This window comes from Canis lupus, chromosome 11 (genome assembly GCF_048164855.1).
Source record: "Canis lupus baileyi chromosome 11, mCanLup2.hap1, whole genome shotgun sequence".
In the NCBI taxonomy this organism is placed as follows: domain Eukaryota; kingdom Metazoa; phylum Chordata; class Mammalia; order Carnivora; family Canidae; genus Canis; species Canis lupus.
In genome coordinates, this window is record NC_132848.1 from 72,060,253 (window position 1) to 72,197,958 (window position 137,706).

A 137,706-nucleotide genomic window follows, 5' to 3' on the forward strand; every position below is an offset into this window, starting at 1 on the left:
CTTTGAAGGGGGACCTGGGAACTAAATCTCCATGTCTACCATGTAGGGATGGTTGATCCTGATAATCAAGGGAAGAGGATTCACTGACACACAAATGGGATGTGGTAGGTATCCTCCAAGATGGTCCCCAATGATCTCTGCCTCCTGGTATTCATGTCCTTGTGATCTTGAGAGAAGGAGCCTCCTCCACCAGTTGTGTCTTCGGATGAGACCACAACTGTAGCCAACAGCCTGAATGCAACCTCATGAGAGACACTGAGTCAGAGGAGCCCAGCTAAGCCTCACCTGGATTCCTGGCCCACAGACATTGAGGTAATTAAGGTCTGTTGTTAAAGCCACTGAGTTTGCAGGTAATTTGTTAGGCAGCAATAGATGAGTAGTGCAGAAATTATGAGTAGAACTGAAGCAATAGCTACTCTGGGATATCTTCTAGTTCAACCTGTAAAGTTTGGAATTCTTAATGAACAGGATGACCAAATCTTTTTTTAATTTTATGATTTTTTATTTTATTTTTAAGTAATCTGCACACCCAACGTGAAGGCTCAAACTCACACACCCAAGATCGAGAGTTGCATGCTCTACCAAGTGAGCCAGCAAAGTGCCCCGTCTGTTTGTTTTTTTTTAATTTAATATAATTTTTCCTTCATTTTCCTCTCACTTAGCATTGGATGCAACCCAGATGGGGTCATGACAGAACAAAGAGGATGACCCATCACTCAGTGTTGCTGGCCGCGGGGCTGGCTGCAGTACCTCGGCAGCCCGTGGGCTGTCTACTCTTAGAAAGACGCATCTGGAAAGCATGGAGCTACCCGAGGTCGGGGGATAGCAGCTTGGGGAAGCGTCAGGATGAGGAAAAGGGTGTATGTGGGTGTCGGGCTGTGGAGATACTTGGCTCCCTGTCCAGGATATCAGTTCCTTTCTTAATAACGAGAAATCTCAGTATCAGTGAGATTGGACCACGGCTCTGAGTCCAAAGACCAAAAGAGTTGGACATTTCTTTTTCCCAGTCCCCTGGCAGCTGAACCTCGGGCACATTACCCAGGCTCGGGCAATCAGATACCCCCATCTGCACGACTCAGACATCAATGCGCTGCCTCAGAGATATCTGAGAGTCTCCAAGGGACACCTTGGGAGTCCTCTCTGATGTCTTCCTTTCCTTGGTCCTGCCCCATTTCCCAAGCCTTCACATGGAGGCTGAGAACAAGTGGTTACCTTCCCAATAAATTTCTTTTGTGCTTAAATTATGCAGACATGGGCTTGTTGTTTCCATCAAGAACCCTAACTGATATACCCACGGGGTATCTCCTTTCCTATTGATCCAGTTTTCCCACGGGGTGTTAAATGGAACACTAGCCCAAGTATGCTCAGAATGGGCTCAAAAGTTAAATAAGTTTGGTAAACAGTCCATCCTGTATGCCTTTCTTGAAGATTGATGGCAACTGTGATTATATTAAAGGTCCTGAGAAGTCCTGTGTTGAGCAAATCTGTTTCACATTGTTTATAACAGGTTTCCATTACTATTTTTTCTTTCATGCTTAATGGATGACACTTCTCACTCTGAGAATCAGTGTCCTGATGCCAAAAAAAAGAGGAATATTCAGAGAGAGAGACTGCAGTTCCCTCAGATTTCTAAGTTCCAGTTTGTTTGCTGTGGGAGGTCTTGCCACTTCCCCAGTTGAATCACACGAGGAATCATCACCCTCTTCCAAGGAGGCCACGCTACCCACAGAACATCAGCCCCTTCTGTTGAGCAATAGGTACCTTCCCCATTAATTTCACTTACTTTCTTTGACGTGGTTTTCTTCTCAGTCTGTTAAAGGCCTCTCTTCTGTTCTGTTGACCTCAGAATTATTTTAATCTTACCAAATTAATAATTGCTTTACCAAACATCTTAAAATATGGCAGATCCTCCCTCTTAACCATTTGTTAAATTAAAATTTTCTTAGCCATTCTTGTTCTTTCGAGTTACCTTTTGGCAAGTTACAACAAAATCCTACTGCAACTTTACGTAAAGGTTAATTTTAGTGAATTTAGTAAGTTTTAGTAAAGCGATGAAATAATTTAGGAAGATCTGACATCCTTAGAAGAGTCTTTACATCTAGATCCACATGATGTCTATTTCTGTTTCATCTGTCAGTCCACATTTTTTAGTGTCCTTCATGCAGGTCCCAACCTTTTTCTTGTCAAAGGAAGAAGACGAGGTTATTGTTATTTGCAGATGGTATGATTTTTTTTTACCTATGAAATCTGAAAGAACCATCTGGAAGACTTATTTAAATTGATGAGAGTTCAATAATCATATGGACAAAGCAACCCACATGAATAACTTTCCTGTGTACACAAAACCCATGAAAACTATGAATATACGGAGACTTTTGGAAGATTCCAGATATATTAAGGAGCAGAATTAACAGGAGCTGGTCACCGGTTCTCCAGAGAGAACCATGTCGGGTTGTACAATCTCATTTCAGGTTTAGAGTCCAGATTTTCATGTCTAAAGGACACTGTTCAAAACTTCGGCATTCCTGGCTGTAGCACGGCCGGGAGGTCTTTGCTACGTTTATTCCTTTTGTTCTTTTCATTCCAGCCAGGTAGAAGCGGTTTGATTAGCTGGTCAGCTCCCACCCCACCATTTTTCTCAGAAATCTGTCTGGAAGCTTCTCTGTGTCTATTTCCCTCTTGTTCCTTCCTGATTGTTTGACGAAGCAGGAGAGAAAGATCTGCTGGAGTCGTGCCAGGAAACCGAAGAGCGCAGATTTAGAATAGAAGCAGCGAGAGTGGGGGATCCCTGGGTGGTGCAGCGGTTTGGCACCTGCCTTTGGCCCAGGGCGGGATCCTGGAGACCCGGGATCATGTCCCACGTCAGGCTCCCTGCATGGAGCCTGCTTCTCCCTCTGCCTGTGTCTCTGCCTCTCTCTCTCTCTCTCTGTGTCCCTCATGAATAAATAAATAAAATCTTAAAGAGAAGAAGAAAGAAGAAAGAAGAAGAAGAAGAAGAAGAGAGAATGGGAGAGGAAACTCCCCCGGGCTAGGAAACGCCAGGCGACCCTGAGGGGCCACACACTCCCAGCGGCCCTGTCATTCAGAGTGGCCCTGCCCATTTCAGACATTCTCAGACCCTTTGAAAAAGCAATAATCTACCGTGCTTGGAGGTTGGCAAGGGACATGCCAGAGCCTCTTTTCTGGACTAACTCAAAATCTTGCAAGTTATACATTCGGGAAAAAAATATATCAATGTAAATATTGTTATCAGGGCATTGAAATATTGAGTGACATCCAATTGGAATTGTGGACTTTCAAGAATCAAAGGGCACATTTCACAGCACATAACCATCTCTGCCATCCAGACATCCTAAGAGATTCCTTTGTTATGTGAAAACAGAATAGGATTTTACCCTTTCAATGAGTCTTCCCACTGGCAAGAGAGTAAAACTGATGCGTGTTGTGGATTTTCTCTATACACCTCTTCATCAGAAGTCACTTTAAATAGGCCCATTTCCCTATAGTTTTGTGGGAGGGGATATTTTCTCCTACAGTTTCTAAGATCTTTTTCATGAGCATCATGCTCAAGGGTAAACCTGCTCTCAAGATTAAGTCCTTTAGTCCAGGAGAAAAGTCCTGAGAAACTTTTTTTAAAAATTTATTTATTTATTCCTGAGAGATACAGAGAGAGGCAGAGACCCAGGCAGAGGGAGGAGCAGGCTCCATGCAGGGAGCCCGATGCAGGACTCGATCCCAGGACCCTGGGATCACACCCTGAGCTGAAGGCAGACGTTCAACAGCTGAGCCACCCAGGTGCCCCCGAGAAACTTTAATATAGAAAAAAAGGTAAAAGAGAATTTAAAACAAATGGAATATGCGGTAGTATGCTCAGACTAACAACTGGCTCTCTCCTTCTAGAAGGGAAACCCTGATTTGTATTACGTGCCCATTGTCACTGTGTAAATATTTCCACAATGGCCATTAAGGAACCAACATAATGTCACTGAAAGCAGAGTTGAGGACAGAAGCACACGATAGGCCTACGAGGCTGTAGGGGCCGGTCCTGGCACGCCACTAAGGGCGGGTGGCCCCATCTGTCCAGGTATGTGGTGGTTTCCCGACCTTCCACGCTAAGAAGGAGAGGAGGTGACACAGCTGTAGGGCTGCGAGACAGGACAGGACAGGGATACTGGTAAGTGCCATCAGGGAGACCCAGAGAGGGGAAAAGAGGCAAAGGCCAGCGTAAAATAGAAGGAATGAGCGCCCATCCCTCCTGGGATCCTCCATTCTGAGCATTTATTCATCCATTTCCCCCCACAACGTGCTTTTGCTTGCTTTAAGTTGTCTCTTGCTTTAAGTTGAACTGTTCCTCTTCCCTGGCCACAAGAGGCCTGGCTGCTCCCTGTGACCACAAGTCTCTGATGTGGGCTTGGCTCCCTTTCCGGGGTGTGGCTTATAGTCACCTTCTTGGGACTGGGCGACTCGACCAGGGAATCCCCTGGTTTCTGGGTACTTTCCCTGGAGTGAGAACCAGAAGGGACACAAAGGCCCAGTGTGTAGCCACCAGGGAAACGGATGCGGGAAAGGCTACGTGTCTACAAAGAACAGACACACTTTGCGTGGACACAGTAGCTCCAGGCACCTGAGGGCATTTCCCAGGTATGGGAAGAAATGAGATCATACAGGGGCCAGGCGGTCCCGGGCTCCCTTGCTTCAAGGATCCTCATTGCCCTGGAAAGAGAATTAAAAATCTACCATCTTCGGGGGCCCCTGGGTGGCTCAGCGGTTGAGCGTCTGCCTTCAGCTCCGGGCGTGATCCCCAGGTCCTCGTCCCTGCAGGGAGCCTCCTTCTCCCTCCGCCTGTGTCTCTGCCTCTCTCTCTCTCTCTGTCTTTCATGAATATATAAATAAAATCTTTAAAAAAGAACAAACAAACAAGAGGCGGGACATCTGGCTGGCCAGGTGTTGGTAGAATGTGCAACTCTTCATCTCAGGGCCGTGGGTTCGAGCCCCACCTTGGGCACAGGGCCTACTAAAAGAGAAATAACAAACAAAGAGACAAAGAAAGAAACAAAGAAAGAAGCCAGGAAGCAACACCCAAAAGGCTTTGTCACAGAGGCCCCTGACAAGACTAAGAGGAAGCCCCCACCAAGCAGAAAGACTGTTTCCTGCGAGCCCCTGCACTCAGTGGGTATCCCGGGGCCCAGGACGCGCCACACACCTGGATTCCAGCCACACTCACCGGGGCGGGGAGGAAGGGTGTCGCTGAGACTCCGGCCTCCTCTAGTGGTGGCCCTGAAGCCATCGGTCACGGGGCTTGACGGAGCCCAAAACTAAGGTGGTTGAATGAAGACGTGTGCTTCTGGCCAAGACGGACTGACGGGAAGAAGACAACGCTCAGGAAACAAGGTCGTTAAGTCACCGCACGTGCGATGGCGCCTTGCAGCTCGAGCTCCACCGCCCGGGAGCCTCGGGCCCAGCGCTGCCCACTCGCCGCCGACACGGAGGCCCCGGGGCCCGGGTAGCTCAGCGCACCGGACGGAGCAACCGGGGGGCCGCGCAGGGGCTCAGGCCGGGAGCTGCAGCGGGTCCCCTCGGGTGCCCACCAGGTCACCGTCCGCCCCACGCCTCCCTAATCAGCGGGAGCTCCGTTCCCAACTGCCGGCCTCTGGCTTTGTCCCCCACTGACCCCCAGGCTTTGTCCTCGGGCCCGCAGGTGGCGCCCCTACCCTTGGGGGGACACCGTTCCTCCGCCACTCCTGGGAGAAACGCTTCCACAGCTGCGTGAGTCTGGTGCTCCTGAAGATGCTGTGGACCTCAAGATAGTGAGAATCCCGGCCTTCCAGGGACCGCAGGCAAGGGCAGCGAGTGCTACGAGGAATCCCCCAACCCTCACTGCCCGGCCGGCCGGCCGGAGGCTGCAGGAAGTGGATCAAGGGGCCGATGGTTTGAGCAGAGACACGGTGACGCCTTTATGGAAAACACAGCTGCGGCCGAGGGGCAACGTGGCCGCTCAGTCTTGGTCTTCAGGAGCAGGCGGACCGGAGCCGGGACCAGCCTCCCCCCGCTGGGACTGTGAAATGCAGCAAGGGTCCTGATGGAGTCAGTCCCAGGAGACCAGAACACTTAGAACTGCCAGGGTTCCTATCGTGAGGAGACCCCTTGCAAACAGGAGGCCAGTGGCCCGGGGACGCCGCACGCCTGCTCCACCAAAGCCGTGGTTGCCAAGGGCAGGAAGGCCTCCACCAGGGAAGAAAGACACCTGGGCAGCCAGTACCACCCCGAGGTTCTAGTGTCCAAAACAGGAAGGAAAAAAAAAAAAGGAAAATCAAACCCGAATCTGATAAGGCCTCTAACCCTAACTACAGGGAACAGAGCAATGGTTAGAGACACCGGGGGGTGGGGGGGCAGGAAATCCAGAGCGAACAACTGTAAGGATATATGGTCTGGTTTTCCCACGCACCTGCCTTACAGAGCTTAAAGCCCGAAGAGTGTGTCAGACACACACGAGGTATACGGAGTTTGGACACTGACAAGTAAGCCACCCGTAAACGACACGTGACAGGAGACAGAAAGTGGAGAAAACGACCAGAGGTTTGGCAATGTAAGAGTTCGTAGTAATTTACAGGTGTGACTATTGTGGTTTTCTAAAGAGCTCTTCCTCTTTTTTGAGAGTTCTTACTTCTCAGGTATTCACAGTAAAAATGATAGAATATCTGGGATTTGCTTTAAGACAAGTTGGGGGAGAACAACAGGGATGTGGATCAAACAGTGCTGAAGCTGGACGACGGGTTTATGGCGATCATCAGACTAGCCTCGCGCTTGCTTCAAAACACACACCAACACGCTGAGAGAGACAGAGACAGAGAGATAGAGACAGAGACAGAGAGACAGAGAGAGACAGAGACAGAGGGAGAGACAGAGACAGAGAAACAGAGAGACGGAGACAGACAGAGAGACAAAGACAGAGACAGAGAGACAGAGACAGAGAGAGACAGAGAGAGAGAGACAGAGACAGAGAAACAGAGAGACGGAGACAGAGAGAGAGACAGAGAAACAGAGAGACAGAGAGAGAAACAGAGACAGAGACAGAGAGACAGAGACAGAGACATAGAGACAGAGACATAGAGACAGAGACAGAGAAACAGAGAGACAGAGACAGAGAGACAGAGACAGAGAAAGACAGAGACAGAGAGAGACAGAGAGAGAGCTCCTTGGCAAAGCACATGGGGCAACCACAGTCCACTGATCAGAGCTGAGATTAGGGACCAGGCTTCTCTGCTCAACTCTGGGCGGGAGCGTGCTAATCCCAGACAGAGGCCGTGACTCGGGAAAGAACCACGGTCCCTTCTCAGAGGGGTGAAGCCTGGTCCCTAGAACCTGGCTGTTTTTACGGAATGCTTCTTGCTTGCTTGCTTTCCTTCTTTACGTGTATGTGTGTGTGTCTGTGTGTGTCTTTCTGTTGTTATTGTTCTCCCTCGATCTTTGATAAAATTATTTTAGAAAAATTTCAGCTTCCTTCAGATGTAGAGGGACCGAGGGTCTCCCCACTGGGTCACCTGCCCAGCCCTCCTCTCCCACTCACCCCAACCCGCTAGCAACCTGGACTTTCCCTCCAAGCAGGGGACTGGGAGAAGCTTCTCCGGGGCGTCTGACCAGCCCAGGAGATGCATCTTCAGGGCCGTGAAATCGATAGAGGCCTGGCCAGAGCATCCTCCTCAGGTGAGACCTCCAACTACCAGCCCCATCAAAGGCCATACTTCTAGGGCAAACGACAGGGTTCGAAAGTAAGCATTTGTTGGCCTACGTGCAGTTTGGAGTGAGCTACATCTCCGTGTTATCATGTTTTTACACTTAAGGAGCCTGGGCTGTGCTGTTTGCCTCCTCTCCTGGATGCCCAGCCCGGCGCGGGAGCGGCTGTGAGGCAAGACTGTAGCTCTTGGCGTCCAGAAGACAGGGGCCACTTTGGGCCTGGGACTCGATCCCGGGACTCCAGGATCACGGCCTGAGCCGAGGGCAGACACTCAACGCTGAGCCACCCAGCCGTCCCTCCGCTTCCGTTTCTATTAGGTTTCTATAATAATAATAAAGTTTTCTTTCCTTGTCAAAACTGAAACACAGCTTTGTGAATCTTTTGTTCAGAACACTTCTTCTGCATATTTAATTTTCTCTTTCTAGGACTCCTGTAATATGGATCCTGGCACTTATCCTCCTACTGTCATACCTCTTAACTTTTGTTCTCAATTTCCTAATTATTTATTCTTCACGTCTTCCTTCTGTGAGACATTTGATCTTCCAACTCACTGTTTATTAAGTGTGCCCATTCTATTATTTATCCCATCTGTTGTGTTCTTTATTTCAAATATTATATTGATCACATTTAATATTTCCTCTCACTTTTTATGATCCTTTGTTCTTGTGTTATATTATTAACACCTTCCCTGTCTCCTTAAGTATATTTATTGAATTTATTTTAAATTATTGGTCCATCTATTCTAATACTTCCAAAGATAAACATTGTCTCATTTGTTACTTTCTTTTGAGATACTTGTTCTCCTCAGATGTCTAGTTATTTTAGTTTATGGGGTCATATTCCCCACAAAATTCCAACCATTCTTAAAATGGATATGTTCTCTTGCAATATGCTGTCATTTGTGTAAAGAGGGTGGCACACGTGGGTGTGTGTGCATGTACTTGTATATGTGCAGGACATCCTGGAAGGCCACAAAAGAAACACACTAGGGGCCCCTGGGGGGCTCAGGGGTTGAGCATCTGCCTTCGGCTCAGGGCGTGACCCCCGGGGTCCTGGGATCGAGTCCCGCATCGGGCTCCCCACATGGAGCCTGCTTCTCCCTCTGCCTGTGTCTCTGCCTCTCTCTGTGTGTCTCTTGTGAATAAATAAATAAAATCTTTAAAAAAAGAAAAAGAAATGAACACTATTGAAGGCCTCTGAGAACGGTACCTGAGCGATTAGAGCCTGGGGTAGGGAATTTAAGCTGTTAGGCCTTTTGTACCTCTTTATTAAATCAAGTTTATGGAGGTATATTTTTACAAACAAGAGAACACACCCATTTTAAGTGTACAGCTTGGTACACATTCATGCAACTACACCACAGTCAACACACAACACATCCCATCACCCATCACCACCCCTTGTGGCCCTTGCAGTCAGCCCTCCTCTCCACCCCCACTGCCTTACACACCCCTGCTCTGCTCTCTGTCCCTATAGATAATTCTTCCTGCTGTTGAACATGGTTAATGGAATTGGATAGCAAGTCTTCTCTATGTCTGCCTGCCTTTCCTTTCCTGGCCACAGTGCCTTTGACATACTCAGAGACTGCTGCATGCACAAATAGTTCTTCCTTTTTATTGCCAAATGCATGGAAATATACTCATTATATGGAAATACTACAATCTGTTGATCCACTCAACTGGTAATAGGCATTTGGGTTGTTTCCAGTTTGGGACTATTATGAATAAAATTGCTATACACATTTTTGCATGTATGCTTTTGTGTGTGTGTGTGTGTGTGTGTGTACACCCACGGGCACGCATATATTTTCATTTCTCTTGGTGAATACTTGGGAGTGGAATTTCTGGGTAATAGGGTAGATGTATATTTAATTTTATAGGGAGTCACCAAACTGTTTTTCAGAGTCACTTGTATCTCTATTTTTAAACATATTTTTTAAGTTAATAAATATCTCAAATACATACACAGTGTCCTATCTTCAGGTTCCAGGGTCCTCTCCCAGCCTGTGACCCTAATGTCTAGGTGGGCACATTGCTGCCCGTGTCAGCCTGTTGAAATCCTTCCCACTTACACAACCCACCAAAAATGCCACTTCCGGGGCACCTGGGTGGCTCAGTGGGTTAAGCGTCTGCTTTCAGCTCAGGTCATGATCCCGGGTCCTGGGATCAAGCCCTGCATCAGACTCCTTGCTCAGCTGGGAGCCTGATTCTCCCTCTGTCTCTGCCTGCCACTGCCCCCGCTTATGCTCTCTTTCTGTCAAATATATAAAATCTTAAAAAAAAAAAAATCCACGTCCTCCATTAAGCCTTCTCTGAACACCAGAGCAAGAAGGCCCTCTCTCCTCTGAACTCTCATCGCACATTGGCAAGAACCATTTTAAGGTCCTGGTCCCTTTCTACCACACACTTTCATTATTTGTGTATCTCTCGTATCTCCCCTGCTCAGTCACTGCCCTTGAGGAATGCTGCTTTGCTGAAATGGGTCCAGTATCCAAAGCACCACAAATTCCCAGCGGCATCCTCCAGGCTCATTTTATTTTTTTAAAGATTTATTTATTTATTCATTCATTCATTCATTCATTCATTATAGACATAGAGAGAGAGAGGCAGAGACACAGAAGGAGAGAGAAGCAGGCTCCATGCCGGGAGTCCGACGTGGGACTCCAGGATCGCGCCCTGGGCCAAAGGCAGGCGCCAAACCGCTGAGCCACCCAGGGATCCCCTCCAGGCTCATTTTAGAGGATTCCCACTCACACAAGGCACACAACTGCCCCAATGATGTCCCCTGGCCACTGTCCTCCGTGAGGCTCCAGCACAGCCAAGGGCCAGTGACCTGGGGAGCACCAGGATCCCACATTCTGGTGGGTCAATGGATCAAAGGCCGTAGCCATTTCCTTCCACTTTACAAATAAGACGAAACTGAGCGGCAGAAACCAGCAGATTCAGGGATGAGAGCCACAGCCTCTGACTCTTCTGGGACCATTCTCCGGAGAACAGCGCTGGGTCAGGGAAGCCCTTCTCTTGGGTCAGGGGACGGGGCTAGGGAGGGCCTGTGCTCCTCATCTCGGGAGGATCCATCTCCCCCAGCACACTGGGTGTTGTCTGCTTCACCTGTTGGGTCAGATAACGACTGTCCTCTTGCTTCGGTGGCAGACGCGGCCAACAACTCGCCCGCTGGTCTTGAACGATCCAATCTCCTGCAACCTGGGGAGATACGGGATTGAGGCTCAGGAAAGAGGCGGCGCGGCCGGCAACAAGGCGGACACGAAGGCACATGCAGAAGGGCCCCCAACCTCTCCTTCCAGGCCCTCTGCACAGGGACCTTCGCCCGGCGGCCTCCTACGGAGTCTCCCCTGCTTGCCCCGGGCGACCTCCCGGTGACCCGTGACTTCCCTGGTACTGGCTCCACCCTCACACCCACAGCCCCTGTCCCCCTGTCCCGGCTGCGCCCACACTCACAGCCGCTGCACCCTGGTACCCGCTGCACCCACGCCCACAGCCCTGCCCCTGCCCCGGCTGCGCCCACGCCCCGGCGCTGCTCCTGCTGCCGCCCTGTGCCCTCTGCCCCTCGGCCCGGCCCGGCCGGACACGGAGGCAGGAGGACGCGATGTCGAGCCCCAGGCACTGCGCTGGGTCCCACGGGCGCCGCTTCCATCGCCCGGGGCTGGATCTCGGCAAGGCCTCCAGGGCCCCAGGCGGGACCCCCGGACCCCCCCGCCCCCCACCCGGGGAGGGACCCGCCACGGAGCCGCGGCCGCTCCCGCACAGACCGAGCCCGAGACCCGCCCCGCGCTGCAGCCGGTCTCCGCGGGAGACGCCCCGCCCACCGCCTCCGGGCCGCGTCCGCGGGAGGCAGGAGCAGCCGCGGCGCATGCGCAGCTTCCTCGGCGGCGGCACAGCCCGGCGGGCGCTGGAGCTCGCGACCAGCAGGGGGCGACTCGAGCCCGCCTCCCCGCTCGCCCGCAGCCGCGTCCGCCGCCGGCGGGAGGGGGGGAGAGGGGAGGAGGGACGGAGAGACGGAGGGGAGGAGCGGAGGAGGGAGGGGAGAGGGAGGGAGGGGAGGAGGGAGAGACGGAGGGGAGGAGGGAGGGGGAGGGAGGAGAGGGGAGAGACGGGGGAGGAGGGAGGGTGGGATGGAGGGAGGGGAGGGGAGGAGTGAGGGAGAGATGGAGGGAGGGAGGGGAGGAGGGAGGGTGGGATGGAGGGAGGGAGGGGAGGAGTGAGGGAGAGATGGAGGGAGGGAGGGGAGGAGGGAGGGTGGGATGGAGGGAGGGAGGGGAGGAGTGAGGGAGAGATGGAGGGAGGGGAGGAGGGAGGGAGAGATGGAGGGAGGAAGGGGAGGAGGGAGGGTGAGATGGAGGGAGGGAGGGGAGGAGGGAGGGCGGAGGGAGAGAGGGAAGGGAGGAGGGAGGGAGGGAAGGGAGGAGGGAGGAGGGAGGGGAGGAAGGAGGGCGGAGGGAGAGAGGGAAGGGAGGAGAGAGGGAAGGGAGGAGGGAGGGAGGGGAGGAGGGAGGAGGGAGGGGAGGAAGGAGGGCGGAGGGAGAGAGGGAAGGGAGGAGAGAGGGAAGGGAGGAGGGAGGGAGGGGAGGGAGAAGGGAGGAGGGAGGGTGAGATGGAGGGAGGGAGGGGAGGGAGGAGGGAGAGATGGAGGGAGAGTCAGAGGGAGGGAGGGAGGGGAGGTGGGAGGAGGGAGGAGGGAGGGGAGGAGGGAGGGCCGGCACCTGACCCAGCAGAAATGAGGGCGGGAGGGACGGTGGAGAAGCGCCAGGCTCCTGGAGAAAGCAGCGCAGACACGGCCCCTGCGCTACTCCGGCCGCCCCCCTACCCCCACCCCTCCCCGCCCCCCCGCCCCCCCGTCCCCCCTCCGGCCCCAGGGCTTCCGCGCTCGCCCCGCGGTCCTAGCGGGCGGTGGAGGGAGCAGCGCTGGGCTGTGTGACCCGGGGCGGGGTCCGGCCGGTCCGCGCCCCAGCCCCGCCCCCCCCGGCGTATTAACGGGGCCGCAGCCCCCCCTTGGTCGCCGGGTCGCTCGCAGCCCAAGGAAGGTGCGCCCCGCCGGCCCCCCTATTACGGGACGGACCCCGCCCCCCAGGCTGGCCCGCGCCCCCCCCCCCAGAAGGCAGCCGGGCGCTGGGAAGAACCGGGCCCCACGGGGATCCCGAGATGCCGAGGGCCCCCTCCCCCCGGGTCCCGGAGCCCTGCTCAGCCCTCAGGACGCCCCCAGCACCCCAAGCGCTCCGCCCCCTCGGAGCCCCAGTCCCTCGGCCCCTGGGGTGTGTAGGGCGCGAGTGCTGAGCCCCCAGCCAGCCTGCGCCTCCGGCTCTGCGGCCTCGGCCGGGCCTGCTGCTGAGGCTGCAGATCCCAAAGGGAGAAGAGGGAAGGCCGCCTCCGGGTTCTCCTGCCCCGACGGGTGGACCTTGGCACCTACCATCAGCCGCTCAGCTCGCTCAGCTCTCTCCGCAGGAGCTCCCCGGAGGCGCAGCACTGACCTCCACCTGCAGCCTGCGGAAATCCTGCTCTTCTATTCACAGCACAGCCCCTGGGGCTCAGCCCAAAGGGACGTGGAGTGGGATCTTCCCAGAAGGCCTGCGCCGCCCTCCCTGAGGGATCCCGGGGAAGAGGGGGCCGCTGCTGAGAGGTCCTGGGGACCCCCCACTGCACAGCTTCCCTCCTGCGCCTGAGGCCAGGGAGCCCTGGGCACTGTCTTCTCCCCTGTGGCCCAAAGGCAAGTCCGCCTCTAGCCCACGCAGCACCCTTGTGAGAATTAGCTCAGGCTGGGTTTCAGTCCCCATTGGCCTTCAGGGCCAGGGGGCCTGGTATAGGGCACAACCTGCCCAAACTGCATCCTGCTAGTCCCCATGGAGAGTAGAAACTCAGACTGTCTCTGATCAGTCAGTCCGCTTGTCCACCTCTACACTCCAGGACAGCGACTGTCCCTACAAGAACATAACACTTCTTACTCCATCAGGCGACCCACAACTCCTGTGCCTCCCTCTAAAGCCTCTGGCCCTGCAACTGATGGAGTGTACAGGGCAGCTTCAGAAAGCCGGGGGCCTTTCCCCCACCGTCTGGCACATCCCCGCCAGGATGGTTGACATCCCTGTGCTCAGCTCCTGGGGACAGTCCTCACTGCCTGACTACACCTACAATGCTCTTTTTATATCTCTAAAACCAGGAGCAGCTCTCAGGGATGCCTTCTTTCTTCCCAAACTCTTGCCTCTGGCTGAGCCCCTGGTCTTCATGACCTTTGACTTGCCAGTGGTTTCTTAGATATAATACTGAAAGTACAAGCAACCACAAAAATAAGGTAAATTGGACTTCATCAAAAGTAAATACTTTTGTGCTTCAAAGAACACTATCAGGAAAGTAACAAGACAACCCACAGAATGGGACAATATATTTGCAGATCATGTATCTGAACATTTTTTAAAATATGTATTTATTTATTTATTTAAGAGAGAGCAAGCACCAGTGGGAAGGAGGGGCAGAGGGAGAGGGAGAAGCAGACTCCCCACTAAGCAAGGAGCCCAACGATGTGGGAGTCAAGTCGATCCCAGGACCCCAGGATCATGATCTGAGCTGAAGGCAGACACTTAACTGACTGAGCCACCCAGGTGCCCCACAAATCATATATCTGATAAGGGACTTGTATCTAGAATATACAAATAACCCTTACAACTCAATAATATGAAGACAAATAACCCAATTAAAAATGGGCAAAGGATCCAAACAGACATTTCTCCAAAGATATACAAATAGCCAATAGACACATGAAAAGATAGCCAACATCGCTAATCAGAGAAATGAAAGTCAAAACCATAATAAGATACCACTTCACACCTACTAGTATGGCTATAATCAAAAAGACAGATAATGACAAGTGGCAACAAAAATGTAGGAGAAACTGGAATCCTCACTGCTGGTAAGAACATAAAATGGTGCAGCCGCCTGGGAAAACAGTGTCGCAGTTTCTCAGAAAATTAAACACAAAGTTAACTCTTCAACCCAGTAATTTCCCTCCTAGGTATGTACCCAAGAGAAAGGAAAACATAAAACCACACAAAAACCTTTACAAGAGCATTCACAACAGCGTTATTAATAATAGTAAAAAAGTGGAAACAACGCAAATGTCCATCAACTGAGGAATGGGGATACAAAATGCGGTACGTCCATACAATTGAACATGCTCTGGCATTAGTGTGGAATGAAGGACTGCTACATGCTCCAAGGTGGATGAATCTTGAAAACATCCTGCTAAGTGAGAAAAGCCAGTCACAAAAGGCTGCATGTTGTACAATTCCACTTACATGAAATGTCCAGGATAGGCAGAGCTATAGACACAGAAAGTGGATTAATAATTGTCCAGGGTCTTGAGGCTTCGGAGGATTGAGAGCAGAATAGCTAAAGGCTTCTCTCTGGAGTGATGAGAGTGTTCTAAGGCTGATTGGAGGGGAGGTTACACAGTTCTGTGAACATACTAAAAACCATTTAATTGTATGGTTAAATAGACTTCACTTTAAATAGGTGAATTTTCTGGTATGTGAATCTCAACAAAGCTGTCACAAAAAAAAAAAAAGGATTCAGAGGCCAGCTGAAGGCAGTTCCACTGACTACATTTGGGATAATTTGCAAATTAAGTAATAATAATAATAGTAATGTGTTATAACCCATTGAGTAAAATATGAATCTGTTGCACTTAATGATATAAGAAGGCAGAGAAAATTTGATGAGTAGCAGGATATATACGTAGTCTCACAGCTCCTCCCTGAAAAATATTTATTACTTACAAAGGGAAAAATATTCACTTTATAGAAAGAAACTTAGCAGACATCACCTCACTCAAATGATCAAAGTTAACATCACCAATAATGGGATTAATAAAAATCATGCCCCATCCGAAAGGATGCAATAAGAGAATTGAGCACTGCTGTTCCTGCCAAAGATGCATAATCTGAATTGAACCAGGAGAAAATAACGGACAAACCCATACTGACGGACATCATACATCAAAACTGGCCATGGAAGTCAAGAAAAGCCTGGAACTGCTACGGATTGACGGATTGACGAAGAATAAGGAGACAATGCGGCATGTGATCTTGGCTGAGTCTTTGTGTTACAGAGATATTGTCAGGACAGCTGGCAAACATTAATGAGATCTGAGTAGTCCGTGGTGATAATGTTGATTTTATTATTTTGACGATTGCATTATGATTATGAGGAGATTGTCCTTGTTTGTTGGAAATACAAAATAAAGCATATGTCAGGAATTTATACTCAAATGGGTCCAGGGCAGGTGAGTTCTTTATATCTGACCACTTTTCTGTAAGTTTCTGATTGCTTAAAAGAAAGCAGGAAACCATAATGCCTATAAAATAACTGGCCCATACTTTTCAAAAAATTTCTATATCACAAAAACGTAAAAGAAACCGAACTGTTTCCAGCTAATGGAAACCAAAAACTCAAAAACTAAATGCAACGAGTGATATTGAATTAGATCCTGGACCAGAAAAATATAATAAAGAACATTATTGGGGGCACCTGGATGGCTCAGTGGTTGAGCATCTGCCTTCATCCTAGGTCTTGACCCCGGGGTCCTGAGTTCAAGTCCACTTTGGGCTCCCTGCATGGAGCCTGCTTCTCCCTCTGCCTGTGTCTCTGCCTCTCTCTGTGTCTCTGATGAATAAATAAATAAACTCTTTTAAAAAATTAATAAAGGACATTATTGGCACAAGTGGCAAATTTTGAATAAGATCTGAAGAGTATATGATAGCATGTTAAACGTCCTGATTTTCATCATTGCACTGTGCTCAGGTAGTGAAGGACTTCCTTCTTCGGAAATATAAGGGGGCATGATATCTGCCACTTACTCTGTAATACTTCAATAACAATAATTTTATAAATATATAGGGGAAGAGAAAGATAAAGCAAATGCAGCTTTACTGGAGTTCTTTGTACTATTGTAACTTTTAAAATTATTTGAAACTAAAGCTTTAAAATAATGTTTAAAAATAAAATGAGGGGATCCCTGGGTGGCTCAGCGGTTTAGCACCTGCCTTTGTCCCAGGGCGCGATCCTGGAGACCCGGGATCAAGTCCCACATCAGGCTCCCTGCACGGAGCCTGCTTCTCCCTCTGCCTGTGTCTCTGCCTCTCTCTCCCCCTATGTCTATCATGAATAAATAAATAAAATATTTTTTAAAAAAGATGAAAAAAAGATGAAATATAAAACCGATGCATAAGAATGAAAAGCACACGCACAAAAAACAATGTGTATTCTGTGAGGAAGTGTAATAACAGAAACACACACACGACACACAATTCAATGGTTCCTTATTGAGTAGGGGGTGGTGCGGGGAGGGAAATGGGAGTGCGTCTGCTCAAGAGAACAAATAAAAGTCTTTTGGAGGCGGGGTGTCCAGAGGGACAAAAGCCAAATTTCTGACCTCAAACTTCTGAGGAATAAGGCAGAATAAGAGTGGAGGCAAGCATGAAGAAGGGAATCATACAAACACACACTGTTTTGTGTTTTATCTTTATGTTTAGGGATTGTTGGAATTGTTTTGTGATACAAAATACGTTCATCTATTATTTATATAATCTTCGATATAGAGGAAAGATGGAACATCCACATAATGTGATCTAGGTAGCTGTTAAAAGTGAGATAGAGGGGTGCCTGGGTGGCTCAGTCTGTTAAGTGGCTGCCTTCTGCTGGGGTCAGGATGGGGTCCTGGGAGCAGCCCCTCCTGAGGCTCCTGGTCCCGCCAGGAGTCTGCTTCTCCCTTTCCCTCATTCCCGTGCACCTACTCTCTCTCAAATAAATTTTAAAGATATTTTTTAAAAACTGAGATAGAGTTACATCCATTGATATATAAGAATGTCATGGCCTATTCTTAGTTTTTTTTTTTTAAATGGGAATGAACTTGCACAGTGGCAGCAATAGTATAAAACGTTGATGAAAAACACACAGTTTGCACACGCACCATTGTACCTATCAGCTGTGTGACTTGTGGAAGGAGGATTAAGGAGGAGGACTCAGATACATTTCAGCCTGGTTATTTTACGAGGAGTTTCTGTTAACAAAAATGTTAACCACGTAATGCATGAATATAGTCTCATTACGGGAAAAAATCAAGTAATATATGTATGGTTTTAAGATACATATTACTGTAGCTAAGGTAAGGAATTGTTTCTTAAAGGACAACTGATTTTTTAAAAGGAAATATAAGTTCCTTTTTAACCAAACACTACTTAAAACACTAATGATTATGTAGTCATGCCCTTATTAATCCTGCAACAGCTTAAAATAGTGCTTATGCTCAATGAGGAGGTCGTGGTTTTCAATTCCATTGAATGGAAGGTAAGAGTCTCACCTTCCCGGACTTTCCCACCGACTGCCCCTCCAAACCCCCAAAGCCCTCCAGCTACCCGGCCTGTGAACCCGAAGGTCCCTGTGTCCTCCCTTAGCTTTTACCTGACAAACTCCTGCCTGAGGCTGTCAGGGCATCACGTCCCCTGGAAAGTCTTACCTTTCTCCAGGCAGGAAAAGGAACCTTCAGTCCTTTTCTGCCCCAGCCTCACCACTCTACCCCACCATCCCCACACCCTCTCCACCTCCCCACGTTTCCCGGGTCTCATCTCCCTTCTACCTAAAGGGCTCAGCACTTTGCGGAGTTGCTGCTCTGGCGCCCGCTCTGCAGAGGCTTGTGGTGTGGGGAAAAGCTTCAAGGCGGTGCGGCGATGTATTCAGAGCAGTGAAACCGTCCCTACCCTGCTGGCCTATAAGGATCCTAAGGAAATAATCCCCCTAAAGGAGAAAAGTATCTATTTGAAGGTTTTGATTTGAGCATCACTTTGATGCTCAACAGCTAGACACACCAGAATATTTAACAGTGGAATGGTTAAAGTAAATTGCAGAGTCACAGAATATCTCTCGGCCCTGAGGACCCTAGCGCGCGGCAAGTATTTAGGTGAGACCTCAAGTAGAAAATGCAAAATACAGGACGTCTGGTGGCTCAGTGGTTGGGCTCAGGTGGTGATCCAGGGGTCCGGGATCGAGTCCGCATCGCGCTCCCCGCAGGGAGCCTGCTCCTCCCTCTGCCTGTGTCTCTGCCTCTCTCTCTGGGTCTCTCATGAATAAATAAAATATTTTTTTAAAAGATGCAAGAAAGAAGGTGATGGATTTAGGTTTGGGCACTAGGATCCCCCCCCCCTTTCAATTCTATTAGTGTTGTTCTAACTGACTAGTGTGCAGAGGCTGGAAGCGGCGTTTAAAGGAGGCTCAACATTGTCCATTCGATTTAAAAACAGGTATTTCCAGCCAGAGGCCAGCCTTTCAGTCCTGAGATGCAGCGACTGCAGCCGCGAGCGGCCAGCGGGGGCGGCACCGGGGTTCCAGGGGCTTTTGTTGGGGAGCCGGGACCTCCGAGTGCACCTGGACGGGAGCGCAGGCCAGGACCCCTCGCCACGTCCCCGGAGACTACCTCCCGCCCGTGACGCGCACGTCCGCGCGAGCCCAGGCGGCGAGAACCCGGAGGGTGGCCCCGGCCAGACCCGCGGCGCCCCGGCCCGCGCGCAGCCTCCCCGCTCCCCGCCCTCCCGGCGGCCTCCCTCCTCCTCCCACCCTCCTCCTCCCTCCCGCTCCCCGGCCGGGTCGGCCACCGCCCCCCACGCGCACACGGACGCGCACACGGACACACACAGATGTGCACACACGGACGCGCACACACTGACACACAGATGCGCACACACGCAGATGCACTCTCACACGGATGCACACACACAGATGCACACACACAGATGCGCACACACACACACACAGGCGCACGCACACAGACGCACACACAGAGACGCGCGCACTCACACCTCTCCCCCAGCTGGACCCCCAGCACTGCCTTCCCAACCACCATCTCCCCCAAGGATTCGCAATTATTGCAATTTTTGCCCCAGAGGAGCGACCCTAAAGGAGGAGCCTTCTCCGGAAAATCAGTAGGACCCAACCCGGGGGGCCCGGCTTTCGTGGAGGTGGAGGTGGGGACGTCGCCCGAGCATCTCCCGCTCAGCATCTCCGCTCCATCGCCCCAGACGGCGCTGGCCTCGCCCTCGGGGACCCCGAGGCTGCGGAAAGGAGGGGCAGGTCCCTGGAGAAGGAATGATGCAACGTGAGGCCACTAGAGATGGCGACGAGGGTGGCGCCACCTGCACTTAGTGACGCGGAGCGCTATCCATCGTCTGTCCGTCTGTTTCCTGGGGTTTGGGGATCATCTGCCAAGGCCAGGATTCCAAATTTTTAAAAAGATTTATTTATTTATTCATGAAAGACCCAGAGAGAGAGAGAGAGGCAGAGACGCAGGCAGAGGGAGAAGCAGGCTCCACGCAGGGACCCCGACGTGGGACTCGATCCCGGGACCCCGGGGTCACGCCCTGGGCCCAAGGCAGGCGCTCCACCGCCGAGCCCCCGGGGCGCCCCAGGATTTCGGGGTGGAGAGCCCACTTGGCATCCCTCGCTACCCCCAGGAGTATGGGGGAGGCAGGGAAAGGGGCTCAAGTGACAGATCGACGCGCCTTCTCCCCAGGCCGCAGGTCGGGGGCTCCGGGAGGGCGCGCGCTGCGCCAACACCGCTGCCCTGGGGAAGCGCTGGCTCCGGGCAGCCCTCCCGGCTCTCCCTCCGCGCGCCCAGGCTCCGAGAGCGCGCGGCGCGGGTCGTGATTAGTTTTGCACCAACGGTGCGATGGTCCCGCCGCGGAGGCCGCAGGTGTGTGCCTCGGGAAAGGACAGACTCGAGCTCTCGGCACGAAGGTGCGGCCCGTGGAGCTGTGCGCTCGCCCGAGAGCTCTCCCACCTGGCCGGACGGGAAAGTCGTTACAGATAAAAGGAACCGGGATGGAAACCCAGAAGTCGGTTCCCCAGATACGCCTGCGCCCGCGCGCACCTGCAGCCCCCGCGCGTTTTGCCGGGCGCTCGCGGACGGTGCATCGGACCCCTCGGGGCTCCCTGGCCGACCCCTCGTTTCCAGGCCGAGGCGGGAAGCCGAGCGCATCCCCGCGCTCTGCAGAGGCCGGGTCCAGCCCCCGAAGCCGCACGGTCCCCGCTGCAGCCCCGCGCCCGGCCCGCGGTACCGAGGCCCTGACCTCGCGCGGACCTCGTCGCCCCCTTGAGCTCCCCTGACCTGCCGTTGAACCCGCTAATCCGCCGAACCTCGCCCCGCGGGCTCCTCGGGCAGCCGCGCGCTAATTCCCACTGACCCCGCGCCCCCCCACCCCCACCCCCACCCCTGCACTGCGGCCTCCAGGCCGGCCCGCTGCAGCCCACCTGCGTGCCCGGCCCGCGCTGCACTCCCCCTCCTTTCTCCTGGGCTTGATTCGTTTGAGAATCCTCTCTGTGTCTCATGAATAAATACATAAAATCTTTTTTAAAAAAGAATCCTGGGCAGCCCGGGTGGCTCAGTGGTTTAGTGCCACCTTCCGCCCAGGGTATGCTCCTGGGGTCCCTTGATCAAGTCCCCTGTCGGGCTCCTGCTTGGAGCCTGCTCCTCCCTCTGCCTGGGTCTCTGCCTCTCTCTGTGTGTCTCTCATGAATAAATAAATAAAATCTTAAAAAAAATCCTATCACACCCACAGAGATCCGAATTTTAGGTGACACACTGACGTGGTGAGGCTATGGGGAAGGGGACTCTCCAGGGTCACCCGGGGCGCAGGCGGGCGAGGGCAGCAGGGAGGGCAGAGGACAGGTGGCTTCGGTCCTGCTTTTCCGTGCGGTCACGGATGTCTGAGATGGGGCAAGAATTCGGGGCTTCCAGGATGCGGCTGAGGCTCTGGAGAGACACCTGCTTGTCATTTTATAACCCTTTGTCCCAGTTAGAGGGTTGGTTTTTTTTTTTCTCAGACGAATGTTGTCCTTCTTTAAAAAAAAAAAAACTGTTTAAAAGTTAATGAAATTGGTGCACAACAAACATCTGTGAACAAAAACCCCACCCCGCACACCCAAGGCAGGGGATTGCATGTCTGTTTGGGGGCTTTTGTTTGTATGTTTGTTTTACTTTGTTTTATTTTGTTTTGTCTTAGCCAACTCAACAAGAGAAATATGTGTTCCCCTTCTGGGATTTTCCTTTATTACAGAACCACTGAGGCTACAGGAGAGCACCTCTTCAACAGGAGTTATTTTCAGAGGCCAGTTTCTAGTCCCCAAAGCAAACCTGCGCTTAGTCACTGACTGGTCTGTGCATCTCTGCAAACTGCCCAGCAGGTGGGCGGGACCTTCTAGATCAACTTCAGAGATGCCCTGCCATGACTCCCCTTTGAACTTCACTATCCAAGGGAAGGTTAGCTGTCTCCAATAAAATAGGCTTCCTGACTGTGGGGATTTAGGTCTGTTTGGCTCAAAAATGTCCTGTAATGTCCGGCCTCCTGTCCAGAAATAGTAATAGCTCAATAAACATTTGTCAGAGGAGGGATATTCCAAAGAGTGTGCAGCAGCTTCTAGAGTATGGTTCCCAGTGGTTATAAATTCTTAGCAACATTTGGGCGGGCGTGGGTAATAGGACAGGTGCCCTAAGGGACTATCTGGAGGGGGCCTTGGCTAGTGGTCAGGGTGTTCCCAAGATTGCAACAAAGGCTCAGCAGTCGCCCAACATAGGCTACAATGCAGCTCCTTGCCCTTCCACTTTTTTTTTATTTAAGATTTTATTTATCCAGTCATAAGACACAGAGAGAGAGGCAGAGACACAGGCAGAGGGAGAAGCAGGCTCCATGCAGGGAGCCCGATGTGGGACTCAATCCTGGGACTCCAGGATCATGCCCTGAGTCAGAGGCAGGCACTCAACCGCTGAGCCACCCAGGCGTCCCTGCCCTTCCACTTCTGAAGTCAGGAGCTGGAGAATACTTCCAGGGCCACCTGATGCTCATCCCCAGTTAACTCCCTTTTTGTGTGGCAGCCGGTGCCAGGCGATGCTGGTGGAGGGACCTGCCTGACCCAGAGAGCAAGTAAGCTTGGGAGGGGGGTGGGCGGAGAGGTAGAGGAGTCCCCAGAGCCAGGGAACTGCTAAGGGGTGCTACACATCATGCCTCTGCAGCTTCCCTTTCCCCAACTTAGCTGTGATGCTGATGGCAAATGATCCTTCTTGGGACAAGGTCCAAGACGAGTGGGTTCCCGTGCTGGGGACTTGGGACCGACCCGGATGGTTGGTGACCGTGAATGTGCAGTGCGGCAGCAGGCACAGCAGAGACAAAAAGAACCGTGTCTCTGGGGCAAGTCACTACAGGCAAGCTCTCAGGCACAAAGTAGGGGAGGGACAAAGGAGCAGCTGTCCTTGATGGAGACGTCAAAACAAAACTCCTAGGGGACCTGGGTGGCTGAGACGGTTGGGTCTCTGGCTTCAGCTCAGGTCAGGATCCCAGGATCTGGGATCCAGCCCCAAGTCGGGCTCTCTGCTTGGCGAGGAGCCCGCTTCTCCTTCTGCCTGCGGATCCCCCTGTTTGCCTCTCTCTCTTTCTCTCTCTCCTCCCCCACCCCCGTCAAATTAAAAAACAAAACAAAACAACATGCCTCTTCAAACCTGTTCTAGCAACATTAAAAAAAAAATTGTTTCACTAGATTGATTTGAATTGAACCCCACACATCCAAAGGTGTAAAAGGATATAAAAGCCACCATTGGTGGCCTCCAGACTGCTCCGCAAAGAGCCCAAGGAGCCACTCCTGGTCTGTCCGCACCAGGCCTGGTGGGAAATGCGGGAAGTGGGGGGGGGGCAGGACACTGCCTGTGGGGAACCCCCTGCCTCTAGGCCAGACTCAGATCCCTCTGGGGCTCCCTTTACCGTTCCTTCCTTCCTGGGCTGAGCCACCGGGGCTGGCTGGGGTTCTCCACCAGGAAAGGGGAGAATCTAGTTTGACGGCAGAGGCAAGGGTAGCACTTTCAACACCAAGAGCTCAGCAGTGTCCCTGCGGCTGGATAACTGAAAGCAGGGTTCTGGTCGGGGGCCACACCGCCCACTGTCTTCTCTGAGCTCAATGTTTGCTTTTGAGAAACGTGAGGTTGGCTGAAAACCACAGCTTTGCTATCCAGGGGCCCTGGCAGCGAGACGGTTTCTCTGGCATCCCCATCCTGACTCTACCTAGGCGGCTGGGGTTGAAGACCTAGAATCTGGGCTCCCAGCCCCCAGGTCAGACCACCTCCCCCTCCCTTTAGGCACGGCTAACCACTTTGTTCTTTTACCCATCCGGGAGGAAGAGAAAGCGGGTCCAACTTGTGCTACCTGTGAGCTCTGGCTCTACGCCCTAAATGATGAAAGCTTACATTTGTCTTCCTCCGGCATCGGCACCCGCTGAGTGCCAGGTACCAGATCAAGTGCTCTACACAGATTAACTCACCCTCATAACGACTGCAGGAGTTTGGCAGTAACATGATCCCTATTTAATGGATGAGGACACTGAGGGACAGAAGTTAAACTGTCAGCAACTAGGTAGCGGTAGAACCAGGATTCCAGGGACGCCTGGGTGGCTCAGTGGTTGAGCTTCTGCCTTTGGCTCAGGTCGTGATCCTGGGGTCCCCGCTTCTCCCTCTCCCTACGTCTCTGCTTCTCCCTGTGTGTCTCTTATGAATAAATAAATAAAATCTTAAAAAAAGGAACCAGGATTCTGACCCAACCTAGTCAAGAGTCAAGGCTCTGAATCTTTACTACAGAGCCTAGAATTCCTACAAGTCTCTCAGTCCAGCTGTCCCCTCTCACTGGGCAGGAGTGAAAGGAGGCTTGGAAGGTGACCCATCAGCCAGTGTATGGCCCATCGTGAGCCTCGCCGTGCTTCTCCAGCTGCTCTTCTGAGCTGCCAGTGGAACACCCCCAGCTAGGGGTGGACCCACACTCTCACAGGCAAGGTGGGAACCATCCAAATGTCTACCAATAATGAATGGGTGAGCACAGGTGGGATAACCATACAGGGGGATGTTCCTCAGCCCTAAAAGGAGTAAAGCACTCATACATGCTACAGCGTGAATGAACCTTGAAACATTATGCTAAGCGAAAGAAGCCAGATATAAAGGTCAGTTATTATATGATTCCACTTATATGAAAAGTCTAGAATAGGCAAATGCATAGACACAAAGTAGATGGGTGGCTGCTTAGGGCTGGGGGGGGCGGTGTGGGCAGCTGGAGTGCCGGCTAAAGGGGACAGGTTTCCTTCTGAGGTAATGAAAATGACCTAACATTGGTGACAGTTGCACTGGACATCTGGACATACATTACGCACGTGAGTATTATCTGTGAAAATACTAAAAACTATTGAAGCGCAGTGTGTGAGTCGGGTACGTAGGCCGTATCTCAGGGAAGCCCACACCCGAACAGGAACAAAGCCGCACACAGTAAAGCCAGCCGCAGGCGACTCAGCTTCTGCTCCTTGGAGTCTGACACCCCGGGGCTCTTCTGGTCTCCGGAGAGGCCACAGCCGCCCTGGAAGGGGCCCACCGGCTGCTGTGCTGGGAGCCGCCCGAGTCCCGAGACAGTCTGGGGAAGCCCCGTTCTCAGAGCGAAGTGAGAGACAAAGGAAGGGGTTTTTGCCGTGGCAGTGCCCTCATCCCGCACCTGGGTTGAAGCCACACAACCTAGGGATGTGACCTCGGTCTGGTCCATTTCCTTCTCTGCAGAAGGGAGCAACCCAGTCCCACCCTAAGGGGTGTCGTGTCCGATTGATGACAGTGTCCGCGTTGCACAGTTTGGGGCACTTCGCCCTGTATCTCTTGCTAGATTGATTTAGAGAATGATCCAGATAAAATCAGAGTGTGGCGGGAGTGAGTGAATTTTGTTTATTAAGAAAGAAGGAAATTTTTTAGAAGATTTTCTCAAGTCTCAAGTGTTCTCATGCGTTTAAATTCCTCACCCAGCTGGGATGGTAATTTCCTAAGAAACACAAGTAAGCATGGGTGCTTCAGCCCCTTCGAGGAGAAGGCTGATGGAAAGTGGGGAATTTGGGAGCCACGGAGGGGAAGAGGAGGGAGAGGGGAGGGAGAGAAACGCCGGGAAGGGAGGAAGACTAGAGAACCGGAAGGAGAAAGGAAGCAGGAGGATGAAGTAGCAAACCATCAGAGAAGGGGCAAGGAAGGAAATTCAGAGTATCCCAGGGAAGAGGAACAGGACGCCAAGGAAGCTTGGGGTGATCTGTCTAGAGAAAGCAGATGAGAAGATCAGCAATCAGGAGTCCCCCACCCCGCCAAGCCCCTGCCCCAGACCCTGGGGACACCCACTCTGCTCCACTGGCTGAGTCTACGTCCAGCGGCTGGCCGGCCAGTCGCCTCCGCTCTTGCCCTTAGGTGGCCTCTCAACAGAGTCCTGTGGGTGGGGGAGCTTTCCAGATCAGATTGGACACCTGCATGTTGGGCCCAGTTGTTCACCCTCTCTGATCCTCCTACCCCCAGACTGCCCCTACCTCCCAGACCTCTGCTGACTTCCCTCCTCCCCCACCCACCCTAAGTCCTGAATGAAATAACCCTTTCTCATTCCCAGGATTACTGCATACTGACCACCCGAGACCTTGGCTCCTGGCTTTCATCCAGCAATGCCTGCTTCCACCCCCCCCCCCCCCCCCCCCCCGCCCTAGCCCAATGCAAGGGTTCCCAGCCAGGTTTTCCCTGGAAGCCCTTGAAATATCACGAATCCACTGGGGACCTGATCTGAAGTCATTGGACCTGAATTGAAGCCATTTGGTCAGCAGCCCAGCACTAGTGATTTTTTTCTAAGTGATTTAATACATGGGAAGTCAAGAAATCCTTGGCCTCCTCCCTTTAAGCCTTCCTGGTGCTGGTCCAACGCCAGAGTCCAGGCAGGAGTTGCCTCCTGGTAGCCACTGGGTGGTAAGTACCGGGAGAGGTTATCAACCCTGCCATTGTCACTCCAGTGTGGTCCTCTTTACAAACTGGCCTAGACCCACAGCCTCCCCCCGGGCAGCTCTCCCCATGGGCCTCAGGACCCCCAGGATCAGGATCAAGATCCCCCAGGATCAGGAAAGGCACCAGCAGGTGTACCAGACCTGGCATCCGCAGATCTTGACAGCCCTAGAGCTGTCCCACCGCCTCCCTGGGATTCCTGCCTACACAGAAGAGGGGACAAAGCAAAGCAGGGGGGTGTTGCCTTGAGAGGCAAAGAAATGAGAAATGGGGCAGTAGCTGGCCCTTCCCCACCTCACCCTGCACCAGCCCACCCCAGCGCAGCTAACTTGGGTTCTCTGCTTCCCAGCCCCCCTCCATCTTCCCTCCACCTTGGCACGTATAGGGCCCGGAGGGTCTGCTCGCTGTCACTGACTGAGCCCTGTCTGAGCCTGCAGGCGGCTGGCTATCGAGAGGAACCTCACTCTGCCCCCAGCACCTGTCCCACCAACCCAGGAACACGGCGTCTCACCAGTAGAGTAGCCTCTCCTTGGGCTGCAGCACTGCTACTCTTCTCAGAAATGAACACATTTTATTGTTTTTTTACAAAAATAACAATGTCCATTGTAAAAAAAAACAAAAACAAAAAAACTCCAACAGCACCCCATCTACTTAATTTTTTTTTGACAGGGGAGGGGAGGGAGCGCACAAGCAGGGGAAGCGGCAGGCAGAGGCAGAGGGAGAAGTAGGCTTCCCCCGAGCAGGGAGCCTGATGGCGCTCCATCCATCCCAGGACCCCGGGATCATGACCTGAGCCCAAGGCAGATGCTTAACCCACGGAGTTACCCAGGCGCCCCAGCACCTCATCTACTTTTAAAATGTCAATCCCTTCCTACCAGAGAGTGGGGCCAGGGTCCCTCCCTGATGTTCCGGAGGTCTGGCTCCCAGGCATGTAGGGTGGGGTATAGGCAGGGTCAGGGAAGGAAGAGAAGCCTGGATTTTTTTTTTCTGCCCCCTGGGTCTTGTGCTCCCCAGCTGAATCTGCAAGGAGTGGTCTTCTCCATTCACTCAAACCCCGAGGTCCTTGTCCCAGCAGGAATAGCTGGGGGCCAGAAGAATGCCACCCAGGATCTCCCAGGGACCTCTGTATGGTGCCCCAAAATCCGCAAAAAGAAAGATGGACAGGAGTCCCAGACAAAAAGGGGATGAGACAGGACAGAGATGCCTAGACCTTCCAAGCCTCTAGGCCTCAGGGAAAGGACCAAGGAGAAGCACTGGCCGAGAGAGGGGAGCAGGGAGGTAAAGAGGCTGAGGAATGCAGGGAGGAAGCCAGCTGGGGAAGGCACCGGAAGGGGCTGCAGGCTTGGCCCAGGCACCAGACGGAGCAGGGCTGAGCTGGGTCGGGGGTCCAGGCCTGGAGAGCTGGCCTGACGTGCTTGTCAGAGCACCCTAGGGATACAGAAGGACAAGGAACCAGACACAGGATGGCGCTTCTGACTTTCTAGGATCTGAGCAGCAAAGGGGATGCTGAAGGTTCCAGCCAGAGCCACAGGACCACTGTTTGTGGAGGACTCAGCCGCTTGGGTGCGAAATACAGGGAGCTTCTGGGAGAACCTGGACTCCAACTCCCGCCCAAACACATGCGCATCTTGGCTCCCCTAGAACCCAGGACAGGTGACACACTTCTGATGCTAGAGGGCCTGCTGCCCAGCAGGGTAGGCATGGGGCGGGGGTGCCCAGCTGTCAGAAGGACAGAGGCTCAGGACATCTCACTAGTCTCACGTCTCACTCCTCACTCGTTAGGCTGCTAGAAGGCCTGGTGAAGGTGGATGGGGAGGGCCTAAAGGGTCCCTGGAAAAAGACTGGATCAAGCCCACACCGGGAGAAAAATCGGCAAGAATTGGAGATGGCAGTTAAGCAAGGCGGGAAACAAGGTGAGACTGGAGGGAGGACTTTCCCCAACTCAGGCTGTTTTGGAGAAATCTTCTGGAGACCGAATGCTAAGGAGCATCTGAAGGGAGCTGGGTTGCTGGAGCCCTTTGCTGCCTGGCTGTCTCTCCATTCCTACAGCCGAGGGAGGACCACCCCCACCACCGTGGCCAGGGAGCTCCTTGTGGCAGAGGTCGCCACAGGACACACAGGACACACAGGACAGAGGGCGCCAGCCCAGGACGCGGCAGTTCAATGTAACCAGACCAGCTCATCCTGCGAAGCAGAAGCCCACTGACTCGGTGGGACCAGCAGAGGCCAGGACAGAGCTGGTAACAGGGACGGATCCTGGCTTGAGCTGTGGAGGCTCGGTGGGACCCAGAAAGGGCCAGAGCAACACCTAGGGTCTGCGGCCCTGGAGGACGGCAGGGTCAGAGCCTCTGGGCAAGCAGTTTGGGCCACGGCCCCGCCCCTGCGCACTGGGACTCCCTCTGCTCTCCCCCACATGCGTCCCTCCCACTAAAGTCCCTGAATCGATTTACAGAAAGGGAGCAGGTGTGTAGAGAGACAGGATTTTCCAGATCCCTAGGATCTCGACCCAGCTGAGATGACTGGGAGACTGCCAGTGTAGACTGGCAGTGAGAGCCTAAGACACTGGCCACATAGGCCACCTGTCCCGCTGCAGAGGCAGGAACCCCAGATCTCAGAGAATTCGTACCAGGCGGGTCAACACCAGCGCTCTGCCTGCTGCCCACCCTGGCAGGAGGACCTTCTGGAACCCACGGGCACCCCCAACAAATGAGTGTGTGCAGTCAGCAAAGCCAACCCCACACGGCCCTACGGGAGGGGGGCCCTGCCCAGTACAGACTCCCCAGCTTTCCGCACCCCGGAAGCTCAGGACCCGGGCGGGCGGCAGGTCAGGGCCTCCAGAGAGGATAGGGTGTGGGTGGGAGCCCGCTGGCCCCGCACAGCCCACCTCCTGGGCCAGGCATGGGCTCAGGCTCCGCAGGGCCCGCGGGCACCCTGGCTGGGCTGCAGCCGCTGAGGGAGGAGATCCAGCAGATCCAGCAGATCCAGAACGGCCCCCACATCCACACCCACACCCACACCCACACCCACACGCGTGCACAACGCACACTCTCCGCCTCTGTGTGCAGAAGCCCTGAGCTCCCCCGCTGGCCCCGAGGGGTGCAATCCCAGGGTGGGGGCCCCACCTCCAGGCCTGGGAGCCCAGAGAGCCTGATGCCCTCCGGAAGCCAAATCCCACCCGGAAAAGAGGCAGCGGGAGGGAAAGGAAAAATCGAGGGCGGGAGACAGCGGAAGCACCGGACCTCCCAAGAACTAGCCCTCCTCCCTGCTCCGGGAGAGTCCTGGCCCCTGGGGTTCGCCTCTCCCGCAGGCCCGCCTGGGTCCCCAGGGGTGTGGGTGCCCGTGCGCCCATCGTGGACCTCGGGACAGTTTGCCCCATGGAGAGCGGAGTTGTTGGCCCTGAGAGACGGTGTTTGTGGAACAAAAATGTAAAGGGTGAAAACAAACAAAACAAACAAAACCCGGCAGGGCTCAGCCGGGGCTGTTCCGTTTTTCTTTGAATTGAAATTTGGGCAGCTGCGCCCGAGAAAAGCCAGGCTTGCCCCCCCCACACACACATCACCCAAGGTTGGAGCTGGAGTATTTACTTTCTGCTTCTTGCTTGAATAATAAAGATAAGTCAGCTTGAGAGAGTCGGAGCCAAGAAAGACTGAAGTGCGGAGCGAAGGGGACAGGCTGGATCAGGCGACTGGCCTCCGGGAGTCCAGGCCCCTGTGGGGGTCACCGCGGAGTCTGGGCCCCTCAGATGGGCCGCTTGGGTCCTTCCCACCGGCTAGGTCCTGCAGGGTCGGGTCGCACTGCCCGGGTCCTCCTGCGGCTACAAGCTTCCCTCCTCCCAGGTCCCCAGGTGCCACCAACTGTCACCTCTCCTGTGCGCGCTGCCCGAGCACCTGACAGCCTGGGGCTCCCTGGCCGGAGAAAGTTTCTTTCTTTACTATCCTCCCCCCACTTTCTATCAGAACGGAGCAGCCGTCCTCCTCCCCTGCACCCTTTTCCCTCCCCTCTTCCCACATCTCAAACCTTTCACCGAGGCACTGTTTGTCACCCAATTAAGTAATTGGGGCGTCCAGCCCACCTCGCCTTCTGCCGCGGGCATCTGAGCACGGACACAAACACGGGCACCCTGGGCACGCGCTAAGGCACCGGCTGGCCCGGCCGCGCGCTCCCCGGGTCACCGGGCTGCAGGGGCCACGGGCGCGGCCCCCAGCGCACCCCACCAGCCACTGGCGCCCACACTCTGGGCCCGACAGCCCGGAGCCGGGGAGGGGAGCGAAGTCGGCGGTCCCGGCGCTTTGCGGGGGGGCAGGCCTCGGTGCGGGCGCGCCCGGGGCACCGGCCTCCCGGGCCCAGCGTCTCCTCCAGCCCCTCCCGGGGTCGCGCGGAGGGAACGCGGGGCCGGGCCCGTCCTGGGGCCGTCGGAGGAGACGCTGGGCTCCGGGGCGCAGGCCCGTCTGAGCGCGGGAGGCCGAGCGCTCGCCCCGGGGCCCGCTCCCCCGCTTCTCCGCGCCCCGCGGGGGCCGTTCCGGGGCCGGGGCTGGGCCGGGGCGCGGCGCACGGGGTCACCCACCTGCTGCCCGTCGGGATCGGGGCGCCGGGCGCTCTCCGCGGAGCAAGGGGCCTGCCTGCGGCCAGCGGCCCGGGAGCGGGCGTTGGGGTCTGGGGGCGGCGGAGCGCGGAGGCCCGACCCCGCGGGCCGAGGCCCAGCGCTTTCTGCTGCTTTCTGCAGGGTCTCGGGGTCGCCTTCCCGGAGCCCCGGGGCTGCTGGCCCGGCTGAGAGCGCGGGAGCGCGGGAGCGCGGGGCCTGCCCTCCCCGGGCCGACGGGGGTGGGGGGCGAGGGCGCGGGGAGGGGGCGCGGGGAGGGGGCGCGGGGAGGGGGCGGGGGGCGAGGGCGCGGGGAGGGGCGCGGGAGTCGAGGGCCAGGGGAGGGGGGCGGGGGGCGAGGGCCAGGGGCGCGGGGGGCGCGGGGAGGGGTGAGGCTGGCGAACTTGAGCTCAGGGCGCGCAGCGAGCACAGCCCCCAGGGCAGCCCCCGCCTCCCTGCGCCTGGAGCGGGGGGGTGGAGGGGGGAAGGGGGCTGCCCCGCCCCGCCCCGCCCCGCCTCCCCCTCCGCCCCCTCCGCCCGCCCCGCCCCCTCGCAGCTCCGCGACTCGGGGACCCGGCCCGGCCCGGTGGGCAGCGAGGGGTGGAGCCGCGGGCGGGGCGCACGGAGGGGGAGGCGCGGGGCGGCGGGGCGGCGGGGCGGGGCGGGGCGGGCCGGGGGCGCGGGCGGCGGGCATGGGCGCTGGGGCGCCGAGCGCGGCCGCGGACCCGCCCGCGGGGAGCCGGGCGGCGGGGGCGAGGCGCGGCGGAGCACGCAGGCGCCGGTGCGGGCCGCCGCGGCCCGAGGGCGATGGCCGGGACCTCGGCTCCCAGCCCCGCGGGCCCCCGGGGCGGCGACGGCGACGGGCCTCCGGGGCTCGGGGAGCCGGGCCACTGCCGCCGCATCCTGGTGCGAGGTAAGCGGCCGCGTCCCGGGGCGCAGCGCGGGCGGCCGGCGTCCGCCATCGGTCCGCGCGCCCTTCCCCGCGGCGGGTGGGCCCCTGCGCGCCGGGCGCAGAGCGGGGCGCGGCCGACAAAGAGGCGGCCCGGGCAGGAGGCTTCCCGCGCGCGGCCGCGGGCCTGGGGCTCCGCTCGGGCTCCGCTCGGGCCCCCCTCCGGCTCCGCTCCGTTGCTCGGGCCCGCGCCCTAGGCCGCTCCCAGCCGGGCGGCGGCGCAGATGCGGGCGCGGAGCCGGGGAGCCTCCCGGCGGCGGAGCGCACACCGCGTCCCGGGCGCTCGGCTGCGTCGGGACCGGGAAGGGCCGGCGTCCGGGGCGCTGCGCTCGGGGCCGATCCGCCCGCCTCGGCGCCCTCCGCGCCCCACCCCGCGCCCCCCGCGCCCCGCACCCCGCGCCCCGCACCCCTGCCCCGGCCCGGCCTCCCGCGCCCCCATCCCCGTCCCCGCGCCTCTCTCGGTCCAGCCCCGCGCCCTCCCCGGCCTCGGCCCCCAGCGTTCGCGGGACCCGGGCTCAGCCGGAGCGACGGGAGGGGCGCGGGGACCCCGGGGTCCTGCCCTCCCCGCCCAGGCCGCGGCCCGAGCCCAGGTCGGCGGCCCCAGGCGGCGGCGGCTGCCGGCCTCCCCCCAGCTCCCCGCGCTGCCCTTCCTCCGCTTCTCCTTCGCCGGCCGCGAGGCCTCGGAGTCCCCGGGCCAGACCCGGCGCCCGGCCACCGCGGCCTGGGCAGGGCCACCAGCCCCACGCGGGCCGCAGGACGCCCGGGCGCCGGGACCCCGCCTCTGTCCATCCGACCTGGGCCACCCGCACACAGACCGGGGCACCTCGGCTGCTGCGCACAGCGTCCCCGCGGCCCCTGGGCTCGGCGGCCGGGAATGGGGGCAGGGCCAGTGTGCAGCCTGGAGGCAGCCCGATGGGAAGGGTCCGTCTTGGACACAGACCCAAGGACCCCGGTCTTCTGGGAGCACTCCCGGTGTCAGGTGTGTCCTAGAGGTGAGGCACTGAGCGATGTTGGGAGGGCAGGCTTGGGATGGGACAGTTATGGGACTGGATGGGAGGGCAGTCCCCACCTCGCAGCAATTCCAGCAGGTGTGTGGACCTGTTGGGCACCTGAGATTAAATTAGATTAGATTAGATCCCTTCTCATCGTGTGTGTGTGTGTGTGTGTGTGTGTGTCCCCTGAATACAAGATGTCAACAGCTAACTTGGGGTTTCATTGAGAAAACGTGCAAGGCTTTCAGAAATGGAGAAATCAGCCTTTTAAACCCACACTCCCAGATGAAGACCCTCAAGTCCCTGCCCGTGACACTCACCACCTCATACCCACTCACCTGTGGGTATTGGTGAGTTCTGGACAATTGTGAGTTTTATGCTCACCTACCATCACTTGGTTGCCAGTTGCATGACCAGTTGCATGACTCCCAGGTGTAGACTCATAGAAGGGAAGAGTCAAAAGTGACTAGGAGCAATCCACAGCTGGACAGATGGACACCCCCCCACACACACACACACTGTATGTGGGGCAGCTTGTATGCACTGTCAGGAGATACACGTTTATGAATGCATGTATGCATATAGAACAAGGCCACTATATTTGTACAATATGGGAATATAGCATAGCGAGTGCATTTACACACCTAAAAAAAAAATAAAAGGTACACGAGGCCCTCTTAAGTCCTTCTGCCATTTCTCATTTAATGGAAAGGAGGTTATTTCAGGCCCAAGATACCAGGCACATCATTTAGCTCTAATCCCTCCTAGCCAGGGTCACCTGTGTCACTGTGGCCCCACAGTGGGTAGAGGTTCCAACAGCTGAAAGGCCTGGCACTGCTAAGGGGAAGTCTGCAGCGCCTTGTCTGGGGATGAATGCCTCTGCAGTGTGCTTTAACCAAGGTGCATGCTGCCCTTGACCTCCCAGGGCACATCCTCCCAAAGCACTTTCAGAGGAAACAATAAAAAGGTGGAAGGGAGGTGTTTGCCATCACAGCCCATTAGACTGGTGATGGGGTGAGAATTCTGGGAAAGAATCCCACTTTCTCTGCACTCCTATCTCTTTTGCGTGCTGAACTTGCTACCTTGAGGGCCCCACCCCAGGGTAGCAGATCTGTTGTGTGGGGGGGGTAGTTTCGAGAGACAGGGGAATAAAAGGAAACCATATGTACTGGAATTAAATGAAGTTGCTTTGGAATACTGGTCTTAGAGCCGTTTAAATTTCAGCCAGTGTCTTTGCCTCTCTGTGCCTCAGTTTCCTTATACATAGAAACCCATAGCTGTCACCTTGAGAGTCAGTGGTGATGTCTATAACATCACAAACCCCCCCCCCCCAGGATCTCCATAAATATTCTGTTGAATGAAAGGGGGCTGCTCTGAGGTGACCCACAAACCACTCGGGGCATGGGCCTACTTCCTCAGAAGCCTCCCCCAGCTCATCCCCCTGTAGGGGACTTGCTGTCCTTTGGCCTTGGCAAAACTGCTGCGCCTGCGTTGGGAGGTGAGTAGCCAAGGGGTTGAGAACTGGCTGATGAAAGGAGGATTAGTGCCACCTTACAGACCACGAGGTGTGGCCTTCCCCAATCCCCTTCGAGGAACCCTCACTCCACCAATCGTTCAAGTTTCCGGCTGCCTCTGCGAAATGCGGGTCAGGGAGCCCGGAGGCCGAACTTGCTGCATCCCCACCTCAAAATGGAGGCCGCCCCAAGCCACACACGGGGGCACAAACAAGGCCACAAGGGTGACAGGCCTGGATGCACACCAGGCACGCCAGCACCCGCAGCCGGGCTTCTACGGCCAGCGAGCCACATAGGCCACTGCACACCTCTGTGTGCACAGCGCGTTGGCCCGTGAGGAGCGTGGACGGGGGATCCTTTTGTTTTACATTTGGAAGGGGCGCGCCAGCCCCGGGCAGGAAGCGCCCGAGCAGACCCCTCCCAGCTGCGGCTCTAACGCTCTGCCGGGCTGCTCGCGGCGGGCGGACGTGCAAAGGCCTCTTCGGTGGAGCCGGGACGGGCACTTAGAAGAGGCGGACCAGCTTTCACCCAGAACTTCCAGCAACCTCCCCATCTGCGCTCGCACCCGCGCACTAGAGGCGCCCACGGGATTCCCAGGTTAATCCGGATGCAAAATCCAACAACCCTCTGGATAGAGCCGGGACACCAGAGCCGCCTGCTAGCGTCACCGACTTTGAGGAACTACGCTCAGCACAGCCACCCGCTCACCTGGATTGGTCTCTCTGGGGACGGCGATGGGTGTCAGAACCCCATTCGGGCTCCATCCTCTGGCCCCAATGCCGCCACCGTGTAGCCACCTTGGCCCCCAGAGCGCTCCCCTGCTTTGAGGCCTGGGGAGCGCCCCTCCTCACGTCCACACTTCTCTCTCTGGGAGCAGGAGGGCAGGAACGATGAGGGATCCCTTGACTTCGTGAACAGCTGGCTCCACACCACCCCTCACTAGCTGATATGCTTTCACTTGGGAGCTTGAGGGATGCACGAGTGGCTAAACCCAGGAAGACCAGGGCCTCCAACTCCTGCTGGCAGTTCTCCCCGGGAAGGCAGACATTGAATTTAGGCCCGACCCCACCCCCAATCTGGGGGCAGTGCTGGTGTGGCCCAGAACCAGCACCTCTGAACGCTTACAGACTGCACAATCCTGTCACCAGGCAGGACGCTGACTGCCAGACTCATGGAAGACGCTGGGCAGGGGGCCAAGGCATGGGGGCTTGCGCTGAGAGCGGCTTGGGGGTGCAGACTCCCCATCTGGGCTCAGGTTCACTCCAAATCTGCTCGCTTTCTACTTGGAGTTACAGAAACCACTGGACCTACGGCGGCTCAGCCCTGACCTCGCAGACCTCACCCTACAAGTCATAGCAGCTCCGCAGGGGCACATCTGCCCGCTTGTCCAGCGGGCATTTTGGCAACAGGGAGGGTGGGGCAGACGGGTCTACCTAACTGAGCATGGGGTTCTGCGATTCAGCTCCTGGACCTCGGGGACCTCGGGACCGTGGCTACTATACTAGTCTGTTACTAGATGCGATTACCCAGGACCAGGCCCCAGGCAGCAGTGGGAAGGTTTGAATCCTTCATGCAGAGGACTGCACGCTGCAATTTTGTGTTTATTTTAATTTTTAGTTTGGGGGCTTTTGGGGGGGGTGTATTAGGTTTCTTTTTTTTATTTCCCTGGGATTGTTTTGCTTTGTAATGTTTTTCCTTTTGCTTTGTTTTGGCAGAAAGACCCACTTTCTCAACAAGGGTCTAGGCTGGGTGCTATCACGTTGGTTCTTTATTTTCCCTTTATCTATTTGCACCACCCCCACCCCCACCCCCACCCCAACGCTTGCACAGAAGCTGCCCAGCAACCAAATGTGTCTTCCTGTTGATGTGTCTTGTGTGCACTGTTTTCATTTCGGGGAACTGTGCAAGGCTCCTGTGTTCTCATACTATTTTTGTTGTTCTGGGTGGTGGCTTGGAGTCCGTGCCCATGAACCTGCTACCACATCTTCGTGTGGGTGCCCATGGCCATGTGCAAACACACACATACACATACCTGCAGGGTCAGAACGTCTGGGTGCCCCCCTACCCCCTCCATCTCCACCTGCACCTCCACCCCCTTCACCCTACAGGGCAAGGAGTCTGTGTTCCAAGGCTGGGACAGTGAGTGAACACTTGCAGGGCAGGTTGGGGACCCCGGGGTGTGTGTCCTTGGACTGGTATAGGTGGATGGATGGCATCAGTTTGGGGCGTTGGCCCATTGTGCACCAGGGAGAGAGCGTCCCTGGGTTCTGTTGGCTCTAAGCCATTTCCTCAATTACCCTGACGGAGCCTGGGTCCATAGGGGCCCTGAGCTCCCGCCCTATATCTTTTTGATTTGTATTTGGTGTGGGGGTGGGGGGTATTAACATGTTAATTTTGCTTCTATTTCCTGCTTGCTAAATATAAAATAAAACTTGGCCTGGAGCGCCTGGGTGAGGAAGTTGGTTAAGCATCCCCCTCTTGGTTTCTGCTCAGGTCCTGATCTGATCTTAGGGTCATGAGATTGAGCCCCACTTTGGGCTCTGGCTCACAGCAAAGTCTACTTGAAACTCTGTGTTCCTCCCCTCCTCTCCCCACTGCACTCTCTCAATAAATAAATTAATTTATTTAAAAAAAGAGAGAAAAAGAAAAAGGATTGGCCTTACACCTTGTAAAGCAGGTAGCCAGTTAGGGAGCACTGTATCCTGCTGAGTTCCCTACCCTCGTTCGAGGACCTCGATAGAGAACACCGAGGCAAAGTGGACCTACCCAGGAATCCCTGGGAGCTGGGTGCCCTGAGCCCCTGGTTGTCCGCCGCCCCATCCAGGCGGGCGGGAGGCTGGAGTGGCTGAGGGTGCCAGGGTGGCATCAAACAATGCGGAAAGAAGTGGCGCCGCCAGGACCGCATCTGGGCCACAGAGCAGGGGAGTGAGGGCTGTGGAAGCTGGGGCAGGGAGCGCCGGGATGGGGGTGAAGTGGGGTCGCGGTACTTAGGTGCTGGCTCCTGGGGCCGCTGCGGTGTCGGGAACCATCCCTCTCTCCCCGCTGCTCCCTCCGTCTCGCCCTTCACTTGTAGGTTCTTTCCACACACGTCAGTGAATGTGTCCCCGGCCGGCTGTCGGGGGCTGCTGGTGCTCAGCTTCCCAGCCAGGACCCCCTCTGAACCCCGGGAAGTGCAGGGCTCCCGACCCGCCCGCGGTGGCCCCGATGGGGCCGGTGGTCGGAGGCTCCCCCCGCTAACTGCTAACTTCGGGCAGGCAGGGCCCGAGCCCAGTTCCTTTGTTGCCGCACCAGGAGCGGGAAGAGGTCACCGTGCCCCGAGTCCGGGATCTCCGCAGTCCTCTAAGGCAACTGTCCCCGCGCAGGGTACACGGTAGAGCCGCGATGGATGGAAGGAGGCAGAACTGCCAACGTCTCGCATCTCGTTGCGTCGAAGACTCCCCGGAACAAGGCCGCGCTGAGAGGAGAGGGTCCTCGTTTTCTAACCTTACAGTATTGTTCCTTCCATGAGCCGGTGATGGTGCCACAAGGATAATTGTTAAAATATAAAATCTCCAACGCCGGCCGTACTTTTGGAATCTTATGCAGCCCTCGACTTTGGGAATCACCGAAATGAAAAACTTGGAAAACCTCAAATATGTTTCTTTGACTCGTAGCTGGGTCCCCAGGGCCGGGCAGCGGCCTAGTGCCTTCCAGCCGGGGCAGGGGGTCCTGCGAGGCGGAGGGCGGCGGGATGGGTAGTGGTGAGATGGAAACCACTGGGCAAGTCCGCCCCCCCCCGCCCCCCCCCTCAGCCCAGTGGCCTCCAGCCCCAGGGCCCGGGTGTGCTCGCCGTTTTGCTCCTGCTGCGGCCGCGTCCACTCCCGCTCGTGGGGCTCGGGGACCCAGGCACGCGGAGCCGGGCTCGCATGGTAGACAGGGCGGTCGAGGACTGACTTCCAAAGGCGAGACGCGCGCATGTCAGAGAACAAAACCAAGCCCAACCGAGCGGCAGGGGGCTGTGGGGGGGGGGGGGACGCAGTGCCCAGTCTCAGGTGCGTGCTCCAGGACTCGGTTCCCAGTCTCAGGTGTGTGCCGGGGGGACGCAGTCCCCAACCTCAGGTGTGTGCTCCAGGACGTGGTCCCCAGCCTCAGGTGCGTGCTCCAGGACTTGGTCCCCAGCCTCAGGTGCGTGCCCGGGGACGCAGTCCCCAGTGTGAGGAGGTGTGTGCTCCAGGACTCGGTTCCCAGCCTCAGGTGCGTGTCCGGGGGACACAGTCCCCAGTGTCAGGTGCGTGCTCCAGGGCGCGGTCCCCAGCCTCAGCTGCGTGCTCCAGGAGCTTTCCCCTCTCACACACATTAGCAAAAGCGGGATCCTATGACGTGAGCTGTTTTGCAACTTACCTTTTAAACAAATTCAGTCCGCAGGGGTCATCTTTGGGGTCAGCCGTTTCTGCTGTTCCGGGACTGACCTTTTGGTGGGGAAAGCCGAATTCCAGCCTCTGGGGAGACGGTCCAGGTGTTTTATCCTCAATATAAACACTGGGGATAAATTCCCAAGGCGTGGGCCTTTGCGCACTTGAGTGTTTCCACGAGATGATTCCCCTCAGTGCCTCAAAAGGTTTACACACACTACAACATTTAAAAACGGGTTTTGTTGGATTCGAAAACAGTAATTAGCTCCTATGATTTGAACATCAAGACGTTGTGTTGCTATTTTACGTATATAGTGAAAAATCTCCCATCCCTGCCGGCTGTCTTCCAGTTCCCACCCGGCTCTAAGGCACCACTTTTTACTTTCTAATTTGTCCTTACAAAACCGGTTCCTGCTTCTGCAAGTCAGGGCTGCTATATTACTTTTTCTTGCTTTTATTTTGTTTTACTCCTACGGTGACATCTCTATATTTTTCTGCACCTTGCTATTTTCACTTACCAATATATTTTGGGGATGTAAGGAATTTCTTGTTTGGTTTTTCACAGATGCATAGTATTCCATTTACACTGGACCATGATGTTTGTTGTGTAACCCACGTCCCATTGGTGGACATTTAGCCTTTTTCTAAGATGTTGCTATTATATACAATGCTGCAATAAATAAGCTCCTTCTTGGTCATTTCCACATGTGCCAGAGAAGTTCTTGAAGGCAGGTTACTGAGTATGTTTGTAATTTAGAAGATAATGCCAAATTGCCTTCTAGATGGTACACCGCCCTTCTCCCCACCCACCCTGACCCCTACCCTAGTCCCAGCAGCAATGCCTGAAAGTGCTTGTACCTCCAGATCTTGCCATCACAGCTTATACTTTATATCTTGATAGATACCGTCAAATTATTCTTTGGAGGGAAAAGTTTGCTATTTTTACCTTCACCCTTTCCCTTTGCCCATATTGGGCATTACATATCTTTATTACCTTTGTTAAACCGTGGTAAGTAGTACCAATATGTGTCACTTATACTTATCAATAGGAGATAAGTGGTACATCATTGGCATTCTAATTTTTATTTCATTGATTATTAGTGAAGTTGATGATCTTTCCGTATTTATTGGCCAGTGTATTTCTTCTGGTGTTATTAACTCATTTCCTTGATCACTTCCAATTTTTAAATATTCCTTTATTTATTGATTTGTAGATATTCTGTTAAGGATAGTTGCTTAGTGCTTTCCATATGTGTTGCAGTTTTTTTAAAAAGTTTATAATTTCCTTCTAATTTGTTTTTGATGTCTTTTATTTTCTGACCTATAAAATAACTTTCTAATTACAAAACCAACCATGCTGTTTTGCTATATCATGTATAAATTAAAACATCTTCATTCCCCCCCCCCATAAAGCATGTACATTCCCAGGATGTAACTTCCCAAACTTTCTCCAGTAGTTGAAAAGTATAAATATGTAAGTTATATATTACAAAAGTGGGAATTCTTTTGCAAAATTTTTTTCATTTAATAAACATTTGTAGAAAGATTGCTGTCTAGCATGCCTTGTTCTTTGTAACAACTGCATGATATTCTGTTCTGCAGATAAAATTAATTTAACCAGTCCCCCCCCAAAAAAAAAAAAAAATAAATAATAATTTAACCAGTCCCCTATTGATGGGTACTTAGGTTGTTCTACATTTTCACTACTGCAAACAGTGCATCAGTGAACATCTTTATATCCTAATTTGGACAGATGGTTTCTAAAAGTCTCCTTTAAAATAAATAAATAAATAAATAAATAAATAAATAAATGTCTCATTTATGAGACAATCTGAAAAAATGTGTAAACAAGTAGGACTTTTTTATATTAAGGAATGATTGTTAATGTTTTTGGTTGTGACAGTATTGTGGTTGTTTTTTAAAGGAAGTTTTTTTTAGAGATACATATAGAAATATTTCTGGGTGAGATGATATGATATCTTAAAATTATGAGGCTAGAGAGAAACAGGATTGTTCCTGAATTTATAGTTGTTGAAGTTAGGGAATAGGTATATCAGAGCTCATTACACTATTCTCATTTTGTATATGTATGAAATTTCTCATAATAAAATGTTTAAAATAATAAGCACATATATTTTTTTCTTAGCTGTTTTTAAAATTTGTATGTAAATTCAATTTGCCAACATATAGTATAACACCCAGGGCTCATCCCATCAAGTGCCCTCCTCAGTGCCCCGTCCCCCGCCCACCTCCCCTCTACAACCCTTTGTTTCCCAGATCAGGAGTCTCTTGTGGTTTGTCTTCCTCTCTAATTTTTCCCACTCAGTTCCCCCCCTTCCCTTATGGTCCCTTTCACTATTTCTTATATTCCACATGTGAGTGAGACCATAAGATGTTTGTCCTTCTCCAAATGACTTACGTCACTCAGCATCATACCCTCCAGTTCCATCCCCGTCGAAGCAAATGGTGGGTGTTCATCCTTTCTGATGGCTGAGTTCACGTATATCATATTAAAGTTATGATAGATATTTCATGCCAAAAAATCTAGCAATTGTGTATAAATGTGCCATTTCCCTCATCCTTCCAACCCAGAGTATGCTGAATCTTTTACAGTGAGATCTTTTCAAGTGAAAAAATATATATATTTTTGTTAGCATTTTTCATTACTAATGAGGTTAAGCATATATTCATGTACTTATTCATTTTACTTTCCTCTGGAATTTTTTATTCATGTGTTCAGCTATTTCTCTGTTGGTTTATTGTTTCCTTATAGCTGTGATTGCTCTTTTTATACTAAAGAATCCCTTTTTCTGTGACACGTGTTGCAAATATGCCTAAATCATTTTATTTTTTAAAACTTTGCTGTAAGTTTTTTTTCTGAATTTAAATTTAAATTGTAATCATATCTAATGGCCATTTCTTTTGGGGCTTTTAGTTCTTTGTTAGAAAGCTCTTCACAGGCTTTGCAACAAACCAAACAAAAATGTACACAGGTACATTTTTCCACTGATAAACATTCAATTTTTCCCTATATTTTTCTAAAAAAAATAAAGTATATCAAAGTGTATCAATATTTCTCTGGAGTAGAAACCTCCATAAAATTTCTAGGACAATGAAATTATGCAGTTTTTAATTTGGCTAGGTGTTGTGAAATTGTCCCCTAAAAGTATTCTTAACAATGGTACTTGAGAGAACCCATATTTTCCCTCATCTTTGCCAGCACATTTTCCACAGTCTGATAGGCAAAATATGGCATCTGGAAAAAGAAAAAACTATCTCATTTGCTGTTCTAACTCATTTTTCCTGGATTCCCTCTGAGCTTGAGTATTTTTTCATAGTTATTAGGCACTTGCATTTCTTCTTCTCTGAATAACCCTTTCATATAATTTGCTTAGTTTCCCAGTGCTTGACTTTACTCATCAGTCTCTAAAGACTTTTGTGAGTACCAGACTTTAGGACTCTGCTCTGCATGTATTATGAATATTTTCTCCTAATCTATCATTTGTCTTTTAACTTTCTCTTATCCTGCATAAATAAGCTTTTATTACTAGGGCCTCAAATCTGTCATTTATTTTCCTTTTAAAATTTTGTCTGGTTTTCTTCAATTTTTAGAGCTTTTAAAAAAAGATTTTATTTATTTATTTGAGAGAGAGAGCAAGAGAAAGAGATCGATCACGAGCAGGGAGGGGGAGAGGGCAGAGGGAGAAGCAGACTCCCCACTGAGCAGCAAGCCTGACATGGGGGCTCCATCCCAGGACCCTGGGATCGTGGCCTAAGGTGGAAGGCAGAGGCTTAATGAACTGAGCCACCCAGGTGCCCTAGAGCTTATTTTTATGTGAAAAATGCTCATGTATCTTTTTTTTTAAAGATTTTATTTATTTATTCATGAGATACACAGACTGAGAGACACAGGCAGAGAGAGAAGCAGGCTCCATGCAGGGAGCCTGATATGGGACTCGATCCCAGGACTCCAGGATCACGCCCTGGGCGGAAGGCAGGCACCAAACCGCTGAGCCACCCAGGGATCCCCAGTGCTCATGTATCTTATGTTTGTTTTTGCATGCAGAGAGATAAGTTACTTTATTCCAAATAATGAGCAAATTGTCCAAAAGCCAGGTCTTTAATAATCCTTTCTTCCTGCTAATTTGAAATGTCTTCTTTATAGAAATTCTCATGTATGCATGGATTGCTTCCAGACTCTTGTGCCGGCATCATACCATTTTAGTTGCTGTAAACGTGTAATATGTTCTGCTGGGTGTAATGCAAGCATTTTCTCTTCATTTTTTCACCTTGTTTCTTCACTATTCTTCCATTTTCAATTTTTCCCAATAAACTTGATGAATCTTCCATAAGGAATTTTTAAAAATATTTTATTTATTTATTCATGATAGACATAGAGAGAAGCAGAGACACAGGCAGAGGAAGAAGCAGGCTCCACACCGGGAGCCCAACGCAGGACTTGATCCCAGGACCCCAGGATCACGCCCTGGGCCGAAGGCAGGCGCTGAACCGCTGAGCCACCCATGGATCCCCCATAAGGAATTTTTATAATAATCACATTATAGATTAAGGCAGGAAGGACCTTGTCACACTTAAAAATCAGTATATTACCAGCTTGTTGTGTAAAGGAACTCCGCAGGTGTTAGGAGATGAAATCAGGTAGAACTTTGTGGGTGTCTCCTAGGAGAAGGACCAGGAGGGGATAATATTTGGTTCTAGAGGTCAGGGGCATTGGCTCACTATCATCACTATCATCAGACAGAGATGACCACGCTCAAGCCAAGGCTCCTCGGACAGAATCACCCTCTCCCCTTCTTCTAGGACTCACTCTTCTTTGAGGAGACCAGAAAGGCAGCAAGACTCAGGCAGGAGACGCATGCATTTTCATGCTAACAACTGTACCCACAAAGAGGCCCTGCAATTAAAGCTGTCCCTCCTTCTTGATGCTTCCTCCCTCAAACTCCACCCAGAAAAGGAACAATTTGGGTAAGGAGGCTGTGTCAACAAGGATGGGCTAGAGACAACCCTAAATCTTAGAGTTTTAATAAAGCACACATGTACTTCTCACTCACATGATAAGGGCATCACCCGTGGGCACAGGCTCACCTTGGTACTCAGAAATCCAGGCTGATGATGCTCCATCCTGACTCCTGCTTCCAGGACCATGACAGTGAGAGGAAAGAGGTGTGGCAAATTATGAACCGGTTTTTAAAGGTTCATCTGAAGGTGAACTCTTCTTTTTGGCTAAAATAAGTCATATGGTCATATCTAATTTCAAAGGGGAGAAAATTACTGCAACCCTACCATGTGCTTTGGGTGGAGTTGGAAACACTGGTGAACAGCATTCATGATTTCTCCACTAAACTTTGATGAGTGGCCTTCTCTGACCATTATAGCTAGAATAGACCCCCCCACACACACACACACTGTAGTGGTTGGTTTTAGTTGTTTGGAGAAGGTCAGTAATATCCTCTTACCTTGTTTTATTGTCTTCCCAGCAGTTGTCGTTACATACACATTCATTTTTTAAATTTATTGTTTTTCTCTGTCCGCAATACAAGGTCAATGGAAGCAAGGACCTTGCTTATTTTGCTCATTTCTCTATCCCTAAACCCTGGAATAGTATTTGGCACTTAGTAGGTGCTCATTAAATATATGTTCAATATTTGAATATGTATAGTTGTTTAATTTACAACTAGTAGGATTTTACTGCATATATTATCATATCACTTTCTTTCACTTAATGTAAGTTCATATAGACACTTGGTCATTCTTTTAAATTGCTGCACTGTTTTGTAGTATGAATTACCATAATTTGTTGAGCCATTTCCTTTGTGGGAACCTTGAGGTTGCTTTCAGATTTTCAATATTTTGAACACCACTGCAGCAAATGTCCTTATATATACTTTGGAGCACATGAGTGTGTGCTTTTCTGGATAAGTACCTACTAAAATAAAATTGCTAGGGCAAAAGTTATGTGCATCTTTAATCTTGACAAATACAGGCTTAAAAGGTGGTGACAACTTACAGTCCTACATTGAGTGCGAGTGTGGAATCCCCTACAGTTCATTATTGATTTATTAACCATTCACTAATGTCTTTCCAGTCCTATAGGAGATGAATGATTTTTCATTGTTGTGTGAGTTGGTGTCATCCTAATTTCTGTGAAGCTGTGCTCATTTTTCATGTTTATTGGTCATTTGGCATTTTTTTCTGTAAATAGGCCAGATAAATTATTTGACCATTCTTTTCTACTGGACTATTTCCCTTTTTAAAAATATTTATCATTGCATTGTATAATTTCTTTTTACCATTTAAAGAAGTTTTCTCTTCAATTTTTTTAAATTACCTTGGTCTTGGTGCTTTTATCATACAAAAGGTGTTGGCTTTAATATAGTATGGTTGTAATATAGTTGTTTGTCTTTCCTTTGCAGCTCTAGTTTTATATCTTGCTCTTCCCAAGTTTAGGATTATAAAAATAGCATCCTACATTTCCTTTTAGTGCTTTTATCATTTTATAGTCTATGATTTTCTCTGTAATCCATTTGAAAATGATTGTCTCTTATGATGAAAGACAGGAATTTAACTTAATTTTATTTCAAATAGATAAGTTATAGTCACCAATCTGCTTAATTCCATTTATTGACTAGACCTTTTTCCATTGAGAAAGCTCCCATTATCACAAACTATCAATATATATGTTGGGGGGATCCCTAGGTGGCTCAATGGCTTAGCGCCTGCCTTCAGCCCAGGGTATGATCCTGGGGTCCCGGGATCGAGTCCCACATCAGGCTCCCTGCATGGAGCCTGCTTCTCCCTCTGCCTGTGTCTCTGCCTCTTTCTCCGTGTCTTTCATGAATAAATAAAAAAATCTTAAAATATATATATATGTGTGTATATATATATGCGTGGGTCCAATTGTGCACCTCGATTCCATTGTTCTCTGACTTTCAGTCATTTGAATATCATCTTCACCATTTCTGTTATATGTATGTCCCATTTATTTACTTAATATTTTAACATAATACATTTTAAGATTATCTACTTCTGCCTCGTTCTAAGCACATAAAATCATAGGTTTAAATTTGTTCCTAGTAAACATTAAGTGCATAACTTTTGATTGGATAAATGTTTATTTATGTACCATTTTAAGTCACCTTGAAAATTACAGGAGGCACTTTGGAGAAACTTTTTTTTTTAAGATTTTATTTATTTATTCATGAGAGACACAGAGATCCTGAAGTGAGGCTAGATCCCAGGACCCCGGGATCACGACCTGAGCTGAAGGCAGATGCTCAACCACTGAGCCACCAGGCACGCAGGGAAACTCTATTATATTTTTTCCACCAATGGATTTGTCCATCTCTGGAACAAAACCTCATTGTAGCTTCATGTTTTGTTCTTGTTGTTAAATGTCTCATTCTGAAATAATTTTTGACTCACAAGAAGTTGTAAAAATAGTAGAGAGAGGTCCTGACAGAGAAGCCCTGTGTATCCATGACCTACCTTGTCCCAAAAGTGACATTTTACATATCCATAAAACATTATCAAAAGCAAGAAATTGACATCAATATGATGTAATTGACTAGACCACAGATCTTTGAATTTCACCCGTCTGTACACGCACTCATTTTTTAGCCTTTATATATAGTTCTGTGACGCTTTACATTTATAGATCGGCATATCCACCGCCACGAATCAAGAGCTGGTCTGTCACCATCAAGGACCTTCCTCATGCTACTCCTTGATGGTTGTACCTCCCTTCCCTCACCGCTGGTAACCTGCCTCTGTTTTCTTCCTTTCTGGGTCCGACCTCGCGGTAGCGTCGTGCACATGGGCTCATGCAGTATGTGATCTTGGGAACCAACTCTGGTTTTCTTCACTCAGTAGAATTTCCTGGAGATTCATCCAGTTTGTTGTCTGTCAGGAGTCATTCCATTATTGCCGAGTAATATCCCATGTGTTGCGGGACCTAGTTTGCTTAAGCGCTCGCCTCCTGGAGGACACTTGGCCTGTTTCCACGGGGGCCTGTTATAAATACAGCAGCAGCTACGAACATTCACGCACAGGTTTGGGTGTGAACCCAAGATTTGCTCCTCTAGGACAAATGCCCGGGAGTATGGGCACCGAGGGCCATGCTAAGTGTAGGCTTCAGTCTTTCAGGAACTGCCAGGTCATTTTCTGGAGCGGCCGCACCTCCGCATTCCCACCGGTGGTGGATGAGGCCTCCTTGCTCGCATCCTCACCAGCCTTTGACGCTCACGGTGTTTTTTGTTTTTAGCTGTGCTAATAGGTGTCCCTCCTGGTTTAGATTTGCCTTTCCCTAATGGCTAGCGATGTTGGATATCTTTTCCTGTGCTTACTTTTACGGCGCATTTTGCTATCTGGCCGGCAGGCTGCCTTCCTGACCCCTGGGGAGAGCTGCGCCCGCCTGCTTCCCGAGTCTTAGCTCTTCTACAGGAGGAGAGGGCAGGGGCCACGTATGACGTGACCTCAGCGGTCAGGAACCCCGGCTCCGGCTCCAGCTTGGTGGGTTCGAGGAGGCCCCCTGCGAGAGTGAAGCCGAGCCGAGCAGCCGGCACCACCAGGACGCCCACACCTCCCTCCACTCTGCGCCTCCGACACACTTTTAACAAAGCAATGCCTCGGAGCCGGGTGTCCTGCGAAGTCCTAAGACTGTGTCACGATTGGAAATAATAGGGCCTGAGGAGAGGACCCCCAGTCAATGGGGTCGCAAACACTCCCCCACCTTTCCGGCACGGCACGTAGGAAGTGTCAGGGAAGGCCTGGGTCGTCCGAAGGCCTGTGGTCCCACCTGCACTTCAGGAGCAGGGCCGCCGGTCTCAAGCTCTGCCCAGTGTGGGGGGACCAGCTCTGAGCACCGCTGCGTCCCTGACCCAGACCCACCTTCTCCCCAGGGTCCACCCAGCACGAAGGTGCTGGAAGGAGCTGCGAGACACCCCGGAGGAGCAGAGGTTAGCCGGCTCTGGTAGGAGCCGGGCAGAACCAGTCTCAATCACGTGGAGGAGCCTTTGGAGGGAGAGGCGTCAGGCTCACCCTCTAGAGCAGGAATTCTAATTTAAAAAAATTTTTTTTTTACTTTTTGCATTTTTTAATTTAAATTCAATTTGCCAACGTCTAGCATAAGACCCCCAGCTCACCCCGTCAAGTGCCCTCCTCAGTGCCCGTCACCCTAGAGCAGGGATTCCAAAGTAGAGTCTCCAGCGGTGAGGCTCCCCGGAGCCCCCGGATGGACAGCCCATCCCAGAGGCAGGTCCTGTCCTGTGTCTTCCAGGGCACTGACGGACCTGTCCAGAAGATTCCATTTCTTTACCCGTGACCAGAGTTTCTCTTCATTATAGCCTAAGCACTGAATCATTAAGTATTACTACAAGAGGGTTTCAGTAAAGTAAAGCGAGGGTGTTTACACAGATGATGGAGCACGGTCAGTGTGACCTCGGGTAAGTTACTTAACATGCGTTCCTCTGTTTCCCTACCTGCAGAATGGGCTTCATAATCGTTCCGGCTTCACTGAGACATTGAGAGGGTTCAAGCACGTAGAACAGTGCCTGGCCCAGGGCAAACACGTCTAAAACATAGCAGCCTCGCCTTGCATTTCTGGCCACACTGCCAGCTCCAACTGTGCATGCGCCCCGGGGAGGGTTCGAACCCCTGCGACTTGCTCTGTTTCCTGTGCGTGCTCAGCACCACCTGTGTTGATCAGGGCTGCCTTGAGCTGGCGGGTTTTCCAGAGACACTAGTCTTTCTCTGTAATGTCAGTTCAGCTGCATTCAGCAATGTCGTAAGCTGGGAATGGTTTAGTAAATCCTACAGAATGTGATGCTGCACATTTCCACCTCCCAATTTTTGACACAAACTTTTCTAATAACTGGATTTCCAGCTCTCAGAGTGCGTATTTGAATCTCACTTTTGCCAAACGTTTTATTGTTATTTCTCAGTTTTTTTGAGTGGGAATATCTGGTGAGTGTAGGCTGCAAGATTTTAAGTTCTCTTAAGTAGTCTTCAAAATATTGGTTATGCATGGATGGCACTGGTTTAGGACCCAAGAGGGTGGTCCTATTGTTCAGAACTAAATACGTGGGAAGTGGCAGTCTCCCCCCTAGGAGGCACCCCAGCACCTTGATGTAGTGGCAGTGGTCTTTGGGCTCTTTCCTGGGAATCCCCGCTCCCCAGGCTGCAATCCACCCCATATGGGCCAGCCTCTTCACGGACCCCAGGAGGGTCTGTGGACTGAGTGCTCACCCCTGCATGCACACCCATACACAGGGCTCAGGACCTGGCTCTGGGCACCTCCAGTAAGCCTTATCAGACCAGTTCTAACCCATCCTATCCTTTACACTTGAGGATTTGGTATATCTCTTTTCTGTTTGTCCTTTCACTCTGCTGAGGGAACAGAATCCTGGCCGGGTCAGGGTGAATCCTTTCTTCCCAGGCTCTGGTAGTGGACTTGAAATTTGTAACGAGGCCCATTCACATACAAAGGCCCAATAGATACAACCTACTGCATTGGACGATTAAGGAAGCTAGGCCCAGAGACAGTAGGCAACTTGTCAGAGGTCACAGAGCCAGCCGCAGGCCCAAAGAACTCCGGTTAGATCACACTGGCTCTTGTGAAGATGATTGTTGGTGGTCTGGCTACTTAACTAGTGAACTAAACAGCCTCTTTTCATGGCCCCTGCAGATGCTAAAGGGACCATCCGGGAAATTGTCCTGCCTAAGGGCTTGGACCTGGACCGACCCAAGCGGACCCGCACGTCCTTCACAGCTGAGCAGCTATACCGCCTGGAAATGGAGTTCCAGCGCTGCCAGTACGTGGTGGGCCGTGAGCGCACTGAGCTGGCCCGCCAGCTGAACCTCTCCGAGACCCAGGTAAGAGGGCAGGGCCAGGCCCCTCCACCCTTGCCCTGCAGCCCGGAAACTTTGTGGGGTACTAGGCCTGTGGGCTGCTACAGGCAGACCCAGCTTTGGAGTTCACACGTGCATCAGGGAAAAGCTTAGAGTTATAGGTAAATCAGAGCAGTAAATATAGCGCGGATAAGAGAGAGCTGGCGTATGCCAACAGAGGGCCTTCTGAATGCATCAGGCCCTTTGGGTGGAATATGGGGAAAGGCCAGAGAAATAGGAAGGAGGGGCATCCAGGATGCAGGGAGTGACTTGGGGGGGGGGGTGTTGGCACATGAGGGACCCTGCAGGAGAGGGTGGTGAGGTGTTGGCTTACTGGGAGCAGAGATTCCAGAGAAGAGAAGAAACATTCCAAAATTGGGTTGGGTATTTCTCATTTCCCCATTCTGGGCATCTCCCCATCCTCCATACATACCCTTTATCCCACTGTACCTCAGAAGTCCTTGCTGGAGAGAAGGGGTCCGAATACCTCCTTCACCCAGGAAGGGCTTAGGATTTTAACAGTAATAAGCTTAGCCCAAAGGAAAAACTTTTGTGAAGTGAGCACCCACTCTGTGCGAATGGAGGTGTTTGAGTCTGGTACCAGAGACACAAGAAAACAATAATGATAATAATGCTGCTGGGTGCCCACTGTGCCCCGGAGTGGCTCCAAGTGCCCTGCATACGGGATTTCACTGAGGCCTCCCCACAACCCGACAACCCAACGGTGCAATTACCAGAGCTAGGATTTGGGCAAGCAGTCTGTCATCTTTATGCTATCTCTAAACTGGCGGCCATCCTAGAGCTTGTAAAGAATGATCCGGAGACCCTTATTGAGCAACAGCTCTAGAAAATCCCTTCTCTTTTCCTAGGCCGGGGGCTGGCAGAGACTATAAGGCACAGCTAACAGTTACTGAGACCTTCCTCTGTCCCAGGCTCTGGTACTCGACATGTTCCAACTCATTTAGTCCTCGCTGTGACCGTGTGGGGAGAGCGTGAGGTTTCTCTTCAGACAACACTCCTGACACCAGCTGTGTGGGATGTTTTCCAACAGCAACCAGACCGCCCATTCCCTAGCCCCAAGCGAGTGTCAAGCTACTCGATTCAATTCTGCCCCGGACTCCTGGGGTGAGCACAGATGATGCAGGCTAAGGCTCAGTCTCACTGGGCATCTACATCAGATGCCACATGCAAGGCCCCAGGGCCACCGGTACCTCTCTGATGGAGCAGCTATAAAGTTGGGGGTTCCCACCTCTCCCTCCTCAGGTTTGGAAATTTGTTGGAATGGCTTGCAGAACTCAGGAAAGCACTTTACTTTCATTTACAGGCTTATGGTAAAGGATACAATTCAGAAATAGCCACATTTGGTGGAAGGGGGAGATAGAGCCAAATGGAAGAGATGCATAGAGCAAGATGTTGGGGTGGGGTGTTCAGGGAGCTTCTATACCATTTCTGGGTGCCACCCACCAGCACCGCCACGTGATCCCCAACCCAGAAGCTCTCTGAATCTTACTGTTCAAGAGTTTTTGTAACCCAGCCCCTCCCCGCTCTCCAGAGGGCAAGTGTGGGGGGCCCAACCCCCTAATCACAGGTGCAGTCTCTGGGACCACTGCTGCACCCTGAACCCAGGCAGAGCCCACCCTGAGTCACCTTGTTAGAATGAACTCAGGTGCAGTTTATTTATTTTTTAAAAAAGAATTTACTTATTTATTCATGAGAGACACAGAGAGAGGCAGAGACGCGGGCAGAGGGAGAAGCAGGCTCTATGCAGGGAGCCCGATGCGGCACTCGGTCTCGGGTTTCCAGGATCAGGCCCTGGGCTGAAGGCGGTGCTAAACCACTGAGCCACCCGGGCTGCCCTCACCTGGTCTTTATAAAAAGATGGCTTTATGGGTAATATTATCTCCATTTCAGGGAACTGAGAGAGGTAAGTAACTTGCCCTAGGTTCTAGAGCTAAAATTCTGTGGAATCCTCCTTATATATACCCGTAGCTTTGTTAAGAATATTGCTGAATACCTCCTATGTACCAGGCCCCGTTCTAGGCACCAGAGACATAGCAGAGAACAACGTAGACCAGGCACCGTGCAGCGTACGCCCTGAGTGAGAAAGATGGCATTTACAAGAGTTAGTGGGTGCTAGGAAGCAGATAAAACATGGTATGCTGAGGCCTGGAAATCTTTCCCTGGGGTGGTCAGGGGAGGCCTCTTTGAGGAGGTGAATGACAGTGGCCGGGGTGTGAATGACAGGGAAGAGGCAGAGGAAGAGCTAGGAGAGGAGGAGTCAAGACTCAGGGTAACTGTGAAGGCCTGGAAGTGAGAACTAGCACAGAATGTTCTGAAGTGTCCGAAGGCCAGTGTGGCTGGAGTCAGAGTGTAATAGGGAAGGCGGGTGGGACACAGCAGGTGGTGTTTAGAGACCATGGTGAGGTGTTGAGGGGAGAGTGACACGAGGGGACTGGCATTACAGAGGCCACTCTGTCACCTGGAGAAGGGGGACGAGAGGCCGAGGTGGGGCTCTGAGCGCCGGTGGAGGAGTGAACTGGTCTAATCCAAATCTCTAATTTGGAGGTGGCATCTGTTAGGACTTGCTCATCAGGAATTATGTGCACGGGGCAAAGGAAAAAGAAGTGGTTTGGTGGGGTACAGGCGTATGATGGGAACTGGCCAACGAGCCCACGTAAAGGGTGAGAAAGCTGGGGAGGAGCAGGACACTGGAGAGCAATCTAGCGTTTTGTTTGGGATCGGTTCAGTTTGAGATCCAGGTGGAGATGTCGGGAAGACATGTCAGATTTTTCTCAGGGGGCTGCTGTTTCTCTGATTTACCTGCAGCTCTTTTAGGGGAAAGGATAAGAGACTCCTTCACGTGTGCTCAAATAACAGATGGACCCCGGAGGGATGAACCAGGAGGCACAATCTTGTGTCAGCCCAGGAACAGGAAGCATGCTGTAGCCACCCCTGGTAGGGAACTGAAGCTGAGGTTCATTTGGGGCCTGGGGGCTTCAACACCATGTGCCGCCCCCTCCCCACCCCGGGGCTCCCCAGAGTCCGCCCGCACCTGCTCTCAAGAGGTTGCCTCTGTCCACGGCTCCTCCTCCTGCCAACCAGCATCTTTACCCCCTTCCTGGGTAGCAGGAGGGCCCTAATTTAGGTGGAGAAAATGTGGGTTGACTCAGGACTCCCTTCTCGTTCCCTCTCTCTGTCTTAGCTTCTATGTGCCTGGTTACGTAGCGGGCACCCCTGGTGAGAATCCCCCTTGCGGGACCTGGGGGGACCGTGAAGCCTTCCCTCCCCACCGCCTGCACAGCTCTCAGAGGAGGCCCGTGAGCCCCTGGCCCACCCGGAGCGCACGTGCCCTTCTCCACATCGGAGAACTAGGACGGGCCCCTTGGTACAGTTGTCCCGGTGTTTAGGAACTCCCGACACACTTGGTCGCCTTGCCTTGTTTCAAGGAGACGTGTGGTGCTCGGTTAAGCCAGGGCTTCTCAAAGTATGGTCTGCAGACCGCCTTACGAGGAACCCCTGAGATTCTCATTAAAATACAGATTCCTGGGATCCCTGGGTGGTGCAGCGGTTTAGCGCCTGCCTTTGGCCCAGGGCACGATCCTGGAGAGCCGGGATCGAATCCCACATCGGGCTCCCGGTGCATGGAGCCTGCTTCTCCCTCTGCCTGTGTCTCTGCCTCTCTCTCTCTTTGTGTGACTATCATAAATAAATAAAAAAAAAATTTAAAAATAATAATAAAAAAAAAAAAATACAGATTCCTGGCTCAGGTTTCGCGTGCAGCCCACAGGTTCCGAGTCAGAATTTCTGGGGAGGACCTGACAACCTCTCTGTTTTTCAGCTGATGTGGGACCACGTTGCTTGACAGACTTCAGTGTCCACCAGAGGCTTTACTAAATCCGCTATTATTAGCTTGGATAAGAGCAGCTCCGGCTCTCTGACAATTATCTTCAGCCCCATACCTGGGGCTCTGCCCCCATGACTTCTTCCAGAACAGCAGAATAGCTGGTACCTTCCAGGTCACAAAAACCAGGGCCATCCCAGATCCGCAAGTACCGGTCATGGGAATGTGCCCAGTCACGGGAAGTAGCCCCTTAAAGATTAAGGCCATTTCCAAATCGATCATGAGGCTTGGGATTGAGCACCGCCACGAGCCTCAAGAGGGTGACAGATGATCTCCCAGAAAGTACCTCCGTGGCCCTGGCAGGCAGCTGGGAACCACAGCCCTCCCCTGTGTGTGCGGGCGGCTCACAGTGTGGTCCAGCGGAGGATGCGGGTGGGGAGGGTGGAGAGGGTGGGGAGGGGGAAGTGAAGGCACCCAGGGAGTTGGGCGGGGGAGCAGGAGGGGGAGGAGGTGAGATGCGGCCTGCAGGGAGACCGCAGCAGGGCAGCCAGAAGGCAAGGGGGAGGCCAGCGCCTCAGGAAGTATGCTTCTGCACAGGACCCAGGCCTCCCCGAAGACCATACCCAGATTTAACCCTGAGAGAGGGGGTCCCTGCAGCGGAACTGAAGGCTTCCTGGAGGAAGGAGGGACAAACCCAGAGGCTCTGAACCTGCCTCTCACTCAGTTTGGCCCTTGTTTGCTGAGCCTTATGAGTCAGCCCTTTGGGGACCATGGGACTGCTGGTAGGAAGTAGTCAGGCGGGGCGCCTCTCCCCCACCTTTGCAGCTCCAGCTCCTTCTACCTCAGTTCACAGGTTAGATTCATACACAGAAAAAAATTTTTTAAAGATTTTATTTATTCATTCATGAGAGACACAGAGAGGCAGAGGGAGAAGCAGGCTCCATGCAGGGAGCCCGATGCGGGACTCGATCCCGGGACCCCAGGATCACGCCCTGGGCTGGAGGCAGATGCTCAACCACTGAGCCACCCAGGCCTCCCACGCACAGAAATTTTTTTGAAAATACGGATGTGTGGGCCCCACCGGGTGTGGGCATCAGGATTTAGAAGAAAATGATCTCAAAGTGCAGCCCAGACTGACAACCACCGACGTGGTCCATAAGGGCCCAAGAAATGGGCATGCCAGCCCCCAGCCCTGGCCTCCCCTCCTCTCCTCCCCTCCCTAGGGACTCCCCAACCCGGGGAGCCCACGCCTCTCTCTTCCTGCTGCCCCAGAGCTGCAGGACAGGACACCCGTAAAACCTCTGTCATTCCTTACGGCTCATCCCCCTTGTTAGTGCCACCCCCTTTGTTGCTGGGAGTGGGTCGGTGCCACCCTCCCCCTAGACCCTCAGCTTCGCCAGGACAGGAATCCTGACTTCTGAGTCTGGCCTCTCCCGCTGGTTCGGTGCTAGGATAGGCCAGGCACCATGTGAAGTCCTCTGCGTGGACGTCTGTATCTGATCCCTGCAACAGCCCACGTATTTTTGTCCCTGTTTCTGAGATGAGAAGCTGAGGCTGGGACATTCTTGGGGTGGTATCTAGGTCCTAAAAGGGTGGCTGCTTAGCAAGGCAGAAGCCAGGAGGCTTCCCAGCAGGGGAGAGGAAGGCAGAGACCCACAGAGCCGCTTCCCCAGGTGTCTGACTGGATCCTTTCCTGGAGCAATTGAGATCCCAGGAGTGACAAACTAACATTTTCTTCTTTCCAGTCGCTTCCTTCAGCCACATTTGGTCGAATGTCCCTTGGCCTTCCCTGACTGATATCCCCTTCATATGTCAACTCTTGGGTGCCCGTGAGGCTCGGTTAAGCATCTGCCTTCAGCTCGGGTCATGATCTTGGGATCCGGGGGTCGAGCCCCCCATCGGGCTCTTTGCTCCGTGGGGAGCCTGCTTCTCCCTCTCTCTACCTGCCACTCCCCCTACATGTGCTCTTTCTGTCAAAAAAGTAAATAAAATCTTAAAAAAATAAAAAAATAAAAAATAAATGTCACCTCTTCAGAGAGGCTGTGTTTGCCACCCAGTAGTAAGCCAGCCTTTCCCCCTTAATCCTTCAGCCTTTTCCCAAAGCAGCGCCTCTCAAAGTGCGGCTCTGGGGCGGGTGTCCCCCTCAAACTGTTACCTGCCCAGGAAGGTTAGGTGCAGAAATGGAGAGTAAGTGCAATTCATTTTAATTGTATTTGACAAAATCATTGGTTCACAACACACTGGAAACTTTATAAAGTGGTTCCTTAGCACGAATAATTCGAGAGACCCTGCTCCAGGCACTGAGCGCCCCGACAGTCACTGCCGTTCTCGCTGCCGTTCTTCATCCGTGTCCCCTCCCACGGAGGGTTTGCTCTGCTCTCATCACTGCTGATGCCCTGAGTCCGAGGCGGCACCTGGCAGGTAGAGGGCACCCAGTGCACCTCTGCAGGATGAATGATTGAGGGAATGAATGATGTGTCCAATCGCAAGTGGATCCCGCAACCTTCTGGTTAATTTCCATCATTGAAACTCAGTCCAAACCCATTTATTTACTTATTTTTTATTTTTTAAAGATTTTATTTATCTATTCATGAGAGACACGGAGAGAGGCAGAGACACAGGCAGAGGGACTCGACGCGGGACTCGATCCCGGGACCCCGGGGTCATGCCCTGGGCTGAAGGCAGATGCTCCACTGCTGAGCCCCCCGGGCCTCCCAAGTCCCGTCCCAAACACCAAACCCACACCTGTTTCAGATCTCGTCCTCCCCTTCCCCACTTGGAACAGGTTGACTCACTGTTGGCGCCCGGGGCGTGGTGGCTCCTAGGAGGTGGTGTCGTGAGGCCTTGCCCCAGGAGGCTTCACCCGACCCTCATCCGCACCCAGGCAGCCCTCCCACTCCGGCCTCCGCCTCCTCCGAGCCTCTGGGCTCCTTCACCGGAGCCATAGGAGTTGCCGGCCCCCCTTACGCTCTCCCAAAGCTGGAGGCCACCAGCAAGGCCTCCCCACCCTTTCCTGGGCACGCCCTCCACCCAGTGCCCCCATTTGTCCTGCTGGCACACCCTGCCCCAGCCAGCTGCCAGCCTCCTCGAACCTCCCGGCCAAGAGTCTGTGCTCCCAGGACACCAGTGCGGGTGCAGGGGGGGAGTGGGGGGGGGGGCGGTGGGCCTACAGATGCTGTGCAAGTGCTCCAGCTGGGCCATGAGCATCAGACTGTCTCTCCGCCCGCACCTCTAGGCCCTATGCAAGATTCTTCTGGAGACTGCTCCTTGCCTTCTGTGAGGGGTTGCCCTTGCCTTCTCCCAGGGGGAGGGGATCCCAGCACCATGGGGGCTGACCACTGAGCTTCCCTCCCAGCCTATGGTTTCTTCCATACACGAGGACGGGCCTTGGAGCCCCGGGTGCTGGGCAGTGGAGGCGGCTGGATCGGCCTCCTCTCATAGACCTTGACAAAGGGCCCCCCCCCGCCCTGTCGTTGGTGGCTCCATTTAGGCTGTGGAGGACTTGGCACCTGGTTGTCCCCAAGCTTGCGTCTCCAGGTTTGGCCTTGGCCAGTGGCCTTCAACCTCCTGCCACACTGGGTGTCCTGTTGAGGAGCCTGGCCTCTGCAGCTGAAGGGCTCATGCAGATTGGGATGGAGAGCTCACCTGGGAGGGGGTGTGGGGGTCCCAGGACAGCCGAGGTGAGCTGGTCCCCAGGCCGGCAGCCCACCCCCGCCCACTTTGGGCCTCCCTACCGGTGAGTGCTCTGCAAGGCCGAGGGACGTCGCCACCAGGAGTCTGTGCCCACCTTCTAGATCATACCCTGCGACCACGATCTGGGGCCAGGGTCCCTGACTGGCTGGCGCAGAGCGGCCGAGCGGGGAAGACCTAACGACACTCTGAATGCTCTTCTTCCCCCTTTCACTCCACCCTTGCTGCCCTGCTCCCCCCTCCCTGGCCCTCCACGACCTCCTCGCACTTTGCCTGTCTCCTGTCCCTTCCTGACACCCCTCCCCACCCTCGGCCCCAAGGTCAAGGTCTGGTTCCAGAATCGCCGCACCAAGCAGAAGAAAGACCAGAGCAGGGACCTGGAGAAGCGGACGTCCTCCGAGGCCTCCGAGGCCTTTGCCACCTCCAACATCCTGCGGCTGCTGGAGCAGGGCCGGCTGCTGTCCGTGCCCAGGGCGCCCGGCCTCGTGGCGCTGAGCCCTGGCCCTCTGGGCCTGCCTGCCGGCCACCGGGGCGCCTCGCCGGGAGACCCCAGGAAGTCCTCCCCGTGCCTCAACCCCCTGACCTCGGCCTCCGCGTCCCCGCCGCTGCCACCGCCTCCGCCAACCCTCTGCTTCCCCTCTGCCCCCCTCCTGGACCTCCCTGCCTGCTGTGAACTCGGTTCCTCGGCCTTCGAGCCCTACAGCCGGCTAGAACGGAGAGTGGGCAGCCCTGGTGGTGGCAAAAAAGCCAACGTTTAGGCCTCCACCGCCCCCCGCGACCCCGAGTCCCCGAGCACGGCACTGCCCCTGACTCCCCTGCCCCATGGACTGCCCCGAGCAGGCACCAGACGGGGGCAGCCGCACACCTGGCCCTGCCCCCCCAGACTGTGGACCAGGAGGCCTGGGTCCCGCGGCTCGTGTGTGTGAGTGCAGTGTGCGTGCGTGTGCCTCTCACTGAAATAAAGGAAAACAATGACAAGAAGGGAAACAGAGTCCCCGCAGCACCACCCCTGCCCCTCAGTGCCCCTCTCCTTCTCCTCACTGGGGAGGAAAATGGGCTGAGCCAGGGGAGCTCAAGGGGAGGGGCAGAGCCAGAGCCCTGTCCACAGTTCGGGGGCGGGGGTACCCCGTGTGGCTGACGGGCACCCCTCTCCGGCTCCCAACTAGAGCCCCCCCTCGGGCACCGCAAAGCCGTGGTGGCATTGCCAACGCTTTTGTTGGTTAAACATTGCTCTGTGCCAGCAAGCTCCTCTGAAACGAGGACCCTTGAGAGGTAGGAATGGGAAATCCTTGGAGGGGGGACAGCGAAGGTGAGAGCCAGAGCCCGGCGGTCGGTGCAGAGCTCCCCGAGCCTCCGAGCAGGCCGTCACCCTCGCCAGGCCCCGAAGCACTTCTCAAAGGTGTTTTGTTGTTGTTGTTGTTGTTCAAGTAAGACACTTGCATTTAACTGTTTGCTTTGCGAGGACTGTGGATCCAGGAGGTTGCAAAGATGCCTCAGAGAATTCCTCGTACCCTCCACGCAGTTCCCCCAGGGGCTGCTTTCTCCATAACCCAGGTTGACGGCAGGACTGGTGCTGCGTGCGTAGCTCCCCGTGAGGTGTGTGGGGCCCCCGCACTGCAGCCGGGGTGCGGCACTGCCATGAGCGCAGGGCCCCCGCCTTCCCAAACCCCCCACCCACGAGCCATCTTCCAAACAATGGGAATCATGAGAGAGGGACAAGGGACCAGAAATGGGTTCTCAGGCCAGAGGATGGAGGTGAGGGTTCAACCCGGGGCGGGGGGGGGGGGTGTACAAAGAGGAGCACGGTTTGTTCCAGGCTGCTCTGGGACACACATACTTGGTTTCAGATCGGCTGTCCTGGGTCACCCAGACCGGGCCTGGGTGACCGTGCTTCCTCCCTTCCCTCTGCGCGGGCGTACGGTTTGGGCAGGTGCTTCGACGTCCCCAGACGCCCTGAGTCTGGAACGAAACAGGAGGGTGCCCGGGGCATGCCTTGGGCTCAGTGGGCCGAGATACCACCTAGTGTCCACCTTGCCTGTCCAGCCGTCCGTGCCACTGACTGCGTCAGCCACTTGACACCAGGAGGGCTCCTCCGTTTGTCCATTCTGCTCTGAGCTGAGGAGTGTCAGGGCAGCCCTCCTGCATGAGCCCGGGGGGGGGGGGGGGGGCGCGTATGGAAAGGTGAGGCACGGTCCTGTGATAGGGTGGAGGGACACCTTCCCTGTTCCTGCAAAGTTCTCAATACTATGAGACAGAAAGGCTTAAAGCGACCCAAGTCTGACAGAGGAGACATAAGCTCAGCTCTTTGGGGGCCCAGAGTCTAGGGCAGTGACAAGAGAGAATTGTCCAAAGGGCGCAACCAAGGAAAGACACCAGCTGTGTGCTGGGCCCAGAGTGCTGGAGGAGGCAGGGAGGGCTTCCTGCGGGAGGCGGCCCTGGACCTGGCACAAGAATGATCCTCTAGATGTTCCAAAAAAGATGCCAGTGGAATTGTGCGGGGGGAGAAGTGCCCAGGTACTTCTGTACCCGGTAAGGGCAGGGGGTGCAGGGTGAGGACCGGCAGAGACGCTGAGGCAGACAGGCGAGGGAGGGCAGCCTGCCAGAAAGAGCCGTGGTGGGGAGCTGGGGAGGGGCCCTCAGGTCCCACGGGGAGGAGCCGCGGGGGGCCACAGCCGCCAGCCCTGCCCCTCCCCACCACCTGCTGAGGTGGTTAGGGCACCGCCCCACCTGGAGGAGCTCTCCCGGGCGGGGGGCGGGGGCAGGGGAGGGGCGGCGGCTGGTCACCGTCTCCAGCTCCAGCCCGGTGTAGGGTGTAGGCTCGGGTACTTCGCTCCCGCCTGCCGCCTCGCCATGGCCTTGAAGGTAGACAGTAGGCCAGGGGGGCTCCCCGGCAGTGGCTGTGACCTGGGCCCCGCCCGAGAACACATGCAGGCCGTCACCCGGAACTACATCACCCACCCCCGAGTCAGTGAGTACAGCCCCCGCGGTGGGTGGGGTTGGGTGGGCTGCTGGTGGCTCTGCTTCTCAGGCTCAGGGCACGAGACGATCTGAGACAGAGGAAGATCTGGGGGGGGGGGGGCTGCGGTCTCCGTCCAGCAGGGTGACTCGATGGACCGCCTGGACAAGGGGCCCCTCTGTAGATGGAGGGATGGGGTCCCCACCCAGGCTAGCCCGCGTTCTCAGGATGGGGAAGTACATGCCACTGCGAGTGCTGTCAACGGGTCCATGTCACCTGGGCCTTCTCGGGGCAGGTGTCTGTGTATAAGCCACGTGCCTGTGTCTGCTCGCGCTCCCACCCTCACCTGGGTGAGGATATGTGTAAATCTGTGTGGCAGCTTGCATGTGTGTATGATCAGAGTGAGGAAATGTGTGACAGTACCTGTGCACGCTTTTACACTCAGGGTGAGTGTGTGTGTCCACGCACGAGCGTGTGGCTCACGGGGAGAACGTGGGTACGTGGCCAGGGGAGGTCGTGTGTCTGTGTCCATACAGCTGGGCGACGGAGAGTGTGTGCCGTGGCCTTGGGTGCCGAGGGCTCGGAGGGGGCGATCCCGAGGTGCGCCGGTATCGAGGGCCCAGACACCAGTAGGGCTCTGAGGGCCGGAGGGAGCACCCCCTCATCTCTCCTTGCCAAGGTCACTCTCCAGTTCTCAGGCAGCCCAGCTCACTGGAGTAAACCGGCCTGTCCAGCCCCAGCCAGGCAGGGCCTGAGGCTCCTGACAGGGTGTGTGTGGGGAGAAGCTGGCCTAGCACCCCCGCCCCCCAGTTACCCAGGCCATAGGGGGAGGGGCCACCTGCCAGGGCAGCCTGAGAGCTGGGTCTGCATTGAATGGGGCTGGCATCCACCCAGAAGGGACCAAGTGCCCAGTGGGCAGGCCCAGGGTGCAGGGAACAGCCCGGGGTGTGGAGGCACCTCCGGAGGCTGGAGGCAGGCACAGGGTGGGGCACATTCCAGCAGAGGAGAAACTGAATGGGACCAGATCTACCCTGGAGGCCCTGCAGGCCCTGCAGGCCCTGCCCTGTGTAGGAATGGGGGAAGAGGAAAGCCCAGATCCTCCCCCTGGGGCCAAGCAGAGGTCAAGGCTGCCCAGAAATACCCAGCGACTGGCCCCCCCTTGGGTCCCGAGCCCAAGCCCAGTAGGGACCTGAGCCCAGTTGTCCAGCCCAGCCCTGCAGGCTCCCCCCATCACTCCTGCAGCTGCTGTCTGGGGGCCCTGCGGGGTGCAACCTCCTCCAAGCCAGTTCTCTCCAGCTGGCACCTTGTTTAGAGTCAACAAGCCCAGGTACAGGGAAACATCCAGGAGTCCTGACCCAGGCTGGATCCCAGGGGTGGCAGCGTCCCCGTGTTTGCTTGTGTGTCACTTCACATGGCCCCGACCCAGGCGAATGCGTCACAGCCCACGGCTGACCCACAGACAAGCTGCGTGTGGGGGAGCCCCTGCACCCCGACTCTGCTCCCCACCTGCATTAAAGATGTTTCTGCACTGACGAAGGCTCCCGCCTCTGCTTGGGCTGCATACCAGGGTCCCCGCAGGGAACCAGCGCCCCAGCCCCACCGAGAGCCTCCCCCCACCCAGGAGCTGACCTCAGGGTGCTTGGGCCCCTACAGCTTTCTCCACTTCCCGCCCCCTTCCTCCTCTGGGGCCTGAGGGGTTTTGTCTGTGAGGGGTGAGGATGGGGGTGCAAAACCTAGACTGCTGCCCTGTTTGCTAGAGGCAGGACCCCTGTAGCTCTCCCAGCTGGCCTCCTACCCCAGGACTCTGGGGACGCTACCTGCTTGTGAGCAGGAGAACTTTATGTAGAGACAGAAAGAGCCTAGGGCGAGAGCTGGGGGTCCAGAGGGACAGGGATGGGGCAGCTGGCTCCCAGCCTCAGAGCGATTCCAGCAGAAGGCCTCCTGGAGGAGGTGCCCTCAACAGGCCTGAGACCTTAAGGGTGATTTCACTGCAGAGGCAGAGGGAATGGGCCAGAAAGTAGGGAGCAGGGTATGGGGGAGGGAGGGGACGGGGACTGAATCCCAGCAACATCCTTCCGGAAAGGAAAGGAGGGATCCGTCTGCCACCCTCAGAGCTAGAGCTCTTTCCCCAGGGGAGGGGGTGGCATGGAGCTTTACCTGTTGTGTGGGGCAGAAGGTGCCAGGCTGGGGCAGGGGCAGGGGCAGCGGGGAGAGGACAGGGCCCAGCACGAGCAAAGGTCGGGCCCACAGGCTGTCAGCCCAGCTAGAGAGGTAGAGCCGGGTCAGGTCACCCAGAGGCTGGGGTGCCAAACCTCGGTTTCCCCCGCTGAGAGGCCGAGGAGGTCACACCTGGCAGGTCTTCGGCTGCTTCTCAGAAGCCTGGGCTTCCAGCCCCTGCCCTCCCTCCCCTAATCCCTCAGAGGGGATCAGGGAGGAGGTGCAGGACCTGCTGCCCCGGGCTTGCCCCCACCCGGCCTCCTCACGCCTGGGCGCCCGGCTGAGCCCTCTCCGGACGTTGCAGGTGTGGCCGGGCAGGCCCTAATTAGTGGGCTGCTGGAGCCCCCGCTGGGCCTTTGACGGGGAAGCCGAGGGGAGTGGGGGCAGGAGGGGTCCGCCTGCGGCCCCAAGTGCAACCCGAAATGTCAGCGAGGACAAAGGAGCAGGGGAGGGGCGGAGCGGAGGGAGGGAGGGTCTGGGAGTCTCCGGAAGGCCTACCGACTACTGACCGAGAGCCCCTCCAGGTCTCCAGGTCTTCGGGGCCAGCCCCCCCCAGCGCTGCCCCCGCCTTGCACCTCACCGGGGTGGAAGGGCCGGGCTGAGGCTGCTGGGTGAGCTGGGGGCTTGCAGACCACACTGGGCACCCAGCCCAAGGGCCCTGGCGCCCTCCCACCGCCCTCACCACTGCTCCCCCCACCTCAGGGGTCCTCCCCAAGGTAGTGCTGTGAGGATGAAATGGGGGGAGCCAGCTGTGAAGGAAGGGAGGAAGTTGAAAGATTGGACTCTGAGGCAGAATTAGAAAGAGTCCCCCAGGGCTTTGTGGACCTTGGGCCCTACCCACCCCCAGCTCCCGCACCCCAGCACACCCGCTCTGCGTCTTGCTTCTGCCTTCACAGCCCACGGCAGGCCTGGTTATTTTCTCTATAGGGCCACCCAGAGGCCAGCTCTTCCCAGGGCTGGATCTGCTGTGCCTGGTCCCTTGGGGTGACCTAGAGAGATGCCCGCTTGGAGAGCTCAAGGAGAAGGTGGAAGGTGGGCAAAGGAAGTGAGCAATCAGCCCTACTTGCCAGAAGTTGGGCTGCAAAGGGCAGCAGCCGTGCAAGGACTGGGGCCCAGGGAGTGGTTTTTAAGATGGGAGATACCAGGGGCATCTGGGGTGCTCAGGAATGAGCACCTCCCCTTGGCTCTGGTCCGGATCCCACGGTCCTGGGATGGAGCCACTGAGTTGTGGTAGCTCAGCAGGGGAGCCTGTTTCTCCCTCTCCTCCACCCCTGCTCCTGTGCTCTCTTTCTCAAATAAATAAAATCTTTTTTTAAAAAAAAAGAAACATAATGGAAAATACCAGAGCTTGCTTAGTGGGAGGGCCACCAGAGAGGGGGGAGCTGGGCCATTGCCCTCAGGAGCAGCCATCTCTGGGGCCCGGCCCCGGGGCCAAGGAAGGTTGGCTGAGGAGGGAAGGTTGGCTGTGTCCCCCATGGAACCCGAGGAAGCTGAAGGAGTTCCCCTGCTCCGGGTGCAAGCCCCATAGAGTGGGTCTTCTTGTGCCCTCGTTCTTGAGTTTTCCCAGCAGTCCTAAGCTCAGAAGAGCCTTGCAAACATCCCCAGGAGGATCACCTTGCCAGTTGGTCTTTCTAGCCCAAGTCCCAGTGAAAGGAGTGTAAATCAGACAAAAATGAGGAGTTTGAGCACGAAGGCCCAGACTGGGGAAGACGTGAGCAGGCGGCGTTTAGTTTCTCTTGGAGAGGGGTGACTGGGCACCAGGCTTGCATGAGGGCAAGTGGCTGGGAGCCACTGTGTCTGATGGGAAGGAAGCACAGGGCGGGAACCCAGCCCCAGCTCTGCCTCAAGCGCGCTGGCGCTAGGTTTTTCACCTCCATTCTCCTCTCCTTTTGAAAAGAGGGTTAGACCACTCTCCCCTCTGATGACCTTCAATCTGTGAGTGACCCAGTGATCCTCCAGGCGCTCTGGTCCTCCTGCCTCGTCAGGGTCCCTCATCCCAGCTGTCCCACTGGTGCTTCACAGGGACCCCAGGGAAGAGCTATGTATTCCAGGGTCGTGAGCGGGGGAGAGTCCCAGGGTCTCCCAGCTAGGCCCTGGCAGAACCAAGATAGGCTTCCTGTCGGCCAGTCAGTCCATGGCTTTCCTGCTGGGGTCCCTAACACTGGAGTTCAGGGCTCCTCAACACTGGGCTTAGAGGCTCCCTGTAAGCTGAGCTCATTTCCCCATTTGTGGATCTCTTCAGCCACAGGGACTGGCACATTCTTCTTCCCCCTTCCTTGTCATTCTTTCCTTCCAGGACCCTCCCTGGCAAGGCCTCACGGCAAAGCAGGGACCCTGGCTGGTTTTCCTTACAGGTGTCTGCACCACCCACCACCTGGTGTGCACTCACATGCGCACAGGTACATAGGCACCCATGCACACAGGCCCACAGGTGCATGCATGCACCCAGGTGCACAACACACAGGCACACAGGCATACAGGTGCACACACACAGGTGCACAGGTGCACACAGGCACACATGCACACAGTTGTACACGCACAGGTGCACATAGGCACACAGGTGCACACACAGGCACACAGGTGTACACACACACACAGGGGCACGCACACAGGCAGTGCCCAGTCAGTGCCGGATGCTCCCAGACAGACACAGAGGGTAGTTCTCTTCTCATCTCTAGCTGGAGGCCAGAAGCTTTTGGAAAATGTTGTGGGTCAGAGAGGAAGGAGTGGGTAAGATGGGGGCTGAGGCCAGAGGGGAAGCCGACTCAAGATAAGAAAGACCTCTGCTGGCTGAGGGGGAGGAGAGGACTCCGAGGGGCCTCTGCCCTTGCCCTGGCCCTCCCCCCAGCCTCCTGCAGGTGTCCAAGCCAGCGGGGGGCCCTGTGGGCAGGGGCATGACCCTTACAGCAATGGTGGCTGGCCCTGTCACAGCTAATGACCCTGACAGCCCAGATTGGGAAGAGGGTGGGGGTGGTGCATCCAGGGACAGAAAGCAGAGGATGCCTGTGTGTGTGTGTGTGTGTGTGTGTGTGTGTGTGTGTGTGTGTGTTTCTGGGTGTCTGGGTGTGACACCCTCACCGGCCTGCACTCCTCTCCAGCCTACAGGACTGTGTGCAGCGTCAATGGGCCCCTGGTGGTGCTGGACCAGGTCAAGGTAAGACTCTTCCACCTCTTGCCAGGCCCCAAGGCCAAATCCCAGGACTCTCTAGCCGGCCCTGTAGGATTTCTTCTAAATTGCCCTGTCCCTGGCTGTCCCCCGTGGGCCCACCTGTCCCTTCTAATTCCCTGTCACCCCTCTCCACCCTCTTCCCCCCTAGCTGTCTCCTCAGCTTCCCCCTTCCCCTTCCCGCCTTTTCAGTGCCCACCCCGCCCCGTCTGGGCCTTCAGGGACCCACACCTACTGCCCAGGACTGGGGGATTTGGGCGATTGTGCCTCTTTCCTCATCAGTAGAATGGTAGTATGGTTGTATTGAGCTTGTTCACGAGCTGGACTCTTCCATCTGCTTCTTTTAAGAGGAAGAGAAGGCCGAAGAACAATGCCACCTAGCTCTTCTCCCGAGCTCAAGGTTCTCAGAGGCTTTCTGAGTATCTCAGCCTGGGAGCCAGCAGCGTGGGTGGTTCACAGAAAGAAGTGGGAAGTGGGCTCCCGTGTGTCCCCCGGGGAACTGCAAGACCCTGGCACAGACTGGTAGCATTTTCAGTTTGGGGTTGGGGATTCTTAAGGCATAAGGGGCCCTGCAAAGGTACTAGATCACTCTGCTGTCCCTCTTCCACCAAAGTTCTGCCCATCAGGCTCCTACCCCACACAGGAAAACTGGTGCTACCTTTGAGTCATCCCTTCCTGGCCCCAGTCTATCAGTGCCAACGACCCATCTGTCAGCAGTCGCCCACCCCACTGCTCCCTGATTATGGCCATGGCCTCTAGGCCCCCCCGCCCGGTGCCCCCTGCAACCTGACCCGTTCACTTCCCTGCTTCAGACTCACCCAGCGTCTTCACTCAGGCTCTACACCCCACAGGTTCCTGCCTACCTTCCCACTCTCCCCTCCCTCCTTGGAAGTCCACCCTGCCCCTGCATGGAGCTGCCATTTGTTGTCTTTGCTCCTATTTTCCCTCTGCCTCTCCTACTACCTTTCCCCCATGACTTCCTCTGACTCATCCCCAGGCCTAGCTGAGAGGTCACTTCTAGAAGTTTCACCCAGGCCCCTGGCCATGAGCCTGTCCCTCCTCTCCCTCTTCTGTGCTGCCCTGTTGGCAGCTCCTTTAAGCCATTTGGCCACATGTCCCCTCGCTGTAATATCCCTCCTATTACTCATTGCTCCTGAGTACTCATACCGCAACAGCCCCGCACTGCACTTTAACCGAACACCCAGTCCATTGTGGGTACTCAGTTAGTCAAAGGAAGGGTGAGTAAATGAATGAGATGCATGAATGAATAAATGTCAGAATGACTAAATCTGACCCTCTCATTCCTGGAAACTAGATCCTGAGTTCATCCCATTTGACCCACTAGCGTTGGGGGGACCCTGGGAGGAAGTGTGATGGAGTGTTTACACGGGTATGCACGGGTGTCACGCAGCCTGACTCCGACTCCTCCACCCCATACTTCCTACCAGCTACCCTTCAGTTGGAGATGGGCTGCGTCAGTGCTGCCTGAGAACTTGTTACAGATACGGATCCAGGGGCTCCCACCCAAGACCAACAGAATCAGAAACTTTGGTGGGGGGGGAATGCAGAGAAGTCAGTCTTTCTTTTTTTCTTTTTTTTTCTTCTATTTTATTTTTTTGTAAATTTATTTTTTATTGATGTTCAATTTGCCAACATACAGAATAACACCCAGTGCTCATCCCGTCAAGTGCCCCCCTCAGTGCCCATCACCCAGTCACCCCCACCCCCCACCCTCCTCCCCTTCCACCACCCCTAATTCGTTTCCCAGAGTTAGGAGTCTCTCATGTTCTGTCTCCCTTTCTGATATTTCCCACTCATGTTTTCTCCTTTCCCCTTTATTCCCTTTCACTATTTTTTATATTCCCCAAATGAATGAGACCATATAATATAATGTTTGTCCTTCTCTGATTGAGAAGTCAGTCTTTACAAGCCCTCCAGGTGATGTGATGCTCCCTGAAGTTTGAGAAGCATCGATCCAGGCATGCAAATCCGAGTTTCCTCATCTAGTAAATGACAGGAGCGTTGTGGTGAGGATCAAATCAGATAAACGTATTTTTATTTTTCCTCCTTGAGAACAGCTAGCACTAGCTCTGCCTGGAATGCAGAAGTGCTAACGTGCCTGAGGGAACAGTTGCTGCCACCTGCTGCCCCGGCTGGGGTTTGGAGGCTCAGTACCTTTCCAGACATCCACTCTCCCAACGATTAAATGGGGCTAGACGAGGAAACAAGCCGCCCCCCAGACCTACGGTGCCGCTGTGCTTAGTGCTTAGTAGATGCATCTGTAACTTTCTAAGAGCAGGAAGAATGACAGGGTGTTGGAGAACCCCAGAGAACCCTGGACTTGCAGAAGGAAGGAAAAGCAGCAGTGGTGTGTAGTCTCCTAAGTTCAGGAGGTGGAGAAGACAGCTTTATGTACCCGTCGTGGGGCCCCACACCCCCTGCCCTCCTCCTGGGTTACTTGGGCAAGATGCCACAGTTCCCCTTCTCCAGCGCCACCTCCTGCCCAAATCGAATCACACCCTCAATTATGCTTCCAGCTTCCCTGCTTCTCAAATGGAAAAATTGGGGCGGGGGGGGGGGGGGGGGGAAGAATTTTATGTTGATTCAAAGTCCTTAGCCCAGGGAATAAGGGCCTCGAAATTGTTCGCAAACCTCTGATACTGTGTATCCATGTTCCTGCTCTTTTTTCTAGAGGTAATTTCCATGGTTTCCTCTGATTTTTGGAGATCTGGGTGTAGACTGTAAAAGGCCAAACCCCTGAGTATAGACTGTAAAAATGACCCCTCGAGACTATTAAACTTCCACACTCTCAGCCCGGATCTCACAGTCACACACAGTTTGTGCAAGCATTACAGAGGAGTCCCGTTAGCTGGCAGCCACCTGCCTGGGGTGCTTCGGAGCTCACTAGGGCAGTGGTGTTTAAACTTGAGCACGCGGGAGGATCCCCCGAAGGATTCTTGGGGTCCCCACCCAAAGTTCTGATTCAGGACAAGTTCCCAGGTGCTGCGGCTGCGCTGGGGACCACATCTGCCAACTGCTGTAGTCTGATGTAGACCGGTCCTTGCTGAGACTTGGAGAAAGCGCTTGGTTCCCAACGTCTGTGGCTGCTTCCAAACTTTTAAAGGAAAAAGCTTCAGCCCTGAAGACGATTTCCAAAGAGGGGTTCCCAAACCGCCCTGGGCATCGTCAGGAGGGGAGGACTGGGAGGCCGGCGCTTCCTCCGACCAGCCCTGCGGGGCTTGCAGAGAAGTCCCAGCCGTCGGAGCGCGGTGTGGGCTGCAGCTCCCGTCTGCCTGACCCCAGGCTGGCTGCGGACTCGGCTGGTCCCCAGCAGAGGCGGTGGGTGGCACTGACCCCCCCCCCCCCCCGGCAGTCCTCCTAGAGCCCAAGGGTGGGCGTTGGGAGAACCAGGCTCCGAACGGGCTCCTCGGGGTCAAGCGCACGGCCTCGGCCTGGGATTCGAGCCTCCGTCCCTCTGCACTGCGCGTTCCGGCGTGAGCGCTCCCGCCCCATAAGCCGGGTACCCTGGGTGCACGCGCGCAGCGCCGGGTACTGTCCTCCGAGGGGCCCCACGACCGCTCCACGGGGGGGGGGGCGGGCCTCACAGTCCCCCGGCACCTGGCTGAAAGCTGCGCCGCGCACTCGCCTTCCTCCCGCCGCGGCCGCCCCCGCTCCCTCCCCTCCTCCGCCCTCCGTCCTGCGCGGCAGTCGCGGCCTTCTGCCATCCCCGCCGCCCGCCTTCTGCAGGCCCCGCCGCCCGCCTTCTGCAGGCCCCGCCGCCCGCCTTCTGCGGGGCCGCAGCCCGCCTTCTGTGGGGCCCCTCCGCCGCCCGCCTTCTTCAGGCCCCGCCGCCCGCCTTCTGCAGAGCTGCCGGCCGCCTTCTGCGGGCCCCGCTCCGGCCTACGCTCCGCCGCGCAGCTTCCCCGGTTCCCGGCGCCCAGGCCCCGAGGCCAGGCTCCTGAGGCCGCGCAGCCCTCGCTCCCGGGCGCCCTCTCGTGGTCGGCGAGCCCCGCCGCGCGGTCCGCACCCCTGGCCGAGCCCTGCGCCCCCGGCGACCCCGCTGCGGGGGGGGGGGGGTGGGGGCGGTGCGAGGAGGTGCGCTCCCCGCGTCCTCGGCGCGGGGCGTCCAGGTGGGCCCTGCAGGGTGCCCGGGTGCCGGGGTGCGCCCCGCCCCGCCCCGCCCCGCTGGGAGCTCGAGCCGCGCCCCCGCCGCCCAGGCCCCTAAGGTCACTATCTCAGGCAGAGCCGGGATTTGATGGAGAAACGACGGTGACAACCAGTCGCACCGTATTTGGACATCCCACGTTTTTATTACGTTTTAATCACCAAAAAATTAAAAGCTTGCTCCTTGGAACGAGTGAAACAAGAAAAGGCGCGCGCGTGAGCCTCCCTGACGTCCTTGTCCCCGGCCTCGCGCCCAGCCAGAGGCTGCGGCCTCCTGGAGCCTGGGGGCCTGCGTGTCCCTCGGGGCTCAGGATGCACGGACGCTCCGCGGGCTTCCAGGCTTTGCTAAAATGCCCCTTTGCTGCTGGGCCCCTCGCTGCGGGAAGGTGGATCCCCCGAAATGAAGTTGCAGGTTCAAAACCTGCAGACTGGAAGAGGCACTGAGGTGGGCCCAGTCCGGCCAGCCCTTGGCAGCCTGCGTGGGGACCACGACCCAGCACCCCCGCGGGCCTGAGCATCTCTCCCGATGATGAAAACTGTCCTGCCCCGCTTCTCCTTATATTTCCGTACCTTCTTATCGGTTTGGATTTCACTTTCTGCAGCGTGACATCTTCCTACACCTTGAGGTGCACACTTTGAGCTGTGGGAGCTCTTTGTTCATTGTCCACATTGGCTTACGGGCCCTGCCACACAGAAATGTCCGTTTATACAATCAAACCTCTCTGTTTTTTCCTTGGTGGCTTCTGGATTTCTTTTTCTTTTTTTCTTTTTGGCTCCTGGATTTCTCATCTTACTTAAGACATCTCTCTTCTCCAGCTTTTCTAGAAAAGCGGAGGAAACGAAACAAGAAAAGCTCTTCTAGTGTTTTTATAAAACCTTTATATTTAAAGGTCTTATATGCCTGAAATGTGTTTGTGTTTACGATGGGGTATCTTCTAAGTAGATAGCTGGATAGGTTAGCACCATTTATTCAATAAGTTCTATTTTTCCCCTGTGAAGTAATTTGCCACATTTGTTCTACAACAGTCTCCTAAAATCTGATCTGTCTCTGGACTCCGACCTGCCCCACGGATCCATTTGTCTGCTACGCACCATCACTTAACCATTTTATTTGACTTCAGCAGCTTTAGAGCACATTTCAATGTCTGATAAGGCAAGTCCTCCACTCCGATCTTTTCCATAACTATTTCTGGATATTGTCAGACACTTAATATGAATTTTAAGATGATTTTGTTAAGTTCCAGAAGAAACAATAATCCAGTGGGAATGCATTTGATTTATATGCTTTCGAAAAGGATTTATATTTTTATGACAGTAGGTTGTTCTGGCTTGGAAAATAGTATTGTTCTGCATCTGCTCAGGGCTTGTTTTATGTCCTTCAGTAAGGTTTTATTATTTTCTTGCACCTCTCTTGTCAAAATTATTTCCAGATATTGTATGAGTTTGGGCCCTATTATAAATAGAACATTTTTCTCCATTTCCTTGTCTATTTATGGCTGGAATAGAAAAAAAGAGATTCTTTTTTAGTTTTTTTCATTTTATTTTTACTAAACTATGGTTGACACACAGTGATGCAAGAGATTGATTTTTACATATTTATCTTGTATACAGTTGCCAATCTCTTTTACTAATTCTGTTTTTTTTCACTAGAGCCGCTTGAGTTTTTCTATATATACATTATCATCTGCAAACGAAGGGACTTCTGTCTCTTTTTACATCAGCACACTTTAATTTTACTTGTTATTTTGAAACAATTTCAAATTTATGAAAAATTGTAAAAATAAAAATAGTACTAGGAACATCCGTACACCTAGTTGTTAACATTTTACCCCATTTGTTTTATCTTTTGCTTTGCATGTGTAGGCGTATGTGTGCATAACTTTTTCCTAGATCTTTCAAGGGTAAGTTATCCCCCAAAACTTGTATTAATTTCCAAAGAATAAGGATAATCTCTTACATAACAACAGTAGTTACCAACTTCTGAAATTTACACTGATATGCTCATCTGGGACCATCCATATTCCAGTTTACCAGCTGCCCTAATAAAGTCTTTTTTTATTTTAAATTTTAATTTTAATTTTTATTTTTTGTATATTTTTATTGGAGTTCAATTTGCCAACATAGAGCATAATACCCAGTGCTCATCCCGTCAAGTGCCCCCCTCTGTGCCCATCACCCATCACCCCAACCCCCCTTCCACTACCCCTTGTTCGTTTCCCAGAGTTAGGAGTCTCTCATGTCCTACTAAATAAAGTCTTTTATAGCATTTTCTCCCTCCAGCAGAGGATCCAGCCTGGAGTCAGGTTCAGCCTCTAGTCATCGTCATGTCCCCGTAGCCTCCTGTAATCTGGAACATTTCCACATCCTTTCTCTGACATTTCTGAAGAATACAGTCTCCTCTCACTATGTTATATATATATGTTTTTTTATAAAATAAAAAAGATTCTCCATTTACATTTATTAGTATACTTTTTAATTTCTTTTTTTTGGTTTTATTATATAAACTATAATTTCGAAAACAATATTAAGTGACAATACCAATACAGGCATCTCTGTGTTACTGATTTTATTAGAAATAAAAATGGATTTGGCATTTCACCATTTAGAAGCTTGTTGATAAAAAAAAAAAAAAAATAGAAGCTTGTTGATGTTGGTTTGGTAAATGGTCTAGTTAGTGTTCAAGGAGTTGCCTTCCTTTCCCGTTTTACATAGGATTTTATTAGAAAGCCTTTTGGGTTTCTATTTACATAATCCTGTGGTTTCTCTTTTAATCCGTGTTTACAAAAGAAATTCCCTATTATTACAAATTATATTGTCAAATGTTCACAAATTTCCAGAGGTTGATTGATCTAGGCTTATGTTCTTTTAATAAACCCTGTTTAGTCATACCTGTTTATTTGGTACACTGTTTGATTTGACTGTCTAACAGATTATAATTTCTGCATCTATATTTATAAGAGAAATTGATCTACTTTTTTTGAGAGGGTTCCATCTTTACTATATTTGGGGTTTAGGAGGTTTTCTTTTTTATAATTTCATTTCCTCCTAGTGTTTCTTTTCTGTTCATCATATTACATTGGCTGGTTCTTCCAATGTAATGCTGAATATAATGATGGATAGCAGGCCTTGTTTTGTTCCTAATTTTAAAGGGACTGTCTTATACGTTATATCAGTATGACGTTTTCTGTAGTTTGTGAGACTGCTTTTTGGAGTTAAGGAATTTCGCTTTTATTCTCTGTTTTCAAAGGGTAGTTTTGTTTTTTATAATTATGGATATCATGATTCTTTAATCTCAAAGCTTTTGTTTTTAATCAGGGATAGTTTTGGGTTTTTTTTTTTTTTTTTACTTTTTCTGGAATGTTTTCAGATGATCACAGTTTTTTTTTTTTTAATCCTATAATCCATTAATAAGGTAAAGTACATTATCAGATTTCTAATATTAGATTAACCTTGAATTCCTGGAATAATTCCAACTTGGTCTTTTTAATTTGTATTTGTGTGTATTTGTTTTGTCTTTATTTTTTCTTTTTTTAAAAGATTTTATTTATTTATTCATGAGAGACATAGAGAGGCAGAGATACAGTGGAGGGAGAAGCAAGCTCCCTCCCCACTGGGAGTCTGCACAACCTGAGCAGACACTCAACCACTGAGCCACCCAGGTGCCCCCTGATGTTTTCTTTTATCATTTGGTTTGTAATTTGATCTTTTTTATACTTTGCTGGTTTTGGTTTGTTAGTATTTCGTGTAGAACTTTTGCATCTATATTCATAAGTGGGATTGCCTATAATTTTCCCTTAATTATCTTATTTTGTATCAAGGTATTCCTTGCCACATAAAATCAATTCAAGGCCATTCCTTTTCCATTAGTCTTTTGAAGAGCTCAAGAAAGTTTCAAATTATTTGCTCTTTGTCAGAACTTGTAAAACTATCTGGGGCTGATGTTTTCTTTGTGGAAAGATTTTACACTATATGTACCATCTTAAAGATTGTAGGACTATTCCAGCTTTCTATTTGGTTTTTAGTCAGTTTTGTTTTGAGTTGTTTTCTTCTAGAACTTTAGTCATTTCACCTAAGGTCTGAACTATATTGCATACAGTTGCTCATAATTCCTTTCTATTACTTTTTAATATTGTTAGTATAGCTTTTGTATAGTTATTAGTACTATTAGTATATTAGTATAGTATCACAGTACTATTAGTATAGTTTTGACTATTTTACCCTAATAATTATTTATGTCTTTGTTTTTTTCTTAATGTTTATTTTATCAGTCTATTTTATTAGGCTTTTCAAAGAACCTATTTGGCTTTTAATCTTCTTTGTTATATTTTCTCCGTGTTCATGATTTCTGCCCTTTATTATTTCTTCTACTATATTGTTTTTTTTTTATAAGTTTCTCTTTTAAATCCAGTTAACATACAGTGTAACATTACTTCAGATGTACAATATAGTGATTCAACACTTCCATGTGTCACCTGGGGCTCATCATGACAGGTTCACTCCTTAATCTTCATCACATATTTCATCCATCCCCCTCCCCTACTTTACTGGGGGTTTTAATGCTATCATTTTCTTTAACTTTTCATGTTGCGTACTCTTAAACTTCCTTAATTTTTTTCTAACATAAGCATTTAAAGCTTAAATGTGGGGCACCTGGATGGTGCAGTTGGTTAAGGATCTGATCTTGGTTTCAGCTCAAGTCGTGATCTCAGGGTTCAGAGATCCAGCCCTGTGTTGGGCTCTGTGCTCAGCATGGAGTCTGCTTGAGATTTTCTCCCTCTCCCTCTCCCCATCCCCCTTGCTTGCTCTCCCTCCCAAATAAATAATCTTTAAAAATTAAGATAAAGTGTAAATGCATCACATATAAGTTGATATGTAGTTTTCATTATTATTTAGTGCTAAATATTTTCTAACTCTACATTCTTCTACATTGGTTTTTAAATTGCCAAATATATGAATGTTTTGATTTCCCTTTTTTTTAAAAAAAAAGATTTTACTTATTTGAGAGAGAGATCAACAGAGCACAAGCAGGGAAACAGGGGGGATCAGCAGAGGGAGAAGGAGAAATAGGCTCCCCACTGAGCAGGGTGTTTGATGCGGGGCTCCATCCCAGGACCCTGGGAATTATGACCCTAGCCCAAGGCAGATGCTTAACCAAATGAAGCACTCAGGCACCCCTTGTTTTTGATTTCTAACTTGTTTTGTTTATGGTCAAAAAGCACGGTAGAGCTGATTTATTCTATATAGGTCATGGTGCAAGGAGAGGTCCTTTCTTATTCTTTTCCGTTTCATTTATCATTTCAGTTCTGATTTCTTCTAACGTCCAAGGAGTAACTTAGAGGAGCACTTTAACTTCTTAGGATTTGAGGAACACTGTGGGGAGGGATGTCATCTTTTTACCATTTATTTTTATTAGATTCTGATTATGACTTATTCCCTGAAGTAACAACCCCCCCCGGGAAGCAAGGTGAGGGAGCCTGAAGGTAACTACCCATCGTCTCCAGTACCTCCCCTGGAAGAAGGCACAGGTGCAGGGCTTAGGTCTCTTGGGGGTGACAAGAGCTGAAGCCACTGTCAGTGGGGAGGGTCTGCTCTCCCAGCCCAGCTTCCCCGGTTCAGCTCGTAGCCTCTTCTGATGTGGGGAAAGACCCTGGTTCCGGAGCGTGCGTAGAGCACAGAGCTGGGGGATTCTCTTGGGGCAGACCTCCTCCTGCCCAACCTACCTGTGGTCCTAGTGGGACACCTAGTTTGTTTTTTTAAATTGAATTATAATTCACATATCATAAACTTCATTCTGTTAAAGCACAGTTCAGTGGTTTTTAGTATTTTTTTTTTTTTTTGGTTTTTAGTATTTACACAGAGCTGTGCAACTACACTATCTGATCCCAGAACACTTTCATCGCCTCCAAAAGAACCCTGTACCTATTAGTTGTCACCCTCAAGCCTCCCTCCTTCCAGACCCCAGCAACCTCTAAACCTTCCTGTCTTATGGATCTCTTTCAGATACTTCATATCAATGGAATCGTAGAATGCGTAACCTGTTCTGTCTGGCTTCTTTTGCTACTTAGCATGTTTCTAAGGTTCATCCTTGTAGCATGGATCAGTATTTCATTCCTTTTTAAGGCTGATGATATTCCATGGTGTAGATACATCATCTTTATCCATTCATCATCTGTGCACATTTGGGTTGTTTCCACTTTAGGGCTGTTATGAACACTGATGCTACTTGTATATGAACATTTATATACATTCATACACAAGTTTTTGTGTGGTCACATGTTTTCATTTCTCTTGGGCTTATACCTGGCTGTGGAATTGCTGGGTCATGTGGTATCTCTATGTTTTTTTTTTTAATTTTTATTTACTTATGATAGTCACACACACACACAGAGAGAGAGAGAGAGAGGCAGAGACATAGGCAGAGGGAGAAGCAGGCTCCATGCACCGGGAGCCCGACGTGGGATTCGATCCCGGGTCTCCAGGATCGCGCCCTGGGCCAAAGGCAGGCGCTAAACCGCTGCGCCACCCAGGAATCCCTCTATGATTAACCCTTTGAGGAAGGGCCAGAGTTTTCCAAAGTGGCCACACCATTTTACATTCCCACCAGTAGTGTGTGACGATTCCGAGTTCTCCACCACCCTCAACCACACTTGTCATTATCTGTCCTTCTGACTACAGCCTTATTCATGAATGTGACGTTGTGTCTCCTTGTGGTTTTGATCTGCATTTCTTTGCTGGTGAATGATGTTGAGTATCTTACATGCTTATTGGTCATTTGTATTCTTCTTTGGACAATATCTTTTTATTCCTGAAACCTATGAAGATGACACGTGAATCAGCCCTAGCCCTATAGCTAGGGAAAGACTGCACTGGTACAGGGGGACACCTGACAGCCCAGGAGGGCACTGTGGTCTGTGGAGGCAGAAACAACGGTGCTGTTCATGAGACTAAACAGCCATCGTAATTACTACGTCTTATTGAGCTGTTTAATGACTTCACGTATGTCACTTTCTCACCACAGAAGCCCTACGCAATAGGTGTTATTTATTATCCTCATTTGAAAGACAGGGAAAATAACACTCAGAAACATTAAGTAATTTCCATAACATCACATAATTTCTAAGCATCAGAGCTTCAATTCTCACCCTAAAGTCTTCCAACCCTAAAGTCAGTGCTCCTACCTGTTCAGGTGCACTGCGTCCCAAACAGAATTCAAACGCCCCACTTCCAGCCCCTCGAGTTCACTTCTAATAGTGCCTGGTCACAAAAGGGGACATAGAAGCTTGAGACTGGAGGGAGGGAGGTCCAGGAGGGATGGTGGGGGAATAGGGACTTCACTTTTGGTCTCATGGTTGCTCTGGCTGCTCTCCCCTTCTGCCAGTTTGCACAGTATGCTGAGATCGTCAACTTCACCCTCCCTGACGGGACTCAGAGAAGTGGACAGGTGCTTGAGGTGTCTGGGACCAAGGCAATTGTTCAGGTAAGCGGTGTCAACGTGATGTTGGCTGGTTGGATGAATGAACAAACCCACAAAGTTCCTGTCTTATAAACCCTCATGGCAGGAAACATCCTATTTTCCCCAAGAGCATCTTGCCCAGAGCTGGGTACAAAGGGAGCCTAGAATGGAGGGCCCCATTCTCCCCAGCAAGACCCTTATTAGAGTAACTAACCTCTTGTCCCACAGGTGTTTGAAGGAACTTCTGGGATCGATGCCCAGAAGACCACCTGTGAATTCACAGGGGACATCCTACGGACTCCAGTGTCAGAAGACATGCTGGGTGAGCGGGTAGTGCTCCTCTGTCCTACCAGCCCAGCTTCCCCGACCACACACTTGGCACACTGCCTGGTCCTTGCCTCTTTGCCTGTCTGCCTCTGCTGTGAGTTGTTGGAGGTCAGAAGTTGTGTCTTCTCTCTTTGACCCCTGGCTCCAGCTCAGAGCCGGACGTACAGCTGATGTTCTGTAAACAAGGAAGACTGGTTCAATGAGCTAGGGGCACAGTAGGTGGTCATCTATTTGGGGTTAGGCTGAAACAGAATGCATGTCCCCTAATTTTCTCCCAAGATCTGCCATACCTGGCCCTCTTTTCAGTTTTAAGGCTGAAACTTTAGAGTCATTTCATGGGCCAAGGCCTCACCTGTAAAGATTTCCAGGAGAGGAGAGAAGCTCCTCAGGGAGACAGTCACTGTAGCCAGCTCTCTGGGGGTAACTGAGGGCCGAGGGGAGAGGGACATGTGAGGGGCGGTGAGAGCCGGTGGTGGTGTGGAGGGTGGACAGCAGCGAGGGGAGGGAGACCCAGGGCTGGCCCTGAGCATCCCCCAACAGCCGCCTTCACCCTCAGGTCGGGTCTTCAATGGTTCCGGCAAGCCCATTGACAAGGGACCAGTGGTCATGGCAGAGGACTTCCTGGATATCAATGGTGAGTGGCCAGCGAGAGGCTCTGGACAGCTTTCGGGACCCAATCACCCTCCCCACCCCCAGCCGGCCTCTGCCGCCTTGCCCTTGCCCTTGGAACTTCTGCCCCAGGGGCAATCAGCCAGGGCTCAGCCACAGGTCGGTCAGACCGCCAGGCAGACTGGGTACATGAGGAGAATTGCAGAGCCTCTCTCTGCCCCCCAATCTGCCGCAGAGCCTGAAATGCTGGCATCAGACTTCCTTCCTGCTCCTCAATGCCACCATCAGGTGCAAAGTTCCAAGGGTGCCCCAAGACCATCACTCTCCTGCCTTCCAATTCCCTGTCCCTGCCTCTCAGAGCCACCTGGGTGGCTTGCGGAGCAGATACAGCCAGTCCCTGTGGGAGGCCATCCTGAGTCCTCCAGCCCTGTTAGTTCTGAGGACCAGAAGGGCCCACAGAGGTCGTGGCTGGCCTCAAACCACTCAGGAAGTCAGAGGCAGAGCACAGAATACACATCCACTCAGACAGGAGCTCTCCAGGGCACCCTCAGTTCCTCTGAGCCCCGAACAACACCTGCTCAGCCTCGGGGGCCTCAGCCGGAGCTGCCCCCTGCCTGCCGCTTCTAATGTGCCAGGCAGCACTGTCCAAGGGAGCACTGGACCGTGGCTGTTTAAGTACAAATTAATTCAAACGGAATGTACTTTCATTTCAAAACCACATTTCACATGCTCAGCAGCCACACGTGGCTCGGGCTACTGTACTGGGTTGTGTAGTTAGAGCACATTTTCATCATCACTGAAAATTCTGTTAAATAGCACTGCTTTGGAGTCTGGGGCAGGGCTGGGGGAGGACAGGGATGGACCTGAACTCTTGATCATGGATCCACGCTTGCCGCCTGCCAGGCCAGCCCATCAATCCCCATGACCGCATCTACCCCGAGGAGATGATTCAGACGGGCATCTCTCCCATCGACGTCATGAACAGCATTGCCCGTGGTCAGAAGATCCCCATCTTCTCAGCAGCTGGGCTCCCCCACAACGAGGTGAGGCCTGCAGGTCCTGCACACAGACCAAGAGGGAGGGACGGGGCAGAGGCCAGGGCTGGTGAGCCAGTGAGGAGGGTCTCCTGAGTCCAACAGGCAAGGACCGGCCACGCAGGGGTCATTGCCATCCAGACTGGCAGCTGTCCTTTGGCAGCTCATGGACTCAGGGCTGCATAAGAGCTCCTAGTGTCCCCAAGTGTCCTCCACCGCGAGGAAAGCAGTAGGATCTGGGGCAGCCCTTTCATCTTTCTGGCCTTGGATCCTTCCCACAAAGGCCTTGGCAGGAGGATGGACTGGAAATTACCCATCATCCTCAGTGGTGCTCAGTGGTCTGGACCCTGGGCTCTGGTTCTCATGCCCTTCCCTCCAATCCACTCCACCCCAGATTGCTGCCCAAATCTGCCGCCAGGCTGGGCTGGTGAAGAAGTCCAAGGCTGTGCTGGACTATCATGATGACAACTTTGCCATTGTCTTTGCGGCCATGGGGGTAAGAGGAGCTGGGCAGATTGGCAAGTTCTAAAAGCTGTGGGGCAGGCAGCCTTGTCTCTCTTGGATCCTGGCTCTGTCTGATATGATGAGGGAGACATCATCCTTCTCCTTGAGCAGCTGTCAGAGTCCAGGCCTATCTGGTGGGAGAGGCAAGAAGAGCATGACTGGAGTGGAGGGCGGTGGGTGGGGTGGCACTCAGTATAGGACAGTGTGTCCCTCAACGCATTCCAAAGGACACGGCAGCTATAGGATGAGCCCAGGGTGGCCTGGAGGACGGGAAAGCCAAGGGAGCAGGTACTGTGGGGCCCTCAGAGGGCCCAAGGAAGGGTTAGCAGAGAAGCAGCTGCCTAGGTGAGGGGTCGGGATGGCACTGAGCAGAGCTCAACCTGAAGAAATGTGAACTTCTCTTTGGCGGCCTGATGGGCTCCCACCCAGGACTGGGCAGCAAACCCAGCCCCTGCCTTCTCAGGTGCTGGGTCATCCCAGGGACTGTTAGCCAGTCAGTCAATAGGCTTTACTGAGAAGAGATGGGAGGGGCCAGGGCCCCAGCCCTCAGGCTCCAGCCCTCCCTGCTGTGTGTCCAGGTGAACATGGAGACCGCCAGGTTCTTCAAGTCTGACTTCGAGCAGAACGGTACCATGGGGAATGTCTGCCTCTTCCTGAACTTGGCCAACGACCCCACGTGAGCCAGCCCCTGGTACCCAGACTGCCTTCAGGCAGCAGACCCCATCCCCTCTCAAAATCCAGAGTGCCAGAGTTCACGAGTCTCCCAGAACCACAGCCATGGGCCAGGGGTGGGAAAACAACCCCTTTCTGTGCAGACGGGGAATCTGAGGCTTGGTAAGGGCTAGGGTTAGCCCTCGGAGAGACAGAGGGAACTGGACCTCAACCCCACCTGCCACCTGCAGCCCCTCTGTTCTTCCCAGTATCTGCGTCCAGCCACTGTCCCCAGTCAGGGCTCCTTATCCTTGAGTCACTTCCACAAAGTCACCACTAAAGAGATATTTCCTTAATCCATTTGTTTACAAAAACTGCTGGTTTTCGTTTTAATTTTCTTATATGGCTACAGTTGACACAATGTCACATTAGTTTCAGGCCTACAACATAGTGATTCAATTTCTCTATAGGTTATGCTGTGCTCACCACAAGTGTACCTGCCACCTGTCACCAAGCAGCATTATGATAATACCATGGACTGTATTCTCTATGTAACTAGAAGCCTGTAACTCCCGCTGCTTCACCCATTTTGCCCATCTCCCAGCTCCTCCCTCTGCCAACCATCAGTTTATTCTCTGTATGTATAGGTCTGATTCTGCCTTTTGTTCATTTATTCATTTGGAAAGTTCAGAAAATATGAGTTTACATCCGTGGGTCAGGTGGATGAAAAAGAATGCTAATAAACTGTGCCAGGTACTGAAGGTGCTCCAAACACTGAAGTAACAGAATTCTGGAGGCCCAGGCGACATGACCAGGGAAAAGACCCACAGGCACAGAGCTTGAGGACAGAGAGCCTGCAGCCAGAGGAAGGGACTCGGGAGAGCTCAGAGTAGAAAGGGGCTGCCAAGCGGGCAGAGCAAGCAGAGGGACTCTCACACTAAGTGGCTCTGGAGTATGAGAGGAGCCTCACAGAGAGAATCCAGACAGTGCTCCAGCTGAGTCAGGCCGGGAGGGAGCCTGGGGAAGAGACAGCTACAGCCGGAGCCCTGCCCCTGCCTGGCGCTGAAGGCCAGAGCCCCTCACCTTCAGGGCCCCCTGGGACAGGGTGCTGTCATCCTCTCCACACTCTGGGCCCTGCTTGTCCTACTCTCACCCAACTCCCTGCCTGTCCCAGGCTCCCTACCCTTTCCTCCCGTGGACGGTGGGAGGGAGGAATGCCAGATTTGGTGAACTGCCCACCTCCAGGAAGCAGAGCCCTGACTAGGTACCTGGGAGATGGGGCTCATCCTTCCTACCCACTCCTCTGCTGCTGTGCACTGTGAGATTTCCACTCAGCACTTGCGGCTCGATGGCACACAGGCCTAGGCCTCCGGGCTCTCTAAACACTGGCTGTACCTCCAGGATCGAGCGGATCATCACCCCACGCCTGGCACTGACCACTGCTGAATTCCTCGCCTACCAGTGTGAGAAGCACGTGCTGGTCATACTGACCGACATGAGCTCCTATGCAGAGGCTTTGCGGGAGGTGAGGCAGCTGGTGAAGGGTGTCAGGGCCGTGCCTGCCTCTCCCTGGTCCCTACACCCCGAAACTTGCCCATCCAAGCGTGCCCCCACTGCATTTCTCACAGTTGCTGAACCTCCCACTCAGCCTCTTGCCCCCCTTCTTACCCAGCAACACTGATATTGCAGGTCTCAGCTGCAAGGGAGGAGGTGCCTGGGCGCCGAGGCTTCCCGGGATACATGTACACAGACCTGGCCACCATCTATGAGCGGGCAGGCCGCGTGGAGGGCCGCGGAGGGTCCATCACCCAGATCCCCATCCTCACCATGCCCAATGATGGTGAGTCTCTACTGCAGCCCCTGCCCTCCCTTCCCACTGGGACGCTTCAAAGGCCCGTGGGTTTTTTTGCATAGATGCTCAGTAGCTCTGTTCCTTCCTCAAGATGTGCACTGTCTTTTCATTGCCTCCACATACCCCGTCACTCCCATGAGAGGAAGAGAACCCACTCGACCTGGGTGGCTGGAGACGTGGGCCCCATCTACAGAGACCGGTGCGTTTCCTTGCAGATATCACCCACCCAATCCCAGACCTGACGGGCTTCATCACAGAGGGACAGATCTACGTGGACAGGCAGCTTCATAACAGACAAGTACGGTCCCCTCCCGACCCACTCAGTGCTCTCCTCACCACCTCCGGGGACACTAGCAGGTGTCGCACCACCAGCTGCGCTTCGTTTCTCTGTGAATTAGGAGGGGCCAGGCAAGGCTGACTCCAAAGAGGAGTTGACCCAGGGAGACTGTGTGGTTCACAGACACAAGAATCCAGCCTACCAGACTGGGGCATCTCATCCCTCTGTTGCTAGGTTTCCTCCTCTATAAAATGGAAATAATGGCATTTATCACTCGGTGGAGTGCACTGTGGAGGATCAAGTCAGTTGGCATATGGAAAGCATCCCGCACATAGTAGATACTCAGTAAATACCACTTGTCGTTCCTTCCCAGTGATTTGCTTTGGTGAACAAAACAAGGAGTAAGTGACACAAGCAGATGGTGAATAACGTGCCAGCTGCTTAGACAATGTGTCCCCGGCCGAGGTCAAAGGCAACCCCTGTGACTTTTCCCTCTTTGCTTAGTGGTTTCCTTCTTTGTAGCTATTAAGCTTCAACCTGGTTTTTGTCCAAATTATCAAAGGTCTTGAAATACTGGCTTTCATTACTTAAGTCAGGTCATGTCCGCTGTCCACCTCCTGTCCAGGAGCACACGAGCCAACAGTGAACACCTAAGCCCTAGAATCTGTGGGGACAGGGGCGCAGGGCATGACCTGCCCAGCTGTGTGGGAGGAGCGAGGGGCGGGCCCTCGAGAAGCCCAGGGGCCCAGGGACAGGAGACACAAGCAGGGGTAGGAAGGGAAGGGAAGTCTGGACCGCCTTCTGCTCCCCTAGATCTACCCTCCGGTCAACGTGCTCCCTTCCCTGTCGCGGCTAATGAAGTCGGCCATCGGGGAGGGCATGACCAGGAAGGACCATGGAGACGTCTCCAACCAGCTGGTAAGGGGGACACAGCATGGGGTACGCTGGCTTCAGAGGAGGCCGGAGCTTTCCGGGGTGGCCTCAGCCCACCTGGGCCTGCCGGGCTCGCACCCCTGGCCCAGGGGCTTCCATGAGAATCTTGGAAGTTCCTTGGGGGCCTTGCCCAGGGACCTAGGACTGCCCAGACTTCAAGCTGTTCCCTTACAGGCCTGGACTCCACCTTGCTGTCTTGGTCAGGGCCCCCAAACCTGAGCTGCCTGCCCTTTTCCTGTCAGGGGTCTGTATGGTCCAGTCCTGGGTGGAGAAGGCTGACGCTGTGGGGGCCTGGCTCAGGGCAGATGTAGGAGCCGGGGCACCCCAGTGCCACTCCCACCCAGGTGGTACCAACCTGGTTGGGGAGGAGCAGCCTTGAGTCCTGTGCTTGGTCCGTGATCCTGAGGTCTAGGCAGGACTTGCAGGGCCGCCATTCCCCCGCTGCTCTTCACCCCCCCCCCACCTCCCCCCCCCCCCCCCCCCCCGCCCCCTGCCTGTGCCTGCTTTGCAACCCCTTTGCTTGGGCCACGGTGTCTCTGCATTGCCTGCCTCTTTGCCTTTACCTCTTTTTTTCCTCCACCCCAGCACATGTGGGGTCTTGGCCCCCAGGCTGTGAGCTCCTTGGAGGCAGGCCCTCAATAAATGTGAAGTGCTGCTACCCCCCCCCCCAAAAAATAATTCCACCACATTCCCTCAAGTCACTCAATAAAGAGAGGAAAGACTCGGCTCTGACAACCAAACCAGGCGGCAGTTCTGGGAGAAAGTGGTAGATTCCAACATGGCACCAAAGCAGGACACAAACCAAGGTGGTCTCGTCTCACCACTAGGGAGGAAGGGAAGAAAGGAGATTGCAAAAATCACATTTGTTGGAAAGTATAAACCATACTCGCCCCCGCCCCCCCGCCAGTACGCCTGCTACGCCATCGGGAAGGACGTGCAGGCCATGAAGGCCGTGGTGGGGGAGGAGGCGCTCACCTCTGAGGACCTGCTCTACCTGGAGTTCCTGCACAAGTTCGAGAGGAGCTTCATCAACCAGGGTGAGGCGGCTGGGGGCACCCTGGAACCCGGGGGTGGGGGGCGCACGGCCCTGACCCCGCTCCTCCCTAGGCCCCTACGAGAATCGCTCCGTGTTCGAGTCCTTGGACCTGGGCTGGAAGCTGCTGCGCATCTTCCCCAAGGAGATGCTGAAGCGCATCCCGCAGAGCGTGCTCGAGGACTTCTACTCCCGGGAGGCGCCGCCGCAGGCCCCCTCATCCGACACCGCGCTCTAGCTGCACCCCAGCCCTGGGCCCACACCTGGGGATCCCCCCCCTGCCCGGGCCCAGCCCTCTCCCTGCACTCCCCGCCCCGGAGAGAACCAGCCCCTGGTTGCGCAGAGGGAACCACCTAGAGAGCTTCACGAGGCCCAGGCCCCAAACCAGAGCAGTTAACCTGAATCTGCGCATTGGTGTTTTTTTCCTCCAGGTGCAGCCAGAGTTGGAACCACTAGTATAGAGACTGCAGGGTAACCCAGGTAAAGATAGTGAGGGAGAACTTGAAGAGGTCCTGGGACACACTCTCCAACCCCACATATACGTAGGGTTTTGTTGCCATTCTTAGGATCCTAATAACCTCAGAAGCGACAGCCCACAGAATCTCCCAACTGCCAGGAAATCCTCAAGCTATGTGCATGAAAAGCATTGTCACTTTATCTTAATTTGGAGCCAGGTGTTAAGGCTTCACCTGGGGCAGATGCCCAGTAGAATTTGCTAGGAATGCTCAGGAGGGGTGCAGACTCCTCAGACCCCTGGGGTCGGGAGGTGACTGGGCTACCAGAGGAAGTTTCCCTGGAATGAGGGAGAGCTGCTTCAGGTGAGCAATCTGCATTTTTGCTCTCCCTGTAGGTCACTGTGGTCTTGGGAGATCCTCCCCTCTCCTTCTTGGATTTCTCTGGGGGAAATACCAGGAATGATGGGACATAGAGGGGAGAAGGTAGTTAGAAGTGGGGGGGTGTAGTCTGGTATAGCTAGAGTTGACCCTTGGGGCCTCAGTAAACCTCCCATGAGCTTCGGATCCCTAAGAAGGGATGGAACGTGGATAGTCCAGTGATACTCAACATTGATTGCTTGACTACTGTATACTGTAAAAACTTAAAAGGCGAACTGAGGAAAACACCAACAACAAATATATAAAGGGTTACTGTGTTAATAAGTCTTACAAATCCAATAAGAAATACTTTTTAAATCCTCAGAGAACAATGTGAAGAAACAGATGATTTCCAGAAGAGAAAAACACCGATAATTGTTTGACTTTTGGTAGTCCTCAAATTAGAACATTTCCACTACCAAATTAGCAAATGTTTAAAAAAATCAGGTTTTAGGGCTGGTGGTAATGGTTCAAGTAGTTCCTTTTTTAATAACAGCAAATTCATAGATGGCTGACTCTGTCTCACTGCTTGAATCCCCTCCCTCCTTGTGAAGTAGGTAGTATTACTCCCATTTTGCTGATGCAGAAACTAAGACATAGAGGTCCAATAAGTCACCCAAAGTTACGTGGTTGATGTGCAGGGTACCTGCTGCTTCAGTGCAGATAGAAGTGTAAAGGAATATAAAACCTTGTTGATGGGCAGCTTGCAAACACTAACGATTTTAAAAATGTTCATTTCCTTTCACCTAGTAATTCTACTTCCAGGAAATCCATCTCAAGAAAATGGCCAAGATGAATCATTTTGTTTTCTGCCGCACATGTGAAATGATGGCACATCATTATGATGTTGGCCCATGGTGGCGTCATAATGTAGTCTCGCACGCGCCATGGCAACGGCTGCTAGTTCACAATAAAACGCTAGACGGAAACGAAGTACAAGAAAAGTCTGCACGATATGCGCATATCGTCATAGACCATGACGTCTGTGGGTGGTGCGACTGTGATTTTAAAAATTTCCTCACCGTCCTTTTCTCTGTTTTTACAATCAGCACTTACTAATTTTATAATCAGAAACAAAACTTAAGTGTCTTCTGGTGTGTGTGCGTGGTGGATGCTGTGCAGGAGGCCCCTGCTGCTGGAGCAGTGCACCCCGTCCCTCCCTCCCCCTCCTCCCCTGCCTCCCCCTCCTCCCCTGCCCCTCCCCCTTGCCCCTCCTCCCTGCCCCTCCTCCCCCTCCTCCCTCCCTCTCTCTCCCTCCTCCCCCTTCCCCCTCCCTCCCTCTCCCTCCCCCTCCTCCCTCCTCCTCCTCTTCCCCCTGCCCCTCCTCCCTGCCCCTCCTCCCCCTCCTCCCTCCCCCTCCTCCCCCTCCCTCCCCTCCCCCTCTCCCTACCTCCCCTCCCCCCTCCGCCCCTCCACAAGGGGCAGTCATGGTTACTCCCCCAGGTAGCAGCGCAGGCCCAGGCCTGCCCACTGGGTTCCCCGGGCGGGGCGGGGGCGGGGCGTGGGGAGGGTGGGGAGCAGCCCCCCACACACACACAAGCGTGGCCATGCAGTCAGCGGAGAAGGTCTCCTCCAGAGTCCTCCTGAGTGACTCAGCGTCCAAGCAGCCCAGGTGGGCCGGGATGAGGTGGCCGGGCTGCGGGGCCTCCCTGGAGTGGGTAGGGGCCCTTGGGCGCGCGAGGAGCCCGGAGAACTGGGCTGGGTGCCCGGGTGCCCGGCTCCCTCGTTGCCCTGTGGACCAGGGAGCCCTGACCTGGCCCCCAGAGCTGCCCTGGGGCTCCATGCCAGCCCTTACGCTCACGCAAGCCCCTTTGCAGGGCGGGCCGCCCAGACTCCAACGCTGCTTGCCTGCCTGCCTCCCCACTCCCCGCCCTCCACTCTTGCGCCCTCACTCGCCCGGACGACGCATGGGTCCAGAGTGCCATTGGGGGCTACTATGAGTTGTTTGCCGCTGCACTGGGCAACCTGGAATGGTTGCACTTCTGTCTGAGTCGGGACCGTAAGGAAATTCCAGCCGATGACAAGGCAAGGCCTAGGTGCTTGGGGGCAAGCACTGAAGTCCTCTGCATCCACAGAAAGTTCCTCACATAGTGGTTCCCTGGCCAAGGTGTGCCTGTGCAGCATCCATAGATAGCCTTTCTCCTTTCGATAGTCCTAATTTGCCTTGCTCCTGTAGGAGGGCCACTGAGGGGCAGCCAGCAAGGGTGAGCACATGTGAGAGTGGGAAAGGAGTGTGAGCGACTCTTGGGGTACAGGAAAGAGGGACAGGAACCCTAAGAAATTGCTCTGTAGGTTTGGTTGTGGACCCCAGGGGCCCCAATCCTGCTCAGTCTCCTCCTCCCCTCCTCTGGCCCCCACAGGGCTTCACTGCCATCCACTTTGCAGCCCAGAGTGGCAAGCTTGCGTGCCTGCAGGTCTTGGTAGAGGAGTACAATTTTCCTGTGGACCTGCCCACCAACAATGGCCAGACACCCCTGCACCTGGTCATCCACGGGGACAACAAGACCATGACCCTCCCCTGCATTCACTATCTGCTTAAGCAAGGGGCGGCCCTCAACACGTGAGTCCAGCCTGTGTCCAAAAAGTGTTTTGGAGCCTAGGCAGATAGAGACCCCACTTCCAGGACAGGCAGAGGGCTGTGGGGTGACAAGGACTGGGCCCCACATAACACAGCGAGCCCACGTGGTGTAGTAAGGAGATGAGGAGAGGACAGACATCGTTCACATCCCAGCTTTGCATCTGCTAGCAAATAGCAAGACCTTGGGCAAGTCACTTAACCCTTAGCCTCAGTACACTGGAGTCCCCTTAGAGCTTCAGAAATACCGAAGTACCAGTGCCTGTGATCCAATCAAAGGTCGAAATTGGTACGGGGGTGCAGTCTGGGCTTTGGAAGGCCTAAAAGATCCCTAAGGTGTTTCTAATTTGCAGCAAAGTTTGGGTACTCTTTCCTGAGGGTCTTCAACTGAAATGTGGGAAGATGACATGAGACTATTGTGATAACTGAGGAAACGCATGGAAAGTGCACGGATGGCATAGGGGAGACTGCACTTGCCCTATGTGCTCAGCGCCACGCCTGAGTTGAGGACCCTGCCCTCATGAAGCTGATATCCTGGTGCAGGAGCAGACAGTGAAGTAGCAAACTAATAAGTGAACAAAATGACACTGTAGTAAGCAGTGACACAGGAAATAACAGGGTAATGAGGTGATGAGTAAAAGTGATAGGGTAGAGGATCTATTTTGGAAGGGGAAGTCTCCTCTAAGGAAGGGACATTTAAATTGCAGCCTGAAAACTGAGCAAGCCAGCCATGCAAGAAACCAGGGAAGAGTCCCAGGCAGAGGGAACAACACATGCTAAGATCATACATTGGGAAAGAGTGGGGCAAGGTCAGAAGATGAGGGTGAGGAGGATGCAGCAGGGCCCAGGTCACACAGGCTTTGTGAGCCATGGCTTACACATGGCCAGTCAGGGGAGGGGGGGCAGGAGAGCAAGAGTAAGGTTTAGTGCCCTCTGAGCTCTAGCCAACCCGGCAGATCTGAACTGTTGCGTATCCATATAACCAGGCTTCCACCATTCATTTAGTCCAGGCCGTCCTACAGTTGAGGAGATTGAAGCTCAGAGAGAAGGGACATGCGTCACCCAGTGGGCCGGTGGCACAGCAGGCCTGGAAGCCGGTTTGCCCACCTCTTTGATAGGCACATGGCCTTTGTCCTTCCTTTCCTCTTCCCGGCTGGTGTGGCCCTCTACAGTCAGACATGCAATGGCTCTACTCCCCTCCACATGGCAGCCTTCCAAGGCCTGCTGAGCTGTGTGAAGGTGCTGGTGCAAAATGGTGCCGATGTCCATGCCCGAGATGCCACGGGCTGCAAGCCCATCGACTACTGCAAAATATGGAACCACCGCGACTGTGCCCGGTGAGGGTGTGAGAACCACCCACAGCCTGCCACCCCTTCCCTCTTCTTAGCCCTTCCCCTGGGGCCCTCACCTAAGGCTGAGCCTCTACCAGGAGGGGCTGGGCTGGGCTGGGCGATAAGTGTGCAGAGGAGACCCCTGCCCAGGATATTATTCCCAAGACTTTCCACAGGGCCTCACTCCTTTGGGTTTAGCCCTACCGTTCCTTGCCCCGAGGCCTTGGATCCCCAGCAGGGTGGTGGTGATCCCACTGTCAGACACGTTCCTTTCTCACCTCACAGGATAGTAGTTAGAGGGGCCTTGGACAGTGGGAAATGGTGTCTCTGGTGGCTCCTCCCACCCTCATCCAGGCTCTCAGCAGCAGCCAGTCTTCCTAGCCCAGGTTGTCACTGGGGGATGACATACCCCCACCCTGGCAACAGGTTCTTGAAGGATGCGATGTGGAGACGGGACAAGAAGGACTTTGCTTGTGAGACGAAGAAACTGAAGAGGCTCAAGGACCAGCTGATCTTCATGGAACAGGACTACCTGACTGAATATCAGGTAAGGGGGGGCGCTGGGAAGGGGCACTGGGCAGCCACTGCTATCCAAGCAGCTGAGCACCAGAGGCCATGACTCAAGTGCAGATAGAAGAGTGGCTGGTAGCAGTCCCATCCAGAAAAAGCCTCCTTCTCTCCATGTTCTGAAACTCCACCCTTAAAAGCCACTCCTTTAGGTCAAAAACCTTGTTTTGTATTAGAAAGCAAAAGCAGCTTAAGTAAGCAAGAACTATGGCACCCCTCCTAGTGCGTTGCCTCCTTCTGGATTAGGAGGAAAATCGCTGGTGAGACTCATGCCCTCCCTACATTGGGACTCACACTGGTTAAACAGATCCAACCTTTGGGGCATTTGGCTGGCTCAATCGGTGGAGCAGGTGACTCTTGATCAAGGTTGGGAGTTCAAGCCCCATGTTGGATGTAGAGATTACTTAAAAATAAAGTCTTTTAAAAAAATCCATCCTTTCCAACAGACACAGAGCACTTACGGTCTGCTAGGCACCTGCTGGACCCTGAGGCTCCAGAGACAAATGAGATGTAGTCCCCTCACTCAAGGAGCTTAGGGTCTAGAATGGGAGATTGGTTATATTCCCACAGAGGAGGAAGGGCCATATGAAGAAGGGAATGGCTGACCAGGCACAAGGACCAGACAGCCCTGTGGAGGCATCGAGGTGCACGAGGGCGTGGTATCTGCAGAGGACAAAGTCAGTACAGCTAGGGGAATAGACGTGAGTTGGAGATGGGAGATGGACAGATTTGGCAGGGGCTCACACCTCTGATGGACCTGTGCTGGGGATGTATGGGGGCATGCCTAAAGGATTTTAAGCAGGTATAATTATATAGGATGCAAGAGCCAGAAACCCCAGAGAAAAGATGCTGGGAATCCTACGTGGATCCAGAAGTGGGGAGGGCTTCAGGGCTGGCAAAATCCAGTACTCCAGCTTGGTTCCAGCTGTGTTTCTCTCCAGTTTTCTCAGCCCCACCCTCCTGTATTATGTCACCCAGTCCTCAGAGTCCCTTGCATCCAGAGGAGGCAAAGCTCATCCATTCCCGTGGCTCTGAACTTTCCCAGAAGCCCCTTGCAGATCTCCCCTTACCTCATTGGCCTCAATTGGATCGTATGTCCATTCTTGTCCCAATCCCTAGAGCTAAAAAAGCCACATACTGACTGACCTGGGTCTGGGGCAAGGCTGATGGAAGTATTATGATGGGCTTAGCCTAATCAGAGCCTACCTCCCGAGCTGGGTCAATCTCCATACCACCTGATGGCTTAGCGACAGTCTGGGGAGCAAGGCACTGAAATAAGGGGGTGGAAAAGGGGCAGTTCTGTGACAAGCTGAAGGTTCAATTCTAGTGGAGGCAAAACAGGTAGATGGAGTCATGACCACCCAGCCCAGAGAGTCGGCCAGCTGTATCCCTGAACATACATGGTGCCCCACTTCCAGAAGCCTACCCAGACTGGTCTCCTCCGGTTCCAGGCCTTTCAAACCTTTCTGCTTGCTTCTTCCAGAGTCAAGGATTTGTCTCTCCTCCCCCATCAAACCAGAGATTCTCTCAGGGAAGGGCAGATCTCCACTATCCGAACGGGGACTTCTTTGGGGTGGAGGCTTGTCTTCCCCATGAGACTTGAGGTTTTCCATAGGGTGGAGGTCGTATCAGGTTGGAGGTCTCCCCGATGGGAGAGGTTCTATCTGCCGCACCAGCCCAAGGGCTCCCTTCAGGCAACAGTTATCTCCCTGTCAGAATGACGGCTCCCATAAGGCGGGAGTTTTCTCTCATCGGACTGAGGCCTTCAGGGGCAAGACTGCATCTGGCCAGCGACACCTGAGGTTTCCAAGGGCTGCAGCCACAGAGCCCCCTTCCACAGGAGCAGGGAGGAGGGGCAGCCGCCCATGACTGTCTTGCACCCTCTGATGTTGCAGAAAGAGCACCAAATTCTGAGAGAAGCCGATTTCAAGGAGTGGCTCCGTTGCAAGCAGCTGCTCCGAGGCCAGTCCCTGATCCGCAATGCCAAGCCAGGGCCTGGTGCCCCACCCGAGGCGATCACCGTGTCCAAGACCCCCAAGCACAAGGGGCCCCCCAAGAGCTTCTACCCCTCCCCGGAGGCACGCCTGAGGCAGACACCAGCGCTACAGCTGCAGCCCGTGGGGACACCCACACCCACGTACACGAAGCCCACGGTCAGGCGGCCCAAGTCGTGGAATGTGAGCAACAACCCAGCCAGATCACCCACCGCCCAGATTGGCTACCCACAGGGCATCCGCCTGGGCGTGCACCCAGACCCCAGCCCGGATCACGACTTCCGCAGCTTCCTCGAGGTGAGGCCTGATGAGCACGGTGGGGCACAACTGTGCACGGTGGCCGGCAGCCGGGTGGCACCTGTGCCCCAGCTGCCCTTCGAGGTGATGGTGCAAGAGCTGTACCCTTCAGCGCGGCCGTACAGGATGAGAGCGCCCCAGGGCTTTCACTCCGTCAGCATGAGGGACGTGCCCCAGAAGCGGCACTTGGGTGACAACTTCTGGACTGACACTCTGGCCATGAACCTGCGCGAGACATTTGATGAAGCCTTCCTGGCAGCTCTGCGAGCCCATCAAGGGCTCCCCACTCTGCCCTCCCTCAAAAGCCCCCCATAAACTTACTTTGGTAGGCTCTCAACCTGGGGCAGCCCAAAGACAGCTGAGGTGTGGTGATTCGTGTTGTGAATGGACGAGCGGGAGAGAAGTTCTCACAGGCTTTCCACTTCTCACTCCCAAGCTCCAAGATCAGAGCCCCTTCTCTCTTAACAAAAGCCTAGATCCCAGGTCTCCCTTCTCCACAAAGACATTTATTGGGCTCCCCAGGTTTAAGTTAGGGTAGAGGCCTGACAGTGGGCATCAGTCTCTATCCTGGGTCCAGGCATTGTAAAAGTGACACTTTGGTGTCCCCACCTCTCCTCCCCCCAGCCCACCGGGCACAAGCCTTCCAGGATGAGGGACCCCTGGACCACTGGGCACAAGCCTTCCAGGATGAGGGACCCCTGGAAAATTCTGCCTCTTGTTCAGATTAAGTCCTTTGAGGTTTCTGTCGTTGAGGGAGGCACAAGCAGCACATCTCGGGGGCAGGGAGGGAGGACCTGTGGCTCCAATCTGAGACTAAAAACGCACTTGCACTTCCTCCAGGAAGCTACCCTGGATCCCCTGCTTTCCCCGGCACGCACCACTACAAATCATTCATTAAACAAACATTTATTGAGTGCTTTCTATGTACCAGGCACCAAGCCAGGCATTGTTGATACAAAAACTGAAGGACAGTCCCTGCCCTCAAGGAGCGTACAGTCTAGTGGGGAGATAGACCAGGAAGCAGGTAAGTAAGCCTAGAGCGATCTGTGTGGTGTGCTGCAGGGAGAGGGGACAGAGCTCAGAGGAAGTGAAATTTTAAGTAGAGAAGTGACAGAGAAGGTCCCAAGGTGAGCGGAAGAAAGGGGAATCAAAGTGGCATCGTGGAATACAGGAGGCTGGGACATGGGATGCAAGGTGGCAAGTGATGAGGCCAGAGAGGTGAGCGGGAACCAGACATCACAAGTCTTGCAAGCCATGCTAAGGGGTCTGGACTTTATCCTGCGGGCAGTAGGGAGCCATGGAAGGTTGTAGGCCAGGAAGTGACTTGATCAACTATACATTTTAGACAACTCTGGCTGTGGAACAGAGGAGAAGGAGGCTGTCACAATAATCCAGGTGTAAATTGATGACTAGTGGGTGTGGCTTGAATCAAGAGATGTTAGGAAGGTAAACTTAACGGTTTTGAGAGATCGGATGGCCGGGGGAGGGGCAGAAAGAGAAAGCAGGGCTAGAAAGCAGGTTTCTAGTCTGGCTCCCAAAGGGTCTTGGGGCCACGGCAGGTACCCAAAAGAGGCAGGTTTGCAGAGGACAGCAACAAGTGTCCTCTGGGCCACGGGAGCTGTCTGTGCATCCAAAGGCAGCAGAACTATGGTTCAGAAGATCAGGAGGGATGCTGGGGCTGGAGGTGAACTCAATTCCGCTGCAAAGAGTGAGTCCCTGAAGCCATCAGCATGGATGGGCTCCTCCAGGGAGCCCACAGCAGAACCCTGAGAAACCCCACTGTGCATGGGGCAAATGGGGAAGCCTGCTTCACAGGAAACTGAAGGGAAGAGCAGAGGTAGGAGGAAGGCCAGCCACAGGAGCGCCAGGAAAGCACAATTCCAGAAGCTGGGGGTGATGAGCCCTGTTAGATGCTGCAGAGGTCCAGCAGCAGATAGGAAAGGGTCCGCTGGATTTAGCACGAGGAGGCCCCTGGCAACCCCTAGGAGGGAAGACCTAGCTTCGGGGTGAGGAACAAAGTAGACAGCAAGGGAGAGCAGGGCCAGCTGCTGACCCAGCAGTGAGGAGGACGTCGGCCTCCGGCGTCCTCTACCTTGTCTTCCCCTGTCGACACGGGATAAGGAGGCCTGGGCATCTCATTCCCACCAAGAAAAAAACCACAACGAGCTACTCCTCTCAGGGAAAGGGAAAGGCTGGTATTTTTAAGAGAACAGGAAACACGCCAGTCAAGGAGGTGAAGGGCTGCGGTGGGACTTGGGGCAGGAATATAGAGAATTTCAAGCACTGGGGCCTCCCCCAGCCTAAATGCACCCCACGCGCACTGGCCATCTGCACCCCTGCCAGCCCCACTCGGAGGTACAGGACGTGGCTAAGACCGGCTCTCACGGGGGCTTTGCCCCAGTGTGTACTGCTGGGTACTTGCAAGGCACTGTAGTTGGGGTGCAAAGTCAGCAAGTGCTGGTCTGTGCCAGAATCTGGCCCGAGGGCAGCTCCCCAGGAGCCAAGAGCACACAAAAGGTAGGGCCAGCCCTGTGTGTGCTCAGAGGGACGAAGGACGAACCCTTTCTCCCCTCGATGAGGCTGTAACCCAGGCTGCCTGGAAGCTGATTTCTGTTTTGTTTCTCCTCGGGCCCAAGACAGAATTCAGCCAGAAAGCACTCCTTTTCCCCAGGGGAGGGCTTACAAATAGGCCACAGCAGATGCTCTGAAAAGCCAACCCAGTCCCAAGCTGTACCTCTCTGCCCCCAGTGTCACAGCCAGGGAGCCTTGGGGAAAGAAAAGATGGAAGGAAAGGGAAGGGCACAAGAAAGGCTGCCCCCGCCCCTAACTCCCCTGACACCGCTCAGCCCTTGAGCTCTGTCCGCTCCCCATGAAGGGCCGTGAGTGGTCCCTCCGGGAGGGCAAGACTCAAACCCAGAACAGGGGCCCCTGGAGCCGAAGAGCCAGTCTAGTCCAGGGCAGAAGGTCAACGGGAAGACAGGGAGATGAACTCTCAGGTATTAAGGCAAACAGTGCCACCTAGAATCTTTATTCAATGGCAGTCAGCACTAGGACAGAAATCACAGTTCAACAGCGAAAACTCTTTCTCTTGGAAGTGCCAAGCCACGGCCCCTCCCCACGGCCGTCTGCCCAGGAAACAGCCCTGTCTGCTCTCCAGCTTCACGGCCCCTGCCCTGCCTGCCCCGGCTGGGCCACAACCTCCCGGCCCACCGCGGAGGTGGGCAGGAGGGCCCTAGGGAGCTCAGCTTCTACATAACCAGGTGGACCCCGGCCTCCTGGCCAGGCAGGCTCTGGCATCCTCCCGGGGTCCTGTGGGGTCACAGCCTCTAGCAGCGTCAGATCTGAGCCAAGCTGAGCCCTTCGAGGAAGGCGGGGACGAGAGCTTCAGAGAGTCGAGGGAGCAAGGGCTGGGCCTCGGGGCAGATGCCTTCCAGGCTCACGGCCCCGCCCAGCGCACAGGCCCAGGGCCCGACTCTCCTGTGGGGCTCCACATGCCCTCCCCAAGGGGTTCAGTATATCTTCTGACGACTGGGAAGAATGGCCTCTTTGATGAAGGAGAAGACAACCAGGATCCCTAAGCGTTTGCCCCGCTTGCCTTTGGTGAAGTAATTGGAGACCACGTCATCTGTGGAGACACAGGCAGGGAGATGAGCATGCGCATCTGGCTGTGAACACGGCTCACTCACCCGGAGCCCAGGCGTGTCCCTCACAGGGCCCAGGCCTTGCCGATGTCACCCCACCTGGGACCCCGACCACGCCTTCTCACCTCCTGGCTGCATGGTGGAGGGCAGGACGTTTTCCCCTGCCGACAGTGACACAAAGAACGCAAACGGGATGATCCACAGACAGAAAGTGAAATAGGCCAGGACCTGGCAACAAGAGACACTGAGAAGAGAGTGCCCCGGAGGTGCTGAGGGTGGGCCCCACGTGGTGGTCCTGTAGCTTACAGACGTGGTGGAGGATGCACAGACGGCCCCACACCTCATCTCTGAAGGAGGCCCCCGGAGGCAGAGACAGGGCAACCTCAGACATGGAGACTGGAGACTGCTCAGTGGGGAAAGGTGGAGACTGAGGGTGACCCAGTGTGAGCACCATCCCCAAATCCCGTTCACTAGGACAAGAACTCATCTGAACTACAGGAAGTTGATGGAGGACAAAACTAGGAGCGACCCATATTCCTCCCAAAAGTGACCTTGTTCTTTCCGGGGGGGGGGGGGGGGGGGCGCGCGACCTGAAGCAGCAGGGTGTGAAGAGCCCCTGAGAGGAAAAAGGCTTGGCAGGCTGCTGGGAGGAGCTGGGGCTTCAGGGCTGCAACCTGCCCAGCCCCGTGAGGTCTGCGTCAGACGAGGCCACCCCAGTGCCCTGTCCTGACCTCAGGGTGTTAGGCTGCGGTCCTGGGACAGCGGAAGGACTCCCTGGGGGAGGGCAGTGTCCTCCCCACCGCGGACAAGGAGACCTCTGCTCCTTACCCACACTGCTTTCTAAACTCCTCTATCTTCTCTAAATGTGCTACCACTGAATAGACTATTTCAGATCCCAGCTAAGCTCACAAAGCAAATCATGCGAGTCCCCCTGACGTCCTCCGTCCTTGCTGAGTTTGACATACCGAACGCTTCTTACCTCTGAGAAAGGATAATATTCCTCTGCAAAAAACTGAAATGCTAGGTAATGATTCACCACCACTAGCCCTGTTGAGGGAATGAAGAGTCAGTCAGTTTGGGGGGGAATGACATAAAGCTGGACTTTTAACCTTCAGGAGGCCCCTGGGAGTTGGGAGCCCCGAGTCTTGGTCCTGATTTCACACCCAACTGACAGGATGGCTACGAGCCATGTACACTACCCTCCAGAATTCAGTTCTCCATCTGTGCAAATGGAGGATTGGCTCCTCCCTGCCCTCCGCAGAAGGCATTTGTGAGCAAAATTAGAAGGCAGGTAAGAAAACTCTGAGTGGTATCACAATGAGCCTTGTTATGTAACCCAAAGGATTGTGACAATTAACCTACTTTTAAGTGGATGTGAGTCCTGAGGGTGCCCTCCCATGGGCAGTGGGTACAGAAGTCATGGGTGTGCAGATGACGTACTCCCAAGAGAGTCCACTCTGCACGGGGCAGCTGGGAGAGGGCCTCAAATAAAGAGGCTCCCACTCCTCAGGAATAAAAAGGCGCAGTTTGCTAGATGCTTTGGGGTGCAGTTTTAGGATTCCTCCAAATTCTGGGTGAGAAGGTCCTTCCTCATGCTGCCCCAGGGTAGGGCTCCTCACCAGTCTGAACTGGTGTCTCCGGACTGACGCCCACCTCCTTACAGCGCAGCCACATTTATGGAGGAGAGAGACAACTTGCAGATCCTGGGGCTGGGCTGCTCAGACTCGGGCATCCCTGCCTATTCCCACAGTGAGGTGAGGGGCAGGCACCACAACAAAGCAGCCGCACATCCACCTCCAAGCCCGATGCCACGTCTTGTTTCTCCTTCCTAGCACTAGGGGAAACTGGAAGATGCCCACAGATCTTCAGGAAAACTCTCTCATGCATTTAAAGAGTAGGCTGGGGGATGACAAAGGGAAGCCAGGAGGGCCTGCTACTGTGGGGTGGGGTGGCGGGGGTTCACCCCCTGGTAAGATGCAGAAGGGGTCTGAACTCCCACTTTTTCTCCCTTCTCAAACTCACCTCCCTGGGAAAGCCCTCCCTGTCTGGGTATTCCAACCCCACCACCCCGTCGCCCCAAATACCAGTCACCAGAGCCAAGGTAGACTCTAGGCCCCTCAAGTGTGAGAGCGCCATATTTCCAATCAGCCTGGCCTCCTGGAGGACCTTACTGGTTTGCCTCTTTTCTGTGTATCCCCACAGTGCCCCGGACTAGCTGGGCACACGCATGCACTCCAGCTGCCTCCCTACGTGTGCCCCCTCTCACCACACGAAAGGATGAAGTTAGGCGAGGTCAGCATGATGAAAGGGAAGGTCTGGAGGAGGCCAAAGTAGACGAGGTTGGTGAAGAGGCCCACGCCAATCATGAAGGTGGGGAAGCGCTCAAAAACGTAGAGGCCAATCAGCACAGCTGTGGAGAACTGAAACAACCAGAGGTACAGTACAGGAAGCCTCTTCCAGGGCAGCCTTCTTGGTCTCGCTACACCCCAGCCCACTCCGGGCAACACTGGGGTCATGCCTCAGTCTCTCCGTGTTTCACAGTCACCAGATCTCACCTCCCCAACTTGTCTCTCCACTCCCACAGGGCGAGCAACATCTTTCAATGCTCAGAAACTTTTGACAGCAACCCACGAGGCATTTTACAGACCCAAGTTCAAATTTCAATTCTACTCTTTTCTATTCTGTGTTTTTTGAGAACGCTAATCGTGACCCACTGCACTGGTGGCACAACCCAATAAGGACACCTGTACCTTGAACAAACACTGTTCTGAAGGACTGAGAGCTGTCGGCGCTTAACAAACCGCAGTCGGCAGAACGAAGATCTAATAACTGCTCTAGCGAAACCCACAGGCCAGGCCTCTGAACCCGGAGCTGAGAGCTCTGGTCCTGTGGCCACTATATGCCTGTACCCCAAGCCGGGCCCAGTGGCTGCTGACACCAGGGACCTGAGAGGCACTGGACTTCTCCCATCCAGATGGTCTCATCGCCACCTCTCCCTGCAGCTGGCAGGGATCTAGCAGCTTCGACATCGGGGACAAGGGCTGCGTCTTCAGGAACAGAAGCCTCCCATGAGCCGAGGCCAGGGCACGAGGCGCCCGGGGCAGCGAGTACTCTCACCCAGCTACTCAGGACCGTCCTCAGGTTCGTAAATGCTCCGCGCGGAGCGAGGGCCAGAGGCCGTGGACAAGAGCACGCAAAGGCCCAGCCACGGTCCCGCCAACACGAGCGTGGGCTCAGCGCTCAGCAGGTGCACAGCAGCCTAAGGAGCCGAGGCCGGGTCTGCGGGCAGCCCTGCCCCTGGGGAAGCCGCAGCGGGGCCACAGGTCTCCCATCCGCCTCCCCCGAGGCAGGCAACTACGGGGGCCCTGGGGGGCCGTGGGGGGCCCTGGGGCCGCCGCTTACCCAGATCATGTACTTTATGATCCTGCTGGTGGCCACCGTGTACTCCTCTATCAGCTCCGCCAGGTAGTAGAGTCCGGCCGCTGAGGGTGGGGAGAGGCGAGCGGGAGGCGCTGGGGGGCCGCCCTCCCCCTCCCCCTCCCCCTGCCGCGCGCCCCGCCGCCCCCGTGACCGCCCTCCCCGGGCGCGACCCGCTCATCCCACGTGGCGTCCCCCCGCCTGGGGAGCAGAGCTGGGTCAGGGCAGCGACGGGACGGGCGCTCTCGGGTCCCCGGCACCCGGGGAGGGGCCGAGGGCGGCTGGGAGCGGGCCAGGGCTGCGGCGGACGCGGTCCCTCCCTGGCCCCGGGGCGGGGACCCCGGGTGGCCGAGGCTCCGCCGGGCCCGGAGGAGCGGGGGGCTCAGCGGAGACCTGAGCGGGCGGTGGCCGGGAGGGAGGGCAGGGACCCGGCGGCGGTTGGCGGCGCGCGGGGTCGGGCGGGGCACCCGAGTCGCCGCCGTGACCCCGGCAGGCCCCGAGCTCCCGCGGGGCAGGGCGCGGAGGGCAGGGCGCGGCGGGCAGGACCCGGAGGGCAGGGCAGGGCAGGGCAGGGCGCGGCGGGCGGGGCGGGCACCCGCGGGAGGCCCTCGGCGGCTCCGGCGCCCCCCGGCGCGACCCCCCGCCCGCCTGGTGCCGGCCCCCGCCCCGGGCCGCGCGCTCTCACCGACGGCCAGCGTGATGAAGGCCACCTGGATGAAGAGCGACAGCCAGCTCAGCACGTACATGAACCACATGGCGCCCCCGCCCGCCCCGCCGCCGGGACCGGCCTGCGCGCCCCGGCCCCGCCGACTCGGAGCCGCCGCCGCCGCGTCCCCGCCCCGCCCCGCCCCGCCCCGCGCCGCCCGGACCGCCGTGCGCCGCCGAGAGGGGCCCGGCTGCAGCCCCGCCCGGGCCCGAGCCCGACGAGCGCCGCCCGCAGGCCCGGAGGACCCGCCGCCAGGTGCGCCCACGGGAGGACCCGCCCCGCCTGCGCCCACGCGAGGACGTGCCCGGAGGACCCGCCGCCAGGTGCGCCCACAGGAGGACGCGCCCGGAGGACCCGCCGCCAGGTGCGCCCACGGGAGGACGCGCCCGGAGGACCCGCCGCCAGGTGCGCCCACGGGAGGACGCGCCCGGGACACCCGCCCCGCCTGCGCCCACGGGAGGAGGCGGACGGTCCCCGGGGGCGCGGACGGGGGCCGCTTGGGTGCACGGCCTGGGCGCTGCTGCGCCCGCGGGAGGGGTGCGCGGCGCCCCCGAGACCCGCCCCGACACGGCGGCGCGCCTAGGGCGGGCGGCTCCGGGGCTGGGGGCTGCGCCGCGCTCTGCCGACCCGGCCCGCGGTCAGTCGTCTTAGGGCGGGGGCGCCCCGACCCCGGAGCGCCCGGGCAGCGGCTGCGGCCGCGGGGGCGGGAGGGCGGGACCCGCGCGGGGAGCCCTTCCAGGGGCCGCGCCCGCGTGCGCAGTAGGGGCGCCTACGGGCCGCTCGCCGCTCCCCCGGGACCATCGTTACACGCGTGGAAGTGGACACACGATCCTCAAGGTGGAACGGAGAGTCACCGCAGGCGCATCGGCTCCAGCCGGGTGCAGCCGGGGAACCGAGAGCGACGGGTGGCCGGGTGAGCGAAATGCGTTCATACACACAACGCGGTATTATCCAACCTTAAAAACGCACGAAATTACGGCGCACGTCACATCAGGATGCACATTCACGACGTGGTAAGTGAGACAGGCCGGACACAAAAGGGCAGACATTGTCGGACTTCGCTTGTCTGGGGCATCTAGAGCCCCCAAACTCCTCAACGGGAAGTCGTGAGCCACAGGAGGGGAGCAGAGTCCTGGGGGTTACTCTTTTCATGGCATCAGAGTCCCAGTGAGGGAAGATGAGCTCCGGAGATGGACGGTGGTGATCACTGCCCAGCGCTGCGAATAGCGCTACTGAACTGCACACTTAAAGCGGATAAAGCGGTCAATTTTATAATATGTATATAAATATATAGATTTATGTATTATGTATATTTACCACAATAAAAAAATACATAAGAATACGACAAAGAAATGAGGCTGAAATACAGATATCAAAATACTTTTTAGAAAGCCAAATGTGTGATACAGCAATACGTTTCTTTATTAACGCATAGCCTAACCAGATCTAATGGAAAATCTACTAACTTTCAGTGATGTAATGAGAAATCTATATGTTTGGCCTCTGCTCCTATTCCTGACAGGCAAAACCTTGTAATTTCCTGAGTAGTAGAGGTGATGGGAGCCTCTTACGCAGGGCTCCTACATCCCTTGGAATTTCCAGGGTGAGAGGAGCATCTTTGATCTGACGAGGGGACTGTGGATGGGATCCTGGATGGATCAGGATGGGGGCTGGTCACCAGAAAGACCAACCCCGGGAAATTTCAGTCCCATCCTCCATCCTCCACAGAAGGGAGAGGGACTGGAGATTGAGTTAATAATCAATCATGACCTTGTGATGAAATCTCCATAGAAATCCATAAACTCTAGGGTTCAGAGGTTGGGAATGCATCCACATGCTTGGAGGGTGGCACACCCCAGCTCCACTGGGACAGAAGCTCCTGAGCTCGAGGCGCTTCCAGACCCCTCCCTTCTGTGCCTTTAAAACTGCACCTTTATGATATCCTTTGTAATAAACTGATAAGTGTAAGTATTTCCAAGTTTTGTCAGCCAATTCTTTTTGAGTTCTTTCCAAGTTTTATCTAGCAAATTATCCAACCTGAGGAGCCTCCAACCTTGGGAACCTCCCACTTTGTAGCCAAGTGAGACGGAAGCATAGGCACCCTGGTGACCCATGACCGTAACAGCATCTGAAATGAGGACAGTCTTGTGGAACTGAGCCCTTAAGCCTGGGGAGTCTCACACTAACTCCAGGTAGTTAGTATCAAAATGGAATAAAATTACGGAACACCACACTGATGTACAGAGTGCTGGATAACTGGTTGATGTGAGGGGGAAAGCGCACAGGTTTCGTGTCAGAAGGATTGTGAGTAGAGAAACGTTTTCCTTTCCTACTACAGTGGCAAATTATGAATGAGTGTAAATGATATTTCTTTTTTAATTCATGAGAGACACAGAGAGAGGCAGAGACACAGGCAGGGGAGAAGCAGGCTCCCTGCCGGGAGCCCCATGCAGCATTGGATCCCAGGATCCCGGGATCACACCTTGAGCCAAAGGCAGATGCTCAACCACTGAACCACCCAGGTGTCCCAATATTTCAAAATACCATCAACCATGTGAGAGAGTTCCAGATATTGCTAACAAGTACTATCAGTTTGTTGCCTCTACTCACAATGGAGGGAAATGTTCAGCTTCAGTTAGAGGTTTGGGTACATAAAGATGGAAAATATTTTTCCTTCTAGTTTTCCAGGATTCTGGAGTTTATCTCCCTGAATTCTATGTCTGCTGACTCCAAAGGGATCCTAAACGCCAGCTTAAGAATTCCTAAGGAATATGTGTAAGGAGCAGCGGGAGTTTCAAGGACTGAGTGCTTATCTACAAGCCTTTTCATTGCAAGCCCTGGGAGGCATTGAAAACAACCTAAAAGTTTACTAATAGACTAATAGGAAACTCGATAAGTGCCTTTTGGTACATCATAGAGTGGGGCCGCAAAAACAAATGAAGACAGAATAAGTCGTGGGGATAAGAGGTACAGCACAGGGAATATAGTCAATGATACTGTAATAGCGTGTGGTGAGAGATGGCAGCTACACTTGTGGTGAGCACAGCATAACATATAGACTGGCTGAATCACAGTGTTGCACACCTGAAACTGATGTAGCATTGTGTCGACCCTACTTTATTTTTATTTTTTAAAAAAGATTTTATTAATTTATTCATCAGAGAGAGAGAGAGAGAGAGGCACAGACACAGGGGGAGGGAGAAGCAGGCTCCACACAGGGAGCCCGACGCGGGACTCCATCCTGGTACTCCAGGATCACGCCCTGGGCCGAAGGTGGCACTAAACCGCTGAGCCACCTGGGCTGCCCAACGCTACTTTAATTTTTAAAAAGAATAAAAACAAACACACAAAAATGAGGATGTTCTTTATGTACCCCAAAGGATCCCTCTTTTGAAAAAAAAAAGTAAAAGGCTGGGGAGAAAGAACTAGGTATTCTTTATAGAGGTATTTTTTATATAGAATATCTCCGGAAGGGTACATTATAAAATGGTCACGTTGTTTGCTTCCTAGGAAGTGAGGGTGAGGTTCAAGAGTAAGAGAGAGCCTTTCCACTGTATGCCTTTTTATATTTATAACACATTGAACTATGTAAATATATGTAAACATATTACCCATTCATAAATTAAGTTTAAAATTAAAATGGTCGTAGTATGCTGGATTTGCTGGAATGGATCAAATTTCTTGTTATTACCTCATCCCTTTGTGAGAAAAGCCACTGTGTAGGGCCTTACAGGTAAGTTGGCTAATCTTGGATCTTGCGACCTGGTCACCCAGGAGTTTGTATTTGAGACACAGATGCATCAGTGAATAGAGGCACAGAAAAATCTCAATTGTTCTTATTTTTTTCCTAAACATTGTCCTCCCAGGGAGGGAGAAGAATAGGAAAGTATTCCCCCATTCCCCCCAGAACTGTAGATAAGAGAAACTTGAAGGCCAAAAAGGTTAAGTGCATTGAGATGACCCGATACAGGGTTACTGCTGCAGGGCTGGGCACTTTCACTTCCCTACTGTCTTAGGGCCAAAGCTGGCCCAGGAACCAAGGCCGAGCACTGGCATTTCCTCCCACAGCATGCAGGAGAAGCCATGGTTTCCTGAGAGCAACGGGAAGCAGGCCAGAGACACTGGCTCCCATCTGCTCCAGCTGACCCAACAGGGCTGGACAGGGCTCAGGGAAGCTCTTTGGGACCCGTGCTTAGGCAGGGCTGTCGCAGGAGAGAGCAAACCTAGCCTCCCTGGAAGGAGGGTTGGAGCGAGCAGGAGGGCTCTCCACCCTCAATCCAAGGGGCTCAAGAGCGAAAGGGCTTGTAGATTAAGAAGTTGGTTGGTTTACATACTGACAGTAAGTATATACACTTATTTCCACGTTACACATAATCCTTTGACTTTTACTCATTCACACACTCATGTGTTACCACATGATGCTGGCATGTGTGGGGCCCAATTCCTGTACATGTCATGAGGATGTTCTAGGAGAAGCTAGCTCTTTCACTGTCATATGGATCTCTCCCTCAAGTGTTCTGAGTCTGTGCCAGATGCTGTTGTATGTGATTTGTACGTATAAACTCATAATGTTCGTACCTGGCACAGAAGACGGAGCCATTATTAGGCCCACTTCACAGGTAAGAAATTGAGCCCTTGGAAAAGCCTGGGTTGATTCTGGGCAGTCTGGCTCCAGAGCCACGTGGTTTCTCCCGGTCTCTGAAAAGCCACCTGCCTTTGTAGTGAGAGGGGTTCTCCCCGGAAGCCTCTGACTCTTCCTCTTCTCCTTCCACCTTTATGCTGACGGAGCTGAGGAACACACACCTAGGATTCAGGTCACCTCTGGTCCCCGCCTGCATTTGCACTAACTGCCCTTCTCACACTCTCACAGACTTACACCTTCACGAAGCCCGAGGCCAGGGACAGGAATTTAACTGGTTCTGTGGTCCCAGCAGCTGGGGCCTGCACACCCCCAGAGTGGGAAGGGCAGAGGGCTGGGGAGTGCAGGGGTCAACTCCTGGGGCGGGGTGGGGGGGGCTGCTACACTGTAGTGGTGGCCCCGCTGCGCTGCAGAACACCAAAGCCACTCGAAGGCCTCTTGCAGGGGAGGCCAGGCCAGTGTGGGCGGGGAGGGCAGGTGGAGAGCTGGGGGGGGTGCGAGGGGGCGTGCACACACACACTACAAACTCGGGGAGACTAAGTCCTTATCGGTGGCATCTGTCTGCTGCCCCCGGCTGGCTTGGCTATAAATAGAGATGGTTATGTGAGAGATCTGGGGAAGTCAGAGACAGAGGCAGGCCCCAGACCCAGGTCCCTCCTCCCTCTTCATCCTCTCCTCACGCCCCCCCCCCCCCCCCCCCCCCGTGGAGCTCTTGCCTCTTTGGATGACTTCCCCTGGCCCCAAAGAAGCACAGCTATGCCCCACCCCACTCTACCCTGACACATCTGATGTCACTACATGACCACCCCTCTGTAGGGCGCCCACATCCCAGTGAAATTTCTCCTACCGTGATCCGTGTAGCCCACAGCGTTATTGTTGGGCATCTCACCTCTCTGGTCTCGGCTTTGCTGCAGCTTAGCCAGAGCAAAATTTGGTAAAAGACAAACCACAGACAATGAAAAACAATGACCACTACTATGTTCACATCATCTATTTGTCCCCAAAGCCTAGGCCTCCTGACCTTGTTTCTCTGCTCTGCCTCTGCCTCCCACAGGCCAAGCAGCTGCCCCAGTGCTCCTGGCACCCCTGTCACATGCCTGGGGCCCCAACTCAAGTGGCTGAGTTAAAGAGCTTTCTAATGACAATTCCTCAAAGGACTCTATTAATTGCCTCGCATTAAGCTACTGGGTCTGTGAGGGCCATAGGGGGTGGAGGTGCGGGTGGATGGCGAGGAGGGGGAGGAGGTTGGGGAATAACAGGAACGAAGTGGGGGAAGGGTAGCAATCTGGGACTTTGCACACATCACATGAGACACTTGCTGACCTCGCTGTCTCTGTCTCTGTCTCTGTCTCTGTGTCTCTCTCTCTCTCTCTCACACACGCACACAGCAGAGCCCCTGAGCAGGGTTGTGGGGAAGCAGCCTGCTAATGGAAGTCCAGCCAGGGCTGGGAGCTCCCTTCCAAGGAGAGGAGGCAGCCCCAGCAGCCAGGACACCCATTCATGTTTGCTTCTGGCTTTAGCATAACACAGATCATTAGATTCATGGCTGGAATGTCTCTCTGTCTTTATTCAAGCAGCTCTGAGTTGTCTCCCGTGACAGGAATTGCTGATCAGACAAAAAGAGACTGCTCTCTCTGACAGACTAGTTCCCCTCCTGGGGGGCAATGGGGGGAAAAAGAGAAAGAGATTAATTTATCATCAGACTAAGATATTTCCGGGCCAGGAGGTGGCTAGTTCTACCACCCACTTTGCAAAGCAGGGGAAATATTAGCCTCTGTTAATGCTGTTGAACATGTCTCTGTGCCAGGCGCTGAGCTAGGTCCTTCACATGAACTCTCTTGTTTAACCCTCACAAAAATTCTATAAAGTAGGTATTATTTTTAGACCCATCTTACAGGGGAGGAAACTGAGGCACAGAAAAATTAATTAATAAATTGATCAAGTTCACACTGCTGGTAAGCCGCAGGCTGTGTGACCAACCCTGCTCGTATACCCTGGACATGGGATTTTCAGTGCTAACCAGGAAAGTCCTGGGCAAACTGGGATGAGTTGGTAACCCCACTCCCTAGTCTTCCTGACTCTAGCCACCCACATGCTTAACCACTGGGATACTATCTAACAGAATACCATGTGCGGCTAACCAGTGCCAGGGGAGCACTCCAACCATGAGGACGATATAGCCAAGATCATCACAATGCCAGCCACCAGGACCGGAAATCCAAATACTGCCCATTTCTCGCTGCATCTTGGTGTTGGAATCACCAAGGAAAACACAATACAGTCAAGGTCTGGATAGAACAATGCTTTACTCCCATAAGAAGGGACAGAAGATCAGCTTCTACAGTGGGCATCATCCCCTGGTGGCTGGCGGGGGCCAACAATGGGTGCAGCCAGCTGGGCATTTGGCCTCTGTGCACCGGTCTTGGACCGCAGCAGAAGGTCCCAACTGGACCATGGACTCTGGAATAGAGAAAGCTGGGGCTTGGGCACCTGCTTGGGCAGAACAGAGGCAGTTCTGGAGCCTGAGCCTGGGAAAGACATTCCCACAGGGCTCCATAAGCCCAGCACAGCTGTGTGGGCTCTTGGGCTCTTGGTGAGGTCTGGGCCGGAGCACAGGAGAATGCCTCTTGGTGTTCTCAGGCCCGCACAGGAGAACTCCTTTCCCAACAGATGCTTGGCCTCAGAATACCTAATACCTGCTTTTCGGGTACTTCACACACACACACTCCCTGCACGGCCTCTCCTTCCTGCTGGACTCACGTGGAACACTCTCTTCTGCTTTTATAAACTTTTCATCACCTCTCCTGTGCCCCTGCGGTAGTCTGATTTGGGTGCTTTTAATAAAAAGCTGGTTATGTGTATGCCAGCTAAAGGACTGCTGGTGGACCTCCTACTACCACAACCTCTGTTTTGTTTAGGGCAGCAGTGGTGTCCTGCTTTACAATCCCCCCACCCCCCCAGCTCTCTGTTATCAGCCTCAGGAGTGGGTGGGGGCAGGGGAGGAGGAAGAGGTGAGATGCATATTAAATCCAGTAACATGCAAGAAGAGTACTGCCCCTCCGGGTAGCCCTCCCTGACTCCTGGCTCACACAGGTGAGAGAGAGAGAGAGAGAAGAAGAGGAGAAGAGAAGAGGAGAGGAGAGGAGAGGAGAGGAGAGGAGAGGAGAGGAGAGGAGAGGAGAGGAGAGGAGAGGAGAGGATGAGATGAGATAGCGGTTCCTTCTCTTTCTGTGGTTTCTTGCCTCAGATGCAGACTCCAGCCTTGCCCATTATACCCTGCCCACCTCTCCAACCTGCATTCTTCAAGATCCAGCTTAAATATTTCCTGAGAAGGCCGTGAGAATATCTCCAGCACCCGATGCGGGTCTAGCACAACAAGGGGCTTATGGTGGGGGAAAGCAGCCCACCTATGGCCATATTTCTGCTGGGTGATACTGCACCCCTTGGAGAGGTAGAGCCTTGACCCAAGCTAGCCAAACTGATTCTTTTTACCTAAGCTGGCCTCACACATTCTCTTTCCCAGAACTGGAAAGGTGTCTGAGAGAGAGCTGGACGAGCCTGTGTGTAGTATGTGGGCCTCGGCCATGAAGATGTCCCCTTGCAAGCCTACAGCATGCAAGTGACAGCAAAGGAAGTCAGGCTCTGGTGAGAAGGCCCAGGCTTACGTGGGAGCAGGGTACAGTCAGTGGACTGTGGCCTAGGCCTCTTCCCAATCCCAGTTCCAGGCCCCTCCCTTCCCAGTTACCTTTCTCCCCTTGGGTTCTTTCTGCATGGCACCGCTGAGTTTCCTGCAACTCAAGAGTCCTAAGTGCTCCAGAGGAGGAGTGTCCCCCCCCATTTGGGCCCCTTCTGTCCCAGTGCCAGCTGCATTGGCCCTTCCCCCTTGCTGTGCAACACTGAGTCAAATGGTTCTTGGTCCTGGCCACACACTATAATGACTTCAGCCTGATGGAACCAGATTCGGGCAGGGACCTGGGTGGCAGCAGTTTTTCAAGTCTCCTGTTTGCACAGGGTGCCCTCAGGGCAGCCAGGTTGGGAACTTCTGCTGTGGGGAAGGAAGAGCACAGGAAACCATGAGGTGGCTGGAGTCCTGAGTACTCATACCCACCACCTCTTCTCAGCTAGAGCTGCCCTGCCCAGCCTGTCCTTCTTCCTCCTCCCCTTCCTTCCAGCTCCTACCCAGCAACGGTCAGTCTCCTGGAGCATTCCTGGTCCTCTCCCCCAACTCCCACACAAGACACTCCGAGCCATAGCTCTGGAACCCTGAAGAATCCTGCTCATCCTGGCCCCTGCCCTGCACAGACTCCCCTACCCCTCCTCCTCCTTCACTCACAGTGCTCTTCCTGACCCTTCTCTCTGCCTATCCCCTCAGTTCCTATCAGGCTTTCAAGACACAAGCAGCACCCCTCTTCCAGGAAGCCTTCCTGAGGGCTCCAGCCCATCCTAACCCCTTTCTTCTCTGATCACCTATTTGTACTGAGTCCACGGTCCTCATCAGATTCATCTGCTGCTCCTCGTGACTCCTGGCCTTCCCTGTTGAACTTTCCAGGAGCTTGTCTGTCCAGCCAGTCTGTGAGACCTATGTCTGCCCACCTGCAGCCTGGCTCAACCCTGAGCCTGGCACGTGGAGATGCTCAGAAGTGGTGCATTGGTTGCCCCTGGAGCCCCTTTCCCTCACCTCTGTACCTCAGATTTTTAGGGACGGGCCCACCCTTGGGAGAGTCTTAAGGGGCTGGGTCATATGGGTGCAGGCTCCCTCCCACATGGAGACACTACTGTGGCTGATAAAATGAATAAGTTGGGGGAGGAGATGACATTACCTCTTAATTTCCTCTCAATCTGAAATCTCTGAGCCCAACATACCAGATGAACTGCTGCCCCAGCCAGCCTGCCTGCCTTTCCTCGCCCCCAGCCTCCACCTCTTCCAGGGAGGCAGTGGCCAGGATGAGGGCCTGAAGCCACAGCCAGAAGTCAGTAAGAGGCCAGAATCAGCATGGAACTGGTTTTAGGGCCATTGGTCTGGCTAGCTGTGTAGCAGTAGGGGTGGGGGTGGGGTAGGTGGTGACACGTGGATGAAGCAAGTGCAGATCTCTGCCAGCCAACAGCAGCAGAATCACATGTCCCAAGAACTGTGAGTCCCCCTGCCACCCTGTCTATGGCCTTGATGAGAGCAGAGCAGGCATCGTCTCCCCAGAGCCTCAGGGCCAGGCCAGGCTAAGGAACAGCGTGATACAGACCTCAGAGGCTGACAGGTGACAAACCTTAAGACACCTCACCACTCATGCCCAGAAAGGCACATATGCAGAGAGGCGCCCACACAGCCGGCAACTGCAAGGGCCACAGGCAGACTTACAGGCACAGCGGCACGGGACTCACTCACAGACACGTGAACAATCAGGAAGGTACCAGTCTGACCTAGATATCAAACATACTCATGTACAAGTAGACCCAGAGATGCAGTTCTCATCCTCCGTCGATGTCATCCTGACACACCCAAATCAGTCTTCCACACTGGAAGGAAGCCTTTGCTTGGTTTGTCAAGGCAATAATAGTGTGTTTCCCACCCACTTACCTCCCTTTCCTTTCACCTGCCCTCTCCTGGAGGCCTCCCGAGGGGCGTGCAGCTCAGCTTCCCCTCCCGAGCCAGTGAGGCACTCTGTCCCAGGGCTGTGGGATTAAGGAAATGGAAAGCAAAGTCTGGAGCTGGCTTTTGGCCTCTTTGCTGGAGGCTAGAGCCTGCCTTGTTTGTGGAGAGGGTTGGGCAAGGCAGCAAAGGCTGGGGAGGCTTCCAGTGTCCCCAGTTCCCAGTCCTGGTTTCGTGCCATGCCAGGCCTCCTAAGGGAAAATCTGGGCTGGCGCAGCTGGGGCTGGATCCCCGGTGTCCCTCTCCAGCCTCTCAGCCATCGCTTCACACCATCAACCAGCAGGTCTTATGCATCAGGGCATCCAAAGGCAGCCTTGCCTCTGGCCACTAGGATTCCATTTCAAGGCCAGTTTCAGGCTCTGGTTTCAGGGTTGAGTCTGGCTAGAAGAGTCCTGTTCTTCCTTCCTGGGCAGTGGCCTCTCCTGTGGATACAATTGGGCTGGGAGAGCTGAGGGTGCCCCCTGCGGGTGGTCAGGACCTGCGCAAGCAGAGAGGCCTCTGTGTGCTGGACCCAGAGACTGGATGTGGGGAAGGGTCATAACTGCCCCTCAGGGCTGTGCCAGGCAAGCAGATTCTTACTGAGGGTTGTCCCGCTGCCTGGAGGTCTCCTCAGCTGTGGAATCCTCCTTTTCCTCCCGGCCACACCATACATACCAGCAGCATGTTTGCATCCCAATTCCTCTCCGCCTGGCCCTGTTCTCTGGCCTCCATCTGCAGCCCTCCTCCTCCTGACATGCAGCAGGCTGCCTCCTCGTCATTTAGGTCAAGGTCACCTCCACAGAGGAGCCCTCCCTGATTGTGTTCTAAGATAGCTCCTCCTCCCCATTTCCTGTTTTACCTTTCCTCTGGCGCTGACCACTACGCGTCCGTGTGGATGTTTGTTTCTTTTCTGTCTCCGCCACTAGAATGGAAGCCCCACGAGGGCAGAGACCTGGCGTGTTTAGTCCCAGAATTTCCAAGCGCACACACAAAGTAGGCATGAAGTACACACACAGAGTATGCTAAGTGAGCGTGAGCAGGCACGCACACACCCAGGGACACACACGTCCTACCTCGTGAACGTGCACACAAGCACTCGCAGCACGCGCGTGGGCACGGGCCCAGGTGGAGGCAGGCATCCTCACGCGTCGCACTTGGCCCAGCTCCCCAGAGTCCAGGGGGAGGTGTTATCACCCACGTTCCCCCATCCAGGCAGCCTCCAGCAGGACTCCACTCAGCCCTCCTGGTGCTAACTCGGCCTGACACGCCGGTTGCACGTGGGGCTTCCTGTGGAAGCTGTAGCCAGCCCACTGCCGTTGTGGGGGCTGCTAATTGGCTCTGTGTTGGGCCTTGGGTCACCGCTCGGTCAGCCATGGCTGATACCTTCTTCCCACTTGTCTCAGGAAAGGCACTGCCGTCCCCTCTGCTTAGACCTCAGCTGGCTACTGAACCGCACATGCCTGGCCACGTGGGACTGGCTGGGCCAGCGAACCCCTTGATGGGGGCCCCCACCCCACTCACTCCCGAAGCGGGAGCAGAGATAGCTCGGCGAACAGGGGCTGTGGTGTGATAAGGAGGGTATGAGGAAGACCCGGACCCAAATTATCTCTGTTATGGTGCCTGAAATGCCACCATCTGCAATTTGGTTCCTCTAGGTCACTCCTTGCTTTCCCACAGGACTTCTGTTAACACACACAGCCCCTAGTGTATGTGGGGGAAGTCCTGAAAGGTGGGAAGAGAAAACCCTCCTAACTCGAATATTGTAATCGATCCTGGCTTGTATCCATCTGTCAGGGCTCTAAGCTTGATGCTGTTATGCTCTCAACACCTCATTTCCAGGGATTTTCAGTGGGTTGTTTTTAGAGTAGAAGCGGCTGCCTAGCTTAATGCCGCCACACCCCATATCTGAGGTACTGGAGTGTGGATGAAGGCGAAGTGGCTTTTCCTCAGCCATGTCTGGGATCCTCAGTGGGTGTTAGTTTCTCTGACTTTCTTCCCCAGTGGGGCTTGAGCGGGGAGAATGAGGCAGTGCTTGGGCCTTGAGAAAGCTCAAGACCTGGCTTCCCATATAGAGGTCCCCACCTTGCTCCCACGTTTCATTCTTCCAGAGCCTAACTCATATCCTTTCACAGGGCCCAAGATTTCTCCCAGTTTGGGACTAGAATATCTCTCACTCTGTAAGCCATCCTCAAGTGCTGCCTCCTCCAGGGAGTCCCCCTCTACTGCGACTCTGGCCTGGTTTGACAACCAGTGGCTATCTCCTTGCCCCATCTGCCCCACTCAGGGGATTACAGAGCTCAGGGACCATTTGGGCTGTACCATGCCTCTCCTGCCTTTCTTCCCCCAGTGCCCCAGCAGAGGGTTCATGACTGCACAAAACCCCATCTGCTCAAGAGCTTCAGTGGCCTCCTGTGATATAATCCCTCACTCAGGGAGAGGCAGTGTGCCAGGGAACGCCCACAAGAGGCTTTGGGGCCTCCTGGGCCAGCTTGGACCCCTGCTCTGACCATGGGCAGGACACTGTCTTCCCTGACCCAGAATCCAGAAGAGAATGCTGAGCTGCCCCAGGAAAGGAGGAGTGAGGGGTGCCAGCTCTGTCCTCCCACCCTGCAGGGCATGGCCGGAGAATGACCTGAAGCTGCTGGCCATTCCAGCCCAGAGGGAAGCACAGCCCAAGCCTGAGGCCTTGGGGTGAAGCCCCTGGAACAGCTGAAAAGTCCAGCATTTAAAAGCCAGTGGAGGGATGCCTGGGTGGCTCAGTCAGTTCAGCGTCTGCCTGTGGCTCAGGTCATGATCTGGGAGTCCCTGAATAGAGCCACCCATCGGTTTCCCTGCTCCGAGGGGAGCCTGCTTCTCCCTCTGCCACTCCCCTGCTTGCGTGCTCTCTCTGACAAAAAAGGTAAATAAAATCTTTAAGAAAAGTAAAAAAAAAAAAAAAATCCAGTGGATTAGGGCACCTAGCTGGCTCTGTCAGTACAGCATATGACTCTTGATCTCAGGGTTGTGGGGTCAAGCCCCACGTTGGGTATAGAGAGTAGTTAATAAAAATAAAATCCAGTGGATTATTAAAGCAAAAAAAAAAGAGAGGGAAATTTTGAATTGAACAAGAACGGAAATTGCACTTCCCACAGGGTTATCCTTAAAGTCTTACCATGAGATTATTGAATTGGTACCGGCTCTTGGGATCCATGAAGTGGGTGATTCTATAGATCTATGTTCTTTTCCAGGGTTTTCCATGGAATCACGAGAAAATCTGTGTGTTGGGTGAGAGAGTGTGCAGGCGAGTAAAGAGAATTCGCCCACTGTGCAAATAACCTTGTTTATTGAGCCATTAAACAGGATGAAGCAGGTTTTTCTCTCCCTTGGGGCTTTTTGGAGCTTTAATGTACTGATGGGCTGCAGGACTCTCTGAGGTAAGGGTGCAGCAGGTGGATGGATGGTAGAGGACTCGGTGTTCCCAAGGGTCACAGGAATTCTTTGTTCTGGATTTACCAGTTAACATCTCCTAAGGAAACAGCATTTGGGAAACAGTGCTGAACTGCTCTGTGGGTAATACTTCATGTGGGTTATTTACTATCACATGTAAGTCCTGCTTTCCTAAATTATTGGAAAACAGTTCTAAAGAACTAAAAACAGAACATTTCTCCTCCTAAGAAACACTTGAGTCATATAATCTGTCATGGATCATTGGGATGACCTCCTCAGACTTGCTCTAGGACTGTCCTCCAGTAGGGATTTGTTTTTTAAGGGTGACCAACTCAACCCATTTTTACAACTGGAAGTCCCGCATCCCAGAAACTCCCTCAGTCCTGAGCAAACTAGGTCACAGGTCTCACCGCTTCTTCACAAGTATTTATTTCAACAGCAGGGGTTGAAAGGAGCTCAACGAGGAGCTCTCTGAGCCCCATAGGGCACCTTGTAAGGGGGGCGTTTCAATGGATTAGGCTACTGACCAGCCTTTCCCTTCCTTCTGGCTAGACTCCCACCCTGTGGGTCACAGTACCTAGGCCTGCTGGGCCGGTGGAGAAGGGGAGGAAGGTTGCCTGACTCTCAAAAGACACTCTGAGCCATAGCTCTGGAACCCTGAAGAATCCTGCTCATCCTGGCCCCTGCCCTGCACAGACTCCCCTACCCCTCCTCCTCCTTCACTCACAGTGCTCTTCCTGACCCTTCTCTCTGCCTATCCCCTCAGTTCCTATCAGGCTTTCAAGACACAAGCAGCACCCCTCTTCCAGGAAGCCTTCCTGAGGGCTCCAGCCCATCCTAACCCCTTTCTTCTCTGATCTCCTATTTGTACTGAGTCCACGGTCCTCATCAGATTCATCTGCTGCTCCTCGTGACTCCTGGCCTTCCCTGTTGAACTTTCCAGGAGCTTGTCTGTCCAGCCAGTCTGTGAGACCTATGTCTGCCCACCTGCAGCCTGGCCCAACCCTGAGCCTGGCACGTGGAGATGCTCAGAAGTGGTGCATTGGTTGCCCCTGGAGCCCCTTTCCCTCACCTCTGTACCTCAGATTTTTAGGGACGGGCCCACTCTTGGGAGAGTCTTAAGGGGCTGGGTCATATGGGTGTAGGCTCCCTCCCACATGGAGACAACTCTGGCCTGGCCTATGGAAAGGATAATTGGGGAGGGGGTTGCAAACCCTCAGGATTCTGGGAGGAGGGAGCTTGAGCTGCACTGGGGTGGGGAGTGGACAAGTCTTTTGGGCACCTGGTACCAGTCTGGACAGCTGTCTGCCCTGGAGCAAGTTTCTCAGCCTCTGTTTTCCTCACTTTGCTCCATCTGCCTGACTCCAGGGACCTTCCCTTCTCTCACATGGGCTCTTCCTGGAGGCTGTGACCCCGTCCAAGGCTTGGGCTGCTTACCATATGCCCAGTGCCTGCTAAGGAGGTCCTAGCCAGGTTCACTTCCAGAAGACAAAGCCCCAGAGGTATCTGTCCTGAACTCCCATCTCTTTCCAGGAGCCCTGCTGGCAGAGGCCTGTCTGAGCCTGTCAAAGGAAATGCGCTGTACTTAACTCTGAAACAAGTGTTCCTTGAATACAGTTTTCAACTACCCTCTCACATAAGGGAGTTTGAACCTATCTCAACAGTAGGTGTGGAAGTGCAGTGAAAATGTGATAGACTTAACTCTGAGAATCAAGCGATCCTTGACTGCACTGTCATAGATGAACAATCTGAAGGGCCGATGAGACAGACCAGTCCCAAGTTCAGCACCCCCTTGCACCCAAGCCGTGCACCTGAGCCTCATGCTAAGCCTTGTCCTCCACTCAGCCTTGCCGGGAGGTCTGCCCAATGCCTACAGATTGGAGCGTCTGAGCTCCTGGTCAGTAACCCTAACCCTAGATTGTGTTCTGTCCTGACCTAGGCCCCGAGCCTAGCTCCAAATTCCAAGGCATTGAGGACACATGAGTGACAGCAGAAAGCTCGCCCATGCACCCAGATGAAATTGTGCGATTTGGAATTCCGGCAGATGATTCCAGCTTGAAAACTCAGAAGGGCCTCTTAAGCCCAGTCAACACCTTCCATGGCCCCCTTTACATCGGCTATGAGCCCGAGCCTCATGCTGAGTCTTGCCCTCAACTCAGCGTCCTGGGAGGTCTCCACCCTGGTAGATAGGACCAACAGAGCTCCTAGGGCCCTAACCCTAACCCTAAATTGGGTTCCGCACCATCCTCACCTCGGGGCCTGGCTCCTGCGAAGGGTGGGGGACTAGTGAGCCACATCATAAAGGTCACCTGATCACCCAGGTGGAAATTGTGCCATTTGGATGAGGGGTAGAGAGGAGAAGCCCGAGATCCACACCTGGAAGGGGGACGTCAAACTGTCCCTGTTTGCTGAAGACACGGTACCAGAAACAGGAAACCTGAGAGACTCCACCAAAAACTGTTAGAACTAATGAGTGAATTCAGTAAAGTCATGGGACACAAAATGAACCTACAGAGATCAGTAGCCTTGCTGTGTCCCGACAATGAGCACTGAGGAAGGAAATTAAGGAAATGACTCTCTTCTCAGGAGCATCAAAAAGAAGAAAATAATTAGACTAAACCAAGGAAGTGCAAGACTTGTGCACTGAGACCTACAAGAATTTGGGAGGCCATCCTGGGCTCGTGGGGTGGGAGCCTCAGCTTGTGAAAATGACTGCAGTTCCTGAAGCCACTCTCCAGTTTCAATGTCACTCCTATCAAAATCATGGTGGCAGATCTTAGAAATAGAAAAAAAAAAAAAAAAAACTAACATCCGTCTGCCCCCACGAATGACCCCGGACAGCAAGTCAGTATTGGAGAAGCAGGACAGAGCGGGACGCAGCACTTTCCTATTTCAATCAATGTCACATCACAGAGACGCAGGATGAACCAGTGCAGTTCTCGGCCGCGGCTGGCTCCGTCGGTGAATCACCCGACTCCTGACCTCGCCCCCAGTCCTGATCTCAGGGTCGTGAGTTCTAGCCCTGGGCTGGGCCGTGGACGAGGCGTGGCACCTACTTAAACCAGACCCACGGGGGGTGGTTCCGGCATCAGCTGAAGGAGCAGAATAGAGAGCCTGGAAGGACATGTGCTCTGATACAGTCAACTGATTTTTAAAAAAATTTAATTTTAAATCCAATGAATTAATGTAGAGTGTATTATTAGTTTCAGAGATGGAATTCAGGGATTCACCAGTTGGAGAGAACAGCAGTGCTCGTGACATCCCGCGCCCTCCTTCATGCCGGTCCCCGTGACCCCGCCCCCCTCCCCTCCCCTCCCCTCCCCTCCCCTCCCCTCCCCTCCAGCGACCCGCAGTGTGTTTCCTCGGATTAAGAGTCTCTTTTTCCTCCGTCTCTGTTTCCATCTTATTTGTCTTTCCTTCCTTTCACGGATGTTCCTCTGCTTTGCTTCTTTAATTCCACCTGTGAATGACGTCACACGGTCATTCTCTTTCCGGACTGACTTATTTCACTTAACACGATCCCTCTAGCTCTGTCCGCGTCACTGCGAACGGCGAGATGTCCTTCTCTTCGACGCTGAGTGACACCGACCTCTCTCTCTCTCTGTCTCTGTCTCTCGCCACCACCCGTCTCCATCCCCTTTATCCACCCTCTGCCCGAGGGCACCGAGGCTCCGCCCGCAGTGTGGCCGCCGTGGACCCGGCTGCCGTGCACATCGGGGGCAGGTGCCCCGCGTCTCCCGCGTCTCCATCTCCCGGGAGCTCCGGGCCGCGCACCTGCCGGTCCGGGGCGGCTCCAGCGGGAACTCCCCGAGCAGCCTCCGCGCTGTCTCCAGGGCGGCCGCACAGGCCCGCGGCCCCGCCCGCAGCGCAGGAGGGTGCAGGGGGTTTTGCGGGACGGGGTGAGTTTGGTCCACATGTCACGTCGCGTCCCTGGGCTCCAGGTCCCCGTCCGCCCGTGTCCTGGGGAAGCCGGGGTTGGGCTCCGCGTCGGGGAGACGTTTCCGCCGCTCACAGGCCTCGGCTGGAGCCTGGACGGAGGCGGGGGCGGCCCTGGGCGCGGGGACGCCGCCTCCCGCTCGGCCTCCTGCAGCGCCTGCGCGTCCCGCAGGGGGCGCCCGAGCCCAGGCCCCGCCGGGGGCGCGTGCGCAGTAGCCTCGTCCGCCTGCTGAGGGGAGCCTGGGTGCGCGGGGAGGCTCGGGAGGCCGCGGGGGGGGGCGTCCACGCTGACAGGGCCCGGCTCCTCAGGACCCGCGGGGAGGCTCGGGGAGGCCGTGGGGCCGCGTCCACGCTGACAGGGCCCGGCCTACTTAGGACCCCGTGGGAAGGCTTCAGGAAGACGTAGGGTTACTGTTAGGGTTAGAGTTAGGGTTAGGGTTAGTGGTGGGGTTAGGGGTTAGGGTTAGGCTTAGGCTTAGGCTTAGGCTTAGGCGTTAGGGGTTAGAGTTAGGATTAGGGGTTCCGGATTAGGGTTAGGGTTAGGGTGAGTTGGGTTAGGGTTAGGGGTTAGGGTTAGGGATAGGGTTAGGGGTTAGGTGTGAGAGTTAGGATTAGGGGTTTGGGGTTTGGGTCAGGGGTTAGGGTCAGGGTCAGGAGTTAGGGTTCGGGTTCGGGTCAGGGGTTACAGTTAGGGGTTAGGTGTTAGGGATAGGGGTTAGGGTTGGGGTGTTAGGGTTAACTTTTCAGTTATACTTGGAATCACGGTTAGGTATATGGATTATGGACTAGGGCTTAGTGTTTGGTTTCGGTTACTGATGGGTCTGGTGTTAGGCTAGGTTAGGGTTAGGGTTAAGATGAGGGTTAGGGTTTTTGTCTGTAAACAGTAGAGATTGGATCTGGTCATGTGCTTGGCACTGGAACTCCCAGTAGCTTCAATGGGTTAGTTTTAAGTGTTAAAGTTATGTTTTGGATTAGGGTATGTGCTTGGCATCCATCCATTCAGAAGCCTCTCCAGAGGATCAAACTCCAGGCCTCTGTTGAGGTGACAATAGCCATGGCAGGGGTCTCCTGAGCTAAGGAGGGGATTTGCGGCTCTAAGTACTCTTTATTTGGATTTTCAATTTCCTTTCTGTTTTTTTTAAAATTTTTATTTGTTTATGATAGTCACACAGAGAGAGAGAGAGAGAGAGAGAGAGAGGCAGAGACAGGCAGAGGGAGAAGCAGGCTCCATGCACCGGGAGCCTGACGCAGGATTCGATCCCGGGTCTCCAGGATCGCGCCCTGGGCCAAAGGCAGGCGCCAAATCGCTGTGCCACCCAGGGATCCCTTGAATTTATTTTTTACATACATGGTGTAAGAAAGTGGTCCTGTTTCATTCTTCTGCATGTGGCTGCCTGGTTTTCCCAACCCCGTTTGTTGAAGAGACTGTCTTTTTGCCGTTGGATATTCTTTCCTGCTTTGTTGAAGATTAATTGAAAATAGACTTACAGGTGTGTGTCTTGTTCCGGTTTTCCATTCTGTTCTATTGATCTAAGGCTCTCCTTCTTGTGCCCACACCATACTCTTTGGATGACTAGAGCTCAGTGATATAACTTGAAATCTGAAACCCCAGCTTTGGGTTTTTTTCAACACTGCTTTGGCTATTTTCAATCTTCCGTGGTTTGTTGTTGTTTTGTTAAAGATTTTATTTATTTATTCATGAGAATACACAGAGAAGGGAGAGAGAGAGGCAGAGACACAGGCAGAGGGAGAAGCAGGCTCCATGCAGGGAGCCCGACGTGGGACTCGATCCTGGGTCTCCAGGATCACGCCCTGGGCCAAAGGCGGCGCTAAACCGCTGAGCTCCCCGGGCAGCCCATCTTCCGTGGTTCTATACAAATTTTAGGATCATTTGTTCCAGTTCTGTGAAAAATACCATTGCTATGTTGATGGGGATCACATTAAATGTGTAGATTGCTTTGAGCATAATTTGAGAAGAATGGATATTAACTCTTCTTTAGATGTCCGGTGGAATTGCCCCGGGAAGGCCATCTGGTCCTGGACTTTGTTTTTTGGGAGATTTTGGATTGCTGATTCAATTTCTTTGCTGGTTATCTGTCTGTTCCAATTTCTTATTTCTTCCTTTTTCATTTCTGCTATGTTATCCATTTCTAGGAATTGATCTATTTCTTCCAGGTTCTAAGTTGTTGGCCTATAATTTTTCATAATGTTCTCTTATAATCGTTGGTATTTCTGTTTTGTTTGTTGTTATTTCTCTTCTCTCATTTGTGATTTTATTTGGGTCCTGTCTCATCTTTCCTTTTTTTAAAAAAGATTTTATTTATTTTTTCATGAAAGACACACAGAGAGAGGCAGAGACACAGGCAGAGAGAAAATCAGGCTCCATGCGGGGAGCCTGATGTGGGACTCAATCCCCCAGGACCCCGGGATCCTGACTGGAGCCAAAGCAGATGCTCAATCACCGAGGCACCCAGGTGCCTTGCTGATTCAATTCCTTTGCTAGTTATGGGTCTGTTCACATTTTCTATTTCTTCCTATTTCAGTTTTGCTCGTTTGCACATTTCTAGGGATTTGTCCATTTCTTCCAGGTCTCCCAGTTTGTTAGCGTATAATCTTTCACAGTATTCCCTTATAATTGTCTTATTTTTCTGGTGTTGATTGTGATCTCTCCTCTCTCATTGTGATTTTATTTAGAGAAGGTCCCTTCTCTTTTCTTGTTGATGAGGCTGGCTAGGGCTTGATCCATTTAAGTATTTTGAAGAACCAGCTCTTAGTTTCGCTATTCCATTCTACTGTTTTGTTGTTTCTGTATTGTCTATTTCTGCTCTCATCTTTATTATTTCCCTTCTGCTGCAGGCTTTAGGCTTTGTTGCTGTCCTTTTTCAGCTCAAAGTACAATGAAAGTAAACAAAAATAAGTAATATATAAGGTATATACATAAAAATTAAAATCAAGCAATTAATAAAAAAGAATCGAAGAAAAGAAATGAAAATAAAGCAAGCACAAAGTACAGAGGAAGCTCGACCCCGCTCTCCCCGCGGAGCTGGAGCTCTGCGGCCTCTGCAGTCAGTCCACCTGGCGGCAGCGAGGGGTCGGGGCGGGGTCTTGGGGCGGGGCCGCGGCGCTGACGTCAGGTGCGCACCTGCCTCCGGGGCTATGCACTTGCCTCGGGGGCGATGCACCTGCCTCGGGGGCGATGCACCTGCCTCGAGGAAGATGCACCTGCGGGTCAGAGGCGGGGTCTGGCCTCCCGCGGGCGGCGCTGTGCTGCCCCCGAGCCTGAGGGCGGGATGCGGGCGGGGGCGCCGCGTCCCCTGGGCCTGGAGCTGAGCATCCCGCCCCCGCCCCCCCCCCCCCCCCCCCCCCCGTCTGCAGGGGCCTCCGCAGAGGAGCCCCCGGGCCCTGGGCCTCCGCCACTTCTGCAGACCCTGCGTTCACCCTGCCTGCGTCCCAGCTTCTGTTTGTTTTTTGATCTCGGACAAGTGACTGAGTTTCAAACCTCCAAGTTTTAGGGGCTGCCCTGGGGGAGACCCGTGCTCCTCCCGCTCGGGAGGGTCTCCTCCCACTTCTGGCCTTTGCTGGCCCGGCCCAGGGACGCAGCCCTGTGACTGCACAGGGGTTTGCAGTTTGTGGCCACACAGGGCAGACAGCTGGCCCTAGTCCCGCGACTCTCTGCCGGGGTCCCCGCTCCTGGGCCTGGGAACCATTGGCGCCACCGTCCCTGGGACCCCCGGGGTCCTGAGCCCACCCTGTCGCTCCAGGGGCCACCCCCCACTTCGCCTCCCAAGCACCGTCAAGGCTGGCGTGTCCCCCACTCTAGCATACTTCTGAAAGTTCTGACTTTGTGCTCTGCTTCTTCTAATACTGTGTGTAGACCCGTCAGCTGGCTCCCTGCCCCTGTGGGATCCGGGGCTGTGTCTCCCCCAGACCGACTGATTGATTTTCTTTTTAAGATTTTATTTTTCAAAAAAGAAAAAAAAGATTTTATTTTTCTGTCATCTCTACACCCACATGGGGCTTGAACTCTCCGCCCCAAGAACAAGAGTCGCCTGTTTTTACCAACCACACCGAGCGGCCAGGCTCCCTTTGATTGATAGGTATTAATTGAAGCTGACGTGCTGCCTGTGTCAGGGCAGAAACTGAGCCCCCGCGTCGAGGTGTGGTGGAGTCATTGGGACCTTGATCGATGTTAAAGAAAGCAGAGCCTCCCCGGGAGCCCAGGGAGCGGGGCCCACACACGTGACAAGTTGGCCATTTCCTTTACCAGGAGTCATTTGACTGCCGATTTATTTAAATTGCTATTCAATGGCGAAGGTCGTTCTAGGATGGGGATACAGCGAGAACGTTCCGGGTTCGGAGGTACCTAAAGCTCCCCTGTCATGGACTTGATGTCCCAGTTGGGTGCAGAGATAGGCGAGCCAGCAGAGAGATGAGAAACATGGCCCTGGGGTGCCTGCCGGCCTGGTCGGGGGACCTTGATCTCAGGACTGTGAGTTTGAACTCCATGTTGGGTGTAGAGAGGACATAAAAATAAAATCTTTAACAAATAATAAATGGATGAACTAATAAAGCATGACATCGAAGGTGAGTGCTCGCTTCAGGACAAACCTCAAAGCGGACTATGTCTAACCTGCGACCTGTCCTTGATCGCCCCGCTTGCACTCCTTGGCCCAGATGACGTCCTCCACGAGGGACGGTCCCGCCTGAGTGGGAGTGGGCTTCCTTCCCTGTAAGGCCCTTGCCTCCCCTCATTCTGCAGGAGAGAAGAGCTGGGAAGGCATGAGCTCGGGGGATCAGCATAAACCTCGGCAATGATCCTTCCCGATCCCGGGAGCCAGAGCTCGGCCTCCTTTTGGGACCCAACGTCGTAAAGAAGCCCGTGTGGTCAGTGGCTCAGATGCAGGGTGGAGGCCAAAGGAGAATCAGGAAGAACAAAATAGGGGGGAGACCAGAAGCTGAAGGAGAGGAGGACAGATGTCAGCATCCAGAGCCTTCGCGGGGACCTGGCATCCTTTCCCAGGAGGGGCCCCCCTCTGTAGGGTGCTTCCCGCCGCCCCACGCTCCCCGTCGGCACCTGCAGGCACATCCTGGGCCTCCAGCACCTCTGCAGCCGTGGTCTGGAGCGTCCTCCATGTGTCCTACCAGGGACCCCAGCGTCGTGTCTGTAACCGTCCGGCTGCTGTCTGACAACAATCGGGGGATTCCGACATTTGTTGGGTTTGGGGTGTGTGTGTGTCTGTCGCCGTGCCGCGATCTGATCCTCGGGCCTCGTCGTCCTGACGCCGAAACGGTTGAAACACCATCATTTCTGGTGCTGGCGCTGGGCGGCTAGCTGGGTTCTCCTGGCCGACCCAGGCTCCCTCGTGCCCGGCCGACACGCCGGAGGGTCAGCTGAGCTGGAAGGTCCGGCTCGGCCACATTCCCGTTGGTGGCAGTGGGTCCCCGCCGAGCGCCGGCCGCTTCTCTTCTCCCTGATGCCTCTCCAGCGGGGATCCAGACCTCGGGGCCGCCCTGGGGGGAGCTCCTAAGGAGCCGGCTGCCCATGGGGGGAGCCCTGGGGCTGCCTGTGTGTGGGAGTCGGGGTGGGGACGGGGCTGGGGTCCCTCGGTCCCCTGCGCTGCCTGCCCCCAGGCCGAGCCCCACGCTCACCCAGCCCCTACTCTCTAGGACGTGCAGGGTGCCCTCCACACTCTGGTGCGAGAGATCCAGCAGCACCAGGTGTGTACGCTGAGCCCGCCCGGTGAGGGTGGCCCAGATGTGTGAGCTGCAAGGGCCTGCTGTCCTGACGTCCCCTCCGGTGCCACGCTGACCGCCCCGTGGGCCCTCTGTGCCCCAGGTGCACAGGCAAGGGGCGGGGAGGGGAGGAAGCGCCCCGGAGCCCGGGCAGCCCAGGCCCCCTGAACAGAGGGGGCACAGACCTCCCAGGGTGCTTAGCACAGACCCTGGCGACCTGAGGCTCCCTGGCTGTCACTCTGTCCCAGGCCCGTCCTGGCCGCGGGCACAGGCTGAGTCGCAGTAGAGTCTGTGGGGTCCTGACCCTGGCATCTGGCCGCCCCTGGAAGGCACGTGGGGACGTCAGCTGTGTGTACCTGGCGGCGCCCCTGCAGGAACTGGTCGGGGCCTGGGCGGTGCCCCCTCCTCCTCTCTGGGGGTGTCTCCGCACCCCGTGCACAGAGCTCCAGGAGACGCAGAAATGAGCCAGCCATGCATTTTCACACAACAGCACTTTATTGAACTTGCAACAGCAAACAGGGGCTCAGAGCTGAGGGTGCGCACCTTCCCCTGGGAGACCTTCCTGTCCTTAGAGGAAAGCGGGAATCCCACAGGGGTGCGGGTGCTGGAGTCCCCCACCTGGGAGTCTGTGCGGACTCTGGGAGGGGGCGCGTGTCCTGAGGTTGGGGCGTTGAGAGGCGGTTCTGGGGACAGCAGGGCTGACCTGGACCTGCGGCCCATGGGCTCCTGCGCTGGGTCCCCGCAGGGCAGCTGGACCCCGGCCTCGGGCCCCCTGGGGCCGGGTGACTGACTGCTGGAGCCCCAGCACGTGGAGGAGCCTGCCTCCTGGTGTGGGTGCGGGTGGGGCCCACGGGCCTGCCCCTGCTGCCCTGCCCTGGGGTGTCCTGGGATCCCCAGGGCTGCCCTAGGTCAGCGACCTGGATCTGTGGGGCACGCCCAGGGCCCAGGAGGTCACATCCGGCTGTGAGAGGGCTCGCTCAGCCCGGGGCCAGAACGCAGGCCTGGCCAGGGCCCCGGGGAGCTGGATCCCATTAGTTTTTGTGATGGGCCTGGGGGGGGCTCGAGTCGCCCCTGCCCCCACAGAGCCCGGGGCCAGGCCAGCCGAGGTCCCTCTGGGTCAGGGGCTGATGTCCTGTGCGGACAGGGGATGCCACCCTCCGGGAGGGACAGCGAGACAAGGCAGGGCACGGTGACGGCAGGCCAGAGCCTCCGGGCCCCCGCACTCACCGCCACGCTCTGCCCCTGAGGCCCGCGAGCATCAAGCTGCCCCGTGGATGCGGAGGGCAGAGGGTCCCGGGCCTGTGCGGGGCCTCGGGGCAGCGGGCTCAGCACCGCCCTGGCTCTGCCCTGGCTGTGCCCGTCACTGCCCAGCGAGGGGCACGAGCTGCAGTGGCTGCGGGGCAGGAAGGGTGTCCTGGGCCCGACAGCGTCGTCCCTCGGGGGCTGGGGGGACCCCGTGATGGGAGTCCTGGGTGTGCTCCAGGGCCTGGTCCATCGCGGGGCCTCTGGGGTGGCCCAGGCAGGTGCCGAAGGGAAGGGGATCCCGTTTTTTGTCTTCAAGCCCACCATGTCTGGGGGCCTCTTGCCTGCACCGTCTTGTTGCACTGGGAGGATGGGGAGGGAGTTCCATCGCTGGGGGGGAAGTTGGACGATGGCCTGGCCGGGAGGGGGTCCGGGCAGCTCAGGCTGGGTGGCTGGGCCCGGGGAGGCCGGCTCCTCCACCCTGGGCGGTGTCTCAGAGGCCAGAGAAGGGAGGAGAGGCCCGGGCGCCGGGGACACTCGCTCCAGGCCCAGGGGCCTCGTGGGGAACTCCTCAGGTCCCGCTGGAAAGAGGCCGACGGGGTCAGCGTCTCCAGCAGGCTGTGTGTCCCCTGCTGGGGGCCCCGGGGGTCCTCACGGCTCCCGCGTGGCCCCCCGGCCTGACCCTGTGCTCAGCCCCCCACACTGGTGCCCGGGCCCTGCAGTGGGTGCCCGCACGCCCAGCCCTGGCCTGGGGTCCCCGAGCTGGAGAAGAAGAGGAGAGCCCCAGAGATGAGGACGGGGGCCCCGGGGGCTCTGTCCCCTGTGGGCGGCCCCAGCAGGCCGAGTCGGGAGGGGCCGGGGCCCTGAGCCCACCTGGGGTGGGGGCAGGTCGCACCGCATCCTCCGGAGCTGGGTCATGGAGGCCCGAAGGTGTCTGAGCACCGCCTCGTCCTCCAGGGCCCAGGGCTGGGCCAGAGAGTCCTGGAGGAACTCCCGGAGCCCTTCCAGGGGCAGCTTCAGGAGGTGCTCTGGGCGGTGGGCGAGAGTCAGACCCAGAGGGCCCTGCCCTGGGGCCCCCGGTGCCCCCGGGCCAGCGGCTGGGGTCCCGCTGTGCCCAGGAGCGCCGTGGGCAGTGCGCTGGCCGGGGTGGCCCCTGCCCGCTGCTCCTCTCAGGGAGCCCCGCTGCACCCGCCTGCCCCACCGTCCCCCCGCCCCAGGTCTGGGTGCTGCTCAGAGCACAGGGTCACCGCCCCTGCCCCCCCCCCCCCGGCACACCTGGGCTCCCAGGGGCTCACTCACTCCTGTGCACCTTGAGGATGGTGTAGGCCATGGCCGTGAGCACCCGCTCCCCATCCAGCATGTAAACATCCCACAGCTTCAGGGTGAGCGAGAAGGGGGTCTAGGGGACAGCGAGGTGGGAGGAGCGGCCTGAGCAGGGCCCCTGGGGGGCTCGGCTGGGGCTAGGCTAGGCCTGCCATCTGCCCCCCCCGGCTGCCTCTGACGAGGCCCCACAGCACCCCCCCGTGCGTGCCCTCCTCCCAGGGAGATCAGGGCTCCCGGCCGCTCCGGGCTCCGACCCCGGCCAGCACCTCCCGCACCCCTGGGGGCACAGACTCTGCCAGCACTTGACGACACCACGCCTCGAGAGGACCCCAGGCTGGCTGCCCGATGGGCCGAGGGCCCGTCCACACCCCGGGCTGACCCGGCCTCCCCTGGGGGAGCTGAGGCAGAGATGGCCCGCCCCCCGGAACCTCGTCCAGGGACCGTCTGGGCTTCTCCAGGACGGGCTGGGCTGCAAGCCTCAGCCTCAGGGCCCCGGGGTCAGGCCTGGCTCGTCTGGAGGGTGGGGCTGAGCTGGGCCCTCCCCGGGGGCAGGGGGCAGGTCCAGGAGCAGGGGTCCCGGGGGGGCCTCACCCGGCCAAGGAAGCACTGCAGGAACCACTTTGGGGTATAGATGCCGGTGGACATCTGCTCCTCGTCCTGGTGGGAGGGCAGGAGGTGCTCAGGCCCCACGCCGCGGCCCCTGGAGCCAGGTGGACGCGCTCCCCACGGCCCAGCCCAGCCCCGAGGGCACCCCCGGGCCCCAGAGGGAGGAACGTGACCCCAACTCTGGGCAGCTCGGAGGGCCGTGCCCCCGACCCCCTACCCCGGGCCGGGGGATGGAGCCTCAGGAGCTCCCACTCGCCATGTGCTTCCTCAGGTCGGGGAGAGCTCTTTGGAGGACGCGCTCGTGATGAGCCTGGAACCTGAGGAGCTTCTGGAAGCCCGGGACGAAGAAGCCTGAGAAGGCCCCAGGCCCCCACGGTCAGGGCCTCCTCCTGCACCAGGCGGGGTGGGGGGTGTCGGGGCAGGGGCCTCCCCCCACGCCCTGACCCCCGTGTGCCCACCGCCCTCGGAGCCCTGACTGGACCCGCTCTTCCCAGAGGGCAGGGCTGCCTCCCAGGCCGGGGGTGCGGGGCCCGGGGACCCTCGTCCTCACAGACACCCCGTGGGGCGTGGGCTGGGGGCTGAGGACCAGGCCCGGCTGACCCAGCACCCTCTCTCCTGCAGGGGCCGCCGCGGGGACAGACGGGTCCCCAGCCCCGAGGGGCAGCGGGTACAGGCCACGGGGAGGGTGATGGGCGTGCATGGCCCTCTGTGGGGCTTGGGAGTGAGGCTGGGGGCCCCCGGGAGGGGGAGACGCTGCCCCCTGGGCCCCGTGTGGCCGTGGGCTGGCAGGGGGGCCTGGGGGGCAAGCAGGCAGCCGGGCGGGAGGCTGGGGGAGCAGAGGGAGTGCGAGCCCGGCCTGCAGACGGTGGGGCGGATGGCCGTGGCTCCGGGACCCCGAGGCCACTGGGGAGGCGGGGGCCTTGCCCGTGGGGGGGCGGGCTGGGGGTCCCCGCCGACCCCCGGTGCAGCAGCCTGCAGGGAGGCCCTCCTGAGCTCCCCTCCCGCCCAGCAGCCCAGCGGGCCCCTACCGTGCCTGTCGTCCACCATCAGCTGGGCCAGCGCCCAGAAGGCGTCCTCCTCGGGCAGGAACATGAGGACGATGGCCGCGATCTCGCTCATGCCCTGGCAGTAGCCCACCTCCTGCAAGAGCCAGAGCCCCACGGAGGGTGTGCGCCCCGAGGCCCCCTCTGAGCCCTCCCCGTGGGTGTCAGGCTCCCCTGGCTCCCTCACAGCCCGGGCTCCCGGAGGGGGCTCCCAGAGGGCGGGGGGGGCAGGTGAGGGCCACCCGGACCAGCTCGGGCGCCAGCACCCCAGGCCCCGCTACTGAGCCCTGCGGCCGCCGTGCCAGGGCCCCCGTCCTCAGACCAGCAGGAGGGGCCTCCGTGAGCTGTGCCAGGCTGCAGGGGACCCGCCAGGTCTGGAGACCCCCCGGAGGGCAGGTCGGGGGCCTGACTGTGGCCCCTGGCATGTCCCACGAGGGGAGCTGGGCCAGGACACCCCGCGGGACCGGGGAGCGTGTGAGCTGGGGTCCTCGGGGACCCTTCTGGGGTGCGCCGAGGAAGGGGGCGGCCTCCTGGGCGCCTCGGCCTCGTGCCCTTCAGGGGAGTGGGAGCCTTCCCCGCCCGGGGTTCTCGTCAGTAGAGCCGTCTGTCAGGGTCCAGACCCGAGCTCTAGGACAGCCGCGGTGCACGCGGGGGTCCCGGGCAGCCCTGGCCCTCGGGCACACAGGCCCTGCCTCCCCTGGGAGGTCTGCCCCCCACCCCCTGCCTGTCCTGGAGGAAAGAGACCCTCCTCGGCATCTCGGGGCCATGGAGCTGGGGTCCTAACTGTGAGTCCCGCTGGTCACCAGCACTCAGGACAAGGCCGCCTGCGGGGCAGGAGGCGGGGGCAGGGACACTCACGGTGTCGTACACCGAGTAGGCCGCCAGCACGTGGAACAGGGCTCACTGCCTAGGAGGGGGGACAGCGGGGGGCTCTGCTCAGTCAGCCCCTGCCCAGCGAGGCCGCGGAGGTCCCCTCCGCGGGGGGCCGATCTCTGGGGTCAGGTCTGCGCACGGGGACAGGCGGCGACCTCACACGTGCAGCGTGCCGGGGGTTATGTGCACTCTGGGGTGTCCGACGCCTCCGAGCGGCTCCCGCCGTGGAGTGTGCAGCTCCGGGCTCCCCCAGCGCCACCAGCGCCCCCTCCAGCCCTGGAGCGGCGCCCCCTGCATGCCCCCTGGGAGCCAGCGCTCCCCCTGCCCCGGTCCCCACAGCCCCTGACGCCTCTCCTCCCCTGCCCTGGCCTGGCCCCGTGTCCCGGGAACACCACCAGCCCCACGTGGCCCCCGCCCTGAGCCCATGCAGCCGGGGCGTCCATGGCCCTGAGCGCACCGCCAGGCCTTCCCAGGTGTCCCTGGGCTGGACTCTGTGGGGGGGACCCCAGGCCCGCCCATCCCAGAGCATCTCGGGGCTCCAGGTCTGAGCTGCCATGAGGAGAGCAGGGAACGTCGTGCAGGTGTGACCCCGATACAGGCTGCGAACCCAGGGGCCCCGCCCCTGGCGCCCCTGCAGGTCACCCCTGGGGTCCCGGGCTCCCACACACCCTGCCCGCTGCACACAGAGGTAGCTGCATCCTCTGCTCCACCCACCTGCACTCCCTGTCAGGGGCTCCCTGCCTTCCCCCCTCCCCGCGGCCCCTGGGGACTCTACGGGACACCCGGGCTTCTGAAGGGAGCAGGCCGTCCAGAGAACCCCAAGGTGGCCGGGGAGGCTGAGCATGTCCCACAGGGGGCAGCTGCACCGCGTCCTTGTGTGGGGGGGCGGGACCGATAGTGTAGGGGTGGGGGGTCTGGGGGTGTGGGGGATGGCGTGGGGGGTGATGTAGGGGGATGGCGTGGGGGCGTTGGTTGAGGGGAGGGGGTGGGGGGCTGCGGACACAGGGCACTCCCTTCTCTAAGGTGCACATGGAGACGTCTACAGATAAAGGCGACCCCAGCCTGGGGTTTGCTGTGACCCCTGCCCCTGCCCCTGGGGCCCCGTGTGCTCAGCGCAGGGCCTGCCTGGACCGGGGCGGCATCTGGGGGTCGTCATGCTACGTGTGCTCACCAATTGCAAATTGTCTAAGATAAAATGCCCAGAATTCAGAAGTACATAAAGCACCGAGGGTGGGTGTCACCCTGACCTGTCCGACCCTCGTGTCCTGGTCCAGCCGCGGCCAGGACGCCTGGCCCCCAGATCCCCTTACTGCCCCCCACGCCCCCACCCTGGCCCCCTGCTCTTCACGGGGCCGCCCCTCACCCCCTTGGGGTTCAGCTCAGACGGTGACCCCTGGAGGCCCCGTCCTGGGGCCTCCCCATCCCCGAGACCCTGGGGGTGGGGGCACGGGGGTCATCCCCAGCACCCTACCATGTGGCAGTGTGTTGTTTGCTGCCGTCGCTCCCCCCGGCCTCAGAGACCCCGTGTCCCCTGCACAGAAGCCCCCGGGCCTCTCCCGGGCCCCCAAACCCTGCTGGCCCAGCAGCCTCACCCGACCCCGTAGCGGTCCCAGAACATGGTGTGACTGTGGAACGTGCAGTTGACGTCCAGGTCGATCTGCATGATGTCCCGGGAGGAGACCAGGGCCGCCTCCTTCATTTCCTGCGGGGAGACCCCGGGAGAAGGAGCCGGCGTCAGGGACACAGACCCCGACCTGTCAGCAGCTGCCGTCCTGGGCAGAGAGCCCTGGGGCCACCATGGGAGTGTGTCCTGCAGGAACCTCCACCCTTCCCCTGGGAGGCCGGGGACGACGGGAGTGCCCACCGTGCCTGCGGGGCCTGCGTGAGAGCCTGTGCCCAGCTGTTGTGGGCGGGGAGGGGACTGAGGGTCAGCCCAGGTGGGGAGGGGACTGAGGGTCAGCCCTGGACAGGGAGGGGACATGGAGGATCAGCCTGGGGGGAAGGGGACATGGGGGGTCAGCCCTGGTGGGGAGGGGACTGAGGGTCAGCCCTGGACAGGGAGGGGACATGGAGGATCAACCCGGGTGGGGAGGGGACATGGGGGCTCAGCCCTGGACAGGGAGGGGAGGGAACATGGGGGGTCAGCCCTGAGTGGGGAGGGGACAAGGGGTCAGCCCTGGTTGGGAGGGGACTGAGGGTCCACGGGGAGTGAACGGGCCCCACCTGGTATTTCCTGGCATTCCTGGCCTTAACCTGGTTGACGTTCAGCAATCGCAGACACACCTGTCCCCGCACCTGGGGCGGGACCCCCTTGTAGACCCGGCACCGCAGCTGCGGGGAGGAAGGCAGTGCTGGTGAGAGAGGCCCAGGGCGGCCCCTTGGAGCTCAGGGAGCGCGAGGCATCTAGAAGATTCCGGCTTCGGCTCCACCGTGTCTGCGGAGAGGCTGGGTCTCCCTGGAGCTGGGCCCTGTCCCCCAGGAGGAGCAGGGACTGTGGACCCGACCTGACACTCCCCCACCGCCGTCCCGGGGCCTGGGGAAGCTCAGGCTCCCAGCAGACTCTCCCCAGGCAGGGGGCTCCCCCGAGGACGGGGCAGGAGGACACTGAGGGCGGCCCCCCAGCCCCGTCAGGACAGAGAGCCCTCGGGGGCACCCAGCGCCCCACCTTCTCGCTGGGGAGGTAGCGGTCCCATTGCTTCAGCATTTTTATCCATTTGTCCGCGCGCTGGGTCTCCTGGTGGAGTTTCTGGAAGAGGACAAGCGGGGGTCGCAGGTGAGACTCCAGCCCAGGAGGTGGGCGCTCGGGCCACGTTCAGTCCCCCGCGAGACCGGAGGAGCCAGGAAGGCACAGGGCCCCCCGTGGACCGCGGCTCCGGGTCTGGGGTGCGTTCCTGGCAGCCCGTGCAGTGCTGGGACGGGGGACTGGGTAGACGCCCAGGGATGTCCTGGGGGATGGGGTGCAGACAGCTGGCCCCAGTGCCCCCCACGTCCTGCCCGGGACCCAGGACGGGCTCTCACCTTGGCCTCGCGGAGGCTGGGGCCGGGCAGCTCCTTGTCCCTGGAAGGCAAGAGACGCAGAGCCCTGAGGCGCTGGCCCCACAGCCACCCCCCCACCCCCCGTCTGCACCCAGGGGCCTGGGGAGGGCAGGGCTCCTCCAGGGAGGGCAGGGGCTGCCAGCGGCCTGAGGGCAGATGGGGGCGGCGTTCTGGGGGGGTCTGAGAAGGGTGTTTGCCGGTAGTGGGCTGGGCGGGGACCCCTCGGCACCCCCAGGGGGTGACCTGACCCCCTCCTCGATGGACCAGCCCGAGAGCTGTCAGCGTGGCCCGGGTGCCCCATGACCGTCCCGCTAAGGTCCCCCCGCCTCCGCAGGGCCTGACTGCCCAGCATCCAGCCGGCCTCGCCCTGCCCCCTGGCCGTCCCCCTGCTGTCCCCTGACTCCCCTCTCTGCTGTCCCCTCTGCCTCTGGCCCATTTCACCTCCTGTCCTCGGAGCCCCAGAGCACGACCACCCCTGAGCCATCCCAGCAGCCACTGGACCATGAGCAGGGCTGAGGGGGCCCCACCTGGGGTCTCCAGCCTCCGTCAGGTTCTCGTGGGGCTGTTGACCCATCAGCCTCGTCCCCTGCGACCTAGGCCACTGGGCTGTCCCCTCCCTCGTTCCCGCCCAGGGCAGCCCCCTCCTCCTCTTCCCTCCTCCTGCCTGGTCGGGCCCTCCCTCTGCGGCCCCCCCCCTCTGCCCTGGCCTGGTCCCCGGCATCTACCTGCAGCCCCGCAGAAGCCTTCGGGACTGTGGGGGCCCTGGCTGGGGGGTGTGGGTGAGAGCACCCCTGAGGACTCGCCCCAGACCAGGCCATCCCCCAACGGAGAGCATGCCCCGGCCCCAGAGCCCCTCACCTGCAGGATCCCCTGCTGAAGGGACTGGACCCCCCCTGCCCGACCCCCCCCACGATGCAGGAGGCAGACACCTGGGCCTGCCCGAAGCAGGCGTGGGGGCCCCTCCTCTGAGTGTCCAGGGGCCTCCCCCGGGCCCAGCTCCCTTCCTGCCCACGTCCCGGGTCGGCCTCCGGGGTGTCTCAGCTGCAGCCCAGCGCAGACATGGCCCTCAGAGGGCTCCAGGGGACGAGGTCCCGACCTGAGGGGGGGTCAGCCTCCAGAGACGTGTTCCTGCAAATGCCACCCCCCCTGAGATGGATTAGGGGTGTCCAGAGGACACACTGCAGAAAGCCCTGGTGGTCGGTGACCTTGCATAGTGACAGGTCCTGCGGAGACCCTGCTTCGTGGGCCTGCAACAGAGGGGGCTCTGTGGTGGGGACCGATCAGAGCAGGGAAATGGGGACAGGAGGGAGCAGAAGGGCTCCTCCCTCCCCTGAATCCTGAGGGAGCGCCGACCCTCTGAGATTAGGGTTAGGGTTAGGGTTAGGGCTCGGGTTAGGGTTAGGGCTCGGGCTAGGGTTAGGGTTCGGGTTAGGGTTAGGGTTAGGGCTCGGGCTAGGGTTAGGGTTCGGGCTAGGGTTAGGGTTCGGGTTAGGGTTAGGGTTCGGGTTAGGGTTAGGGCTCGGGCTAGGGTTAGGGCTCGGGCTAGGGTTAGGGCTCGGGCTCGGGCTAGGGCTAGGGCTCGGGCTAGGGCTAGGGCTCGGGCTAGGGCTAGGGCTAGGGTTAGGGGTTAGGGTTAGGGTTAGGGTTAGGGCTAGGGCTAGGGTTAGGGTTAGGGTTAGGGTTAGGGTTAGGGTTAGGGTTAGGGTTAGGGTTAGGGTTAGGGTTAGGGTTAGGGTTAGGGTTAGGGTTAGGGTTAGGGTTAGGGTTAGGGTTAGGGTTAGGGTTAGGGTTAGGGTTAGGGTTAGGGTTAGGGTTAGGGTTAGGGTTAGGGTTAGGGTTAGGGTTAGGGTTAGGGTTAGGGTTAGGGTTAGGGTTAGGGTTAGGGTTAGGGTTAGGGTTAGGGTTAGGGTTAGGGTTAGGGTTAGGGTTAGGGTTAGGGGTTAGGGTTAGGGTTAGGGTTAGGGGTTAGGGTTAGGGTTAGGGTTAGGGGTTAGGGTTAGGGTTAGGGTTAGGGTTAGGGTTAGGGTTAGGGTTAGGGTTAGGGTTAGGGTTAGGGTTAGGGTTAGGGGTTAGGGTTAGGGTTAGGGTTAGGGTTAGGGTTAGGGTTAGGGGTTAGGGTTAGGGTTAGGGTTAGGGTTAGGGTTAGGGTTAGGGTTAGGGTTAGGGTTAGGGGTTAGGGTTAGGGTTAGGGTTAGGGTTAGGGTTAGGGTTAGGGTTAGGGTTAGGGTTAGGGTTAGGGTTAGGGTTAGGGTTAGGGTTAGGGTTAGGGTTAGGGGTTAGGGTTAGGGTTAGGGTTAGGGTTAGGGTTAGGGTTAGGGTTAGGGTTAGGGGTTAGGGTTAGGGTTAGGGTTAGGGGTTAGGGTTAGGGTTAGGGTTAGGGTTAGGGGTTAGGGTTAGGGTTAGGGTTAGGGTTAGGGTTAGGGTTAGGGTTAGGGTTAGGGTTAGGGTTAGGGTTAGGGTTAGGGTTAGGGTTAGGGTTAGGGTTAGGGGTTAGGGTTAGGGTTAGGGTTAGGGTTAGGGTTAGGGTTAGGGTTAGGGTTAGGGTTAGGGTTAGGGTTAGGGTTAGGGTTAGGGTTAGGGTTAGGGTTAGGGTTAGGGTTAGGGTTAGGGGTTAGGGTTAGGGTTAGGGTTAGGGTTAGGGTTAGGGTTAGGGTTAGGGTTAGGGTTAGGGTTAGGGTTAGGGTTAGGGTTAGGGTTAGGGTTAGGGTTAGGGTTAGGGTTAGGGTTAGGGTTAGGGTTAGGGTTAGGGTTAGGGTTAGGGTTAGGGTTAGGGTTAGGGTTAGGGTTAGGGTTAGGGTTAGGGTTAGGGTTAGGGTTAGGGTTAGGGTTAGGGTTAGGGTTAGGGTTAGGGTTAGGGTTAGGGTTAGGGTTAGGGTTAGGGTTAGGGTTAGGGTTAGGGTTAGGGTTAGGGTTAGGGTTAGGGTTAGGGTTAGGGTTAGGGTTAGGGTTAGGGTTAGGGTTAGGGTTAGGGTTAGGGTTAGGGTTAGGGTTAGGGTTAGGGTTAGGGTTAGGGTTAGGGTTAGGGTTAGGGTTAGGGTTAGGGTTAGGGTTAGGGTTAGGGTTAGGGTTAGGGTTAGGGTTAGGGTTAGGGTTAGGGTTAGGGTTAGGGTTAGGGTTAGGGTTAGGGTTAGGGTTAGGGTTAGGGTTAGGGTTAGGGTTAGGGTTAGGGTTAGGGTTAGGGTTAGGGTTAGGGTTAGGGTTAGGGTTAGGGTTAGGGTTAGGGTTAGGGTTAGGGTTAGGGTTAGGGTTAGGGTTAGGGTTAGGGTTAGGGTTAGGGTTAGGGTTAGGGTTAGGGTTAGGGTTAGGGTTAGGGTTAGGGTTAGGGTTAGGGTTAGGGTTAGGGTTAGGGTTAGGGTTAGGGTTAGGGTTAGGGTTAGGGTTAGGGTTAGGGTTAGGGTTAGGGTTAGGGTTAGGGTTAGGGTTAGGGTTAGGGTTAGGGTTAGGGTTAGGGTTAGGGTTAGGGTTAGGGTTAGGGTTAGGGTTAGGGTTAGGGTTAGGGTTAGGGTTAGGGTTAGGGTTAGGGTTAGGGTTAGGGTTAGGGTTAGGGTTAGGGTTAGGGTTAGGGTTAGGGTTAGGGTTAGGGTTAGGGTTAGGGTTAGGGTTAGGGTTAGGGTTAGGGTTAGGGTTAGGGTTAGGGTTAGGGTTAGGGTTAGGGTTAGGGTTAGGGTTAGGGTTAGGGTTAGGGTTAGGGTTAGGGTTAGGGTTAGGGTTAGGGTTAGGGTTAGGGTTAGGGTTAGGGTTAGGGTTAGGGTTAGGGTTAGGGTTAGGGTTAGGGTTAGGGTTAGGGTTAGGGTTAGGGTTAGGGTTAGGGTTAGGGTTAGGGTTAGGGTTAGGGTTAGGGTTAGGGTTAGGGTTAGGGTTAGGGTTAGGGTTAGGGTTAGGGTTAGGGTTAGGGTTAGGGTTAGGGTTAGGGTTAGGGTTAGGGTTAGGGTTAGGGTTAGGGTTAGGGTTAGGGTTAGGGTTAGGGTTAGGGTTAGGGTTAGGGTTAGGGTTAGGGTTAGGGTTAGGGTTAGGGTTAGGGTTAGGGTTAGGGTTAGGGTTAGGGTTAGGGTTAGGGTTAGGGTTAGGGTTAGGGTTAGGGTTAGGGTTAGGGTTAGGGTTAGGGTTAGGGTTAGGGTTAGGGTTAGGGTTAGGGTTAGGGTTAGGGTTAGGGTTAGGGTTAGGGTTAGGGTTAGGGTTAGGGTTAGGGTTAGGGTTAGGGTTAGGGTTAGGGTTAGGGTTAGGGTTAGGGTTAGGGTTAGGGTTAGGGTTAGGGTTAGGGTTAGGGTTAGGGTTAGGGTTAGGGTTAGGGTTAGGGTTAGGGTTAGGGTTAGGGTTAGGGTTAGGGTTAGGGTTAGGGTTAGGGTTAGGGTTAGGGTTAGGGTTAGGGTTAGGGTTAGGGTTAGGGTTAGGGTTAGGGTTAGGGTTAGGGTTAGGGTTAGGGTTAGGGTTAGGGTTAGGGTTAGGGTTAGGGTTAGGGTTAGGGTTAGGGTTAGGGTTAGGGTTAGGGTTAGGGTTAGGGTTAGGGTTAGGGTTAGGGTTAGGGTTAGGGTTAGGGTTAGGGTTAGGGTTAGGGTTAGGGTTAGGGTTAGGGTTAGGGTTAGGGTTAGGGTTAGGGTTAGGGTTAGGGTTAGGGTTAGGGTTAGGGTTAGGGTTAGGGTTAGGGTTAGGGTTAGGGTTAGGGTTAGGGTTAGGGTTAGGGTTAGGGTTAGGGTTAGGGTTAGGGTTAGGGTTAGGGTTAGGGTTAGGGTTAGGGTTAGGGTTAGGGTTAGGGTTAGGGTTAGGGTTAGGGTTAGGGTTAGGGTTAGGGTTAGGGTTAGGGTTAGGGTTAGGGTTAGGGTTAGGGTTAGGGTTAGGGTTAGGGTTAGGGTTAGGGTTAGGGTTAGGGTTAGGGTTAGGGTTAGGGTTAGGGTTAGGGTTAGGGTTAGGGTTAGGGTTAGGGTTAGGGTTAGGGTTAGGGTTAGGGTTAGGGTTAGGGTTAGGGTTAGGGTTAGGGTTAGGGTTAGGGTTAGGGTTAGGGTTAGGGTTAGGGTTAGGGTTAGGGTTAGGGTTAGGGTTAGGGTTAGGGTTAGGGTTAGGGTTAGGGTTAGGGTTAGGGTTAGGGTTAGGGTTAGGGTTAGGGTTAGGGTTAGGGTTAGGGTTAGGGTTAGGGTTAGGGTTAGGGTTAGGGTTAGGGTTAGGGTTAGGGTTAGGGTTAGGGTTAGGGTTAGGGTTAGGGTTAGGGTTAGGGTTAGGGTTAGGGTTAGGGTTAGGGTTAGGGTTAGGGTTAGGGTTAGGGTTAGGGTTAGGGTTAGGGTTAGGGTTAGGGTTAGGGTTAGGGTTAGGGTTAGGGTTAGGGTTAGGGTTAGGGTTAGGGTTAGGGTTAGGGTTAGGGTTAGGGTTAGGGTTAGGGTTAGGGTTAGGGTTAGGGTTAGGGTTAGGGTTAGGGTTAGGGTTAGGGTTAGGGTTAGGGTTAGGGTTAGGGTTAGGGTTAGGGTTAGGGTTAGGGTTAGGGTTAGGGTTAGGGTTAGGGTTAGGGTTAGGGTTAGGGTTAGGGTTAGGGTTAGGGTTAGGGTTAGGGTTAGGGTTAGGGTTAGGGTTAGGGTTAGGGTTAGGGTTAGGGTTAGGGTTAGGGTTAGGGTTAGGGTTAGGGTTAGGGTTAGGGTTAGGGTTAGGGTTAGGGTTAGGGTTAGGGTTAGGGTTAGGGTTAGGGTTAGGGTTAGGGTTAGGGTTAGGGTTAGGGTTAGGGTTAGGGTTAGGGTTAGGGTTAGGGTTAGGGTTAGGGTTAGGGTTAGGGTTAGGGTTAGGGTTAGGGTTAGGGTTAGGGTTAGGGTTAGGGTTAGGGTTAGGGTTAGGGTTAGGGTTAGGGTTAGGGTTAGGGTTAGGGTTAGGGTTAGGGTTAGGGTTAGGGTTAGGGTTAGGGTTAGGGTTAGGGTTAGGGTTAGGGTTAGGGTTAGGGTTAGGGTTAGGGTTAGGGTTAGGGTTAGGGTTAGGGTTAGGGTTAGGGTTAGGGTTAGGGTTAGGGTTAGGGTTAGGGTTAGGGTTAGGGTTAGGGTTAGGGTTAGGGTTAGGGTTAGGGTTAGGGTTAGGGTTAGGGTTAGGGTTAGGGTTAGGGTTAGGGTTAGGGTTAGGGTTAGGGTTAGGGTTAGGGTTAGGGTTAGGGTTAGGGTTAGGGTTAGGGTTAGGGTTAGGGTTAGGGTTAGGGTTAGGGTTAGGGTTAGGGTTAGGGTTA

General features: G+C 55.1%; 5 protein-coding genes across 15 annotated transcripts; 3 read left to right on the forward strand and 2 right to left on the reverse strand.

Moving 5' to 3' along the window:
* Positions 1-31,959: 31,959 nt before the first annotated feature.
* VAX2 (ventral anterior homeobox 2) lies at positions 31,960-58,441 on the forward strand. 2 transcript variants are annotated; one of them, XM_072768745.1, is made up of 3 exons: positions 31,960-32,091; positions 49,727-49,914; positions 57,781-58,441. In XM_072768745.1, the coding sequence occupies exons 1-3, from the start codon at positions 31,986-31,988 to the stop codon at positions 58,216-58,218; spliced, it is 732 nt and encodes a 243-aa protein (XP_072624846.1). In that variant the 5' UTR covers positions 31,960-31,985; the 3' UTR covers positions 58,219-58,441. The 2 variants fall into 2 exon arrangements, with proteins under 2 accessions (XP_072624846.1, XP_072624845.1); XM_072768744.1 differs by lacking the exon at positions 31,960-32,091 and adding an exon at positions 32,744-33,119.
* A 1,784-nt stretch (positions 58,442-60,225) lies between these two features.
* ATP6V1B1 (ATPase H+ transporting V1 subunit B1) lies at positions 60,226-86,597 on the forward strand. 6 transcript variants are annotated; one of them, XM_072768749.1, is made up of 16 exons: positions 60,226-60,428; positions 65,732-65,787; positions 77,342-77,440; positions 77,645-77,738; positions 78,300-78,377; positions 79,256-79,395; positions 79,781-79,882; positions 80,469-80,566; positions 81,943-82,066; positions 82,231-82,381; positions 82,609-82,691; positions 83,484-83,588; positions 84,511-84,640; positions 84,711-84,835; positions 85,068-85,116; positions 86,259-86,597. In XM_072768749.1, the coding sequence occupies exons 1-15, from the start codon at positions 60,311-60,313 to the stop codon at positions 85,095-85,097; spliced, it is 1,533 nt and encodes a 510-aa protein (XP_072624850.1). In that variant the 5' UTR covers positions 60,226-60,310; the 3' UTR covers positions 85,098-85,116; positions 86,259-86,597. The 6 variants fall into 6 exon arrangements, 4 of the variants coding, with proteins under 4 accessions (XP_072624850.1, XP_072624851.1, XP_072624848.1 ...); XM_072768750.1 differs by having other exon boundaries at positions 86,274-86,597; XR_012003740.1 differs by having other exon boundaries at positions 84,711-85,116.
* A 372-nt stretch (positions 86,598-86,969) lies between these two features.
* ANKRD53 (ankyrin repeat domain 53) lies at positions 86,970-92,629 on the forward strand. 3 transcript variants are annotated; one of them, XM_072768751.1, is made up of 6 exons: positions 86,970-87,120; positions 87,326-87,533; positions 87,869-88,068; positions 89,202-89,420; positions 89,841-89,961; positions 91,877-92,629. In XM_072768751.1, exons 1-6 carry the CDS (start codon positions 87,056-87,058, stop codon positions 92,585-92,587), a joined length of 1,524 nt encoding a protein of 507 aa, XP_072624852.1. In that variant the 5' UTR covers positions 86,970-87,055; the 3' UTR covers positions 92,588-92,629. The 3 variants fall into 3 exon arrangements, with proteins under 3 accessions (XP_072624852.1, XP_072624853.1, XP_072624854.1); XM_072768752.1 differs by having other exon boundaries at positions 89,256-89,420; XM_072768753.1 differs by lacking the exon at positions 86,970-87,120 and having other exon boundaries at positions 87,390-87,615.
* Positions 92,630-93,162: 533 nt separating this feature from the next.
* Positions 93,163-100,159, reverse strand: TEX261 (testis expressed 261). 3 transcript variants are annotated; one of them, XM_072768755.1, is made up of 7 exons: positions 100,016-100,159; positions 99,316-99,395; positions 98,180-98,333; positions 96,893-96,960; positions 96,220-96,316; positions 96,039-96,141; positions 93,163-95,897 (listed from the first exon to the last, which is right to left on the reverse strand). In XM_072768755.1, exons 1-7 carry the CDS (start codon positions 100,083-100,085, stop codon positions 95,894-95,896), a joined length of 576 nt encoding a protein of 191 aa, XP_072624856.1. In that variant the 5' UTR covers positions 100,086-100,159; the 3' UTR covers positions 93,163-95,893. The 3 variants fall into 3 exon arrangements, with proteins under 3 accessions (XP_072624856.1, XP_072624855.1, XP_072624857.1); XM_072768754.1 differs by lacking the exon at positions 96,220-96,316; XM_072768756.1 differs by lacking the exon at positions 96,220-96,316 and having other exon boundaries at positions 96,039-96,157.
* A 24,717-nt stretch (positions 100,160-124,876) lies between these two features.
* On the reverse strand, positions 124,877-126,062 carry LOC140642347 (TBC1 domain family member 3B-like). Its single transcript, XM_072842714.1, has 3 exons — positions 125,935-126,062; positions 125,509-125,663; positions 124,877-125,216 (listed from the first exon to the last, which is right to left on the reverse strand). The coding sequence occupies exons 1-3, from the start codon at positions 125,993-125,995 to the stop codon at positions 124,950-124,952; spliced, it is 483 nt and encodes a 160-aa protein (XP_072698815.1). The 5' UTR covers positions 125,996-126,062; the 3' UTR covers positions 124,877-124,949.
* Between the last annotated feature and the right edge of the window lie 11,644 nt (positions 126,063-137,706).

Coding starts and splice junctions, on each gene's coding strand:
- LOC140642347 (XM_072842714.1), bottom strand. CDS start 125,995: ATGCTGGATGGGGAGCGGGTGCTCACGGCCATGGCCTACACCATCCTC. Junction 125,664..125,934: donor CATCCTCAAGGTGCACAGGA/GTGAGTGAGCCC, acceptor CCCACCGCCCAG/AGCACCTCCTGAAGCTGCCC. Junction 125,217..125,508: donor GCGACCTGCCCCCACCCCAG/GTGGGCTCAGGG, acceptor GCCTCTTTCCAG/CGGGACCTGAGGAGTTCCCC.
- ANKRD53 (XM_072768751.1), top strand. CDS start 87,056: ATGCAGTCAGCGGAGAAGGTCTCCTCCAGAGTCCTCCTGAGTGACTCA. Junction 87,534..87,868: donor AAATTCCAGCCGATGACAAG/GCAAGGCCTAGG, acceptor TGGCCCCCACAG/GGCTTCACTGCCATCCACTT. Junction 89,962..91,876: donor ACTACCTGACTGAATATCAG/GTAAGGGGGGGC, acceptor CTGATGTTGCAG/AAAGAGCACCAAATTCTGAG.
- TEX261 (XM_072768754.1), bottom strand. CDS start 100,085: ATGTGGTTCATGTACGTGCTGAGCTGGCTGTCGCTCTTCATCCAGGTG. Junction 98,334..99,315: donor TCATAAAGTACATGATCTGG/GTAAGCGGCGGC, acceptor TGGTTGTTTCAG/TTCTCCACAGCTGTGCTGAT. Junction 96,142..96,892: donor AATATTATCCTTTCTCAGAG/GTAAGAAGCGTT, acceptor TCTTGTTGCCAG/GTCCTGGCCTATTTCACTTT.
- ATP6V1B1 (XM_072768746.1), top strand. CDS start 60,311: ATGGCCTTGAAGGTAGACAGTAGGCCAGGGGGGCTCCCCGGCAGTGGC. Junction 79,396..79,780: donor CTGGGCTCCCCCACAACGAG/GTGAGGCCTGCA, acceptor ACTCCACCCCAG/ATTGCTGCCCAAATCTGCCG. Junction 82,382..82,608: donor CCTCACCATGCCCAATGATG/GTGAGTCTCTAC, acceptor GTTTCCTTGCAG/ATATCACCCACCCAATCCCA.
- VAX2 (XM_072768744.1), top strand. CDS start 33,002: ATGGGGGCAGGGCCAGTGTGCAGCCTGGAGGCAGCCCGATGGGAAGGG. Junction 33,120..49,726: donor GTGTCAGGTGTGTCCTAGAG/GTGAGGCACTGA, acceptor TGGCCCCTGCAG/ATGCTAAAGGGACCATCCGG. Junction 49,915..57,780: donor TGAACCTCTCCGAGACCCAG/GTAAGAGGGCAG, acceptor CTCGGCCCCAAG/GTCAAGGTCTGGTTCCAGAA.